The following is a 144,179-nucleotide window of genomic DNA, read 5'->3' as shown; positions in this document are numbered from 1 at the left end:
TATGCTTCATCGACAATGCAAAGCATATCCGATGGGCACAATACTTTGCACACACCTTCAACTAGGTGGAATCGACTCACATGCAAAGTGGCACTCCCATCCCATAAGTGCTTGATCGGATAACATACCTAGCAGCGTGTTTTTTTACAGATGTGCATGACACTAGAGCAAAAATAGTATTTAATGCTCGATCGACCATGCAAAGGATATCCGATGGGCACAAAACTTTTTGTACACCTCAACCTGGGTGGTATTGAAATGTTCTCAATGAGGCACACCCATCCGATAAGTACTTGGTCAGATAACGCACCTAGCAGCGTGTTTTCTTACGGATGTGCATGGCACTAAGGCAAAAATGGTATTTAATGCTCGATCGACCATGCAAAGCATATCCAATGGGCACGATACTTTGCACACACCTTCAACTAGGTGGAATAGACTTATACGCAAAGCGACACACCCATCCGATAAGTACTTGGTCAGATAACACACCTAATGGCGTGTTTTTTTGCGGATGTGCATTTCATTAGGGTAAAATTGGTGTATAATGCGTGATCGACCATGCAAATCATATCCGATGGTGACAATACTTTGCACGCACCTCAATGAGGTTAAAACAGACTTGCGTGCAAAGTGGAGCCCCCATCTGATAAGTACTTATTTGAATAACACACCTATGGCCGTGTTTTTATATGGTTGTGCATGACACTAAGGCAAAAACGGTGTGTTAAGCTTGATCGACAATGCAAAGCATATCCGATGGGCACAATACTTTGCACACACATTCAACTAGGTGGAATTGACTTACATGCAAAGTGGCACGCCCATCGCATAAGTGCTTGATCAGATAACACACCTAGCAGTGTGTTTTTTTACGGATGTGCATGGCACTAAGGCAAAAATGGTATTTAATGCTCGATCGACCATGCAAAGCATATCCGATCGGCATGATACTTTGCAAACACCTTTAACTAGGTGGAATTGACTTACATGCAAAGTGGCACACCCATCCCATAAGTGCTTGATTGGATAACATACCTAGCAGCGTGTTTTTTGACGGATGTGCATGACACTAGAGCAAAAATAGTATTTAATGCTCGATCGACCATGCAAAGCATATCCGATGGCACAATACTTTTCACACACCTTAAAATAGTTGGAATTGACTTACATGCAAAGTGGAACGCCCATCGCATAAGTGCTTGATCAGATAACACACGTAGCAGTGTGTTTTTTTACGGATGTGCATGGCACTAAGGCAAAAATGGTATTTAATGCTCGATCGACCATGCAAAGCATATCCAATGGGCACGATACTTTGTGCACACCTTCAAATAGGTGGAATTGACTTACATGCAAAGTGGCATTCCCATCGCATAAGTGCTTGATCGGATAACACACCTAGCAGCGTGTTTTTTTACGGATGTGCATGGCACTAAGGCAAAAATGGTATTTAATGCTCGATCGACCATGCAAAGCATATCCGATGGGCATTATACTTTTCCTATACCTCAACCTAGGTGGTATTAAAATGTTGTCAAAGAGGCACACCCATCCGATAAGTACTTGGTCAGATAACATACCTAAGGGCACGTTTTTTTGCGGATGTGCATACCACTAGGGAAAAACGGTGTATAATGCGTGATTGACCATGCAAATCATATCCGATGGTGACAATACTTTGCACACACCTCAAACTAGTTGAAACGGACTTGCGTGCAAACTGGAGCCCCCATCCGATAAGTACTAGTTTGAATAACACACCTAGGACCGTGTTTTTTCATGGTTGTGTATGACACCAAGGCAAAAACGGTGTTTTATGCTTGATCGACAATGCAAAGCATATCCGATGGGCACAATACTTTGCACACACCTTCAACTAGGTGGAATCAAGTTACATGCAAAGTGGCACGCCCATCCCATAAGTGCTTGATCGGATAACATACCTAGCAGCGTGTTTTTTGACGGATGTGCATGACACTAGAGCAAAAATAGTATTTAATCCTCGATCGACCATGCAAATCATATCCGATGGGCACAAAACTTTCCGTACGCCTCAACCTAGGTGGTATTGAAATGTTCGCAATGAGGCACACCCATCCGATAAGTACTTGGTCAGATAACACACCTAGCAGTGTGGTTTTTTACGAATGTGCATGGCACTAAGGCAAAAATGGTATTTAATGCTCGATCGACCATGCAAAGCATATCCGATGGGCACGATACTTTGCACACACCTTTAACTAGGTGGAATAGACTTATATGCAAAGCAGCACGCCCATCCCATAAGTGCTTGATCGGATAACATACCTAGTAGCGTGTTTTTTGACGGATGTGCATGACACTAGAGCAAAAATAGTATTTAATGCTCGATCGACCATGCAAATGATATCCGATGGGCACAAAACTTTTCATACGCCTTAGCCTAGGTGATATTGAAATGTTCTCAATGAGGCACACCCATCCGATAAGTACTTGGTCAGATAACACACCTAATGGCGTGTTTTTTTGCGGATGTGCATATCATTAGGGCAAAAAATGATGTATAATGCGTGATCGACCATGCAAATCATATCCGATGGAGACAATACTTTGCACGCACTTCAACGTAGTTAAAACGGACTTGCGTGCAAAGTGGAGCCCCCATCTGATAAGTATTTATTTGAATAACACACCTATGGCCGTGTTTTTATATGGTTGTGCATGACACCAAGGCAAAAACGGTGTGTTATGCTTGATCGACAATGCAAAGCATATCCGATGGGCACAATACTTTGCACACACCTTCAACTAGGTGGAATTGACTTACATGAAAAGTGGCACGCCCATTGCATAAGTGCTTGATCAGATAACACACGTAGCAGTGTGTTCTTTTACGAATGTGCATGGCACTAAGGCAAAAATGGTATTTAATGCTCGATCGACCATGCAAAGCATATCCGATGGGCACGATACTTTGCACACACCTTCAACTAGGTGGAATTAACTTACATGCAAAGTGTCATTACCATCGCATAAGTGCTTGATCGGATAACACACCTAGCAGCGTGTTTTTTACGGATGTGCATGGCACTAAGGCAAAAATGGTATTTAATGCTCGATCGACCATGCAAAGCATATCCGATGGGCATAATACTTTTCCTATACCTCAACCTAGGTGGTATTAAAGTGTTGTCAAAGAGGCACACCCATCCGATAAGTACTTGGTCAGATAACATACCTAAGGGCATGTTTTTTTGCGGATGTGCATACCACTAGGGAAAAAACGGTGTATAATGCGTGATGAACCATGCAAATCATATCCGATGGTGACAATACTTTGCACACACCTCAACTAGTTGAAACGGACTTGCGTGCAAACTGGAGCCCCCATCTGATAAGTACTAGTTTGAATAGCACACTTAGGACCGTGTTTTTTCATGGTTGTGCATGACACCAAGGCAAAAACGGTGTTTTATGCTTGATCGACAATGCAAAGCATATCCGATGGGCACAATACTTTGCACACACCCTCAACTAGGTGGAATCGACTTACATGCAAAGTGGTATGCCCATCCCATAAGTGCTTGATCGGATAACATACCTAGCAGCGTGTGTTTTTTGACGAATGTGCATGACACTAGAGCAAAAATAGTATTTAATGCTCGATCGACCATGCAAAGCATATCCGATGGGCACAGAACTTTTTGTACGCCTCAACCTAGGTGGTATTAAAATTTTTGCAATGAGGCACACCCATCCGATAAGTACTTGGTCAGATAACACACCTAGCAGCGTGTTTTTTTACGGATGTGTATGGCACTAAGGCAAAAATGGTATTTAATGCTCGATCGACCATGCAAAGCATATCCGATGGGCACGATACTTTGCATACACGTTCAACTAGGTGTAGTAGACTTATATGCAAAGCGGCACGCCCATCCCATAAGTGCTTGATCGGATAACATACCTACCAACGTGTTTTTTGACGGATGTGCATGACACTAGAGCAAAATTAGTATTTAATGCTCGATCGACCATGCAAATGATATCCGATGGGCACAAAACTTTTCGTACGCCTTAACCTAGGTGGTATTGAAATGTTCTCAATGAGGCACACCCATCCGATAAGTACTTGGTCAGATAACACACCTAATGGCGTGTTTTTTTGCGGATGTGCATATCATTAGGGAAAAAATGGTGTATAATGCGTGATCGACCATGCAAATCATATCCGATGGTGATATTACTTTGCACGCACCTCAACATAGTTAAAATCGACTTGCGTGCAAAGTGGAGCCCCCATCTGATAAATACTTATTTGAATAACACACCTATGCCCGTGTTTTTATATGGTTGTGCATGACACTAAGGCAAAAACGGTGTGTTATGCTTGATCGACAATGCAAAGCATATCCGATGGGCACAATACTTTGCACACACCTTTAACTAGGTGGAATTGACTTACATGCAAAGTGACGCGCCCATCGCATAAGTGCTTGATCAGATAACACACCTAGCAGCGTGTTTTTTTACGGATGTGCATGGCACTAAGGCAAAAATTGTATTTAATGCTCGATCAACCATGCAAAGCATATCCGATGGGCACGATAATTTGCACACACCTTCAACTAGGTGGAATTGACTTACATGCAAAGTGGCATTCCCATCGCATAAGTGCTTGATCGGATAACACACCTAGCAGCGTGTTTTTTTACGGATGTGCATGGCACTAAGGCACAAATGGTATTTAATGCTCGATCGACCATGCAAAGCATATCTGATGGGCGCGATACTTTGCACAAACCTTCAACCAGGTGGAATTGACTTACATGCAAAGTGGCATGCCCATCGCATAAGTGCTTGATCAGATAACACACGTAGCAGTGTGTTTTTTTACGGATGTGCATGGCACTAAGGCAAAAATGGTATTTAATGCTCGATCGACCATGCAAAGCAAATCCGATGGGCACGATACTTTGCACACACCTTCAACTAGGTGGAATTGACTTACATGCAAAGTGGCATTCCCATCACATAAGTGCTTGATCGGATAACACACCTAGCAGCGTGTTTTTTTACGGATGTGCATGGCACTAAGGCAAAAATGGTATTTAATGCTGGATCCACCATGCAAAGCATATCCGATGGGAATAATACTTTTCTTATACCTCAACCTAGGTGGTATTAAAATGTTGTCAAAGAGGCACACCCATCCGATAAGTACTTGGTCAGATAACATACCTAAGGGCGTGTTTTTTTACGGATGTGCATACCACTAGGGAAAAAACGGTGTATAATGCGTGATCGACCATGCAAATCATATCGGATGGTGACAATACTTTGCACACACTTCAACCTAGTTAAAACGGACTTGAGTGCAAACTGGAGCCCCCATCCAATAAGTACTAGTTTGAATAACACATCTAGGACTGCGTTTTTTGACCAAGGTGCATGACACTAAGTCAAAAACGGTGTTTTATGCTTGATCGACAATGCAAAGCATATCCGATGGGCACAATACTTTGCACACACCTTCAACTAGGTGGAATCGACTCACATGCAAAATGGCACACCCATCCCATAAGTGCTTGATCGGATAACATACCTAGCAGCGTGTTTTTTTACAGATGTGCATGACACTAGAGCAAAAATAGTATTTAATGCTCGATCGACCATGCAAAGGATATCCGATGGGCACAAAACTTTTTGTACACCTCAACCTGGGTGGTATTGAAATGTTCTCAATGAGGCACACCCATCCGATAAGTACTTGGTCAGATAACGCACCTAGCAGCGTGTTTTCTTACGGATGTGCATGGCACTAAGGCAAAAATGGTATTTAATGCTCGATCGACCATGCAAAGCATATCCAATGGGCACGATACTTTGCACACACCTTCAACTAGGTGGAATAGACTTATATGCAAAGCGACACACCCATCTGATAAGTACTTGGTCAGATAACACACCTAATGGCGTGTTTTTTTGCGGATGTGCATTTCATTAGGGTAAAATTGGTGTATAATGCGTGATCGACCATGCAAATCATATCCGATGGTGACAATACTTTGCAGGCACCTCAATGAGGTTAAAACAGACTTGCGTGCAAAGTGGAGCCCCCATCTGATAAGTACTTATTTGAATAACACACCTATGGCCGTGTTTTTATATGGTTGTGCATGACACTAAGGCAAAAACGGTGTGTTAAGCTTGATCGACAATGCAAAGCATATCCGATGGGCACAATACTTTGCACACACATTCAACTAGGTGGAATTGACTTACATGCAAAGTGGCACGCCCATCGCATAAGTGCTTGATCAGATAACACACCTAGCAGTGTGTTTTTTTACGGATGTGCATGGCACTAAGGCAAAAATGGTATTTAATGCTCGATCGACCATGCAAAGCATATCCGATCGGCATGATACTTTGCAAACACCTTCAACTAGGAATTGACTTACATGCAAAGTGGCACACCCATCCCATAAGTGCTTGATTGGATAACATACCTAGCAGCGTGTTTTTTGACGGATGTGCATGACACTAGAGCAAAAATAGTATTTAATGCTCGATCGACCATGCAAAGCATATACGATGGCACAATACTTTTCACACACCTTAAAATAGTTTGAATTGACTTACATGCAAAGTGGAACGCCCATCGCATAAGTGCTTGATCAGATAACACACGTAGCAGTGTGTTTTTTTACGGATGTGCATGGCACTAAGGCAAAAATGGTATTTAATGCTCGATCGACCATGCAAAGCATATCCGCTGGGCACGATACTTTGCGCACACCTTCAAATAGGTGGAACTGACTTACATGCAAAGTGGCATTCCCATCGCATAAGTGCTTGATCGGATAACACACCTAGCAGCGTGTTTTTTTACGGATGTGCATGGCACCAAGGCAAAAATGGTATTTAATGCTCGATCGACCATGCAAAGCATATCCGATGGGCATTATACTTTTCCTATACCTCAACCTAGGTGGTATTAAAATGTTGTCAAAGAGGCACACCCATCCGATAAGTACTTGGTTAGATAACATACCTAAGGGCACGTTTTTTTGCGGATGTGCATACCACTAGGGAAAAACGGTGTATAATGCGTGATTGACCATGCAAATCATATTCGATGGTGACAATACTTTGCACACACCTCAAACTAGTTGAAAAGGACTTGCGTGCAAACTAGAGCCCCCATCCGATAAGTACTAGTTTGAATAACACACCTAGGACCGTGTTTTTTCATGGTTGTGTATGACACCAAGGCAAAAACGGTGTTTTATGCTTGATCGACAATGCAAAGCATATCCGATGGGCACAATACTTTGCACACACCTTCAACTAGGTGGAATCAAGTTACATGCAAAGTGGCACGCCCATCCCATAAGTGCTTGATCGGATAACATACCTAGCAGCGTGTTTTTTGACGGATGTGCATGACACTAGAGCAAAAATAGTATTTAATCCTCGATCGACCATGCAAATCATATCCGATGGGCACAAAACTTTTTGTACACCTCAACCTAGGTGGTATTGAAATGTTCGCAATGAGGCACACCCATCCGATAAGTACTTGGTCAGATAACATACCTAGCAGTGTGGTTTTTTACGAATGTGCATGGCACTAAGGCAAAAATGGTATTTAATGCTCGATCGACCATGCAAAGCATATCCGATGGGCACGATACTTTGCACACACCTTCAACTAGGTGGAATAGACTTATATGCAAAGCGGCACGCCCATCCCATAAGTGCTTGATCGGATAACATACCTAGTAGCGTGTTTTTTGACGGATGTGCATGACACTAGAGCAAAAATAGTATTTAATGCTCGATCGACCATGCAAATGATATCCGATGGGCACAAAACTTTTCATACGCCTTAGCCTAGGTGATATTGAAATGTTCTCAATGAGGCACACCCATCCGATAAGTACTTGGTCAGATAACACACCTAATGGCGTGTTTTTTTGCGGATGTGCATATCATTAGGGCAAAAAATGATGTATAATACGTGATCGACCATGCAAATCATATCCAATGGAGACAATACTTTGCACGCACTTCAATGTAGTTAAAACGGACTTGCGTGCAAAGTGGAGCCCCCATCTGATAAGTATTTATTTGAATAACACACCTATGGCCGTGTTTTTATATGGTTGTGCATGACACCAAGGCAAAAACGGTGTGTTATGCTTGATCGACAATGTAAAGCATATCCGATGGGCACAATACTTTGCACACACCTTCAACTAGGTGGAATTGACTTACATGAAAAGTGGCACGCCCATTGCATAAGTGCTTGATCAGATAACACACGTAGCAGTGTGTTTTTTTACGGATGTGCATGGCACTAAGGCAAAAATGGTATTTAATGCTCGATCGACCATGCAAAGCATATCCGCTGGGCATGATACTTTGCGCACACCTTCAAATAGGTGGAATTGACTTACATGCAAAGTGGCATTCCCATCGCATAAGTGCTTGATCGGATAACACACCTAGCAGCGTGTTTTTTTACGGATGTGCATGGCACCAAGGCAAAAATGGTATTTAATGCTCGATCGACCATGCAAAGCATATCCGATGGGCATTATACTTTTCCTATACCTCAACGTAGGTGGTATTAAAATGTTGTCAAAGAGGCACACCCATCCGATAAGTACTTGGTCAGATAACATACCTAAGGGCGTGTTTTTTTTGCGGATGTGCATACCACTAGGGAAAAACGGTGTATAATGCGTCATTGACCATGCAAATCATATCCGATGGTGACAATACTTTGCACACACCTCAAACTAGTTGAAACGGACTTGCGTGCAAACTGGAGCCCCCATCCGATAAGTACTAGTTTGAATAACACACCTAGGACCGTGTTTTTTCATGGTTGTGTATGACACCAAGGCAAAAACGGTGTTTTATGCTTGATCGACAATGCAAAGCATATCCGATGGGCACAATACTTTGCACACACCTTCAACTAGGTGGAATCAAGTTACATGCAAAGTGGCACGCCCATCCCATAAGTGCTTGATCGGATAACATACCTAGCAGCGTGTTTTTTGACGGATGTGCATGACACTAGAGCAAAAATAGTATTTAATCCTCGATCGACCATGCAAATCATATCCGATGGGCACAAAACTTTTTGTACACCTCAACCTAGGTGGTATTGAAATGTTTGCAATGAGGCACACCCATCCGATAAGTACTTGGTCAGATAACACACCTAGCAGCGTGGTTTTTTACAGATGTGCATGGCACTAAGGCAAAAATGGTATTTAATGCTCGATCGACCATGCAAAGCATATCCGATGGGCACGATACTTTGCATGCACGTTCAACTAGGTGTAATAGACTTATATGCAAAGCGGCACGCCCATCCCATAAGTGCTTGATCGGATAACATACCTACCAACGTGTTTTTTGACGGATGTGCATGACACTAGAGCAAAATTAGTATTTAATGCTCGATCGACCATGCAAATGATATCCGATGGGCACAAAACTTTTCGTACACCTTAACCTAGGTGGTATTGAAATGTTCTCAATGAGGCACACCCATCCGATAAGTACTTGGTCAGATAACACACCTAATGGCGTGTTTTTTTGCGGATGTGCATATCATTAGGGAAAAAATGGTGTATAATGCGTGATCGACCATGCAAATCATATCCGATGGTGATATTACTTTGCATGCACCTCAACATAGTTAAAACAGACTTGCGTGCAAAGTGGAGCCCCCATCTGATAAATACTTATTTGAATAACACACCTATGCCCGTGTTTTTATATGGTTGTGCATGACACTAAGGCAAAAACGGTGTGTTATGCTTGATCGACAATGCAAAGCATATCTGATGGGCACAATACCTTGCACACACCTTTAACTAGGTGGAATTGACTTACATACAAAGTGGCACACCCATCGCATAAGTGCTTGATCAGATAACACACCTAGCAGCGTGTTTTTTTACGGATGTGCATGGCACTAAGGCAAAAATGGTATTTAATGCTCGATCAACCATGCAAAGCATATCCGATGGGCACGATACTTTGCACACACCTTCAACTAGGTGGAATTGACTTACATGCAAAGTGGCATTCCCATCGCATAAGTGCTTGATCGGATAACACACCTAGCAGCGTGTTTTTTTACGGATGTGCATGGCACTAAGGCACAAATGGTATTTAATGCTCGATCGACCATGCAAAGCATATCTGATGGGCGCGATACTTTGCACAAACCTTCAACCAGGTGGAATTGACTTACATGCAAAGTGGCATGCCCATCGCATAAGTGCTTGATCAGATAACACACGTAGCAGTGTGTTTTTTTACGGATGTGCATGGCACTAAGGCAAAAATGGTATTTAATGCTCGATCGACCATGCAAAGCAAATCCGATGGGCACGATACTTTGCACACACCTTCAACTAGGTGGAATTGACTTACATGCAAAGTGGCATTCCCATGACATAAGTGCTTGATCGGATAACACACCTAGCAGCGTGTTTTTTTACGGATGTGCATGGCACTAAGGCAAAAATGGTATTTAATGCTGGATCCACCATGCAAAGCATATCCGATGGGAATAATACTTTTCTTATACCTCAACCTAGGTGGTATTAAAATGTTGTCAAAGAGGCACACCCATCCGATAAGTACTTGGTCAGATAACATACCTAAGGGCGTGTTTTTTTACGGATGTGCATACCACTAGGGAAAAAACGGTGTATAATGCGTGATCGACCATGCAAATCATATCGGATGGTGACAATACTTTGCACACACTTCAACCTAGTTAAAACGGACTTGAGTGCAAACTGGAGCCCCCATCCAATAAGTACTAGTTTGAATAACACATCTAGGACTGCGTTTTTTGACCAAGGTGCATGACACTAAGTCAAAAACGGTGTTTTATGCTTCATCGACAATGCAAAGCATATCCGATGGGCACAATACTTTGCACACACCTTCAACTAGGTGGAATCGACTCACATGCAAAGTGGCACACCCATCCCATAAGTGCTTGATCGGATAACATACCTAGCAGCGTGTTTTTTTACAGATGTGCATGACACTAGAGCAAAAATAGTATTTAATGCTCGATCGACCATGCAAAGGATATCCGATGGGCACAAAACTTTTTGTACACCTCAACCTGGGTGGTATTGAAATGTTCTCAATGAGGCACACCCATCCGATAAGTACTTGGTCAGATAACGCACCTAGCAGCGTGTTTTCTTACGGATGTGCATGGCACTAAGGCAAAAATGGTATTTAATGCTCGATCGACCATGCAAAGCATATCCAATGGGCACGATACTTTGCACACACCTTCAACTAGGTGGAATAGACTTATACGCAAAGCGACACACCCATCTGATAAGTACTTGGTCAGATAACACACCTAATGGCGTGTTTTTTTGCGGATGTGCATTTCATTAGGGTAAAATTGGTGTATAATGCGTGATCGACCATGCAAATCATATCCGATGGTGACAATACTTTGCACGCACCTCAATGAGGTTAAAATAGACTTGCGTGCAAAGTGGAGCCCCCATCTGATAAGTACTTATTTGAATAACACACCTATGGTCGTGTTTTTATATGGTTGTGCATGACACTAAGGCAAAAACGGTGTGTTAAGCTTGATCGACAATGCAAAGCATATCCGATGGGCACAATACTTTGCACACACATTCAACTAGGTGGAATTGACTTACATGCAAAGTGGCACGCCCATCGCATAAGTGCTTGATCAGATAACACACCTAGCAGTGTGTTTTTTTACGGATGTGCATGACACTAAGGCAAAAATGGTATTTAATGCTCGATCGACCATGCAAAGCATATCCGATCGGCATGATACTTTGCAAACACCTTCAACTAGGTGGAATTCACTTACATGCAAAGTGGCACACCCATCCCATAAGTGCTTGATTGGATAACATACCTAGCAGCGTGTTTTTTGACGGATGTGCATGACACTAGAGCAAAAATAGTATTTAATGCTCGATCGACCATGCAAAGCATATCCGATGGCACAATACTTTTCACACACCTTAAAATAGTTGGAATTGACTTACATGCAAAGTGGAACGCCCATCGCATAAGTGCTTGATCAGATAACACACGTAGCAGTGTGTTTTTTTACGGATGTGCATGGCACTAAGGCAAAAATGGTATTTAATGCTCGATCGACCATGCAAAGCATATCCGCTGGGCACGATACTTTGCGCACACCTTCAAATAGGTGGAATTGACTTACATGCAAAGTGGCATTCCCATCGCATAAGTGCTTGATCGGATAACACACCTAGCAGCGTGTTTTTTTACGGATGTGCATGGCACCAAGGCAAAAATGGTATTTAATGCTCGATCGACCATGCAAAGCATATCCGATGGGCATTATACTTTTCCTATACCTCAACCTAGGTGGTATTAAAATGTTGTCAAAGAGGCACACCCATCCGATAAGTACTTGGTTAGATAACATACCTAAGGGCACGTTTTTTTGCGGATGTGCATACCACTAGGGAAAAACGGTGTATAATGCGTGATTGACCATGCAAATCATATCCGATGGTGACAATACTTTGCACACACCTCAAACTAGTTGAAACGGACTTGCGTGCAAACTGGAGCCCCCATCCGATAAGTACTAGTTTGAATAACACACCTAGGACCGTGTTTTTTCATGGTTGTGTATGACACCAAGGCAAAAACGGTGTTTTATGCTTGATCGACAATGCAAAGCATATCCGATGGGCACAATACTTTGTACACACCTTAAAATAGGTGGAATCAAGTTACATGCAAAGTGGCACGCCCATCCCATAAGTGCTTGATCGGATAACATACCTAGCAGCGTGTTTTTTGACGGATGTGCATGACACTAGAGCAAAAATAGTATTTAATCCTCGATCGACCATACAAATCATATCCGATGGGCACAAAACTTTTTGTACACCTCAACCTAGGTGGTATTGAAATGTTCGCAATGAGGCACACCCATCCGATAAGTACTTGGTCAGATAACATACCTAGCAGTGTGGTTTTTTACGAATGTGCATGGCACTAAGGCAAAAATGGTATTTAATGCTCGATCGACCATGCAAAGCATATCCGATGGGCACGATACTTTGCACACACCTTCAACTAGGTGGAATAGACTTATATGCAAAGCGGCACGCCCATCCCATAAGTGCTTGATCGGATAACATACCTAGTAGCGTGTTTTTTGACGGATGTGCATGACACTAGAGCAAAAATAGTATTTAATGCTCGATCGACCATGCAAATGATATCCGATGGGCACAAAACTTTTCATACGCCTTAGCCTAGGTGATATTGAAATGTTCTCAATGAGGCACACCCATCCGATAAGTACTTGGTCAGATAACACACCTAATGGCGTGTTTTTTTGCGGATGTGCATATCATTAGGGCAAAAAATGATGTATAATGCGTGATCGACCATGCAAATCATATCCAATGGAGACAATACTTTGCACGCACTTCAATGTAGTTAAAACGGACTTGCGTGCAAAGTGGAGCCCCCATCTGATAAGTATTTATTTGAATAAAACACCTATGGCTGTGTTTTTATATGGTTGTGCATGACACCAAGGCAAAAACGGTGTGTTATGCTTGATCGACAATGTAAAGCATATCCGATGGGCACAATACTTTGCACACACCTTCAACTAGGTGGAATTGACTTACATGAAAAGTGGCACGCCCATTGCATAAGTGCTTGATCAGATAACACACGTAGCAGTGTGTTTTTTTACGGATGTGCATGGCACTAAGGCAAAAATGGTATTTAATGCTCGATCGACCATGCAAAGCATATCCGCTGGGCACGATACTTTGCGCACACCTTCAAATAGGTGGAATTGACTTACATGCAAAGTGGCATTCCCATCGCATAAGTGCTTGATCGGATAACACACCTAGCAGCGTGTTTTTTTACGGATGTGCATGGCACCAAGGCAAAAATGGTATTTAATGCTCGATCGACCATGCAAAGCATATCCGATGGGCATTATACTTTTCCTATACCTCAACCTAGGTGGTATTAAAATGTTGTCAAAGAGGCACACCCATCCGATAAGTACTTGGTCAGATAACATACCTAAGGGCGTGTTTTTTTGCGGATGTGCATACCACTAGGGAAAAACGGTGTATAATGCGTGATTGACCATGCAAATCATATCCGATGGTGACAATACTTTGCACACACCTCAAACTAGTTGAAACGGACTTGCGTGCAAACTGGAGCCCCCATCCGATAAGTACTAGTTTGAATAACACACCTAGGACCGTGTTTTTTCATGGTTGTGTATGACACCAAGGCAAAAACGGTGTTTTATGCTTGATCGACAATGCAAAGCATATCCGATGGGCACAATACTTTGCACACACCTTCAACTAGGTGGAATCAAGTTACATGCAAAGTGGCACGCCCATCCCATAAGTGCTTGATCGGATAACATACCTAGCAGCGTGTTTTTTGACGGATGTGCATGACACTAGAGCAAAAATAGTATTTAATCCTCGATCGACCATGCAAATCATATCCGATGGGCACAAAACTTTTTGTACACCTCAACCTAGGTGGTATTGAAATGTTTGCAATGAGGCACACCCATCCGATAAGTACTTGGTCAGATAACACACCTAGCAGCGTGGTTTTTTACGGATGTGCATGGCACTAAGGAAAAAATGGTATTTAATGCTCGATCGACCATGCAAAGCATATCCGATGGGCACGATACTTTGCATGCACGTTCAACTAGGTGTAATAGACTTATATGCAAAGCGGCACGCCCATCCCATAAGTGCTTGATCGGATAACATACCTACCAACGTGTTTTTGACGGATGTGCATGACACTAGAGCAAAATTAGTATTTAATGCTCGATCGACCATGCAAATGATATCCGATGGGCACAAAACTTTTCGTACGCCTTAACCTAGGTGGTATTGAAATGTTCTCAATGAGGCACACCCATCCGATAAGTACTTGGTCAGATAACACACCTAATGGCGTGTTTTTTTGCGGATGTGCATATCATTAGGGAAAAAATGGTGTATAATGCGTGATCGACCATGCAAATCATATCCGATGGTGATATTACTTTGCATGCACCTCAACATAGTTAAAACAGACTTGCGTGCAAAGTGGAGCCCCCATCTGATAAATACTTATTTGAATAACACACCTATGCCCGTGTTTTTATATGGTTGTGCATGACACTAAGGCAAAAACGGTGTGTTATGCTTGATCGACAATGCAAAGCATATCTGATGGGCACAATACTTTGCACACACCTTTAACTAGGTGGAATTGACTTACATGCAAAGTGGCACGCCCATCGCATAAGTGCTTGATCAGATAACACACCTAGCAGCGTGTTTTTTTACGGATGTGCATGGCACTAAGGCAAAAATGGTATTTAATGCTCGATCAACCATGCAAAGCATATCCGATGGGCACGATACTTTGCACACACCTTCAACTAGGTGGAATTGACTTACATACAAAGTGGCATTCCCATCGCATAAGTGCTTGATCGGATAACACACCTAGCAGCGTGTTTTTTTACGGATGTGCATGGCACTAAGGCACAAATGGTATTTAATGCTCGATCAACCATGCAAAGCATATCTGATGGGTGCGATACTTTGCACAAACCTTCAACCAGGTGGAATTGACTTACATGCAAAGTGGCACGCCCATCGCATAAGTGCTTGATCGGATAACACACCTAGCAGCGTGTTTTTTTACGGATGTGCATGGCACTAAGGCAAAAATGGTATTTAATGCTCGATCGACCATGCAAAGCATATCCGATGGGCATAATACTTTTCCTATACCTCAAACTAGGTGGTATTAAAATTTTGTCAAAGAGGCATACCCATCCGATAAGTACTTGGTCAGATAACATACCCAAGGTCGTGTTTTTTTGCAGATGTGCATACCACTAGGGAAAAAACGGTGTATAATGCATGATCGACCATGCAAATCATATCCGATGGTGACAATACTTTGCACACACCTCAAACTAGTTGAAACAGACTTGCGTGCAAGCTAGAGCCCCCATCCGATAAGTACTAGTTTAAATAACACATCTAGGACTGCGTTTTTTGATGAATGTGCATGACACTAAGACAAAAACCGTGTTTTATGCTTGATCGACAATGCAAAGCATATCCGATGGGCACAATACTTTGCACACACCTTCAACTAGGTAGAATCGACTTACATGCAAAGTGGCACGCCCATCCCATAAGTGCTTGATCGGATAACATACCTAGCAGCGTGTTTTTTGACGGATGTGCATGACACTAGAGTAAAAATAGTATTTAATGCTCGATCGACCATGCAAAGGATATCCGATGGGCACAAAACTTTTCGTACACCTCAACCTAGGTGGTATTGAAATGTTCTCAATGAGGCACACCCATCCGATAAGTACTTGGTCAGATAACACACCTAATGGCGTGTTTTTTTGCGGATGTGCATATCATTAGGGAAAAAATGGTGTATAATGCGTGATCGACCATGCAAATCATATCCGATGGTGACAATAATTTGCACGCACCTCAACGTAGTTAAAACGGACTTGTGTACAAAGTGGAGCCCCCATCTGATAAGTACTTATTTGAACAACACACCTATGGCCGTGTTTTTATATGGTTGTGCATGACAGTAAGGCAGAAACAGTGTGTTATGCTTGATCGACAATGCAAAGCATATCCGATGGGCACAATACTTTGCACACACCTTCAACCAGGTGGAATTGACTTACATGCAAAGTGGCATTCCCATCGCATAAGTACTTGATCGGATAACACACCTAGCAGCGTGTTTTTTTTACGGATGTGCATGACACGAGCAAAAATAGTATTTAATGCGCAAATAAGACTGTAGCAGAAGGTGAAGTATTGGGATTTGAACAAGTGGAGCCATGGTCATTTGCGCAGATGAGGATTCTAAAAGTCACTGATGATGGTATGGTTGATAACATAACATCCTTATGTGATCCCTACTATGAGGTAGGCAAGAATATGAGATGGAGCATGCAATTTTTAAACATGAGAAAGAGGCACGTGGTTTTCAATGATAAAGACAACGTATACTACAATATCAAAGGACCTAAAAGGCATGCCCATGTGCCAGGCTCTATCACTTCAAATGTGGATGATTTCAATATACTCAATTATAGAAGTGACATCTTATCTGGAGTGGATGAGTTCATTGGTTCCGAGAAACAAAATGATTTTAGAAGCGAAGCCTTATCTGGGGTGGATGAATTCTTGCACAGTGAGAAGGGCAAAGGCTTCAATAGCGATGTCTTGTCAAGTGTGGATGAGTTCATGCATATTAACAAACCTGGTGTCAATCAAGGTCGTGGATTTGTGAAAGCCATGCAAGATGTCCCAATGAGTGATGTTCTCTCAGGAGTGGAAGAGTTTCAAGGTTCTCAATACTCTCGTAGAATATTGAATTCATTGAATGGTCCTAAGAGTATGTTAAAAACGAGGATGAGATCAACAGAGGATTATTCAGTATTTAACTTTGATTGTGATATGGACAAGGATGCAACGACCAATCATGGATGCTTGGTTACAAACAAATGTGAGGAGAAGAAGTGCATAAATACAGATAACAACATGCACGAGGAACGAAAACGGTCATACATATGCATGAAGAGAAAGCGAATCCAGGCAGATCCACAAAAGCAACCAAAGAGGAAGAGAGTAATGAAGGAGGAGAACATGTTAAATGCATTGGGATATCTATGTTGCAAGCGAAGATGTATGCGCTTCATTGATCTTGCAGACATCAGGGAATGTAGAGGACACATGTGGCAAAGAAGAGGAAGCGAAAGAAATGAATACCTTCTCACAAGTCTCTCTTGCTTTCTTCAAAATGGCAATAAAAGGCTAAGTTCAAGACAAAAGGTAAAACCTCTCATAAATGGAAAAAGGATTTGCAATAAGGCATATCGCAATATTACTGGATTATCCCATGGTACATATTGGGATTTAGTCACCAAGGCAAAGGGCGGCAACAAATTTAGCATTCACGGTAATAGAGAAAGGTCCAAATCAAGAATCTCAACTGTCAGGGCAGCAGCAATTTTGCAAGACTTCATACATGAAAATGCTTTGCCTCAACCCCATATATCTACCAAACTCCCTAACGGTGACGCAATCACTGAAATGCACCTTCCAATGGGCTTGACAAAGCTCGAAGTATTTGACTCTATTGCAGAAAAGCAAAGGCAAAGAGCGGATGCCGTAGCTTCTTCTCATACTTTGTATACTCTTTGGAAGAAGAACTTTGGATATGTTAAAATCCCAAGGAGGCAAAAAATGTCAAAGTGCAATGTCTGTGATGATTTAAAGTGAGCGATTGAGAGTGCAACATGTCCAAATCAAAGGGAATTATACAAAAAAAACCAAAAATCTCATCATGACCTTATTCGACATTCCAGACAAAAATATGCATTTTGGAAGGAGCAAGCTATTTCGCATCCTGATGACTACATGTGCCTTATTGTAGATGGCATGGATCAGAATACAACAACATTGCCTCGTTTTGTTGCCACTCCACCTAAATTACAAGGAAAGCACTTTCTAAAGACACATCTATGTGGAGTGTTAGTGCATGGAATTAAGTTCTTTGCAGATATATGGATTGATTCCTTGCATCTACATGATAGCAATCAAGTTGTAACATCTATTATGAAGGCAATTCGCAATGTACATGCAAAAAAAGGTCGCCTGCCACCGACTTTGAGAATACAAGCTGATAATTGCTGGCGAGAAAATAAGAATGTACTCATGTTTGCATTCTCTCCATGCTAGTTGCTCATCGAATCTTCAATGAGGTCGAATGTGGATTTTTGTATGTTGGGCATACACATGAGGATATCGATCAGGTTTTTAGCACAGTCTCAAGGGAGCTTAAATGCAAGGATGTGGAGACAATAGATGACTTGGTAAGAAGATGTGGTAGGCAAGTTGGTGGTCGTAAGGAAAGTACAGTATGTGAGAGGCTCGAAAGAATGTATGATTGGAAGAGCTTCATTCTACCTTTCATACAAATGAGTGGTGATGCATTGACAGGTCATACCAATCCACACTACTTTCGTTTTTTTTTTAAAGATGAAAAACCCGTAATGCAATGGCAACAGTATTCTCATGATACAAAATGGGAACTTGAAGAACCTTACAGTCTCTTAACTTCAATTCCCAGCAAGGAAAGGTATCCAACATGGGCTCCTATACAAGAATTTAATGAGAGGTCTAATTGTGAAATAGATGGATTAAAAGCATTTATTACATACAAAGAGGAAATGCTCCGGAGATATCCTGATTCGAAGCCTACTTGGAGAGAACACACTACCACTGTAATTAACAAGACACGAAATTTAATAAAGGACCTTGAGAGAATGCGAGTCTCAAAGGATGTCAAGGAAGAATGCAATATGTTTTGGCCAAATGTTCATAACGATTTGCGCCCAGCTCCAGTCTTTGAAAATGAATTTGTATCATTACTCCCACGTCCATATTGTGGACCGAAGAAGAGAGAGTTTATGCCACAAGTAGATATAGAGGTCGATTGTTTTGTTGTGGTTCGGCCATCGGATGATGAATATGAGAATGTGAAGTTTTGGGTTGCAAAAGTAGTTGATGTGCAAAGAGATGACCAAGGGAGAGCTACAACATTTACAGCGGTATGGTATGAGCCAAAGGGCAGGAAGGAGAATATGGATAACAACACATTATATACTAATTGTATAATGAAGGAGTGGGTCCCAAATGAAGAAGCGGTCTCTCAAGTTTCGACGGAGACAATCATAGTGTCTTGGCATTCAAGGGCAAAGAAATCAAAGAAGCACATGGGATATGAGGTAGAAGGAAAAATAAAAATACCACATCAAACTATTTTGCATATACACGAATTTTTAAGGATGCTCGCCATGGAGGAAGTAGAAGGAGACAGCGCAAATGAAGAATGTCCATGATTAAAGCTTTGTATTGAAGTCCATTGAAGGATTTTATTTGGGTACTAGGCAAGGAGCCAATCCAAGACAATTATAATCAGAGTCATCACCTCCTATGTTAAATGAGAGTCAAAATATGCACTGGATGTCACCCAAGGGTCAAGGCTTGCCAAGACAATAGGGAGTTAATGCAGATGGCACCTGGCAAGGGACTATCACATTGAGCAATAAGACAATGGGGAGTCAATGCACCCAAGGGGCAAGGCTTGGCAAGATAACTTGTGGGAGTTAATGCAGATTGCACCCGTATTTTGCACTGGATGTCAATAGGGAGTTAATGCAGATGGCACCTGGCAAGGGACTATCGCATTAAGCAATAAGACAATGGGGAGTCAATGCACCCAAGGGGCAAGGCTTGGCAAGACAAGCCTAGGTCAAATTATGCAGATGGCACCTGGCAAGGGACTGTCATGACATTGAGCAATAAGACAATGGGGTGTCAAATTATGCAGATGGCACGAATTGAGGCTCTTTAAGAGCAACAATTTAAATTGTAAACATATGTTCAATCTATATCATTTTGGATATAAAGACTCTAGCTAAGAGCAACGTCTCTCAATGTAATCATATAAAGAAAGCTATAATTGCTATTATACCTCTTTGGTTCAATACAAAACTTGGGTCTTATGGCATCATGTCTTCTTTCTATTTATTAAAAGTTTTGCTAAATTTTGTGCATATTGCCGAGTGACAATGTTATTTTCATGAAATATTTAAGTCTCCTTTCATGGATTTATAAATTTATCACGTCAACGAAAAACGTCAAGGAAAAATATTAAAAATAATCAAATCAACAAACAACTTAGATATAGCTAGAATTTCTAATATAGGATTATTTCAAATTCTTGCATGTTGGTGCAAAAGTATAGATTGAAAAAACAATATTTTTATGTGAATATGATAGTGCCACAAAGTGAACTTTTGATTTGGGAAGGGAAAACGTCAAGGAAAAATATTAAAAATAATTAAATTAACAAATAACTTAGATATAGCTAGAATTTCTAATATAGGATTATTTCAAATTCTTGCATGTTGGTGCAAAAGTATAGATTGAAAAAACAATATTTTTATGTGAATATGATAGTGCCACAAAGTGAACTTTTGATTTGGGAAGAATATTTTCAGAAAGTAAAATTTTGATTTGGAAAGGATATTTTCATAAAGTAAAGTTTTCATTTGGGAAGGATTTTTGGGCTTCGTCCAAAAACAACACAAAAAGTCCAAAATTAATGAAATAGGTATTGGGCCTAAATCCTTGCATTCTCAGCATGCATGGGCTTACATCTTGACCTCTTTAGCTTGGGTTTAGCATACTATCTCCTGCTAGATGGTTGATTTTTAAAGTTGGTAATAATTTGAATCTACTGCAAGTATCCAGAGGCTTGGAGGATGGCAATGTGGTTCTCAAGAAGATCCAAGACTAGAGCTCTAGAAAAAAACACTCCTGTAGGTGGATGACTTGAAGGAGATTCTCAAGTGTTGCACTACTAAGAAACCTATGTACCACGTGCATTCCAGGGGTATTCTAGAAACCCATTACCTAAATCCCCCCCCCAAAAAATAAAACCACCTCTCTTTACTTATGAGCTAGTCAGTTTTTTCCCTGTTATTAAAATCCTATTAAAGTTTTTCTTAAAGTTGAATTAAAAAACCCCTCCATTTTAATGCAAGTGGTGTCAACACCCGAAACTAATACAAAAATAGTCAATGCCAAAAAGCAAAACTAACACACAAAAAATCCACAATATCCTATGCAATAGTTTCATGAGCAAAATAGGTCAGAACCCAAACACAAGATCTGATACCAATGAAGCATCAACTATATAAGAGGGATGCATCCTTGTTACCACCCATGCATGATTCTATTGAAGACAAACTAACCTATACATTATCCTTCTAGTATATCTCATGAAAACGTCTCACAAGCTACCCTTCTCTAGAACCACCATTAACCCAATGTATGCCATGTGGACCTCTAGGATGCGATGTGTCCTCTAAAGAACCTTAGTCTTTAACCCATCCATGTTTAATGCTAGGCCTAGTTATTCCTAGGCACAAACCTTTTGAATTACCAATGGTTAATCTTATTCAATGATCCCATTACTCTTATGTCCACAGTTACACGGTTAATGTCAGTGAGATAGCCAGAGAGGTTATGCGTCACCACAAGGTTCCATTGAGTGAAAAGGGTCTCAATTCTTTGCCCCATAGTAGTTTGAGGCCTCTCCAATACCCAAAAAGAGCTAGTGAGATATTGAGGAGGGGTTAAATAAGCCATTGTACCTAATCATTCACTCACATATTTGTATATCTGATTAATGTCCCTCAATGCCACATGTATAAAGCACATCCATGAGACATTTTAGACTCCATATTACATTAGTTCACATAGTCAATGATGTGCCATGAGAAGCAAGGGACAATATGCCAACAATTCACCCCATTGGCCAAGCACCAAAGTACCACCCACATTGGGTAGGTATTAAATTTGGCCACCCATACAAGGAAGGGATGACTTCAGGTAAATGCAACCAACCACATAGGATGGCCAAGTCAAGTTGTTACAAAAAATCCATGCATTAACACAAGAAAAGAGTCCCATCTAAGTCACCTTAAAACTTTGATGTTGCATTCATCGCATATGCGGGTACTCACATCCATGGGTTGCATGTGCGTAGTCTTTGTACACACCACACAACAAGAATCCATCATGGAGTCCACACAAATTGCTCTTGCTTTGATACCATGTGAGCGAATAGAGGTGACACTTTTCACCACAAGGTTGTATTGGGTGCGAAGGGTCCCATTCCTCTTCCCCATCACCATGCAAGGCCCACAAAATAGCTGGTGGGACACTAAGGAGGCCTTAAATAGCCATTATATCCAACTATCATCCATTCACATCTTTGTATATGAGATTAATATCCCTTAAAGCCATGCATCTCAAGTGCATCCATGGGGAATTTTAGCCTCCATATTATCTTGGCTAGGAATCCCGGTGCTCATCCCATTCCAACCACCTTCAAACTTTGCTATAATAGCCATTGCACATCTGGGTAGTCACATACCATGGGTGCATGTAGTTAGTCTCTATCCATGCCATATAGTAAGCAACTACCATGCAGTCCACACAATCCACAAGCCTTCCTACTTTGATACCATGTCAATGGACGCATGTCGTAAGGTCCCACTCCATTGCCTCATAGCCATAAGAAGCCTCCTAATACCCCAAAAAGAGATGACATGACATTGAGGAGTGGTTCAACAAGACATTATATCCAAGTATCATTCAATAACTTTTTTGTAGAAGGAATCATATCCCTCTAAGCCATGTGTCTCAAGTGCATCCATGAGGTATTGGACTCCATATTATACTAGTTTACATAATGATGTGCCATGAGGGGTGAGGGCCAATGTGCCAACATCGAGCCCTCTTGGTTTCCAAGCTCACCATAGCTAAACCATAGGCTTCCATGATTATGGTTGACATGACATTACCCGATTTTAAAAAGCATGAAGCAAATTTAGTGTTTTCTTGTAATGGTTCAATTCAAGGTTTATCCCTAAATTAGTTGTTTTGCAACAGCTTTAAGAAAGTTATTCTACAAGCATAGCAAGTTTTTTTGGACAACTAATGGTTAGGAAGAATTCAACAGTCTTATTATAGAAGGATGAAACAAGTCACTGGTGACCCATTCTGTACTTGAGCCATTCACTTACTCAACAAGAGACAACACTCTGCAACTACAAACCTTGAGTGCCATATAGTAGTTTGGGCAATCTCTAAATTACATGCATATGTAAATGGTGCAGAAAATTCATGCAACTCTCACTGTTATAATAAAAAGAAATCATGCTCAAGGGAGGCTAGCATGATGGGTACTTTTTCTTCAAGGATATGACTTCAAAATTTCATGCATACTTGACAAATATAATTAGGTAGCTAATGCTTTATCTCACTCACAAATATGCCAAGCCCAAGTGGAACCTATTTCAACACACTAAGTTGCATTTATAACTCTAATATCTATTCCTAGTCGTCCTCTTCCACTTCTTTCTAGGGAAGAATTAAGATTAGAAAAGTCCCACCACTAGTCGCATATTTAAGTCAGCAATTAGTTTCCCATAAACCACCCCTCCTATCACAGGCCCCCATTCCATCCTTAGTTCTATGTTCCATTAGTTTTTATAGATAGATACCTTCACTCCTTTAATTATGGAAATTTTCAAGGTCACGAAGGTATCTTGAAAGTTTAAACCAAACTCTAAATTAATTTTATTAGCGTAGAATGTGACATTGTCTTAATTTATATATATGTCCTTCCCTTCCTACTAGGCCTTCAAGTCCCCTACTAGGAAACCGGCTAGAGATATGTAGCCCATTTTAGTGTCTAAACCTTTTGAGTTCATCCCATATGACATCATCTACGAGTTCATCCCATATGATATCATCTATATCTTACTTTAGTGCAGTAGGAAAACATAGATTGCCCAACCATTGAAGACTACAATAGTTGCAAAATCATAGAATTTCTAATTCAAAATTTAATTCTATTGCATGGTTTTCTAGAATATATCCTATATGGTCAAGAAAGTAATTTTAAGTCTAAATTTCTTAAAATTGTTTCAAACAGATTAAACATTCATCAATAGTTTGCAAGTCCTCATCATCTTGATTGTAATGGTTTAAATGAAATATTGAATCGAACAATCAAACTCATGCTAGCAATTCATATTAATCTACAACATTCTAATTGGGAAGTATGTTTATCATATGTGGTTGCTACATATAATATGGCACTACAAGAGTCTAGAAAATTAAGTCCTTTTGAAGCTTTTTATGGTAGACCCTCCAAGTTCCCACCGGGAGTTGGGTTGGTTGATACTCTCTAAAACTGTGTCCTTCCACAACGATGGGTGCACCTGCCAAACATTCCCCTCCTTGAGACTTTTGAAAGAATCCACTATTGCACAAGACACGCTTGTCATTATTACAGCCCGGCCATCCTGCCATAATGTCCATGAACCTCATGTTTGAATTGACTATAGCCTGTGTACCACCATACTGTAGTCCTTGTCTTTATCATACCAATGTGTGCTGTTCTCATTTTATCGAAGGTCCAAAAGGATGTGCGTGCAATTAATTAACCCGCAACAATTCGAAAACCTGCAAAGTCCTAAACCCTTCCTTTACCTCATCCATGTCTCTGGACAACGCAACTGATGGGTTGCTTGAACTCTCAAGGCTTTTATGAATTTCCATACAAATCGGCATATAGTAGACCTTCCACATCCAAATTGCTTAGATATGTATTTGTACTTATGGCCAGATGCCAAACGCAGCACGCAATTGGCAACTTTCCTCTCCACGAAAAAGAGTCGACCAGTAACATCGCGCAAGCTAGCTGGGATTGGACCTTGTTCAAGATGATCTCACAACATTTGGCAAAGGATAGTAAATAGGCCAACGAGAAGGCTCAACACATCTCTAAACCTAATGTCATATGCAGGGACAAAAAATATGTAGTGATTCCACCAATGGATCGACTAGGGTTTCATGTACCATGTCCCCGCAGTTGGGTCATGGAGCTGGTGAATCAAGGAAAGCATGCCGAGTACATGTTTCATGTTTTAATGGTGGATCAATGCCATTTGCTCCATGTCATCCTTCTCCTCTTCAATTACATTATGTGTTGTGAGTAGTCCCCACATCTGCCAGCAACTTGATAACACGAATGCTAAGGCAATCAAAATGAGCTCATGACTGGCTTCATCATTGTTAGCCTCATCCATGTCCATTTTTGCTTCCATAAGTACTCTGCATGAGTCAAAGAAAGGTTAAAAAACAATATTAATCTGCTCAACATTATTTAAAAACCTTGGGAATATGTACAACATCAAAGTCTTGTACCATATCTTCACTCAAGCAATTTTGCCAAATTGTATGCTACAGAGAATAAACTTTCAACGCGCAGGCTAATTGCAAACATCAAAATAATTATGATTCAACAATCTATTTCTTTTCTACAAACTTCTCTACAGCTGCTGCAAGCCTCTCCATTGCACCTACAAACATTGTGCCAATTCGTAGATTGACACTCACACTCTCCTTATTCACTTCTATTGCCTCGTTATGCCGTTTGTTGCGTCCATTCTCCATTTCTTTTAAGGATTTCTCCAAGTTCACATTTCCCTCTTGAATACATTTCTCAATCGTGCGTCTCTTCGTCTTCTTCCTCAATCCAATGGATGAGGTTTTCCCATGGCCCACGAGGTACCCTTCCCCATCAAGGTCATCATCAACCTCAAAGGTGAGTACATTCAGACAAGATCTTGGTGGTGTTTGCTCCTCAATGCCTGCATGCAAAGGGTAGAGATATATTGAAGAGTCCGAGGAAAGGTATGCTTATGTCCTTCATGTAGATTGAGATTCACAGACCAGCCGTTGCAGAAGAGTCGAACACATCAGTAGTTGGATACACGCACCACTCTCTATGGAAGATGGAATGCATGATATCCCATAGCTCACGCGTGAACCTGGACACCTTCATTCCCTTGGCTACTCGTTGCTTTGGGGTAAGAGACCAGTATGAGGGCTTTCCTGAAGGTATCTTTGCCTCATAGAAGTCACGAACCCATTGATATTGAGGCCAGATTTTGGAATGTTTATCGCGGGCTTGCTCCCACATGACTTGCAATCCGGCCTCGTAGCAATCTTGGGATATCCTCTGCCATTGTTCCTCAGTAATCTTGATCTTTTGCATCAGCCCTCCCTCTTTGCGACGCTTGTCAAATTGAAATTTGCATATACCCAACGTACCAATAGGTGACATGGTCCATGTCATTTTCCCATCTCCATTTTCAGGAATTGCGGCCTTGGTAGGCCTTGGGGCCTGACCTTTGCCTTGGCTAGGATGACCTCTTTGGCTTTCAATGTCTTGAGAGGATGTTGCGCAAGTGGGTGGTGAATTAAGATTTTCTACAACGTGTGTGTGGGAGTAATGAGTGGATGATGGAGTTGAGGGCAACTGATGAAGGCACAACATCAACATCTGGAAAAAGGGAGTCCTAGCTGTCAATGTTCAGGTCCCTGATCGGCATCCATGGAAGCCCTACCAACTATGGAGGTAATGATGGTGAGGAGAGTCCACCCTGTTGCATGGTAGATGGCACGAGCATTGCACTAAGCGTCTCCGAAGATCGTTGAGTGTGCATGCGAGCTTGTCCATTGGGTTGGAGCCCATGGAACAAAACGGGGAAGGAGTATGCCATGTATCCCAGCTGAAAGTTTTAGCATTACCTAGAACTATGAAAATGCATGTATATCAATTGAATTGAGGATCTCAACAAAACATCATATATATGAAATTTTGTTGTGTTTTTAAACGTATCCATCACTTTCAAACATTGATTCACAATCTCTAGTTGTAACCGCTTCTTGTAAAGGCTGCCAGTTTCTAAAGTGCTGCATACATGGGTCCATCCATGTATAGTGAAAGGCCGCTTCATTGCCGTTTCCCTTGCGATGTTGCTTCAAACCTAATTAGTGAAAATGTAAAGCTTATGACTTAGCCGTCCTCCAGTGGACTGATGACCATTAGAATCCTAAAAGACTCATGGCTCTCTGTGTCTCAAGTTGAGCGACTTTGTAACCAACTCGTATTTTTGTCTGCAGTTATGCCATGCAGCGATGAGAGGTTCACAGGGTCTCACAGCCTTGAAGGAACCTCCATGCTCACTGTTGCGATTGCCAACCGCCACGCCCGCGTACTTGTACTTAACCATTCTTGCCTTTTAAGGTGAAGTAGGCTACAAACAACGAATGGCAGGTCAACATAAAGCTTTGCATGAAATAATAGAAGGGATGCAACAATCGACGCAAGAAATAGGCTGGAAGAGAAGACGCCACGGAATGTGCAAGGGAAGGCCATGAAGACAGATTTGCATGGGGATGAGGAAGAAGACACGAGTAGAGGGCTCAAACACTAAAGCGAGAGGTCCAGATTGAATGGCATTTGATCGACCACGGGCTCTGCACACCTCACTTGAAGCGACTCGAAAGGGTGGCTCGCTGGGGACCGAAACGCCTCATTGGATGCAACGCACGCTTCCTGCACATTCACAAGCAAAGGAATGAGTAGCACAAAAGCAACTGTGATTCACAACCGGAAGCATTGGAAGGCAGAGAGAATGGAGCATACCTTGTGGAGAGCAGGGAGGAAGGAACACCGAGGTCCTCTATAATTTGAGCAGCCTTTACCGTCATGGCGCCACAGAAGTTCGCGAGGCATTGTGCCATCCATTCAACCACAAGCTGGGCAGGTCAAAATCAAGGTGGGAGCCAAAATTCGCAGCTGGACAGTGCCAAATCCCGTCACCAGCGGGGTGCTGAGACGCCAGGAATGGGTATGGTGGCGAATGCGGTAACGGTTCAGGCAACTTAGGGTAGTAGCCTGGGCTATGTATTGCCTAGTGTAGTTATTCCTTGACCACATTCTACCACGTGGTTAGCCCAGTGAGTTGTAGGGTTTGCTAGGAAGGCTTTCTTTGACTTTTTGGTGAGGCTTCTAGGGGTCCAACGTTGCTTTATGTTTGAAAAAATTAGCAATCTTGTTAGAGAAGTCCACGACTAGTGAAGTCTGAGGAGTCGCAGACACAAGGGGTGAGGGAATTGCGGATGCTGAGGCCAAAGGAATGAAAGACGCAATCGGTACCACCATGACCGAGGAGAGTGGAAGCAAGCATATAGTAGTTTGCAAAGCAATGGTCATCAAGGGATGAAGAGGTAGGGTTTTGGAGGATAGACAAATGATTGGGGTGGACACAAAAACTTGCAGAGCATCAGTTCTTGAGTTTGGATGAAGCAAGGATTCTAGGAACGGGGGAAGGTATAGCCTAGTAGTCAGAGGAATTGTAGGTATAGAAAAATAGGGAGAGTGAAGTGATAGCCTATAGGCTCCAAATATGCTGACAAGGTCGGGTCAAACTCCATCACTTCTTTTAGTGTTGCGTAAGAGGATTTTCTAAAACACTACTTGCTTGGGTGTTGCTAGGGGCTTGAACCCTCATTGTTGAACACTACCTCATCAGCGCCCAAACTTAACAAGATCTGATAGTCCTTAAAGAGCCATATCGTTGTAGGCTTAAAATAGTTAGGCAGTTATGTAACTACCTCCTGAGGCATTTAATTGTCAATAAGTTTGAGCACCCAACATTACTGCTCCAACGTGTGCAATAATCTAGATTTGAAGTTTGCTAGATCATCTTCCAACTGAGACGAGGCATTGGGTGGCAATTGGTACTTGTTTTAATAATAACCACCACATTGACTTCAAACACACTCACCAATTTGTTGAGGTATTCGTCATCAAGCCCATCGACCGTGTTGACACCTTTGATGATCCACGGCCAGAGAGTATTGATTGGTCACTATTGCAGTCGATATCTTGACCTTCTTCTTACCCTTTTGTATGGCGATAAAGTCAAAGTGTCATTCTAGTTTAACTCTTGCTTGTCGAAGCCATCGCCTTCCCAACAACATGGGATAGGCACAACCGATATAATCCATGAGTAGAAATACAGCTACATTGAGTGAAGTACATGTCCACGATTGTGATTGCAACTTCACAGAGAAGGCCCATTGGTTGGACACGGTGTTTGGTCTGCTATGAAATGGGTTCTCTTCTTGTGATGGCCATTAACTCTTTCTTTCTTTCTTCATTCTTTCTTACTTCTTTTTGGGATTTAAAAAACTTCTTTTTCACCACCCTTATGCACAAACCAATCTCATCAATTGTAAATGACACTATGCTATTTATTTTTATGAGAAACCTAACAAAGCATTGTAAACTAAATCCAATTCTTTTAAATTCTCTTACTATAAAAAGAAAGGCATACTAAAGCTAAATGCTTCAAGAAGCACCCCATGCATAAGAAATGTAGAAAATGTTGCGAACAAGGCCACTTTAGTAGAGAGTGTACAACTATAAAGGAAGAAGTGGATTTGACCTGTTGTTCCTTGCGTGGTAGAGTTCTCTAGACTTTTTGTACTTATTATTACCATGTTTCCTCAAGAATCCAAAACCTTCATAATGAGATACAATTGACAAAGGCTTCTTCCATTTTTATATCCTAATGTTATTGCAATACTCTACCTAGTTCTTATTGGGGGGGAGTGTTGAGATTGGTCCATTAAGGTGACTAGAGGGATGCAATATACGTTGTAGTATGATTGGTTAATGTGGATCATGGATAGGATTTGGATTGGGTGATGGAGGCTTGGGTGACTATAAGATAGGTGGTACCTTGTGTGCTTTATGTGGATCATGAATCATTGTAAGGCTAATAGTCAATGCAGACTCTTTGTACTTTGGCTCATGTTTGATCTTGTGATCTTCCTCATCTTATGCCTCCTCCCATGTTCTCTCTCTCTCTCTCTCTCTCTCTCTCATAACCATTTTTACACTTGCATTGTTGGAGCCAACCCATGTATGTAGCCTCTTTAGTATTGCATTCCTTTGCCTCCTGCTTGGCTTCCTGCTTGGCTTGCACTTTGACCTCCTTCTTAGATTGCCTCCTCAATGATTTGAATGCTTGGCTTTTAGTTGTAATTAGAGCTGGATCCTTCATTGCTTTGTCCCTTTCTCTTTGGCTTTCTTGGCCACTTGCATTGTTTGTTTCTTGGCCTCTCAAGTTGCTTGTATGGTGGTGGCCACAAGCTTGCTCTACTACCGAGTCAAGGGTACCTTCAAAAGCTTCAATACCTAAGCTACCTTATCTTCTAAAATAGTCACTGCATTCCCCTTCACGTGGAATGTCTTTGTCTGAAAATCATAAGAATCAATGGCCTCAATGGCAAGGATTCACTCACATAGCCACACTTTAGGTCGATTTGTGAAACTAACTCAACCTAGTGAGGTGGAATTGACTCAAGCACATTGTGGGAAAACGTGGACTATTGGTGGGTTGAGGTCGGGGCCCTTTGGCTTCTTTTCCTTTGGCTTTTTTTTTGTAGGCTCTTTGGCCTTCATGTTCTTTTTCTTTGACAAAGGCCGGCTAGCAGTCATGGTGGTAGAGAGTGTTCCTAAAGGTTTGAAGTCTATGGAGACTTGTGAAAGTGGAAAGTAAGACCCTTCCTACAAAAAAGGGGAAGCATGGTTTTAAGGATTTCCCTCCTCTTTCCCTCCCAATGGCTTGTTAATGGTTGGTTCTCTCAAGGGCCTATTAATGGTGGTTAGGTCCCACCATTACCCTTGTTTCCTCTCCTTCTTATGATTAGGTTGTCCCACTCAAGATCTTAGCCAATTAACGATCTACTTTTTTAGAAGTCTGTGCCCAATTTTGATGCCCCACCTCATCGTTATTCTACAAGATTGACCCATAATATTGATTTGACATGTAATGGCTCCTTGGGTTGGTCACCTCCATTCAGTCCTTTGGGACTTGTTCTATGAATTTCCTTGAGCAAATTTCACTTTTGGCCAAAAGACCTTGATCTTCATTCCATTGATTCACTTTGATAGTTCGTTTCCGTCTAGGTCCTCCCAAGTGATCAACCCATTGTCAAAGCACTTTTTGATTATTGTAGTTTCTACTTCATCACTCCTAACAGAGCATTGTGCAATACTATGAGCATGCCAACTTTAACGATACAATTTCTTGTTCTCAATGAGGAATTCCCACAAGCTCCCACCCCTTGATGTGTCAATCTTCAAGATTTAAGAGCAACTTTGACAAGGAAAGATATGTTTGGTTGATGCATAAAAGTTTCTTTGAAGTTTCAAAATTAAATGCCGATGATGGGATTTCTTATTCTAAATGAGGAATTACTTTGTCATCACCTTGATGACTAAATTGAGGAAGTGAAACCCTTAGTGGGACATGATTTTGATGGGACACCCAAATCAACAAATGGTGTTCTCATACAAGAACCATGTTGTGCTACAAGTTGTGTTGTCTTAAAGGGATTTTGCTTTTTGACCCGTTTGGTAACATAGTTAGTTGCTACCACGATGTACTTGTTCTTATTGGATGCAATGCCATGGTGAACAATCCAATGAAGTCCAATCCCCACTTCTAAAAGGGCTCCCATAGATAGATCCATTGCAATGACATCTTAGCCTCTCATACATTGTAGTTTTTGTATTGCTTTGCCAAATCGGCAATATAGAGAGTGCTCCACCATAATCCCACTCATAGTATCTTCCAAATCATGACCTCAATGGAGAAGTTTCCACTAGTAACCCCTTGATGGGATTCTTCATGATGACTGATCCTTCATGTGAAAAGGTGCATAATCACTAGAGGATCACGTGCTTCCATTTTCTATACAAGTAGGCACCTATGAGTGAGTACTTCCATGACTTCAATACAGAAGCATTTGCAATATAAGAGATATGTAGTTCACTTCAATTGATCATCTCTATTGCACTCAATCTTGAGTTGGTGTGTTCTCTTTCGGAAGCTCTGAATGCATTCATGAAGATACCGTATGTTTACTCTAACAAGTAGATTTTGGGATCTAATCTCTACCTGTTACACTATCGATCCTGTAAATAAATTGGGCATTTTGACTGAATGCGGCAAAGGAGTTGAAAGACGAAGTAGATAGTCAACATATCGAAGATGCAGGTGTTCTACCCCCAAGGGGATGGACAATCATAATGACTGAATCGAATCCTGAAACAATTAGTGATCAAAGAGATTAAGTCAACACAATTTTCACCTATAAGCAATTCGATGCTGCAAAGCAATTAGCCATTGTTCAATTGCAAACATGAGAAGAGAGAGCATATGGCTCCTTCGTGCAAATCTTGTGGAAGCGGAGTGCACGTGGTAGAAAAAGCACACGCAGAGTCTAGTTGATGGAATGAGAACCTTCAACGCTTGCAGGGAGAAATCAATATTCTCTACCATGTTCTCCAGTCATTAAGGAAACTCCAACAAACAACTGTGAACAGTGGGGATTGTGAAGCACTTCAGGAGATTATCAACAATGTGCGGGAGTTAATCCGTGATTTGTAGCAGAAGAGGCAAGAATTCTTGGCCGAGGAATCAAGGAGCATTGAGGCGGGCACAAATAATTTAACCTGAAGACCAAAGGGAGAAAGAGTCAAGAAATCTTACAGAATTTTCATGGAGAGAGCGGTAGCGGATGTCATACACGGAGGAAACAGAGTCATGTCCTCGGCGTATCAATCGTCTCTACTTTTCAAGGGCCCGAGCAAGGGGTCATCTTGATGTAAATGTGGAAGGATCTGGCGAGACGGTTTGAATGCAAGGAGAGGTCGGAGAACCATCTAGAATCCAGCTAGAATTGGAGGAAACTGTTCCGAGTTTGGAAGATGAAGACTAGGTTCCTGGGAACATAGCGTCCAGTGAGGATCCCTCCATGAGTTTGGGAGAAAGTTTAGATTACCAAGATGTAGTTAATGCAAAAAATCTCACATAGCTTATTGGGGTAATGCTCAACCACAACTGCAAGCCAATGAATATGACAGAGATTATGTGAGGTAATGAGAATTTTAAGAGGTCATTTTTACCAAATTTTTTGGATTGAAGAGACGACACGACTTGCCTTTACATTCGTGTGAGGTGCCAATTTATTTGGAGAGATTGTATTGATGCGTGTTTATGCATTTGGACTTTTTATTTGAGAGCCACATTGCATTCGGTGCCACTTTTATTATGTTATGTTTATTGTTGCTTGCAATAGCAGTGGCCCCCACACTAAAGCTGAGGATTACATGCTTACTTGATGCATGACAATGCAACATGACGATGTAACGTGATGATGATGCAACATGATAGGATACATGAGAATGCCTACTAAAGCAAGATTCATCTCTTCAAAGTCTGCATAGCCAACTCCCCTTTATAACCAAACACCCGAAGTTCTTGCATTGGAAAGTCAGCTCTCCAATGAGTTTCCTGCCATCATCTTATCACCAAAGTATAATAAAAGTTGTCTCAAAAGTGATTGGTCACACATGCGAACACCCAAAGTGAAATATTTATGAGTATTAAAGAAAAACCGCACCATTCCATTAATAATCCAACCAAGGGAAAAAATATCTAATTGTCAACTATATCTCCCTTTTCTTAGAAAAACTTACAACTCTAGCCTAGGCTAGTGTTTTTGATTGTGGTCTTGCTCGCGATGCAAAATGATTGCCAATGTTCTAAACTCTTATTCTAAATTTGCTTCATTTTGGTGAAAGCCTTTCTACTCTCCTTTGAAATATATCGTGTCATTCTCCCAATCAAACGATTCTAGCACAACATGCACAATTTGAAGTGAAATTAAGTTAGAAGTTGCCAGGGTGCAAATTTATGTAGAACCATTGGGCAAGTCCAACCCGGAGAGCATGGATAAGATGGTGCACATTGGTACAAAAAAAGTTAATTCTCTATAGCACGTCTCCTAAGACACTAATTACATCCTTTAGTGTTCTTCTTGCGTCCTCTTTTCTACTCCTCCCTTCAAGTTCGCATCAACATAACGCCTGAAGGACCTTTCACTAAATGGCAATTGGAGGAAAACTTGTGACAAGCTCCCACCATTGAGTACCGTGTGATGATCTTTTGAGGTAGTAGCAATAACTCTCACGAGAACGGAATGTACTATTTACATTGCCACCTCTCTTCGTGCATCTCATCTTCAAGTACCAAGATTCCCCTTGTATTGCTTGTCAGCATACCAACTCTATTATAAGAAACTGAGATAACCTGGGTCTCAGATGTTCCAGTTCAAATAAGTTCAAATCAATTCACTCTAAAAGAGTGATGAATGTCATAAAAGTCACATGTCCTATGTGACTAGCTCGCTACTGCAACTTTTAAGCAATACCTCCAAGCACCCTTCCTTAATGCTTCCTCCTCATCCTACTCAGCTCGATCCTCCGCCATTCCAAATCTTAAGGCAGACTTCTTCTCCCAACCCTTAATTTTATCGTTCTTCTTTAGATTGTAGGACTTTTGATTTATGCTCAACACATATTATTTCATGTTGCAGTAACATCATTGACAAATGATAGTCTTTCAATACACGTTTAATTAAATTATATGTGCACATTGCCAATTTGTTGATTCAAGCCAAAGAAATGCGTCAGTATTCTAATCCACAATACTAACAAGCTCACGGATTTGGGCATCCTGTCCTAACATCTCTTCATGTTTGATATTATCTTCATCTTAAAATTACGCAACCTATCGGTGCTCTCTCTTATGATCTCCATCTCTATCTTCTGCAAGGTACTCTTTTGCTCTAGTACTTGCTCTCAAAGCACCTAGTTAATTTGCTTGTTTCACTTCATTGCTAACGCATGCTTGTGCTTAGTGCCAGTGAAACCTTCCATCTCATAGAAAAAACTATATGAAAGTTTGTAAATTGGATATAATATGCACAGATACAAAATCTGTGTGGTAGTGTAGCATGTGGTGTACAAGATATAGTGCATAAGATAGAATGCATGCATGCAAAAAAAAGAGACAAAAGTCACGTTCTCTTTGAGAGAGTCCAGAGACCTAACCCTTGGAGTAGTCCCATCTATCCCTTGTGCCTTGTGAACATAGCAACAAGGATTACCAAGCCTTGGCATGGGACTAACGATAAGAGAGAAGAAATTGCCTCTAAAATTAAAAACGATAGCAAATCAACCACCGATGTTTTTATATAGAAGCCACGGTATTAGTATCATTGATAATAAAAACAATATCGTCAATAAGATTGATAGAGCCACCAAACAAATTCGTGCTAAATTTATCCAACAATAGTATTCCTTTTATTGGCGGTAGTGTAGACTTTTTTAATAGTTTTTTACATGTGTCATTTTATCGACGATAAATCACCATTTTTTTATTTTTAAAGATTGGTTAGGGTTTTATTTTTAATGAAAGCATAACTTCATGAAAAATATGTTTACAAACACAAGCCATTGCAAAAATTTGCATGCTTACAAAAACATGTAATCCATGGTTATATCAATCTTTACAAACATGTTAAAGAGATTGTGTCTAAATAAAATATCATTTAAGGATCCTCAATGATCAAATAGTTAGAAAGCACATACTATTAGTGCTACTAGAATATGCAAGAGAATGTTAAGAATGATGGCACACATAGCTTATAAGTACATCAAAATACATGGCTCTTCACCTACTAAGAAAGTGTAAAGACTTGGATCCAATCTTGACTTGTAAATGCTCCATTTTGATATATTGAATACAATCCATAGAGGAATACATGGCAATGAAAAATGCATGGATGCCTTTGGACAATATTAGTTTCAAGTTGTAATTATTTATTGCTCTCATGTATAAATCCTTATGAGGCTCTTAAAAAGTATCTTATGAGGCTCTCATTTAAGTTGTAATCCTTATTGCTCTCTTAAAAAGTATGGATGTCTCTTATAGCTAAAAAGCTTTCTCGAATGATTTGGAGGGGCCAAAAAGCTTTTTCGAATGATTTAGAGGGACCAAAAAGCTTCCTTAACAAAAGCAAGGAAGAAAAGAAAATGAAATTTGTGCACATAAGTTGAAAACCTACAATATATCTTTACCACACACAAAAAACAAGCTTTCAATTCCTAAATTGCTTTTAGCAAGTCCCAAAGAACATTTAGATTTGCTTCCCCAATCCCCTTTGCTTGACAAAACCTGCCTCCCCAAACAATCTAAAATTGTGAAAATAATTCTCAAAATAATTCTCTGTATGATAGAAGAGCAAGTGAATATCGAAAGATACAATATCAAGATCACGATCTAATTTTTGAAATATGTTTAAAGGAGATTTTATGCTGAAATTATATATCTTCATAAGCATAACTTTTAAAAACAATAAACTATAAAGTATAAGATCAACAATTTGTAAACTTTGTGCATTCTCGTGCATACGTATGCCTTCTCACCAAAAAATTTATGCATATGTACACATGATACATACATACACATACCCATATATACATAAATGCATACACAAATATATATATATGTATATACACATATATACATTAAAATTAAGAGTTGGGAGACGAAGTCATCCTTAAGATTTGAAATGGCAGAGGAGGAGCTTAGTACAATTAGGAGATAGCATTGCAGTTTTGAAAGGAAGGGTGCTTGGAGGTAAGACTAGAATATATCCAATTGTATCAATATAGATTTTTTGTTGTCCTAAAGTCTAAAATTCTACACATACTTTTTTTTTTTTGGGTAAATATCCAGTGCATATATTTATATGATCATAAATTTACATGATGGGAGGTCTCCAAAATGGAGAGTATCCCAAAGTTCAGAAGCATAAAAAGAAAAGCTGTATGCAAGAAGCATCCATATCACCCTTATGGCAGGCATCATATAAGGATTGCCGCAATGATGCTAAGCGCCGCCCTTCACAGCCTGCATCACAAGATGATGAACTTACTATGGAAGCTTAGTACGTGTTTGATACCCTTAAGGATGACTTTCAGTAGTCACGACAGGAATGGGGCAAACCAGTTCCAGAGGTCATGTACAAATTGAAATTGCCGTCCCTCATGAATCCTCTCAAGAAGTTACTTCAAACCGCGGTTACAATTTTCTTTCCAGGAAGAATCCCAGCGGATTAAGTCCATCCTTGGAGAATGCTTTGTAGAGGGAGTATATTTTGCTTCTAGAGGCTTTTATGAGGTGCATTTATCAGATGCTTTGTGCAAGCAGAGGCTACTTGAGCTCTCTCCCCTCTTTTAGGGAAAGCAGATGGTACATGCTATGCCCTGGTCCCCAAACAAGGATTATCAAAGTCTTATACGACATCATTGTCTTGTATGTGTTAAGGTTGTTAACTTCCCGGACTATATGCATGAAGAGTTGCCTAGCCTGGCTGCTTCTTTGGGACAGGTCGTTTGTCCTCCACGCCCTATGGGAAACCGTAACAGGTTTTGCATTCTCTGGGACACTAATACACCTACCCCTCCTTCTATCGCAGTGGAAGTTGAGGGAGTGCAATTGGGAAAAAAGTATTTTGAATTGAAATGGGGTGTGTTTGCAGGAGCTTGTTTTGCCTACCACAAGTTTGGGCATCTAGCCTCAGAATGCCCAATGGTTCTGCATCAACCCCCTCCCAATGCCTTGCCGCACCATACACGGAAAAAGAATGAGAACTTGCAAGCTAAGACAGCAAATAGAAATGGATCAAAGAATGCCAAACCAATCAATCAGGTGCAATCACTTGCTGGAAAAGGAAAAGATAAAGAAAAAGAGAAGATGAAGGAATCTGCGAGAACTGATCGGGATGGTTTTCAACAGCCTAAGAAGGTGGTTATATTGAAGCAACGCTCCTTTCAATCTCATTAATGGGATGCTTCTTCTCCCTCACCAGGACAGGCTTCTACTTCAGCTCCTGTCCTTCAAAATTAGGTGGAAGCAATAGCTAAAATGGATCTTCCAAAGGCTTCAACATAAGCTGCAATATTGGAAGATTTCTACTTGGCCTCTTCATGTCAGGCTCAGAATAGTACAGTCCATTGTAATGTCCTATGTCCAGTTCTATTTGCCTTTGATGACAATTTCAGATTATCTTCGGATCCGTTTACCGAGTCACAGATTTGGGAAACATTTCTGGCTCTTTCGCAGATTTAAGAAGTCTTTGTCTCAATACCCACTATTTCTCTCTTGGGTGCGATATTGGACTCTTTGGACAATCTGGAGTGAGCATAATTTGGCATACTTGAATGATTCTAAAATTCTACACACACACACACACACACGCACACACACACACACACACAATACACACACACACACACACACACATATACATATATATATGTATGTGTGTGTGTGAGTGTGTGTGTGTGTGTGCGCGCACAAGATTTAGGAGTTTGCGCATGGATATCTATACAAAAGTAGTAAAGGCTTGATGCACCTATGCTAATTTCAAAGCTAGATATTTTAGGATTATTTTTCATAGCCCCCTTTTTCTAAATGAAAAGCCTCATGTGACGAAGTTTGAATATGCTTATATGAACTATACAATAAGCATAAATCTTTTCCATATCCCTTAAAAGGTACAACCAAGTAGTGCTAGACATGTCTATACTTCTAAACCTTATGATTGTTTCTGAATAACATTGTAAACTTAAATTTTGTTTTCTAACCAAAAAAGCTGTTCAATACTGATGTGATATTTCAGCTGATGCATGTTAAATATCCAACTTGCCCTTATGTCTACAAAACACAAGTAGAAGCTGAGAAAACAAGCAGGGAAAAAAGTTAGTACATTGTTTCTTAGTATGGCCTGAAATTATCACAGCTTGTAGAAATTTTTTAGAAAAAGAAAATTGTAGACGTTTGTTAATGGTTTCGCAGTTAGAATTCAATGCTTTTCTGAAGGAAAACAATCATGGCCAGTCTCATCACATTGCCAATAGTGTCTTCAATGCTGCTTTCATAACAGCACCAAATTCCTTCAATCACAAGCCAAAAAGTGAAAAAGATCCACAATCCCAAGCCACAGGATTTTCAAGAGACGGGCATAAATGTGGCTCGAGTCCAAAGTGTGTAAGTAGGTGTTCATTGATGTATGATGCATTGTGCACCACATCAGAGTTGCCAGTGCGTATTTTACACTTCGCTCACCTCACACTTTGCCTTCGCCACATTGGTGTATGTTAGCACATTTCTCAGGTCATATGTTGGCTTGAGTTTGCTGCCCAAAGATATTGGATAATATATTTTCTGCCATGGGCAGCAAATTCAAGGGTACAGGAACCCTAAATTTAACAATCTTATCATGCACATTGTACCAGAACAGTTCTCTTAGGCTTATTATGCCACAGCAGTCCTAATCTTCTTCCTCTTTTTTTTTCAAAATTTTGGCAAAAAAGTGATTTAATAGAAATGCAGGAGAAGAATCCTGTGAAAGCCTCATACAAAATCACTCTTCCAATAAAATTGATAATCAATGTCTTGCAAGGGTTGAATTGTTAGCAGCAAAAAATGTTTGAGCTGTGCTGTACTGCACTTATTCAACCATATATATATAATGCTTGGCATTGAGAAGTCGTGATCATTCAGACAGACAAGCTATGGAAACAATTTAGTTAGTGAATAAACGGATAAAGTAACAGAATTGCAGGAGATTCAATGTTCTGCAATACAATGTTTTATTTGAAACATTCGGCTACCTATGAGGAATAAAACAGGGTGCAAATGCACAATTACACAAGCGCACTAACATCCACATGCATCCACACACGACCCACCCACCCACTCCAGTCACTCGTACCCCCATATCCAACCCCGCACACCCACACCCATGCTACAAGGTTTTATCCAAAGATTTTCTCACAGATGGGCATACCACTTAAATAATACATTCAACAAAGTCATGCACCTTTCGACTATCACAATGTAAATAGGTGTTCCATATATTACGCTTCACATAAAAGTTACCTGTGATTTTTAAAACATGTTGCTCACCTCGCCTTGTCATCAATGTATATTTACCACATTGATAATGTCATTGAGTTTGCTGCCCGAAGATATTGGAGAATAGATTTACCTGCTTTTAAAAACATGTTGCTCATCTCACATTTAGCCTCGTCATCGGTGTATATACAGCACATTGCTAATGTCATACTTTGACTTGAGTTTGCTGCCCAAAGATATTGGAAAATAGATTTTCTGCCATGGGCGGTAAATTCATTGGCACAGGGACCATAAAGTTCACAATCTTATCATGCACACTGTACCTGCCATAGTAGAGTCAATAACAGTTCTCTTAGGCTTATTATGCCACAGAAGCCCTAATCTTTTTCCATTGAATTTGATAATTAATGTCTTGCAAGATAGTGGAGGGCCAATTATTAGCAGCATAAAAGTGATAGTGACAATATGTTTGAGCTGTGCTGTACTGCAAATTGGCTATGCAGTCATCCACCCTCTTCACGTGTGCACCATTGAGCTATAGCATAATTGCTGTTTGATATTCATATCCATGCATCAACTCATAAAGAATTGCCAAGACAGAGTTGGCTGTTACCTTATCTTTCGTCCTTTGGAAGCCCTCCGGTCCACAACTTTTCTCTTCTTATTCTGCAGTTTTCTCAGAGCATACAAGTTCCCTGTAACTTGAAACTATCAGAATTGATTCACGGCCAGTGTTGTCATTCTATATCTCTGAAATATGACACACACAAGTCTCTGCTCGCACACACTTCAGTATGCCCCAACAGCAAACTACTTTTCTGCACTCTTCTCTACACTTGACTAAAACAAGGCGTGCCATAGATGTAGAAAGCCCCAACCCATACAGTGCAACAATCAGGTTGCCTTGGACATTTACAATTTAACAGCGCACCATTACGCTTTACGCATGGAGAATAAATATCTGTCAATTTTAAGGACTAATTGAGTAGCCTTGCATCCAACTCCTCCTTTTGGTCCCGAGTCTCACATGGTTTAGATTTCCTTTCTCGACTGGCAAAAATACACTTATGCCTAGAAAAGATGGGAAGTGGTGCCTAGGGCTGCTTGAGCTTAGACATCATACAACCAAACAAAAGAAAGGAGACCTTCTAGCTAACAAATACACAGCAATAGGTTGAGATCACTTTAAACCACTTACCTACAAGAAGTAGAGGAATATACGACTCTAAGAAGTCATGTGACACTCTCACAAAATGACGACACTGAAGCAAAGGATTCACCAAGCCAACTTTTACGCTCGCATTGGCAATTTACAAATGCTGAGTTATTGGTATGTGGGTTTGCTCAAACGACCAGGACTGAAGATTATGTGGCTGGTTTTACTCAAATGGCAGATGTGAATCACATTAGGAATTCAGAACTCCTTGGAAGAGATATATCTCTCAAATTTTCCGTAATTAAAAGCATTCATAGCCCTTTCAAGCATGCCCATTTCCCTCTTTGAGCTAACATCCCCCACTCTGTCTTGCAGCCTTTGCTCTCTCTCTCTCTCTCTCTCTCTCTCTCTCTCTCTCTCTCTCTTGTATTTCTTTTTCTTCTTTTGCTTTGTTTGTTTGGGTTGCGATATCTTGCAAAAAAAAGCCAAAATGTAGTGGTGACGAGTGATGAAAGAGACGACATGATTACCCATATCAATGGTAGGATCCCCAATCCAACTTACCAATATCCTTCAATAGATTGTTCATACCATGTGCCATGCAAGGAGTGAAATTAAGGTGAGGGTACTGCTCTTCAAGAATCTTCCCCACTACCCCATTGGAGTTCTCACCATCATAAACAAACTGGATAACAATATTTGCCTCGACATATTGAATGGCCTCTATCCAAATGTTAGCGAACCTCTGGGCTGACTTTCCCTCCGCTGAATTATCAATAGCCTTAATGAAAATCTGGCCCCTTTGGAGTACACAATGACGCCCGGAATAGAGTGGCTCCTAGTGTCCCTCTATTCGTCTCCCATCAATGTGACAGCACATTTCAGCCATATGTCTTTTATGGGAGTCAAAGACAAAATGTGGTGCACAGGGCCTCACATGAGGGATGAGTGTAAGATGGTCCAAAGGCTGCAATCTCCTTCACCATCTCAATGAAATAAGGATTGCAAGCTTTGATTGTGTCCATCTGCTCCATAAAGAAATGGCCCACTGCTGCATCTAACTATGCCCTCCTCCCAAGATGCCATGAGGCTACAAGGCTAGCCTGCATGGCCCTTAGGGCTGATGAAGTGGGAGCCGCACCTGTATGTGCGGATTAAGCTCTCCTCCCAAAGGAGGCTGAAATGGAAGCATAGGCAGAAGCAATTGTGCTACCACACATGGAAGCTATTCCACGTGGGGCTGGCGATGCTCGACCTCGAGGATCAAAAATGGCAGGTCATGTTGCCGTACTATCCAATGAAGAGGCAAGTGCCTGAAAATGTGTGAGATCTGAAAGGACAAACGCTGATGCCTTGATTTAATACTCTCAATAAATGAGCCCACACTCGGTTGCACTCCACTGTTGGGTACGTTACAAAAGCAACAAATTCACTTGTGTTCTCCTCCTTTCGAATTGTCATACGCGGCTTGGGGATCCACCTCATTTCCCAAAGGGACTTGTTATCCATCACAATGCCAACGTGGAGGAGCCATTAAGAGAAGGGGGAGAGAAACTTAGAACTGGAGATAGGGGGACTGAGAGAGGAAAAGAGTGGAGAAGGGGGGCTGAGCCCTGCTGATAGTGGAGAGGGCTGAGAGAAGGGGGCTGAAGCTTGCGAGAAGGGGGAGAGAGTGGAGAGAAGGGACTGAGAAAAGGGGAAAAGGGGAGGGGGGCGGGGGGGGGCAGCCACTGGGGCGGCTGAGAGAAGGGACTGAGAGAAGAGGGAGCTTAGAAGGGGCTGAGTGGGTAGGAGAGGGCTGAGAGGAGTGAAGGAGCTGGAGGGGAGCTGTAGCAACAGGAAAAGGAGTTTTGGGCTGCCATTGCCATTTTTCCCAGGCTTGCGCCACACCACTAACCCGGAACACCAGTTCAAGGTTTGGAACGTGTTCCCCCGCTTTCCGCCTCTGATAGATCCGAGGCCATTCCAAGCGTTCCCATACCCCCTTCCTTCAGGGAACCCAATTCCCTAGTCACCATGATGCTAACACAAGGAAATAAAGATTAACCAACACACATATAAGGAAACAAATGAAACACCAAAACAAGCATAAGAAAACAATCATTATCATTATTTTTTAATTAGTTAGTTAGTTAGTTATTTATTCAAATTAAGAAATAAGAAATGACAATAAATAAGAGGGTGGGGAAAAACCAAAACTAAAGAGGTATCTAACAGACGATGATCTCCAAAAATAGAACAAACCAAACAAGTAAAAGAACATGGGCTTTGAAGCTCCACAGTTTGGATGTTGAAGGATCCTAAACATACCATACCCAAAGCTAAAAATCTCCAAAAATAGAACAAACCTAAGAAGTAAAAGAAAATGTGCTTTAAAGCTCCGAGTTTTGGATTTTGATTCTAAGTTGAAGGATCCTACACATACCAAAAGCTAAAATTCCAAAGATAAAATGACTACGGCATAGGATAGTTTCCACAAAGCTGTCAATTTAACATCAGATGGAAAAGCTGCATGAAATGAAGAAGACAAGCGAACCAACAGAAGGACTAAATGACTTTATTTATGTGGCTAACATACAGCTTGTTGACAAACTGCCTGCTCGTGTGCCCACAGAGGGCCAAATATCAGAGTCACCTCGAGTTTGTTTCATGCTCTGAAATCCGTTCCATGAACCACTACAGTCATACCACAATTTCCACAAAGAATTCGATTTAACATCACATGGAAAAGCTGCATGAAATGAAGAAGACAAGCAAACAAACAGAAGGACTAAGTGACTTTATTTATGTGGGCTAACACACAGCTTGTTGACAAACTGCCTGCTCATGCATACCAGCCTTTTTGCAGGTTTACAAGAAGGATTCAAAGCTGACAGACTCGCTAAGGACTTCCTACAAACAGGACATACTCTTACTTGGAGAGAGCTTATAGAATTGGGAAGTAAACTATTCACACAAAATTATGGAGGATAACCCCTCCACTTAAAGTAGTCGGATCTTTGTACATAAAATCTTTGAAGTTTGGAACTCTCATGACAATTAAGTCATCTATGAATCTCCTAACTTGATAGCTTTATGAAGAACGATTGGACAAATCATTGCATAGACTCAAATTCACAAGTAAAAAGGTAGGAGTTTGCTAAGAAAGCAGCACAATTAGTGCTCATCGGAATACTAATACTTTCTTGGAATAAAGAGTTTTCTAGAGTTATGAAAGTTTAACCAACAAAGGACATCTTCAGCATCTACAACTTTCATGCACCTTTTCAAATCAACATCTTGCTTTTTAGATTTTATCAAACAAAAATTAAAATGCAAGGCTGACTTTCCACCTCTTAAAACTTTGCATCTTTCTAAACCTTTTACAGCTGAAGACAAAATTGTTTGAGCATTTATTCACATAAGAAATCATGAACTTTTGCTGGAATTTACAAGAGGATATCTCATCCTTTGAAGAGAGAGAGAGATTCCACTATCAAAGGGGCAGACCAAGGCAACTTCTCTTAGTTTTGAAGCCAGTAGATTCAAAACTGTTGATAACGCTAGACTCTTGAAGAGTAGTACCAAGTTATGAATAGCGGAGGATCTAAATTCTCATCAGCTAAAATGGAAGGCATCTGAGCTTTAGAAAGTCAAGGTCACTCCCAAGAATGACAAATGGGTGGTCTATCGTGAAGGCAAGGCCCTAATACAGGAGTCCAAATGCAAACATAAAGACCCTAAGTCTATAACTCATGGTATCAATCTTGGGTGTTGATACCCACCTTATAGTCTTCTCATTTTGTATCGTCTTCTTCAAGCTCATAGACCCTTCGTCCTTTTGATCTCTCTCTCTCTCTCTCTCTCTCTCTCTCTCTGGCCAAATCTATGGCAAGTATACCTTTGCCTTCTATACAGAGAATTTCCTCCACCTTTCATCAAAGCACCATGATTTTTTTGAATTTTCAAAGACATTGATAACTCTCTCTCTCTCTCTCTCTCTCTCTCTCTCACACACACACTTTTTTTTGGGTGAAATATTATATTTCTGTGTGGGAAATCCCAAAAAGAGGTAAAAACCCACCAATAGGTACAAAGGAAAAAATTACAAGTAAAGCCTCAGAGCAAAAGTCATGAGGCAGCCAAGTAAAAAGTTACAAGATTCAAACTAGAGGAGGATCAAAGACAAAATCCTCCAGTTTCAGATTGTTGCTTTGTAAAAATTGATGCAATGAAGAAACTGCACCATCAATAAAAACCACCTGTTTTTTGCCCTTGTGATTCTTCTTGATATAAGCTGGGAGCCTGAATTTTTGAATCACAGGTCAAAAAACTGTTGCAACATAGGATTAAAAGACTCTAGAGAAAAAGAGACATCTGCATCTTGAGAAAGAGACTCTGGCATAGTCATCACAAGCAAAGGAACTCGAGCAACGCCTGCACTCTCTGACGAAGGAGCTGCATCGGATAAATCAAGGCTGATCATATCAACTTCACTTCAAGTATCAACCGGAGAAATAGCATGCACATCATCCTATGAGGCACAGAGGCTGGTGATGCTCAATAGGAGTCTGATCCTGAACTTCCTTAGCAGCAGAAAGATTGGCCTGTGACTTATCTACCTTTCTCCAGTAGTGCTTCGGAACAATAAGAGAAGGCTTCCCCCGTGAAGCCATAGCAGAAACCGGAGGAGAAGGGAGAGTAATCTTGATAGCTGAGGAAGGAGAAGGAGGAGTGGTCTTGGAAGCAAAAGAGCAATCACGTGCAAAGTGACCAACCTGGCGGCACCGATAACATGCTGTAGGAAAAGAGGCAAAGTGCAGCTTGATTCGCATCGGATGAGCAAATCCCAAATCAAGATCCACAGTAGAAGGCACGGGCTGCATCATATCCCACAGAACACAAAGTCGAACATCTCGGGTAGCCTGCAAGAACTCCTGTCTCGAAATATGCAGAGGCCTCCCCAAAAGCGCTGCAAGGGTAGGAAGATGCTGAAGAAGAGGCACAGGCAACGCTTTGAGGGTAATCCAAACCGGACAATACATCAAAAGAGAAGCAGCCGGATCAAAAAGTGGATCCCAGGGCATCACATAAGCAAAGAAACCTGCCCCAGGAACCCTAGCACGGCTAACAAGACTCTCCACCACCTCAGTCGTAGGACACTGGGCATAATAAAACCCTTTGCCCATAAAGACAAAGGAAGAATAATATTCGGGCCCACTGCAACTTCAGCCCATCGACGGAGTTGTGCTGCAGAAAGAATCCTACCCATAAAAAAGAGACAAACCCCAAACTGTTGAGCCTGTCGAAAACCGAAGACCAAAAGGGTAGAATCCAAAGACCGAACAAGAGGTGAACCCAAGGAGGGAACTTCTGCAACAGAAGCAGCACACAGCTGACGAAGAAGTTCCAACTGAAAGGGAGAAGAGGGACCATCCGCAATATCCAGTTTTGCTGACTTGAGCAAGCGCGAGAAGCCAAACCACCATGCTTCCGCCGAGTGAAGACATGTGCAGGAGAAGATAGGGCAGAAGGAGGGGCTGAAACTTTGAAGACAAAGGAACCATCAGACGAAGCAACAGGAGGCTGCTGCAGATTTGAGGCAGAAGACCGAGGCTGTACATAGTGCTGCAGATCCAGTACGGAGGGCTGGAAAGGAAAAGATGGCTGCTGTACCGAAGACTGCAGAGCAGGAACAGTCGGCTGCTGGAGAGAAGGGATAGGCAGGGAAATATGTATGGATGGATAGGACAAGGGTACGGACAGAGGTACGACAGAGGCTGAGATGGGGAAAGGCGGCTGTACAGAAGCACACGGAGGCTATACGGAAAGGACCGTGGGCTGGACAGCAGGGTACGGTTTTTGTACGGAATTGTACGGGAGCTGTATGGAGGCGCACCCCCAGGCCAACAAGAGCCTCAGCTCCAGCAAGGACAACAAACATAGGCCGACGGCAGGGGGTGGATTCTCAGCCCCTGCAAATCGACACACACCTCGAAAATCAGTTTTGAATTTCCAGAGAAAGGGGTTATTTAAAACAGGGAAGCTACCTTGTTTTTCATTTTAATCTTTCTGGAATATGCAATAAACAATGAACAGTTTCATACATTGGATCATGACGACATGAGGCTATGTAAAAGCCCTTGAAAGTGCAATGACAGTTTACATGGCAGGATCATCACCCAAAAATACCTCTAAGGTTCTAAATCACCTTAGCAAAATTTGTACAGTCTTGATTGACAAGGTAGATAGCCTCGAGACCACCAACGTGGCATTGATGACGAAGAAAGCACATATTGATAAGACATTCAATGAAATCAAGAAGCAAGGATGGCGTATGCAAGATGGATGGCATATGCAAGATGAATGGCGAAAGGAGAAAAACAAGAAGGATGAGTGGGAGAAGGAGAAGGCAACGTGGGAAACTGAAAAGACCAGCCTCAATGACAAAATGCAAGCTATGGGGACAAAACTACAGCAACTAAGAGAGATGCAAGGAACACTAGAAGGGGCACACAAGGCAATGGAAGAACTGAAATCTGAGAATGAGAAGCTCAAGAAGGAGATAGCAGCCTTGTAGAAAACCATACAAGGAAAGCATGCTGAGTTTACACAGGAAATCACCAAAGGGAAAGCAGATATGCTACAATGGAAGAATACCCCCTATGTCAGATGCCAAAACCTTGTTCACCAAGATGGGAGTCAACCTCACATGCGAGACAGCATGGAGAGTTGGCAAAGCTGAGGCTCCAACAAGACCCCTTGTAATGAAACTCCATATCGCAATGGACAGGTTTACCCTCATGAGCATAAGGGCAATATTGAAAGGGACAAGAATATACTTGGACGATGACCTCACATTGCTACAACAGGAGCATCGAAGGGAGGGAATGGTGCATGTTATGGCAGCAAGAGATGCACGTAAACGGGCTGCCTACAGAGATGGAAAAGCGATTATCAGAGAGAGAGCAAAAAGGGATGGAAGGGAAAAAAGAGAAGAGGGGGAGAAGGACAATTGCAATGGTACCCTCTGGTCCAATCCTGGGTGTTTCTTGGAAACATGCACCGACAGAGACACAATCTTCTACACAGAGACCCATGAAAGCCCGGAAAGATGGCTGCCGACAGTGACGGGATATATCTACAAATCAGCCCATAGACCAGATACACGTCTGATTTTCATTGCACTATGTTACTTTCCCCCAGACAATCATCTTATGCACGAGAATTCACCACTATAGAGCACAGCCCAAATGAGACTATTCATGATGACATCATAGAGCTTTTTAGATAGGAGGACACTCTCCTCCTTGGTGACTTCAATGCACGTACTGGAAATAGACAAGTTGGCCTGCTAGATTTCGATGATGATTCCCTCATAGAATTGGAGATGTATGCATCAGAGAAGTGGGGATAGTGAGGCAGTCAACAGATGCAGATGCACTAGTGACAGCATATGGGAGACATCTACTTGAGTTGGGAGCTATCCATGATTTGATCATATATAACGGTTCTCTAGAGATGGCCATTATCTGGTGGGCTCACTTGTTTCCCACGTGGCGGGGGAAGAAGACTACCGGTTGGGTCCACTAGCTTTTGCATCACAGTTACACGATTTTGTTGTGCCTCCTCCACTCGGTGCCGACCACTCATACCTTGCCATCTGTATCTTGGCCGCCATGCCAGTCATGAGGAGGGCCCCCCCCGCACCCACTTGAGTTCAGATCCATTTTGATTGTGCTCTTGACCCAGTATACATGAGCCACTTGGCCTTGGAGCTTCCAACCTTACCTGGAGATGGGATGGACCTCGCCCATGCCTCAGATACCCTTGTCTCAGTGATCCAAGAGGCTGCCACCAAATCCTTTCCCACAACTCGATCTGCACATGTCCTAGACGAAAAGATGCCCCAAAACCCTTGGCTTGACGACGAGTGCAAAGAGATGAGAGCCCACCTCACACGTGAGCAAGCATTGGCACATTTGACTTCACCAGAGGCACAACGGATCATACGCCGAGTGAAACGGTGTAAGAAGCCATACACAAGATGGATGAGGTGATTGGATCCTTTCTCGGAGGGGATTCTACTACGGGCTAGGGGCTCTTATTGGAGGGAAAGCCGCCCATTCCCATCATAGATCCAGCTGTTTGACACACATATGCATGCTCCCTCTATGATGTCCCGTGTCAAACACCACCTGATATGTCCTCTATGCCGAGACCCACCACATGTCACTTGTTTACTGCAAAAGACGTACGGGCTGCCCTTCTCCAATTTCATAACCGGAGATCACCAGATCATGAGGGACTACGCAGTGCGCACAACACTTTGCACGTGAAGGATGTCTTGACCCCGGTTCTAGCGCAGCTGTTCTATCATGCCGTATGCCATGGCTTCCCACCTACTTGGAGCACTATCACCATAGTACCGATACACAAGGCAGGAGATCCCATGGACACTGGGAACTACCGTACTCTTATGATTGGCCACACTCTAGCTAAGATAGATGGGTCGGTACTAGAGAGGGAGATCAGCATCCACACAGAGGATCACGGGCAGTGGGCCCTTGGGCAGGCAGGTTTTCGGAGACAGTACTCCACCTTGAACCACATCTTCTCCTTGAGGGCTATCATTGAGGAGGCGAAGTTGAGGCACCAGAAAGTCTACACTTGCTTTGTAGACTTTCATAAGGCATTTGATATTGTCCCACGTTCCTGCTTGATCTAGAGTTACAGGAGTTGCAGCTCCAAGGGGGTTATGAGTCTATATCAGTCCGTCAGAGGTGCTCCGGGAGGTCTATCAGATTGGTTTGAGATTACTATTGAGGCTGCCCTCTCTCACCGACTCTCTTCAGGCTCTATATTGATGAGATTATCCTTTGTAGATCCTCTAGGCAAAGAGGGTTCACTTCTAGCTAACCTGATGGTGCAAACATTGTTGTACGCAGATGACATGGTCCTCATATCATCCTCAACAGAGGGATTGCAGAAACATCTAGAGGCTCTGGAGATGTTCTGAAAAGAGAGAAACTTGACAATTAACCTTCGAAATACCAAAGTTATGATGTTCAATACCTCACGAGAGTGTCCCATCACCATAGCTTCAGTAAGATGAGCCAATGGAGATAGTGCAATCTTACACATATTGGAGGTAGTGTTCATCGGGCTAGGTTTCACGATCACCCATGCAGGTATAGCATGACTCGCACGAGGGCAGGGTGCTCTGGAGGACCCTCCGATGAAGGGTTGGCTTTGTGACATCCTGGTGAGACCGACTGCCATGTATGCATCACCTTTCTGGGAGAGTGGTAATTCAACAGAGGGGGAAGTGATTTGAGAGGCTACATGTGACTATCTAGGATGATTCGGAGTAAGCCCTCGGTCCCCTATCAGATTATACAGGCAGAGTTCGTCATGACCCGTCACCCCTCTCTAGGTTGATGCCATCTTTCAAACAGTGACATTCCTCCACAGAGTCTGGGCCTTACCCTTGTGGAGATTACCGAGGCTAGCATTGGAATCTTCCACGTGACTGGCAGACGGCGGTGTTGATACAACACGATACGCACAGGTATCCACATGGTTTGGTAGACACGGCATTCAGACGGGCATACTTCCCCCCTTTCAGTACATCGTCGATGCACCACCTGAGATGATTCCACGAGATAAGCATATGGTTGGACCTCCTCCAGCTTCATACGTATAGGGATTGGGGGAGAGAGGAGTTCCCCATCAAGATCCAGTTCTACCATGACCACTTCCTGAGGGTCTCGTTATTAGACCTCACTGTCTCGAGGATAGGAGAGTCTCACATGCACTGAGGATCGCCCTCAGACAGTTGTGAGTCTCGTCACATCAGCTAAGGATTGAGGTAAGGAGAGCTGCAAGCATACCCAGAGAGCAGAGGATCTAAAAGGCACTAACACTACAAGTGCCTTTATTTATGCCTACAAGGCACATACCATGGTTTATAGGACATCACTAGAACCACCAGGAGATGGCCTACAAACCCCCCTCCATGGGATGGGCTGAAGTACTCTGGAAACATCTCAGAATACCTAAGTATTTTCTGGTCATGGTGGCACATGTTCATCCAAAAGGATATAGCCACCTATGAATGTACAAGGGATGTTAGATCATGTAACAAAGGGAACCAAGTGTAAAGCCTGTCGAAAGACTTCGAACTTGGGGGACGAGGAAGTGCCTTTGTAAACATATCTGCTATGTTGTCCTATGTGGGAAGATAGGACAACTCTATGTCTCCTGCTGACAACCGCTCCCGAACATAATGATAATGAACTTCAATATGCTTCGTACACGCATGAAACACTGGGTTATGCGCAATGGCCAAAGCACTCTGGCTGTCAGTGTAGACAATAGTGAAGGATGTCTGGCGAATACCAAGATCTGTAAGTAACTGTCTAAGCCAAACACACTCTACTGTAGCGGTGAAAGCTGCCCTATAGTCAACCTCACAGCTAGATGTGGCAACTGTTGATTGCTTCTTGCTTAGCCAAGAGATACATGAATTGCCAAGCAAAAAACAATTGCCAGTATGTGACACTCTGGTGTCGGAACATCCTGCCCAGTCACTATCCGTGTAAGCATACATGGTAAGTGAACCCTAATCACCATAGAAGAGGGCTAAATCCTGAGTGCCTCTGAGATATCCTGAAGACTCTCTTCACTGCCTGCCAATGCTGTGAACTGGGCATGTGCATGAATCTACTGAGCTGAGATACTGCATACTGCAAGTCTGGTGTGACATAAATAAATAAGGCATCCAACAGCCTGCTAATAAAGAGTGATATCACATGGTGGGCTCCCATCATGAGCTGAGAATTTGAAGCCAGGGTCCACTGGAGTAGAGATTGGCTTGCAATCCTCAAACTGAAAACGATCAAGGAGTTGTCCAATATACTTGGACTGAGACATCATGATACCCCCCTCAACATGAGCAAACTGAATGCCCAAATAATAATGAAGCGGTCCCATGTCTGACATGTCAAAAATCTGCTGCGAATCAGCCTTGAAAGCTGCAATTTGCTGAGTATCTAGGCCCGTGATGAGCATATCATCCACATATAAAATCAGCACTAAAAAATCAGATCCACTCCCACGGACATAAAGAGTGGGTTCTGTGGGACTATTCTGAAAACCAAGGGATAGTAAGTGTGCATGAATTTTGGCATACCATGCCCTGGGTGCCTGCTTCAAACCATAAAGGGCTTTTCTAAGCCGGCATACCTTATTTTCAGAATTAACAACCTCAAAGCCAGGAGGTTGTGTGACATATACTTCTTCCTGCAGATCCCCATGAAGAAAAGAAGTTGGTGCCCTTGCCAATGATGATGGGCTGCAATGGCAATGACACATCTAATGGTAGTAATCCTGGATGTGGGAGTCTTCCTGCAGATCCCCATGAAGAAAAGAAGTTGGTGCCCTTGCCAATGATGATGGGCTGCAATCGCAATGACACATCTAATGGTAGTAATCCTGGATGTGGGAGCAAATGTCTCCTCAAAGTCAATGCCTTGTTGTTGGGCATACCCTTTTGCAACAAGATGGGCTTTGTATCGATCTATGCTGCCATTAGATTTCCATTTTAATTTGTAGACCCACCGGGTTCCAATGGCATGCTTGCTGGGAGGGAGATCTACTAATTCCCATGTGTCATTTTTAGCAATGGAATGTAGCTCAGCTCTCATTGCATCCATCCACTCTTTGCTGTCAAAAGCATCTTTATGGCACAGAGGCTCTTCATTGCAAGCTGTAGCAAGGAGTGCAAACTCAAGAAAGTGACCATGCTGTCTATTCCCTGATCTTGTCCGGGCAGCAAAAGGCTGATCTTGTTTGCTGTCCCTCAATGTATCAAGAAGCCATCTGGGAACTTGCCTTTGCTGTCTATTGACAGCTCTTTCTTCAATGATTGCATCATGAATAGTGCGATCATTTTGTGCCGGAAGAGAAACCTGCAAATCAGCATGAGGTAGTGGTTGATTATTGCTTAGTGGAGGGCCTGCAGGAGGCTCATGTTGTTGGTCAAAATCCTCTTCTGACGATGGCAGAGGTAACCAACATTCAAAGGCATCAAACATGTCAACATCTGGCTTAGCTTTGCAGTCCACAAGAGAAGCTGAATGTTCAGCAAAGATTACATCTCTACTAACAATAATCTTCCCAGTATTTGGTTGATATAACCGATACCCTCTGCTCTCCTGGCTGTAACCAATAAATATGCATTTGATTGCCTTGTCATCAAGCTCATGTCTCAATTGAGATGGTACATGAACATATGCAAGAGACCCAAAAACTCTCATGTGTGAAAGTGAAGGCTTCCTGCCTTTCCATGCTTCATAAGGTGTAACAGTCTTCAATGCCTGTATAGGTGATCTATTCAGCACATAGTTGGCACACATCACTGCATCAAGCCAAAATTTATTGGGTAAACACTTGGCCTTAAGCATGCATCTAGCCATCTCCATTGTGGACCTGTTTTTCCTTTCAGAAACAGGATTCTGTTGAGGAGTGTAAGGAGTAGTGCATGAGTGAATAATGCCCCGTGAAGACACAAATGCATCAAACTCCTTAGACGTATACTCTCCCCCCCTATTTGTGTTGAGGGTGACAAGCTTGCATCCTGATTCATTCTCAACCATGTTCAGCCACCTCTGAAAGCATAAGAAAACTTCAGATTTGGCTTTTAAAGGATATATCCAGCAATATCTTGTGAAATCATCAATGAGAGTCATGAAATACTTGTACCCCCCAATGGCATTTGTCCTCATTGGGCCACAGACATCACTGTGCACTAGCTGCAATTTCCTTTGTGAGAGTATTGGACAATTCTTTAGAAAAGGAAATCGATGCATCTTACCCAAAAGACAACCCTCACACACATGTTTGGAAACTGTGTGAGTTTGAGGTACATCATTTGCCATTTTCTGTAAATGTAGCTTTGCAAGAGCTCTATAATTGAGATGGCCCATTCTCTCATGCCAAAGATGAGTTTCAGCAAGCTGTGAATCTGAAATTGCAAATGCTTCAATAGAAAGTGCAGCTGAGTGATGATCAAGGTGATAAAGCCCCTTTTGCAGAGTGCCAGTGAGAACTATGGCATTGTCATCACGAAGATCATAAACTAGGCATCTGTAGCCATCAAAAATAACTCTGAAACCTAAAGCGGCAATTGCTGGAATTGAAATCAAGTTGACTTCAATTCCACGCACAAAAAGAACATTTGTCAGAGTAACAGGATAGCTTGAAATGGATGTGAGCTGCACATCTCCAATTCCTTTTACAGCATATGAAGCATTATTAGCACATGTGACAGTCCCTCCTCGAGGTGCATCAGCTAAAGAATGAAACAACTGTCTGCAAGATGTGACATGCTTGGAAGCACCACTATCAAAGTACCAGGACTGAGCATCATTAGCAGTAAAGAATGCATCAGCTTTGGAGGGATCAAATGAGAAATGGACAGCCCATGCCCAATCATCCTGAAGAGCATGTGCATGTGAAGCATCTTCTCACTCATGGTATTCAATAGCATGAGAGGCATTAACTGTCAATCCTGCTTTCTTTTTCTCCGAAGCAATGCGCTTCCTGCATTCTAACATGTCATGTCTAGGCTTGCGACAATAGTTGCATCTTTTCTTCTTTGACTTATCTGCTGTATTTTTAGATGCATAGGAGGAATTGCAGCTGCTATGTGCAGATTTTGGCTTGCCCATAGGCTTCGAAGCCTTGCCTCTTCCTGTCTGCTGTGAAGCGAATGCATGATCAGGAATAATGGCTTGTCTATTAGCTCTACTTTGCTCCTCCTGCAAAAGCAAAGTCACTAGCTGATCAAAAGAATAGTGGTCTGGATTACCCATGGCCACTAATCGAAGGGTTGTAGCAAACCCTTGATATGTATCTGGCAATCCATTCAATGTGGTACTGACAAGCTATGAATTTGGCACCACCTCATCAATGTTGGCAAGTTGTTCCATGAGGTCATTGACCTTTGTCAGGTATGCATCCATAGAGTCACCTTCATTCATGCTGACTTCCTGTAATTGCCTTCTCAAATATGCAACACGTGCCTCATTGCAAATCTGACATAGAGAAGCCAATTTATCCCAAGCATCCTTTGTTGTCCTGCAAGACCGGATGTGTGGAATAATGATTCTTTTGCATGATAAAGCAATACATGAATGTGCATTTGCATCTCTTGCATCCCATCTTGACTGTTCCTGAGTTGGAAGAGTAGCAGCAGGAGTGCTAGAAGATGAGGCATCAGGAGGAGTACCCCCTGCAGAGGGACCAACAGTAGAGGCAACCACTGTAGCATTGGCTGGCCTCAAATCAACCCCAGAAACAATATTCCACAAATGCTTTGCAACAAGAATATGTTTCATGAGATAAGACCACATCGGATAGTTGGTGCCATCCAACTTATCATCTTCACAAAGAACTCCAAATAAATCCTGATTGTTCTCAGCCATAGCAAATGTGATACCCTGAAAGAGACCTGAAAACCCAAAAGCCTCAAGGCTATCACTGCAAAAAGCTGGCTATCCAAAAATGACAGCAAATATCTGCAAATTTCCGACCTAGATCGAAGGGCAAATGTAGATCTGACCCAAATGTAACTATGGCAGGCAATGTTCACTGCAAAAACAGCAAATCTCACAAAAGCCCCAAATTTATTGAGGGCAAATGCAGAAAAGCCCCAAATTTTTCTGAAATTTTTGTAAATGTGACCCAATGTATGCAAATCTGACTCAAAGTCTTGCAGAAAAGACTCAATGTCTGAAAATCTCACTCAATGTCCTGCAAATGTGACTCAATGTTCTCCACTCTGTCCCAACGTATAGCAAACAACAAGAGATTGCAAACCAAATCCCAAAGCCCCAATGTTCTTGCAAGAAATTGCAACCAAAGAAGGTGAAATGAACTGAAAGCCCCAAAAAATACCAATGTCCTGAATGTGACCTTGTACGTGCAACACCTGTATGGAGATCTCGAAAGAAGTACTAGCTGTACGGACAGCTCAAGTACATTGTACATCAATTGTACTGATCAAGTACATCGTACGATGTACGGTGTACGGCTGTATGGCCGTACGTTGTACGGAGATCTGAAGTATTGCAATTGTACGGAGGCTCCCACGTGCACGTACAGAAGATGTACGTAGTGCAATACGACGATCAGTACGGCGATGCAGGTACTGATCTGTACTGTGGTTCTAGTACGGAACGGGCATGTACAACGCAAGAACGTAAGAAGTACTGTGTACGGATCAGGTACAACGTACAGCACAGGTGCAACGTACGAAACGTAGGTACGTATTTGGCTGTAGGTACAGTCGTCGTATCATACGACTGTATGGATGAAGGTACAACTGTACGGATGAAGGGCAGTGAAGTTGAAGAGAGCTGATGTGAGTCCAGGTGCAGGAGGAGACGAGTCAAACCTAGCTCTAATACCACTGTAGGATCGAATGAAAGAGAGAGAATGCATGTTGCAAAAGAGTCGATAGATTAGCCGTCACATCAAAACTAGGATAATAGGAAAAAGAGAAGTACAAGGTACAAGTACCTAGACCTAGGACTAAGTGTCCTAGGTGTCATATAGGACTAAGTGTCCTATGTGGCCTAAAAGGCACTAACACTACAAGTGCCTTTATTTCTGCCTACAAGGCACATACCATGGTTTATAGGACATCACTAGAACCACCAAGAGATGGCCTACAAGGCACACGCTCCACATGCGGCAAGGAGAGTGACCAGAGCACGCACGATCGATTTCAGCCTTCCTTAGAGAAGACCGCTGAAGACGAGGCGTCACCCTTGACGTAGCCAATCGGATACAGAGATCGAGGAGACCACACCCTCTGTCGCCCTGAGAGACAGCTCGACAGACACTGATACGAGAGCTCCTCACATCCCATCAAAGCCACCAGGGTACCTGAATATATAGAGCCTGGGCATGTACTAGGAGTATTAGCTCTGAGCACCTAATACTATTTTGCTATTTTGCTCACTAGTTTAGCACTTTAGCTTTCAATAAGGGCCTTAGTGAGCCCTTTGCTTCAACCCATTGCGGCTTGTATGAGTTACATTTGGTCTTGTACTTTGTCTCATATGCCCGCGAGGCCTCCTGCAGACGTTAATACATCTCTCTCTCTCTCTCTCTCTCTCTCTCTCTCTCTCACACACACACACACACACAGAGGGTAGACTCCACCCAGAGTGTGACCCCTAAATTTTTCCAGCCAGATACCACAGCCCAGCAAGCCCCAGTGAGACGGTATAGCCAAGGCCCGGAGTACTAATATTTCTATGTTTATGTTGCACTTGTTTCAAGTGTAGATGCCCGCTTGGAGGCTCCACTCATTCAGCTCATTGTATCTGGTTTTTAAATCTCATAGAATTTGCTCTTTTGAATGCTTTTAATAAATTCTCTCTCTCTCTCTCTCTCTCTCTCTCTCTCTCTCTCTCTCTCTCTCTAGCACGCACGCACACACACACACACAACCCACACACTCATGAAACATACGCAAGTACGCACTGTCAATGAGACGTGAGATTCTCGACCTTAGGGTAATTTACGGTGACTACCATGGCCTTTTGATGAATTAATTGTTAAAAGGCCACTTCAGTGTAATTAATTCCATGGGCCAAGGCAAGGGACTGAAGGTTAGAGAGGGGTTAAAATCCCACTGCTAAAAATAGCTCCATGGGCCATGTTTCGCTAGCTAGCTTGGAGAGCAACCACAAAAGTTGAAATGTGCTTTCAAGGCTCGTTAGACAGAGAGAGGCAAGTCACACACTAGGAAAGGGCCCTAGGGCTGTTCTAACAAATCACCTTGCTGATTTTTGACCACGAGGGCAATCCGTGTGCTGTTTGAGAGCTGCCAGAAGCTCCAAAACAAATTCGTTTTTGTGCTAGGAGCCTCAAGAAGAATTCGTTTTTGTCATAGGGAGCCTCCAAAAGAAATCGTTTTTCAGCCAGGAACCTACCAGGGAATTTCGTCTTTCAGTCAGGGACCTGCCAACGAATTTCAGTTTTCGATTAGGAACCTGCTAGGGCAATTCGTTGTCAGACAGGGAGCAGCCACGGTGATTCGCAATCCATTGCAAGGCTGCCTGGTGCAGCCAAGAAGATTCGCCATCCACTATGAGCTGCCAAGGATTGCTAGAAAGGATTGGCCTTCAGCCAGGCGTGCTCTAGATTAATTACACCTACTTTGCGAGGCCAGTTTTTGGGTATGTGTTGCATGCCAGCTCCGGACAGCAGGATATTGAACCTTCAGGAGCTTTTGCCATGTTACCGTGTGCCAGGAACAGCCAGGGTTGGTTGTTTTGCTGATCTTTGCCATGCGAGGACTCTTTTAGAGCTGCCAGGACAGACTTGGTTGGTTTCTATTTTGCCAGGACTCTTTTAGAGCTACCAGGACACACTTGGTTGGTTTCTATCCTGCCAAGACTCTTTTAGAGCTGCCAGGATAGACTTGGTTGGTTTCTATCCTGCCAGGACTCCTTTGGAGCTGCTAGGTTAGAATTGATCAGCCAGATACCCGATAAGGGTTGCCACGGAATTTTGCGCTAGACTGGGATGCCTATCTGAGTCATGAACTGATTGCATAGCAGGACGGAAGTGCCTGTGAACTGAATGTTTCATTGGCTTGTTTTGGACAGTTGCAAAAGCGTGCCTTTGCGGTAATTTGGTTGCCTATTGAGTAAAGATAAAGAAATACCAAAAGGGCACTAAGTTTTAGGGCCAATCTGATGTCCGGCTTCACGACAGGGGCAATCTAACTCCTTGTGTTTATTTGTAATTATTTGTTTCGCTGTTATTATTTTCTGGTTGGCTGTAATAATTCTCTAAGTGGCTGACATCATGGTATTTGCTGGTTATATTAATTGTTCACCGCCCTTTGGTGTTCTTGAAGGCCGGTTTCACACACACATTGTGCACCCATGGACTTTACTGTATAGACTTGAAGAAGATCTGCAGATTGCCTCAATGGGGAGGGAAGTTGGGCCAACAAACAACAGTACCTGCAATGCGACCGCGTGTTTGTCTAGGGTCTATCAAACATATATGTGGTATTTTGGTCCTAGGATTGCTCATGAAACATGTTTTGTGGTAACCATGCTCCAACGATAATAAGATTTATAGTAGCATATAAGCATAATCTTGGCAATGCCTGATACAAGCCAATATAGTTGGGCCCAACTGGAGATTTTTTCTGACATGTGATAGATGGCCGCATGGATTGGTGCATTTAAGTGAACTAATTCTCTAAGGCTTCATAAAACACTATATTTATCTGGATGAATCCAGGAACATGCCCGAATTCGTCCTCTGAAAAGAGTCCATAATAAGAATGAAGACTAAGCCTAAAAGCAGATAGTGTTGACTCAATATGTATCAGTAAGAAGAAACACTTTTGTAAAATTAGAGGTCCCACACATTCAAGCTTTCCATTATGTCTTGTCAAAACAAAAAAAAGTGTTCTTTACAGGCCTGAAGTGATTTGACTGAAGTAGAAGCTTGATTTGTTGTCTCCTTAATGATGTATTTCATCACTAATGCCAATACACTCATCACACCTTATACTAAATCAACTTCAATCAAACAATTATCTACAAATCAAGAGAGTAGTGGAAACATTTTAAGTTACACACCTACTGCAGTCGGATCAGATGATTCTAAAAATTCACGAAGTAGCTCCTGATAGAAGTCACTGTCATCAATCAGCTCAGGGTCACCATCTATGTCCTGTATGCAAATCTCAAACAAATTAGCACAGAGTGCAAATACTTGTATACTGCCTGCATTGATATGTCAATGATCTCGAAAAAAAATTGCCAGCTTACAAGAATAGTAAGTGTTTTATGATAAACTCTCTGATGATGCAAGAGAGAACATGTATCATGAGCTATAAAGCACAAAAATAAAAACTTATGAATACAATTAGAAGCCATGAAGCCTTTACATTATGAAAATCCACTGAATCATAAGAGAGGCTAGCACCGAAGAGCAGAGCGACTAGATGGAGCCATTATAGCTTTCATCGACTCTACATAGATGCATTTTCACTCTTCCCACATGATGACCCGTACAGAGGCTGACCCGTAGAGAGGCTGATATTCCTCTCCTCTTATGGCAGCCATTTTGAAAGCTTGGAGCAACTTCAGAAATACTCTAAGGAGAATTCCCCTAGTTTCTTTGGAATAGATTGATAGGCACCCGGTCATGTGGAATGATAGTGTACTCGATGAGCATGGCAGACCGCCAGGCCAGTTACATTATATGCAATGGTCGAGATGGGAGAGAGGCTCTGCCTCCTCTACAGGATCCTTGAAAGCTTTCAAAAAGCTTTCGGAGCACCATACATTGCAAGTAGTAAGTCATCTCAAAGGAAGTGCACGGAGGATTCAGCATATTAATGTAGATATTCTAGTGGATTGGATTGAGACCGATGATATGTATATTTCTTGTTCCACCTGGATGGGAGCCTTCTCGGGTTTGGGCATCCCACTTCAGGTTATTGCTTTGCCACGATCACGCAAGGATGCCTTGGTTTTTGATGTCCAGATGGGAGGCAGGCTGTCTAGATCTTCAGATGATGTTCTTTTGGAGATTGCTTTCCAGCTTATCAAGGTCATTGTTTTTTTGGAGTACGGCTCAGATTCTCAGTGGTACCTAGACACTCACCCACTTCTCTTGGTCTTGGGTTCATGCAGATTGTGGCTCTATGGTGGGGCACCAATAAAGTATTTGCAAGGGAATGGATTGATGAAGGGTATTGAGACAAGGGCGTGCCCTTCTTTCGTTACGCTGTAACTAATGCTAGGAGGTATCACATCAGTTGCAGAGGCTAGAGATCTTCTAGAGCTCCTCATTGGGAGAATTTTCACATTTCTGCTGATTTGCAAAAAGTTTTTTGGAGGAGACTCTGGAAATCCCATAGGAACAGAAAAATCACTCTGTTCTTTTGGCTTTCTATTCATGGTGAGATTGCAATTTATTTGTGGAGATCCAGGTTTGAGGCGAACTCTACGTGTCCTCGCTGCAATGGAATCAGTTCAGCATTGCGTATGGGACTACAGACAGGCGAGGATTATCTGGAAAGGGATTGCTAGGATTTTCAGCACCTTTGCCCACCACCTTTTCTTCATGACCTGGGGTTCAGTTGCTTGGCTTTCCCTTTCAAGTCCTTAGGTATTTTATGAGAGGCATGACTCTTCTTCAACTTTCTCAATTCGACGACATTTAGTTGAGTCATATCCTCTCGATGATGTACTATTTCATGCATTGCATGTTGTTTTTCCGCTTTGAGCTTGCTCTCGCAGGTGTTTTTCATACTTAATAGAAGTTTTTTTCATGAAGAAAAAGAAATGAGAGGTATCCATAGTTCATCTCTAAAAGTTTTTTCATTATGTCATGTCTTGAAGTGGGAGGCACTAACCCAAGATTGAAACCAAAACTAGCATGGACAGTGGTATATCCATGAGACACAACGTGACTTAGTGTTAAGGAGGTCAAGTTAACCTAGGGTCATGTATCCTAACCTTGGGATAGTTAGGACATGAGGTACCGTTGGTGTTTCATTTGGTATCAAAACACTTCTATCGTTGGCATGGAATTGTTTGCTAGATTTCTTTGGATTCTTGTATGTAGTCAGAATCTATGTATAGGAGAAAAAGATAGGTATTTGATGCATATTATGTGGATATGCCAGGTACAAACTTCTATCGTGGCTGTGCATGAACAGCCACCGATTTGATATGGTGTTGGTATTTTACTTCATGTTGATTTGTCTCATTTTCAGTTTCTGACGTCGTACTGCATGAGCAACCACTGATGGGTTCTGAGAGAGAATTGTTGTAATACGCTTGGATATGGCTGGTAGGTGGATGGCAAATTGACCAGTGATCTGGTCTAGTTGTAGAGAGCTACTTGAACAGGATATATTTTGCTGATTGTCAAGACTTGTTTGGGATTCTCATAGTGAGCTGTAAGCAAGCAACTGTGCATGTGCTTGCTTAAGTCCACACGTACACCCACATGTACTTTTAGTTTTGCTTCAGTTTAGGGCAATTTCACTCCACTAGTGCATTTTTATTCCTCACGTATTGTGGCAGGAGTTAATGTTTATGTGCATACTACCATGGCCCGCATGCACACGTTGCATGCATGGAACGTGCTACATATGACACATGCAACATGCATGTGCTAGATTCTTTCCAACCAAAGTTTAATGGTCGCAAGGGCATGCAGCCCTGCATTCACTATGTCCTCCCTTGCCTACTAATTGTCTTGGACCTTTGCTAGTACGGCTAGTCCCTTGTGTCTAGCCTGCTGACTACATTGCTCTCTCTATATTTGACGTTAGCAAAGCTGCGAATTTGTTCCTTTATGAGTCGCTTGCCCTCCATGTTGTGTGGATAGCTCACTAAGGAGGCCAAAGGCCACAAGCTTGAGATCTTCCAGCTTGAACTGCATGAAACTCCAAAATTTTTGAATAGTGTGCTCTCTCTCTCTCTCTCTCTCTCTATATATATATATATATATATGATGTAATGATTTCTTACTTGCTGTCCTGTGCATGCTTTGTTTAGAACAGCTAGCAAAATATCATTATGGAGCCAGTTCCTCACAAGGGAACTCAGCCCTTGAATGCTACTAGACCTCTGCACCACCTCAGGTGCAGGTAGTCCAGATACATGCTCGGGTGCTTGCAAAGTTTAAATCAGCACATGCAGGCCACGCAGCAATAGGTCTTATTGCTGCCACAAACCCAAGAATTCCAGCGTTCACACTAGGATACCCTCCTTTTCTCCTAAGGTGTATTTAGGGAGAAAAAGGAGAATTCACTGGAAGGTGGGAGAGACAGTTTACCATTACAAACTATCCTGCGTATGGTTGCAAGATCTTAAGGAGAAGCCCTCTGCAGCTACGTCATGGAGTGTGTTTTGAAGCCCTCAAGAAGAGTTCCTCCTGAAGCCTACCAAGTTCGACAACATTCGCAAGCTCCAGACCCTGAAGAAGTGTGGAAAGCCTCTGGGTTCCTTAACCCAGGAATACAGAGAGATCTCTCCTAAATTCCCTTACTTTAGCTAGTCGTCTGTAGTCTTCCAAGACTAACAAAATGGGATTACAAGGAATAAAGTAAAGACACTTGATCAAGCCATTCATTTTTTGCGAAGGTTATGACAACTCTTTGGCTATGAAACACAAAGATACAATGCCAAGCCCGAAAAGTTAATTCAGGAAAGCAGATCGCAGGGCCCCTTGCTAAAAATCCTTGAACCATTTCTCCAACACAGGCTGATGCTCGACCTAAAGAACTTCACTTTAAGTGCAACAAGCTTGGTCACCTATCTAACACATGCCCTTTGAACCGTGGTAAGGGCAAAGAAGTTGCATTTGGTTGATTCTAGCATGAATAAAAGTTATCCTTTTCACATTGCTTGATGTCTTTTCTTTTCATGACACTTGAGAGAAATAATACTCCAATCTTCATGTGTTTATCCACATGGTGGGTCGAATTAATAGGCATCCAATTCGAGATTTGTTTGATGATGGTAGTACTCATAATTTCATTGATGTTTCCCTTTGCAAAGGCTATGTATCCCTTAATCTCGGTCATCGAAAATCAGGGTCTTAGGAGGAGATAGATTCAAGACTACTCTCTATTCAAATGTCCTAGCATGTGCATCATTTCATCCTACAGCTGGCAGCCAACAAAGTTGAGCTCCACTCCATCCAAGATGTGGAGAACAAAAATCCCTCTATCGGGTGGTCCACGCTGCCAACTACCCCTAATGATCCCCCTTTAACCAAACAAAGATAGTTATATGGGACTGTCGTGTAGTTCAGGGTCCTAGACATAAGAACTCGGCAGGAAGGCAGGCACCTTGGCATGAACAGGAGCCCTCAATGGTAGAAGAGGCTATTGACAGAAAAGGGGTCAGTTTTGTGCAGGGCAACGAGACTCTCCCAAAGTGGGCTCTGAGGGAGGGAGCCAAGTAGGTGGGGCTGAGGGGATGCCGCAGTAGTTTCCAGGGCCAAGGATGATTGGATCCAGTTTAGCACAAAATGTGTTGAATCCCCCCAAGCATCCCACTTAAGGATACTCCCATCATAGTGTGTGCTGCGCTTGTGCTTATGAGATCCCTGCTGTTTGCTAGTAGCTATGGTGGTCTTCCCAAGTTTGTGTGGCTGAACCCACCATTTTAATTGCTTGCTGAACTATGCCACAATGTCTGTAATTGATACCTTGGTAGAAAATATCCTCAACCACTGCTCTACATGTAAAGGATCCCCTTTTACTGCTGCTTTTTACTGGTGATGGTGAACAGGTTGAGCAACAGTGACTTAACTTCATACTCTTGAGACCTCATATTTTGCAAGTAACTTTTCCTTTATGCCAAACTTGGCACTGAGAGTTGTTACAAGATATAGCCCAGAAGAGAATAGGTCTATAGAATGAAATCCACAAAGCTATTGCATTACATGCAAACCAATTGGCCCTGCCACTTTGCAGTAGATATTTAGACTAGAAGCAATGATAACAATCCCAAAAATCCTGGCTTTTTTATATGTTAACAAATGCTACATGGTACCTTAGTGCTTACATCTGTCGATGAGATAGCATCATGTTGTCTGTCCATGTTCTCTTCGGGCTGCGCAATTCAATCAGAGGACACGTAACCATCATTGAAATAGTACAACTAGAATAATGAAAATATACCGATATCAGATCGATTCTCAAACAGCCACTACTGCAATACTTTGGGCATAAGAGAGTTCATCAAATATTTACCATCCCTAGTATATTAACAAAGTCCCGCTTCAGCCACATCCTCTGAAGAGAACGAGAAGGATCTCTCATGTGGGCGTCAATTTGTTTTGAGATACTCTGCATCAATGAAGCCATGAGCCTCCTGTTGCACTTCCACTACTATTGAACAATCATTTGTGAAACATAAAAATTTTAAGGGCAACATGACAAAGCAGATTCAAAGCTAAACCTGGTGGTTATGTAAACGTCCAGACAAGAGAATATTCTTCGCTTTAAACATTCCATAATTTCTGTCTACATACCAAGATAGTTTCCAAATAAGGAGACTTCAGCCCAGGTTTATGTCAGTCACCACAACAAACAAAGTAAAGGCTGGCTATGGAACCAAGATATTTAACTTGAAGTTGCTCCAGCTTAAACACCAAGAGAGTCCACTCTAAAATATCTTTGGAAATATATTTGACAGTGCATCATGTGGAATACAACCTATGATAAATGCGTTCAGTGCTAAAATCTACACACATTACACATGGAGATATTTGGATTTGTATAATAACGATCTTCGAGAGCTCAACAAGGTACATTGTTTTGTGAATCTCCATGGAACAGGATTTGAAGATGTGAGGCAACTGTTGTAGTCAATATTATACACAAATTAACATGCACAGGGGAGAAAGAAAGAGAGAGAGAGTTTATTAATTTTCTGTAAGAGACAAAAATGACTGATGAGACAAAAAGGGGTATACAATGTGGTCAAAGGAATAAGGCATTTGCAGATGGGATATGGCTGTGATATCTACACCGAGTTAGAGGTAACCTGTAGACTGAGAAGGCAGGGGAGAGCATGAGCATGTGGTGACATCCTCGAGGTAGAGGTCTCCCCTCACAAGAGCATGTGACCACCTGTACTAGGGAGAAGAAAGTGCTCTCAGTAGAACTGAGATTTGTCCTTCAAGTTGGGTGGAGTCCATGTCATGGTCACCCAGATTTATGGTTAACAGACTTAGCTGCTAGCAAGTATATGATAGATTGGAGATTTGGTTTCAGTCATTAGAACAGTCCAATGACTGCAAAGAGATCCTGTTAGACCAAATGGTTCAGGCAATATTTGCAGAGTTTTGAGGCCACTGGGCTATCCAAACTATATTCAAAGGAAACAAACTTGAGAATCCATTTATACAAAGACTTCGTACTGAGTTTTGTTGGCACTCCGGAGGTGAAGGGCAGACTCAGCCATGACGAAGGCTAGCATTAAACGAGAAGGCTAATCAAAAGGTAGTCCAAAATCTTTTCACTCACACACACACACTTTCTTTTTTGGTGAAACTATTAACATCATATTATGAAACAATCATTTTACAAAATGGCCAGACTCCAAAAAAGAGCTATTGCCCTATCCATCAGAAACAGTAAGGAAAAGCTCAATGCAAGAGACATCCAGATCCTCCTCATGCAAGGCATCATATAAGGACTGCCGCAATGAGGCCCGGAAGAACTCATAGGGGTGCTGAAAAGGAGAAGCTAGAAATGCATGATTACGCTGTAGCCATAGGGTCCACAACGCCTAGTATCTAATCCAATGAAAGAAAAGAGAGTACTGGGACAAAGTAGCTGGTAATCTGACAAATATCCAGAAAAACCTCAAGAACCTGTGTGCCGGAAATCTGAGAGATAAAAATAAGAGATCCTGTCCAGAAGGTCCCTGGAATATGGACAAAACCACAGTAAGTGCTGAATACTCTTAGAAGCATGATGACATCTTGGACAAAGAGGAGAGGCGATCCTTCTTTGAGCCAATTTTACAACCACCGGAAAAATACCCCCACACCCTTTTTTTTTTTTTTTTTTGGGTGAAACCAGTAACTATAAAATTAACATGAAATCAATGTACATGACATTGGACTCCAAAAGAGAGCCTAATGAAAGAACTCAAAAACAGTGAGAGAACACTTCAAGGCTAGTAGCATCCAAGTCCCTCGCAGCATAACTATCATATAAAGATTGCTTGAGGGACATTCTGAAGAAAGCATATGCCTGAGGAAACTGTTGTCCCATCCTAGTACTAAGACTCTACAATGCCGAGACCAGTCACTGCCAACAAATTGCAGTAGTGTACAGCTCGGAGAGACAAACTTATATACTGCAATCTCTATTATGATGGATATGGTAATTTGGGTTTGCGAAAAATCACATTGATTCAACGGGCCTACTGTTAGAAAAGTAGAGGTAGGTTGCTTGAGGCCAACACTACTCCGCAGTGGAAGATTCACCCCGAGATTACAAAATACTAATGCCGAACACAACTCACTCCATGTCCTTATAGAGAGAACATTTTGGTGGAAGAGAAGAGATGCATCATGACAAAAGTTGTGAACACAAGAGAAGACCAAAATGTGTGTTCTATTGATTGTGAGAGAGAAGCCTCTCATTTATAGAGTGGGAGAGAGGGTGGCCTAGATCATAGGCACCTCTCCTACATCAAAGGTAATCAGCCCTACATCATAGGGACTTCCTAAATCATTGGCACCCGCCGAAGAGGGCACCTTCTACTGCATCATCACCTGTGCCATGGTCCTAGATAGCACTAAGTGTGCTTCACACACACACACACACACAAACATATGACTGTACTAATGCACACATGCATCTTAGAGCAAGCCCTTGATCACAAATGTCCCAACATTCAAATATTCAGCCAAACAAATCTCATTAATAGAGGTAATGTCCAAGTACAAAATATAGCCAAAACCGTTACAACACGTTCAGCAAACATGCAGTAAGGTAAGCCACTAAGAACATGCTCTGCTTGCTGATGCTTCTGCTGTAGACCCCTCCTAGGTCACTGGGTGTCCCTGATGGACTTCAGTAGCTGCTCTAGATTGAGCACTCCTAAATGGTATGCTCTGATGTGTGTTGCAAACAAAAGCCCGATTTCATGCAGTCCTTATTCTCTCCTACATGTGTAGCTCTGCACCTAGGACTGTTCCAACTATCATGGACTCAGGCTCTTGCTCACCTTTTTGTGCAACACATTATGGCTCTTCTCCTGTTTTGACTGCAAACACCTGCATTTAACACGGGAGCAATTATTTACAGCCCAAGAAAGGCCACACGCTCCCCAGTCATTCACAAGCGTTCATTGATCCACTGGGATACCCAAACAATGGGTGAAAGCATAGCTGAGCTGCCACTAGTGCTCAGGAGCACAAACAATATCTGCAAGCATACATTGTGATATCCCTACCAAGCAAGTCTCTTCAAAAACCAGCCCAACGCTCACTGGCATTCTCTAAAAAGGATAAATGCAATGGAACCACCAACCAACAGCTCAACCAAGCTCATTTATGAGCTATTTGCACACCCACATGAACCCAGAGCATGCCCTGCATACATCATGTAACATGTTAGGCATTGTGGGCTGCATTTCCCCAAATACATTGCCTTGCATCCGTTGCATCCAACGCTGAAAACAAACAAGGTAATTTCCAAGCATTCCTTGACCATCATGAACTTGACCAGCCATTGCTTGAAATACTGAACCCCCACCAAAATACCCTGAATAATAAAGGGTTGGGGAAAAGCTTGCTGCCCTTGATTTAAATTCTGAAAATCAGCCCCTTGGCCATGCATAACCATACCAGGACCTTGAAAGGGCTGCTGGCCTGAAACTCCCTGTGCATTTGGAATTACTGGAGGCTGTCCAGCCAATGGATTCACTCCAAATGGCTGTTTTTGAACCCCACTAGGCTCCCCTGAATGAGAATGCTTCTTATTCTCCTTGGACCTCAAAGAAGTGTGCATAACCTCAAGGAGCCTTCGGTCCTGCGTGAGTGCTCCCACAGCGCTCACTATCTGTGTCTTAAAGATAGCATCGGCATCCTCTGCGTCCTGAGCCTATTTTGACCCTTTTGAGTGAGAGGCACTCACACCAAAAGCATTTACCACTTGTTGTGCCTCAGCATTTTGGTCAACCTGGGAGGCTCCCTCATGCATAGATTGCTCTTCTTGGTCATCATGGGAGGACTGCCCCTCCATATCCCAATCATTATCTGTCAAAGACATATTTGCTAATTTCTTCTTGTTGTTATCGAATTACAGAAAACAACACTTCACTAGAGACAATCAAAGGCTCACCTCCTTAAGAAAGATGGCGATGTTCCACCAACGGAACCATGAAACCAGCCTCAAGGCTAACAAGAGGATGGTAAAACACTAATGAAACAAAAGCCTTCACAAAAGAGTACTCAGCAAACACTCCACGGATAGATAGGGGGAGCTAGAGCACTCCTACTCAAAGTACAAGACACAGACTGCACCCAAAGCCTTGGCACCCCTTTCGGTATTTCTTTATTAATTGAAGAGTGCTACAAGGAGATTACACAGTGAGTACCAACTCACTCGCATTCAATGCTCTCCCTCACACAATAGGCATCAATATCACACGCTCCCCAGTCATTCACAAGTGTTCACTAATCCATTGGGATACCCACACAATGGGTGAAAGCATAACTGAGCTGCCCTCGGTGCTCAGAAGCACAAACAATATCTGCAAGCATACATTGTGATCTCCTTGCCAAGCAAGTCTCGTCAAAAACCAGCCCAATGCTCACGGGCATTCCCTAAAAAGGATAAATGCAATGGAACCACCAACCAACAACTCAACCAAGCTCATTCATGAGCTATTTGCACACCCACATGAAACCAGAGCATGCCCTGTCAAGCTGAAATGTGCTTCCATTCAGGCACAACCCATATTCAAAGGGCAAAAGAATGGCTGTCGTACAGCCCATACAACCACGAAGCCAGCACTTAGAAACCAAAGGCCATTAAGCAGCCCAAATCCCCCGTAATTCTCGTGCAAACGCTGCCGTTCAAAACCGTAAAGCCCAAGTTGATCGCCTGTACTGTTCTGTATGTACACTTACTGCCATCATTAATGACCCCGTACACTCGTAGGAAACCGTACAGCCTGCCATCATTGCTTTGTATGGTTCGTACACACCCGTACCATACGGCCGCCTTTAATAATCCCGTACGGACTGTCCGAACATCAGCAACTGCCTTTACTACTCCGTACAAGTCTGCCAGCCCCTTCAAGGCTCTTCCGTCCTCACGGATGCACCCAGCTCCATGAAAGCTGCCATACCTTCTCTGGACTCCAGCCCGCTCTCGTTTTCAGCGTCCACCTTCCTTTACCTAAAGATCATGTCACCTCTTTCTTGCTCTAAGGCCTTCTAAGCCTACATGGGCTTGCCATGTGGCAGCCCATGCCTTGGGTTTCCCCCAAGGGCCTTCATTTGCCCCTAGGCCCCCTCTTGTGGGGCCTTTTTAAGAGCCCACCAATGACCAACCTTAGTTCTAAGGTTCTTTGGGCCCCTCTTGGCCCTAGAACTTCATTTGCCCCCAAGGCACAATTTCCTAGGGGGAAACTTGCACACCCTCATCCCGTGACCTCGCCACTTCATTCCCGAGGGTCGAGGCCACATGCAAGCATTAAAACTCACGCCCTCGTGACAGCCATGGTACCTTCATAATCTTGACCTAATAGTAGATCTAGGTGTTGCCCATGTGGCAGCCATATTGCTGCCCACATGGCAGCCTAATCCCCTCCCCCTACAAGTATATCTACCCTCGTGCATGTTGGGGTGTCAACCCCTGAGCTCTCCTCATTTGGGGGCTCATAGGTGGGGCATTGACCCTATTTCTCCAACACCCCCTCTCAATCACACACTTTGGTGCAACACCAACTCTGTCAAAGAATTTCTCCATCAGCCACTTTGCAGACTCTCAAGAACATGTCAAGGATGTCTTCTTTATCTGATCTTGAATCCCACACCTTCAGAATCTATAAGTACTTCCTCACATCGTTCACAAATAGCCGGATCCAGTCTGGAACATAGGTACAACTTCTATTCCAAGTCACAAGGACTCTGATGTCTTTAGCACCCCAAGGCACCAATAGATCTATCCGCTAAGGACCAATTAAACCTTGCAAGATACCAAAGATCTTGGGTGTATTTCAACCTGACATACACCCATTGCCAGCCCTGCACACTGAGATCTTAGTGACTGGTCCACTTTGATCCCCACTTGTAAGAATCCCTCCAACCATTCTGGAGTGATCCTATCACCCACCACAGGTCTTCTAGTCGCTAATCTCAAGGACAACCTTGCAACAAGCATCAAAGACTCTCTCTCTCTCTACCCTACAACACTTTTTCTGAGTTTTCCTCTCCACATCCCCAAAATCTCATCCTTGCAAGCAAGAGGGGCTGCCAATTGCACCAAGGGCTTGGCAACTAGGGGAGCACAAGTGGAAGGGGAGTTTGAGTCCGAGCATTGTTTGTTTGCAGTACATTTTTGCATTGAAATTTCCTCTTGTCTAGAATCTAGAACAATGTGGGATGAAGTTGTGACTATGTAGGCATTGCACCTGGGGTCATGTTCTCACTAGCTCCAGCCTTTGAGTCATCCTTTGTAAATGGATCTACTTGAGCACTCTTATTCTACAGTAATGTCTAATTCTTCACTCTCCAGAGTTTTTGTAGGGTGCATTGCACCTTGGTCTTGTATCTCCATTTTTAAGAAATAAAAGAGCCTAAATGGAGCCGGGGGGGGGGGGGGGGGGGGCGGGCATTTGGGCCCCTCAACCCAAGTGCAATTGCATATATCTCTTTATTGCTATTCATATTGAGCAATTTGTCAAGTTATGCAAACTCTCCCTCATGTAGTCTCCATTCCAACATGCATCCATGAGCACCTCGTAAAATTCTGCATAAAAAGTCTGTAAATTCCTATCTCCAAATTGTTAAAAAGCACATAGTAGTTTCATTGGTATTAGAGCTTAGGCGGTGGTCCTGTACTCTGTGCTTTCTCTTGTTGAGTCCTTTCTCCATAGAGTCAACCTGCCACCATGGCAGCCAATGGTCCGGATCCTCCTGAACTCCATGAGTTGAGTTCTTTCTTGTCCAATATAGCCCAACAAATTAAGTTCTGGAGAGCAACCAGGTGGAAACTCACGACTCAGGGCCCCAATCCCAAGGAAGAGGCCGTGCGGACATCCACAACTCCTACAAGGAGGGTAAGTTCTTGAAGTTCATACCCAGCAGGCAGTTTTTCTATCAAAGAAAGTATCATTGAAATCTCTTGCAGAAGCATCTAGAGCATACAAAGATTTGCGTGGCTGAGATTCAAGAGACTATCACTAGTGCTGCTAAGGATTTTCCAGATGCAATGTGGACCTGCTGGCACCCGTTCTTTGTAGAACAAAATATTATAGTTACAAATATGGGAGAAGAAATAGACACTCGTATTTTTTAGTGGCCTTGTGGCATGGATGGCATAATAGGACCTCATAGCGTTGATCCCAATGCTTCAGTATCTATAATGCCCAGCAAACGTAGTAGAAGCCTTAATAAAGAGGAAAGGGAAATGTATCTTGGGACAGAAGTAGTAGAAGCCTATTATGCATGGATGGCATAATAGGACCTCGTAATGTTGATCCCAATACTTCAGTATCTATAATGCCCAGCAGAAGTAGTAGAAGCCTTAATGGAGAGGAAAGGGAAATGTATCTTGGGACAAAAAGGGATACCATTTGTACCTGCTGCACCAGCCCAGGTACCTTCATGATCTTGACCCAATAGTAGATCTAGGGCTGCCCATGTGACAGCCATGTTCCTGCCCACATGGCAGCCTCATCCTCTCCCCTGGTGTCAACCCCCTGAGCTCTCCTCTTTTGGGGGCTCACAGGAGGGGCATTGACCCTATTACTCCAACACCTATCCTCTATTTATGTATGATATAAATCAGAGATGGATTGGATAAACGGCTGAGTTAGTTCGGGCCAGTTTTTACAATTGTGCAAACAGACAAATACATGCTAAGGATTGAAACAATACAAGAAAGTAAACAGCTTGCCAAATGATCCCATGTATGGAAGAAGGCTAGACCTTGAAAACAACTTGCAAGCAACAAACCTGATTGAATGCACGCAACTTGCTTCTGGATGCAGCAGCCCCTGATGACAATTGAGTTTTGCGCTGCCACCTGTCCACTGTGCTATTTCGGAATGGTACAAACCTAAGATATAAGAAAAGCCAATATTGCACTCAGTTCATCTCCATCTTAGTCTGAATATGCTGATACATTTTCTGCTGCTAAGATATAAAACAATTGGAAGCTTCACAATCAGATTTTTTGAGTAGCTCAACAAATCTATATTAGTGTAGCTGAAGAAGGGCTGCGTGAAAACTCTGCTCTACATACAAAAGATTAAGCAAAAAGTAAAGCATTAACAAATGCTCTAAATCCTCGCCAAACTTACTAGTCTTCAACATAGGCAAGCAAGCCACATGATATCAGCAGATTGCAGGGAACAAAAGGAAGCCTGAGCGTGAATTAAACACATAACACAAGTCCATATATTCTCATCAGATTATATGTTGATGACTTAGTCATCACTAGGGACAACAAGAAGCTGATGAAATAGGCCAAAGATAGCGTGCGCAATGACTTTGACACAAAAGACTTTGGCATGCATTATTGTTTGGGAATTGAAGTCTAGAGAGACAAGGATAAAACATTTATATCTCAAACTAAGTATGCAAATGACATCCTCAAAACACTTAGAATGGAAGATTGCACGCCAATTAAAAAGTCCAATGAATCCAAATGAAGAAGCTACAGAAGAGTCAAGGCTCAATGGCAAGAAGCAATGCGATGAAGAATACCAAGTCATAAATAACAAAACATGAGGGTCCTGGATTAGGATTATTAAACGGTTCACCAAAGCAGTAGTTAGACTGTAGGTCCTCGATAGATCAAAAAGACATTACATCATTAATAGGTTGGTAGAGATTTGTAAGGGGACACATGAGGTGGACCAAGATGGGTGCCACATGGCACCAAATCATGGTCTAGCCTAGTGTCAAAGGGTAACCGACACCCTTTTAGATGAAGACATTCAAAAAAACAAAAGAGATAGACGTTTCAAACAAGAACTAGAGACAAGAGCCCAAAATGCAGAAGTCTTGTGTGTCCCTTGTCCTTTTTCCCAAGATACATATAATATATAACTCCAAGATTGAAGGCCAACCATATGCTTGGGAGTTGGGAAATAAGAAGGTATACAACCCTCCACATTCCTATGGTGTAAATGCACCTTTATTGTGACTACTCTCTAACCTTATTCTAGGACTCACCTTCAATACCTGGCACACCCAGTGTGGCAGATTTGAAATTTTGCACCTGAATCCACAAAAGCTTTCAAAGTGCTAAGCCTACAGTGCAAAAGAACTATCCTATAGTGAATGACATGGTATTGTGATATAAGCATAGTGAAGTGCATATGTGAATACAGTGCCACCATTTTATAGCAACATGCCAAGGCTCGGAACCCATGAAATATTATGTCATTCATACAAGCTCATAGATGATGAAAACATAGAACCATGAATCAATGAGTATGTCAACACTCCAATGGCATGGAATGGACATTACATAGGCATGGCACCGCCTATGAAAGTAGAAATATGTCGACGATGAAGCGCTAGCATCTGCAAGAACATGTACTAAAAATGACACACCACCAAGAATATATGTTGATGAAGCATAAGGTAAAAGACCAGAAAAGCATGCATAATAACATCTCAACACCTGGATCAAGAAAACAAGGACCCTTGCACTATGATTTTTTGACAACAGTCTGCCTGAGTTCTGATTTTTCTGTCTTCTTGAGATCCACAATTTCAGTTTTTCTGAGTTGTGATTCTTCTGTTTTCCAAAGATTTGAATACCCAAAGATTTCTGACTTTTTGAACTGCATTTTTTATATTTTCTGTTTGCAGCAGAATTTCTGTTTGCTGTCTAACATTGTCCCGAGTATTTCTTTCTTGTGTATTCATATCTTGAACTCCTCTCAAGTGTAAGAAAAGATTTGGCAGGGGTTGTTGGAAACTCTTTTCGACTCTTTTGGCTCTCTTCGTTCTTCCATATCATGACAAGTATGCTAAGCATCATCATTATCAGTATTTGAATTTGTTTTTGTTTGTTCTGTATTCAATTTTTTTGAATATGCTTGTGCATTTTAATCTTCACAGAAAAGTGAAACTGCATCATTGCATCTGAATCATAACCTGTATTTCCTCATTCATATGAGTAGGTGAATCAAAGAAATCATCATTAAACTCAGGAAAAGCGTGATAGAATATTTCTGATGTATCATCAACCAAATCTGAAAATTCTATTTCTAAAACCATTCCAAACATTTGTTCCTCTGCATCATTCTGAGCATACAATGATTGATTTGAATATAAATGTACTTGGCAATCTAAATTCTGAATTTCTGATATTAGTGCCTGTTGCATTTTCTTTGAATCTTTCAAGAAAAATAGACGCTTTAAGCCTTCATCCCTGTTATCGGGTTGATCTGTTGTCTTATCTGCATCTACATCATCTTCAAACTCCATGATTGCATTCTCTTCATCATTGTTGGCTATATTACTCAAGCATTAATATAGATTCATCAATTTGAACATCAGCATCATAAACACCATCATATTGCAGTAACCTCTGATTTACTTCTGATTCAGAAGGAATACCCAACTCATCATCAATGCTCTGTTCTGAGCCACTGGATTCACCATCCACACAAGAGTGACCTGCATTCACATCAAACATGGGCTGATCTACCTTCTCTTTTCCTTTTCGTGATACCTGCATACCACTCTCTGCATTGCTTTGAGGAGATTCTCCTGATCTCAATCTGCTTGTCCATGGCGAAGTATGTGAACCACTGCTAGAGGACACTCCAGGTCCACTGATATTTTGTGATTGCTGCTGTGAATTCTGTGCAGCATTACCATTTTGTGCATCTACATCAATCATCACATTTACTGGTTTATACCAGCTGCTCATCTCATCAAAAACATCTCTGCTCACTGTGAACTTTGGTGTAGAAGGGTTATAGCATCTATACCCTTTTTGCTGCAAAGAATAACCAATAAAGACATATGGTACCCTCAAATAATTCATGAGGCATAAATATCAGAAATATTACTAGCTTCAGTGCTTTGAATTGATTCTGAACTATTCCTTTGAAGCTAAGTAGAAATGAATCCCAAACCTTACTTGTTGTCAGGGTGTTCCTCGAAATGGGAGTGTGGAAACTTATCTTCATGTTTCTTTTTTTTTTTTTTGCAAAAAGAGACTTCTATTAAGTATTAAAGAAAACCGTTAGAGCAAGCTCCATACGGGATACATCATGCAATGCATGAAAAGCTCAAGAGCCAAAAAGAAAGGATTGAGGCTAATAGTGTCATCTCAATCCGGTAGAAACCTCCAAGAAAAAGGGAGAACCCCTCCAAACTCGAAGAAATATAGTCCTCCTAGAAGAGGCTGTCCGTGAAGGGCCCTGCATGCTAGCCCATATGGCTATCAAAGTGTGAACCATGTCAGTCCAAATACCCGTGAGCACTTGTGATGGGTGTATCTGCGTGCCATCCAAGGCCTCTGTACATCTGGCTCTCCAAATGTGCCAAGAGGAAATGCTTAGCCAAAATCTCCCAAGAGGTGTCCACTGAAGCATGAGAAGCTCTGAAGGGAGTAAGTGGTACATCATGAAGAGAGCAAGGCTCTATCACCTGCCGGCAGACCGAGAGTGCCCAAGAAGAAGGCTCACCCTCATAAAACACCTGGGGCCCAGTAAGGGATAACCATGCGACCAAGCCCCAAGTCATGAAGAAAGGGGAAGTATGAAAGGTGCTGAGTATCCGAGCAACCCCATTCCAAACAGTCCTCGCCTGACTGCAGTCCCAAAGGCAATGTCGCACTGACTCCTCTGCAGAATGACAGCGAGGACAAGTGGGATCAGCCCCAAATCGTGATCTCCACAGGTTCACTGCAATCCCTCCATGAATAGAAAGCCAAAAGAAAAGAGTGATCTTTCTATTTCTGAGGGATTTCTAGAGCCTCCTCCAGAAATTTCTACGCAAATCTGCGGTGAAGAAGCTTTCCCAATGGGGGGCTCTGGAGGGAATCCAACCCCTACTGTTCAGCTGAAATCTCCTGGCATTACCAACCGTGAAACGAAAAAAGGGAATCCCCCTCTCTCGGTGCCCATGATCTATCCACTCCCACTCTCCTAGGTCCCACTGCAAGCACCTGATAGGTGCACCTCCATATAACCACAACCTCCAGGATCCCAAGGCCAAGAGCAGAGGGTCGGGGTCTAAGTACCACTGCAAGCCCGCTCCATGGTCCACAAAACCAGCAATCCTGATAGGCTAAAAGGCAACCTCTAGAAGAATATCATCCTTGGATGTAGAGAGTATACCTCCATCCCCAACGTCAAAGACCAGTGCATCTTCCCCGAGACCTCGAAGAGCGATCACCTGTAAAGGAACTGCTGTCCTCGAAAAAGCTCCCACCCAAGTGGTAGAAGTAATAGGCAACTCAACTGTCCATTCCATCGGGATGGCTGCATCTAACTGCTGAATCCTGCGTGCTACCGGTGACTCACGGACTGCAGTCTCTGATCCTCATGTAGCCTGATAAAAGCCTTCCAAGTGCCTACTGTGTAGGCGAAGCCTCTCTCCCATTTAGACCACTGCATGTAATGGGAAGTGCCCAGTGGTCTGGCATGCTCGTCAAGTATACTATCATTCCAAATGATCGGCTGCCTATCAATCTCTTCGACAGTAGAAGGTGGAATCCTTCAAAGAGTGTTCCTAAAGCTCCCCCAAGCTTTCAGGATGGCAGTCATGAGAGGAGAGGCAGGAGATCTGAGAGGGGCAGAAGTAAAAATCCAGCGAGGACTGTCCACCCAATCATCTCCCAAGGTTGGTGTGCAAGCCTGAATGCGTCCAAAAAAGAAATCCTTCCAAGGTTCCTGCCCAGGCATGAGTCCCCTCACCACCACCTTACAAAGCAATGCCCTGCACTGCAAGTCCGGGTCAATGATATTAAGGCCCCCTTCACATGTAGGGAGAATAATGGTCTCCCAGGCCACCCTCGCTGCAACATCTGCCATGCCATCAAGTTCACTCCATAAAAAATTCATGACTGGTCTAATAAGCTGAGTGATGCAATCCCTAGACCGGCACCAGCAAGAACACACAAACTAGGCGGTGGCCAAGAGTACCTGGTTCACTACCACAAGTCTAGATGCAAGGTCGAGTTTGGCAGAGTCCAAAAAAGGAGCTTTTTCCTTACACTTTCTAGTACTGGGGCAAACTGCTGTGCTGGAGAGATGCCCAATCCTACCTCGCATCCCAAATACCTGATAGGAACACCCCTTTGAATCCACGAAAAGCCAATGTCAACTCCCCAGCCTGGAGTGTCCTCATCACTAATCCAAAAGCCAAAGGATTTATGTCAGTTAATGTGTGCCCCTACAGCTGAGCAAAAAATATCCAAGGCTGTCCGAAAAGAATCAAGTGACTGCGAAGAGGCCTCAATAAAAATAGCAATGTCATCAGCCAACTCACAGTCAAGAAGCTCCTGCTCTTGTCTCAAGGGCAATCTCAACCCAAAAAGCTCAACCTGAGATCTAAGGAAGATACTCATAGCTTCTGCCACAAAAAGAAAGAGGAAGGGGGGCTAAAGGGCATCCCTGACGAACTGATCTGAAAATCCGAAACCTATCACCCCTTACCCCTCCAATCAAAACCTGGCTGTGGGCTAATCTGTAAAGGGAGGCCACCCCTCTAATCCAAGCATCTGAAAATCCAAACCATAGAAGAGTGCCCTCAAGAAAACCCCAATCTACTCTGTCATAGGCTTTCTCGAAGTCCAGGAGTAGAACTGCCAGCCTCTGCCCGCTCTACATAGCCCACTCTGTGGCTTCCCAAAAGAAAAAGATATTATCAAAAATGCTCCTGCCATGCACAAAGCCTGTCTGATATCATGGATAAGGTCTGGAAGAAGGGGCTGTAAACGGATGCTGATTGCCTTGGCAAGGATTTTGTAAAGAGTGCCCAAAAGAGTGATGGGTCTCCAATGGGATACAAAATTCCTGTTGCCACCTTTCGGGATAAGGTGAATGAGTCCCTCGGTCAGTGAGTTAGGCATCTCACCCGAGTCCCAAATGCCCTGCAAGGCTGAAGTAATATGATCACCTATCATATCCCAAAAGGCTATAAAAAAAGGAGTAAGACCATCGGAACCAGGGCATTTGCCCTTATGAAGGGCGGAGAGAGCAGTCTTAAATTCTGTGTTGGTACAGCGTGCATCAAGTGAGCATAACATCTCTGGGGTGACCAACACAGGTAAACTCTGTCAAACTTCATCTCTAGCCACATCTCTGGCCTGTGTGTTAGGATTTGTGGAAAGTAGGGAGGCATAGAAAGTTGTCGCTAAGTGCATGACGGTCTCCGGATGGGATTGCAAAACGCCGTCAGAGTCAATAAGCTGCCTGACACTCTCTCTACTATGTCTAGGACCAAGTGTAGAGAAAAAGTGTTTATTGACTCTCCCTCCCATCTGTATCCAAAAGGACTCCCGTGCATGGAAGGCATACTCTGCTCTCTAATCAAGCAAAGTCTGCAAGTGAGCCCTTGCCGCAGCAAGGCGCTCCTGTATCCAAGCATCTGATGGTCGTCTCTGCTCCTCCCTCTGTAAGGCTACCAACTGCCGGCGGATACCAATCTCCTGCCTGAGTACCTCACCTCGCCGAGCACTAGCAACGGAGTGATAAAAGTCGTCGATACTGACAAGTGCTGTGGCCACATGTGAAGGACCGGCCACCCCCCCTGCATGTGAGAAACCCAGATCTCCAACACTGCCTCTGTGAGAGTCTCATCCGTGTATAAGGCATCGGGGATCCTGATACTGTGAGACCGTCCTCTCAGATGAGGCTCTGAGATGGACAAAACTACCGGAAAATGGTCTGAAGTGGAAACACCAGGTGCAATGCAAACTGTCTCCCCTCTATCAAGAGCCCAGTCACCCACATAGAATTTGTCAATCCGAGCATGGATAGGCATCTGCACCCTATGGTTCGACCAGGAAAACAAAAGTGACTGAGATTGAATATGAAATGCATCATCTGACCAAACATCTCTGCCACTGAACCTGAACAAGAAGGCATCCCAGACTGCTCTCTCGAGGGAGTGGATACCACCTTCTCTGCCCTCTTTCTTATCAGAAGGTGCCTCAACCATGTTGAAGTCACCTCCAATAATCCACGAATCCGCAACGTCAGCCCACGAGAGCAACTCTTTCCAAAACAGAACACAGTCTCCTCTGTTGTTCGGAGCATAGAGGTTAAGGAAACCAACCTCACGTCCGTCAATCAGAAGTAAAACCCACTGGGCCCTGGAGGGGGTTATGGTACCATGTCCAATGACCAGAGGGAGAATAGAATCTGAAACTGAAATGCATGTACCTCCTCTAGTTCCCAAGGTAGGAAGCCAAAAAGTCCGGCTTGAGAGCAGCTTACCTGACTTGGAGCAATCTCTGACATCCAGTTTGTGTTCCTGAAGAAAAAGAATGTCTAGGGAACCACCTGAAACACCTGGATGGAGCTGATTCCTGATCAACTGTCTGCGATGGCGATGAGGGATGCCGCCCAATCCCTGTATATTCCAATTGGCTATCCTCATCGGCGGGAGGAAGTGGGTTGGAATACCTTACCCGACCTGGTGGCGAAAAAAGAAACCTCTATCGGAGCTGACCTCCTGCAATGCACACGAGGTCCAAGGGGAGCAAAGTCCACAAGTGAGAGAGAGAAGGATCTCTCAAAAGAGAGGCCGATAACTCACTCTCCAAAAGTGGACGGTACAAAATCATCATCTGGGAGGTTAGAGAGGTCCTCCAGAGCAGAAAAGGAGTTCCGCTGAGCCAATCCTGGGGAGGGGGTACGAAGGATTCCTACCGAAGCAAGAAGAGAATGTAAGACCCTCTTCCCTCTGTCCAAAGAGGGAGGCACTTGTACTGGATCCTAATCAAAAAGTGTTGCGGACGAGGTGCCAACAACCTGGGCTGCTAAGGAAGGTACAACCTGATCCAAGGGTGGAGTCGAACAAGGCTCCTGAACACTAGTCTCCTCCCGAGGCTCCAAGGGGGTAGCCTCCGGAGAGGTGGATGTGTGAACTGAAGTAGAGGGCCTAACTCCGACCGGAACCCACCGTGGGCCAAAGGTGGTGCGGGGTGCAGAAGGGACTCGAGTAGCCCTAGAAGGGGAGGGAGCCCGTGTCTGAGGCCGTGCCTGTGAAGCAGTAGGTCCTGCTCCTGCTCTCTGTCGTAAGCTAGTACGAGATGGTTGCTTTTTGGGCCTCTTTTTCTTCTTTGGGCAATCTCTGGCGAAGTGCCCCGAGGATCTACAAATCCTGCACTGGTCTTGCCAACCTGCAACCTCAAATCTCTGAAGGAAGAAAGACCCATCAGGTCGTTGTAGCATGATGTGGTCATTTGAAATATTGGGGTCCTGAACACTGACCCTAACCTTGGGTACCCCATCCATCCTGACTGCCTCAGCAGCCGAAGAGGGCTCGCCAGGAAGAGGGGGGATCTCTGCTACCACACCAAACCTCTCACCAATAACTGAAAGAAGCCAGTGATAAACTGAGGGGAGACCAGGAAACCGGATGAAAACAGAAACTCCCTGCTTGTCCTCTTCAACTAGGTCAAATCCCAGTTGAAAAGGAAACAAAAAAATCCTCATGTAGCCTAGAAGTAGAAACCCAACCTGTAGCAGGTCTCTCGTGACGTCTGGGGAATCTAGGCACACCTAAAAGAAACCTCGTCCCGACAAACGAACATCCTTAAGATGGGGGACGAGCTCCTGAGGAAGCGCCGCAAGCATCCAATCTCTAGCTTGTGACCTGGAGGGGTGGGAGCCATGAATGCGTGGGAAGAGAGTCATGGAACACTCATGCTCCAAATCCTTTTGCAACTGCTGCAGCTCGTCTTTTGAGAAAGTGACAGTTCTCGCGGCAGGTGTGAGCAGAGACGGATTGACTGAATGGGAGCCCATTCGTCGATCAAGGTGTGTTGGCCGATTCAAACACACAAAATAAATAACTCCGTCCGCTATCTTGAAACCCAGGAGACACCTATAAGAGAATAGGGGTACTCCAGATGAAGGAGAGGGTGAAGGAAGAAGGGAGAGAGAAGAAGAAGCCAGGAAGGAGGAGTCAGCAAGGGGGCAGCAAGGAGGAGGAAGGGAGAGGAGCTGAGGATAGAGGAGAGGAGGAGAGGAGTGGAGGAGAGGGGGAGGAGAGGAGTAGAGGAGAGGGGAAGGAGGAGAGGAGCAGCGCAGGAGAGGAGGGGGGAGGAGAGGGGGCCGGGAAGGGGAGGCAAAGAGAGAGGGGGGAGGAGCAAGGAAGAGTAGGGGGGGAGGGGAGCGGGCGGGGGGGGCGGGGAGGGGGGTCGTGCAGGCAGCAGCACGGGGGGGGCCGTGCAGAGAGGCAGCAGCACGCGGGGAGGAGTAGGCTGCAGCGGGGAGGAGCAGCAGCAGGCGCGGGGGGGAGCAGGCTGCAGCAGGTAGAGAGGGAGGGGCAGCACGCGGAGGAAGAAGGGGAGAGAGGGTGGGAGAGGAGGGGGCAGCGAGGAGGGGAGCAGGAGGAGCAGGGAGCAGCAGCAGCCGCCTTCGCAAACTTGTTGCTGTTTTTCATGTTCCAATACCAGTGCAGAAATTTATCTTCATGTTTCCACATCATATCAATAGCAAAATCAGATACAAATGCATAGCATACACAAGTGTCATATGATTTGACAATCGAATCTTTCGGGAAAGCAAACCTCGTCCGAAGGTTTGTCAACACTTGATAATTCATCTTCTTGCTGCTCAGGCTGTCTATGAAACAATCAAGAACTGATTGATATTGGATATGTTGCTGATTAATCTGAAATTTGCTGATCATTTTTTGAAACTGAAATCTAATCTGATTCATTACTGAGTTGTACTGAAATATGATCTAGTTCCTTACTGATCTGAACTGAAATCCAATTTGGTTCATTACCGATTTGAACTGAAATCTGGTCTCATTCGTTTCTGATCTGAATTGAATTATGTTCTGATTCATTATGGATCTGAGCATCCAGAGAAACATCTAAATTTTCACAGTAACTCCATTCATCATTTTCGGGATCATCTATTCAGGAGTAGATTTGGACCACTCTCAGATTTCCTGGCCCATCTTGATCAGTGGCACATGGTGACCTTCTTGCTCAAGGCCAATGACAAAAACATTGACTCCTTCAAAAGCAAGGGCGAGACCAAGAGGACTTGTCAGAGTCCAGCCAGAGGACAATCACTGACTTCCCCCACCTAAGAGATTTGGATTAGAAGCCACAGGGTACATGACATAAGTCGAGATCTAGGGAGCATGACACGATGGACTCGCCCTTGTGTTGACCCACACATGAGGACCATATATAGCTCCTTGAGAGACATGGCGCTCACCAAATGAAGAGCTCTCCTCGGAGACCACAGGGGGGCAGACACGGGCCAGGACAGGCTGACCAGGTTGAGCACCAAGAGCGTCCTATCATTGACTTCCTTTCTCATTGATGATACCAGCCATCACCAAAGCCACTATCGGCCGAGATCATATCCTTTATCCTCAATCAGCTAGGGGATTTGGTTTCCCAGACAGCATTCAGAGGTTCCGACACTTGATGGATGGTTGAACAATTGACCCACTGGTAGGGATCATGCGGACAGTTATGCTAGGCTATGTGTACCCTTCCGCAAAGACATCGTGGTGTGTTTCTCTAATTGTTATTCTCTTCTCAAACATCAGCCTTGGATGTGGATGCCCACTTTGGCTCCCAAGTTCACCCCTCTCACACCATGGCCAGTATATGGAGAAACATTGTACACACTTCATGGTCACTTGGTCGAGTATGCAGGGGTCTTTTGCGGCTGGTTCTTCCAAGAGGTCTTTCTTCCTCGGAGAGTGGAGAAGACATCCCTTATTCTCTAAGGGTTCTACAAGTTTGAGGTGGCACTTTCAGCCTCAATCCTGGTTCTTTTCTGGGCCCTTTTGTTGAGTAGGGCTTTGAACCTCCTCGATTTCCTCATGCAATTCATGATGCACTCTTGCCTTGAGCATTTGCTCTTGAAATTATGCTTAATTTTCACCCCTACATCATTGTCTCGAGGAAACAAGGTGACCCAAAGGAAAACAGGGAGGTCACCCACTTGATTGATCACTCCTCAAAGGAAGGATGGGGGGCAGGGCGGTCACCCATATAGGCTATCATTTATAAAAGAGGGCCCACCAAAAAAAAAAAAAAACTGGCAAAGTTACCAAAATCAGAAACTAACACACAATGTCTTTTATAATGCACCCAGCTTTTGGTTGTCTATCCAAGTAAAATAGGTTTGCAGGTCAGACACCAAAAGATGAGTGAGCCTTCTACAAATCTATTTGATGAGGATATTGTTGGAGTTATATGCATCTGATAGTGAGTGAGGGCTTTTATGTGGGTGTGCCCGCCCTTATTTCTGTGAGGATAGGTTGAGATTGGAGGCCTTTTTCAAGGCTATTGGGGGGGCTGTTTGTCCCGGCCTCTAGGGCTGGTAGGCCAGGCCATTTATGGCCCTAACCCTGGTCGGGTTACACCGACCAGCTTGGTCAGTTGACTGGCTCTGGGGTTGGCCAATTGGCTGCCCCTTGGTCGGCCTATATGGCAGGCTTTTTATAGCCCTGCCCACTCTTGTAGAGCATTCTACTCCTCCTCTGCTGATGTATTCCCCTACTATATATATAGTTTCCATTGCCTCCATCTATGCAAATTCTATGTATCTCTCTCAGATGCAGAGTGGGCTCAAGTAAAGCATCTCCAGGTTCTCATGCTGTCAAGGCTGATACGCAGTAAGCCATCAGTCCCCCACCAAATCATTAGGTCATCTCTGCTGCAGCTTGATGCGGCTTTCCAGGTCATCACTTATCTGTACCGGGTCAAAGGATACAGTGATTGCACTTCAGGGCGACGTAGATACCATGGCTAGCATTATCCTCCTCCATGGCCCTAGCAACTGTGGAGATCAGAGATGCTAATATGCACACACGTGCCGAGGGTTGAGAGGTTGGGGCTACACATGGACAGATCACCCCCCTTCCAATACAGCATTGATGCGCCTTTTCTCCCACTCGGATATCATGAGGTCAACTAGATCATACGCGAGGACCTTCTACAGCTACACACATTCAAGACCTGGTTGGCACCGAGTGAGCTCCCAGCAATGAAGCTCAACTTTTGCAGAGATCATTGTTTGCGCATTTGTGACGAGGGCTTTATTTACCCCCTAGGATACACCCGGATTCATCTCCCCCACTCATTGAGGAGATATCTCTATTGGGCAGGTTTGGGTTTCATCACATCGACTCCGTATTGAGAGTGGACGAGCTCAGGGAGTACGAGAGAGAGACATATTGGTACCTTATGTGATCTACAGGAGATTGAGTCGGAGGAGCATTTTATCTTTAAATGTCTTGTCTATTACTAGACCCGAGGCCGCTACTATTGTCTCTTCAAAGATAGCTCCGGACTACTCTCCCACTTCCTTTCCAAGCTTAGCCGCCTTCATTGCCTCTGGGTCCACCATGACCCCTCTTTGGAGCTCTTGTATCTGTTGTATCGGGCCAGGGCATGAGACTTGATGTGACATGATGATGTTGATGATGTAGATGATGTTGCTGCTATGACTATGTCATACTAATGCTTTCTAGAAATATGTAGCATTTAGCATCTAGCAAGGGTGATGACGCTCATTTTAATAGCTCCACCCTTTCAGCTTGTTGTATCAGGTTTCTTATTCTCTCATAGACCCATCTGTCTTCCGAAGACTTTAATAATTTTTTCTTTCTTTCTTTCTTTCTTTCTCTCTCTCTCTTGCATCCATGAGGTAGTTAGGCACTGCGAGCATCTACTTCAATCACGCAGACAGGAGCAGACCTCCTCCTTGGTAGACCCTTCTCAAAACTCGATCATGGAGTTCTTTCAGCCAAAGCAAGTGGACCCCCATATTACGAGGCTCCAACATGATCGAGATCCCGAGCCAGCGACATGACAGCTCAGACAGAGGGCTGACGCACAAATTACACTTGGGATATCCCCTCTCTGTTCAGTGTCGGGGCTCGACCGACAAGGGTCACTGTAGCCCTTGTTAGGCGCAGAGTTATGACTAGGAGACGACATAGGACCAGACCTGTGAGCAACCGACAGCACTCTATCGCCGACTTCATGCTCACGCCGTCTCATCCACTTGGATGAACTGATGATGAGGAGGAGGAGGATGATACTGATGTGTAGTCGATCACTCTGACATGACTAGCTTTTTGCATTCTGCATTGGTATGGATGCTCGTTTAGTAGCTCCACCCTCACACTTTGTTTGTATCAGGAGTCTCACAGTCTCATAGACCCATCGGTCTTCCGAAGACTTTAATAAACTTTCTTTCTTTCTCTCTCTTGCATGCTTCCGCACTGCAGTCCACCCTCACAGTTACTACAAAAAAAGCTAGGGCTAGGAAAAGAACATACACGCTTCTATGTGCTATCAGCAAATCCATAGCCTTTACTTTTCTATGCCTATTAGTAATCCATAATCTACTCAAAGTTGCTATACAAAGTCTCTATGCCACACCATTCCACAAAGGCAAATCAGAGCAACATGAACTAACAGATAGATTAAGTTCCGATCTGGTGCTCTTTTAGGTGCCAATGCAGTGCCAGTTTGAGGTGTATGCACCAATGCCTCTATGTCAGTATACATAGTGCCATCAGCATTGCAACCAACTATATCAGGCCATTTTTCTGATCTTTTTTTTTTATTATTAACAGGTATGGCATGACTTGGCACTATGCCCCTCCTCATTGGCCTTTTTTGGATATTGCTCAGGATTGAGAGCCATTGATGCTGTTTATTTTGTGATTTTGCATATTGTATGCAGGGCCTTCACCTTTCCTCATGTAGTAACTTTAAGGTTTGGGACTTAAGATGTCACAAAATTTTCTGTGAATTTTTGAAAGCATCTAATAACACAAAAAACATACATATCATAACATCCTCAATGTCTCCCATTATTTCTTCATTCTATGCATCAAAGTAGCAGATAGTACCTCATTTAGTCAGATATACATGGCATAAAACAGGAAGAGGAGCTATTATTTACATATCATTCACAAGACCCCAGAGCCAGTGCAATCGGTCACAAAAGCATGCATATTATAATCCTTTACCAAGTCATTGCAGCCTCCTTGTTTACATGCACATAATTTTACGCACACTGCTTTACAAATACATCAGCTATTTATCTTCAACCTTGAATATTCATATCTCCTGCACAGGATGCATAAACTAACTCGTCGGCAATCGTAGATAGCTTGGTAGAGGTTCCAGTCCAGCGAAACCAAAACATTCAAAGGAAATCAAGCCATACAGGAAAGAAGCCACCAGTATATTTTACACTCAATATAATATAAGTTCCAATGGTTCTTACCTTGAATATAAAGAATCAACATCCTGCCATATCCCTTCTACTACATCAGAGGATTCCAGCAAGGAAACCTCCTCATTGTCATGCTGTTTATTCCTGTCACCTGAACCTGAAACAAATACAATTGTTTTGCACCTCTCTAGCAGCTAGTAAGGACTGTGTCATTGAAATAAATGAATTGATAAAATGTCAAAATTCTTTTTTGATACTATGAATGGAGAAAAAAAGTACCATTCATGCTTGCATGATCAACTTCATTGATAAGGCTGTTTTGTTTTAGCAAAGACTGCATTATAAGGGTAAGCATCAACAAAACAACAAATAATAAGTATTCCGTCACATGCTTTACTACAAAAAAGCATTGGCCTTTCTTTGGGAACAAAGTGAGAACAAGTTTAGGCAAAGCATATCCACCATTCAAAAGTGTTAGAATCAAAACCTTCAAGATCTCTGTAAGACCCCTCACAGTTTCAATGCTTGATGTTGCCAACCTTGAAAAGGCATTTCCAACTTCCATATTAGCTTCACAAGCAACAGATTTTATATTCTCCTGCAGGAGAGAAGAAAAATTGTTGCAAATCTCTCTCTCTCTCTCTCTCTCTCTCTCTCTCTCTCTCTATTTTGGGGAGATTAGCAAATATAAGAAGGATTCATTGGAAACTTTGCAACTAAACAAACAACTAGTGTGAATGTGGATTTCCCCTCTTCTTACTTTGAGCTTCATTAAAAAATTTCATCTCTCTCTCTCTCTCTCTCTCTCTCTCTCTCACTCTCAAATGAGGGGTTTATTGACCCACAAGGATACACGCAGATTCATCTACCCCATTCATTGAGGATCTCTATTGGGCAGTTTCGGGTCTCTTCACATAGACTCCATATTGAGAAAGAAAGAAAGAAATTTTATCAGAGTCTTCGGAAGACCAATGGGTCTATGAGACTGAAAGAAAACCTAATACAAACCACAGTAAGGGTGGAGCTACTAAACGAGCATCATCACCCGTGCTGAGTTCCAAGGTTTATCATACATAGTCAAATACATCTGAGTGTGACAATGAAAAGGAAAAAGACTAGAGCAGAGCGGAATCCTCTGTATGTCATGTCGCCCTGGCTGGTGCATAGCCGGTGATGGGACGCTGGCGTCTGTCAAGGGGTGCCGTGTGTCTTGGTCTCTTGAAGGCGGCTCGACGTAAGACCAAAGCCACCGTGACTCCCGTGGAACGTGTCCCAAGTCTGCTGAACAATGATGAGAGGTCCTCCAGAGTGATCTGTGTGTCCCCTTGATGCCTCGTGTGTCGTGCTGCAGTCGTCAGGTCGGGGTCTCTATCATGTCTACGGCTAGATACTAGACGATCAATATCACTCAACGGGAAGAACTATGTGATCCTGCTCTGAGAGGTGTCTGGTGGTGTGGCCAAGCCCCGTCGCCTGAGTAAGTACTCTCTGTGTCGGACCCCCTCGTGAATGAAGGCCGCGAGGCATCTCTAATCTGGGTAGGCGAGGAATCTGGAAAGGGGCCCGAAGCCGTCTCTGAAGAGACAGTGGTAACGACCTCGGATCTCGTAGTACACTGGGCACCTAAAAATAAAATGCTCCTCCGACTCAACCTCCTGACAGTCGCACAATGTGCATATGCAATGCTCCGGAGACGCATATGCACCTTCCCTACAAGAGATTGAGTCTGAGGAGCATTTCATTTTCAGATGCCCAGTGTACTATGAGATTCGGGGTGTTTCTATTGTCTATTCAGAGATAGCTCCGGTTGTTATCCCGCTTTCTATCAAAGATGCTTGGCCGCGTTCATTTATGAGACAGTTAGACATCGTGAGCGCCTACTTCGATCACAAAGATAGGAGCGTACCTTGGTAGACTCTTCTCACAGCATGGTCACGAAGTTCTTCTAGTCGGACCATACAGGCTCCCACCCTACAGGCCCTGGACGACACGATGGAGACCCAGAGCCAGTGACATGACAGTTCAAAAAGAGGGTTGACGCATAGATTACGCTTGGGGACATTACCTCCTCGTTTGGAGTAGGAGCACAACCAACAGGGGTCGTTGTTGCCCTTGTTAGACGTAAAGCTATGACTAGGAGAGCACAAGATTGTGCCCACAGGCAGCCAGCCACATTCTATCTTTGATTTTATCTCTTGCTCCCCCGCCCTTGACGAGACGAGATGGAGTGGTCCACGGTGGTGACATTGGAGCATATTCTACTTTGTATTCAGATGGCAGATGATTTGATGATGATGATGATGATAATGATAGTGAGGACTATTATTCAATATGACTATGTAGCATTTCCCTTTTTGCATGTTTGCATGGGTGTTGATGCTCGGTTAGTAGCTCCACCCTTTCAGCTCACTTGTATCAGGCTTCTCAATCTCATAGACCCATCGGTCTCCCGAAGACTTTAATAAACTTTCTTTCTTTCTTTCTTTCTTTCTCTCTCTCTGAACTTTAATATCAGAGACACCTCTCAGCTCAAAAATCTGCAAATGTCTGTATACCTAAATTCTGCCCTGCCACTAAATCAAGGGAAAAATCTGCTCAACACTGCTTGTAGGTAAATTTCCAATGCATGGGGGCCAATGCAAGGCAATGGGAGCAAAAGCCCCAAATTCTAGCAAACCAAAGTGTGCAAAAATAGAGGACAAAAGCCCCAAATTTGTGGAGAGAAAATGAGGCGAAAAGAGGGAAGATCCAAAGAAAACCCCAAATGTCACTGCAACTTTCAGTTCTGCCTGCAATGTGCTCTCAATGTTACAAACGTTGAAAATATGTTTTTTTTTAGGCTGAGAAGACCATTGTCTGGAGCAAATCGGTTGCTGCCTTTGGTCACATTTGAGGAGCATTTGCTGTTTTGCATGAGAGAATTTCAGAAGCATTCAAACAATCAACCCTTGCCGTTCGGTTTTGACAGTTTGGGACATATTTTTGAGGTGCATCCTCAAGCCAAGCATTGGCTTGGAAAGTGAGCATTCAGCTAGTTGTGCTTTGTTTTCACAGTGTGTGAACTTGTCAGAGTTTGTCACATTTTTGCATCTGTTTGAGATGGCCCAGAATCCAAATGATGTTTTTGGCGTGCGATGGCACCAACTATTCTCTGTTAGTTTTATTGTTAGAAATCTTTTGGTTGCCAAGGAACTTTGGGACTTTGAGCACTGGCAATGATGATCATCCTAGTCCTACTGCTCCAGCCACTGCTTCACAGCAAGGGGGACGTGGGAATAGGCTCCACCACAAGCACAAGAACCTGTTGCTCTCACTCCAAATCAGAGAAGATGAGATGCACACATGATGCACAAGCTTTATCTTTGAATTCACTTTCAATGAAGACGTCTATTTAACTCACATTTGGTCCTGCTAGAGTTGGAAGGGTGCTTGGGATATCTAAGAGGCAATGTATCAAGCTCGTAATGAGGCAAGAATTTCATTTTTTAAAAGAGAGCTTTGATTCGGTACATATGAATGAAGGAGATTCAATGGTATACCATCTAACAAAGATTCAGGACAGGCATGAGCATCTTTTGAATATTGATGAAATTATATTAGATTCGTAGCTTATCTCTAATACACTGAACTCCCTACGGGAGTCTTATCTTTCTTTTCATAAATTGCTAAATTTGTCCATGGGGGGAAATCCCAACCCCTCTCACTTTTCAGGCATTGGAAGTGACCTCCAAGAAACTGTGTCCTCATAGGATCAAAAGCATCACAGTGCACTAGCAGCAGCCAGAGTTGCACCATCCTTAGAAAATGCAATCCTTACGATTTTCCAAGAATACACCCCTCACATATCTAATTAGGAGGAGCTTCCGAATGAGGCATCTACCATCTGAAATTTCTGCAAAATCATAAGACTACCAAGGTTCACATGCGCAAACTTGGTATGCCACAACTCTGCATCCTGCATGGCAGAGGTAGATGTGGAAGCTGAATATGCAGTTTGTGCTCTTATCATATGCATCAAGCTAAAGAAGACCATGACAGATTGTACACCAACGCATAGTCATTCTCCTTGTTACGAACCATACGCTTGTTATCCTCAATGAAAACTTGAGATCCGCTTCTAGTGATTGAAGAAACTGAAAGCACATTCATACGCTTGTTATCCTCAATGAAAACTTGAGATCCGCTTCTAGTGATTGAAGAAACTGAAAGCACATTCTTTTCCATCCCTGGGACATACAAAGTATCATGGATGCAAAAATCAAAGCCATCAATGGTTATAGGTAAAATCTCACCAATCCCTCTACCAGGATAAGAAGAGTTGTTGTCACAAGATACCTTCTTGCCAACAGGGGCACATGATAGCGTGTCAAGTAAGTCCTCCTTGGATGTAAGGTGTCTAGATGCACTGCTACCAAAATGCCACGTGTCTGCAGTTTCATTGATACTGAATGTGCATAAATCCCAAGAGGCACCATAACTGCATGTGAAGAAGGCCAATAATGCTCTACAAAATTTGTTGATGCATAATCCTTTCTTGCATTTGTAGCCAGAGAGCTGCAACTGCCATACCAGACTCTTTCTTCTTCCCTTTTGCAATCCTCTTTTACATTCATGAATGAAATGACATGGCCTTTTACAGTAGCGGCATCAGCCTTGCCTCTTAGGCTTTTTAGCATCCTTTCTGTCCTTACCAAGAGTATGAACTGTTCATGCTTAAGCTGAAATTTGCTCCTCTGTGCTTATCTTTTGCAGCAAAAGCTTCCTCTCTACCACATGCACTCACTTGACATGTTCTTTCTAGTCTGCTCTTCTTGCAATAAAAGTCCCACCATTTTATGACACCGTATCAAGCTTGGTATGAAAGAAGACCAAAAGTTAGCAGTTACTTCCGTACATTTGGATGCATACCATATGCACATGTAAGTGGAAAGCTTGATGACAAAGCTGAGAAGTGCATATTTCTGGGCTACAAGAGTGAAAGCAAGGGTTACAGACTCTACAATCCAACTACCAAGAAGGTTTTCATAGTAGAGGTATTATTTTTGCTGAGAAATCAGATTTGCCCCTTGCTGTATTTGATTAAATCAGGGTTCATCAGATACATTTGAAGGGTTGCCACCCATTTCATTTGATACTCGAGCTGATATGCCTATTGAAAATCCGAATTTGCAGCAGTATTCACAAGTAGTTGATGCCTCAGCTCAGCCTATGGCTTGTCCTATCACTCACAAGGAAGTTCAGGATGTTGTGGCACAAGAAAGTTCAGCAATGCAGGAAGCTCTCACAGCCCCTTGTTGGCTGCTCCGTACCCTCCAGGAGAGCAAGCTCTCTACACCAATTCCTTGGCACACGTGTCATGACACTAGAGACGCTAAGGATGCCAACTTTCTTTTTTTTTTTTTTTTGCAAGAAAATTACTTCATTAAGTATGAATGAAAACCGCAAGAGCAAGCTCAAATGCGGGAGTACATCATGCAATGCATGAGGAAAAAACAGCTCAAAGTGAGCTAATAAAGAACCAAGGCGGAGGCTGAAAATGCCATCTCAGCCCTGAAGGAAACTCAGAGAAGAAAGGAGATCCTCTCCAAACTTTGAAAAAAGTAACTCTCCTCGCAGTGGCTGCTTTGAAGGATCCCTGCATGCTCGCCCAAATGGACATCAGAGTGTCTATTGTGTCGGTCCAAACACTGGCCATAGTCTCGGAAGGATGAACCTGGATACCCTTCATCGCCTCTCACTGGCTCCCGAGCTTAGTAAGTGCAGCATATCCCCTACTGAATTGGGCCTGCATCGTTGGTCGCCTCGTGAAAATTTGACCAAATAAAAGAACCCTCAAGTATCAGATGCGAAACCTCCACCGGTAATCCATCCAGATTCTAGCGTAAACTACTCTCTGTGCGTAGCAGCTCGAGATGTGTTGGAGATCATCACCCTAGTTTTACCAAGGTTGGCCTTCAAATCATGTGTCTTGCACAAGGTATGGAGTGCATCCAAGTGTCTCTGGAGGTCCTTTGCTTTGAAGTTGAGAGTAAGACCGCATCGTCGACATATGTAATCTAGAGTCACATGATCGGTCTGGAAGCCTACCTATCCCTTGGCCCGAAGTCCCTGATCTCTGCAAACTGGCTAACCTGTGTGCCGAGCATTGATGCATACAACTTGGACATGACATGCCCAATCATAATGGTCCTGTAGTTTTCTGAACTCATGGGATTCCCTGCCTTGTGAATGAGAGTGATGGTGTTAAGGGTCCATGTGTGAGGGAAACCGGTGCAAACCAATTCATTAAAAAGACTTGCTAAGATCGAGGCCATAGTACTTGTTCCATACATGATGTATTCAGTATGTAGTACCTCTTGATTTTTTGCTGGGCTGTTGTGAAGCTTCAAAGCTGCCTGTTTGAAGCCACTTGCTGTGAAAAGTGTGGAAGAAGTAGGATGGGGTAATTGTGAGAGGTTAGGTGATGGTTGGTGAGACATCACGTACAGTGTGCTTGCGCACAACTGCCATAGTCTTGTATCCGTGAGAGGAAAGGGGGCTCATCATTCGAGAAACTTCTGCCAGAAGTCCCTAGCTTTGTTACTAAATAGAATGTTTATTAGTTCCTCCTCGTTCTGGCAAATGAAGGCATGCTTCCTTTAGTGAACCACACACACACACGTGCGCGCGTACACACACACACACGTACACACACACGTACGCACACAAAAACGCACACACGTACGCACAGAGAGAGAGAAGTGGGGATTGGAGAGGCTAGGCGGGCCTGGCGACGGCGACTCTACTACGACGACAGTGGCAGACAACAGAGGGCCTAAGACCGATGACCACAACAAAATGTTTTTTAACGTTTTCACAAAGACAAAAAAGCCTACAAGACCAAAATTGAAAACTTCACGACAGTATACCCCTTGTGGAGGGAACTAGAGGTGCTACCACAGCTCCAATAGGGTATTGATGAAAATAGGCAAACAAGAAAGTTGAGTTGTTCCTGCCATATCATGTGTGTGTACCATGCGTCAATCATGTCACTTGAGCTCCTCATGGTGCACCCGGGGTCCCACTGGGGAAACCCGGTGTCTCCTAAACATCTCCAAGATCAGCTGCTAGCATCCTCGATACACTTATGGTTTCATGGATGGGGCAGATGTTTGCAGGTACTTGTATCCAATTGGATGAGGAGGAGGGGGGGTGGGGTATAAGCCCTCGGATTTGCAGGATTTATAGTATTTATGCTTTGTCAAACTTTGACGACATTAGAAAGAAGATCAAACTCCTGTTAAAAATAACATCGACTGTCAATTATTTTATCCCAGGGGGAGGGGGTTGAAACATGCAAGATGACACCAGGAATGAAAGGAATACAGCACATGTCTGCAAACCATCATCAACTTGAAGAGACAGAGAAAAACAAGCAAATTAAAATTTTTGGTTTTTCTTTTATGAGCACCAAAGCGACCTTGATTAAAAACAGTGAAGAAATTAGAAGTCTGATTCACCGGAGGTAAACGATTGGCACTGGAAAATGCTTTCTGTAATAAAATTCGGATTTCCAATGACTTGTCCCAGAGAGCCTGTTCAGCGGACAACCAGTTAATAAGTATTGGATGACAGCAATTATCTGCAACAATGTAACCCAAGTCTTGACTCTTCCTCTCATGTTTCCTCTTCCTTCTGTTGACGAATGATAAAGCACTAAAGATACTGCATGCCATATCAGCGAAACATAGATATTATTTCCATTGCAGAGGTTCTTCTAGCTTGACCTTCTGATGGCTCACAGCTCGACCTTTTTGCACCTCTTCTTCAGTACGTCCCTTAAGGCCGCGCATCATATCCCTAGACACAAGTAATTGATTAGCAATGAAAACCTACTTGAACCATACAAATCAGGGTACTCAGAAATGTGTTATGTCTTGTTCACAAGATTGAAATGTTCATCAGAGCACCCCATTCAACATGACCCCAAAGCCAGGTAAATTAGCTTTGCATGATGTTACCCATTCACTTACAGGCCCAAATTTCAGAGCACATTTAATCCTTCTATGGCTGGGAAATAATTTGATTACGTGACAGATTATTGTATAACTATTCCATTACAACCATGAATTGCAACTAAGGCAGTACTTCTTCTAGGATGTGTCATTCATTGCCAACTTGAGTCTTTTACTCTTGCTCAGTCCATCTGACAATAAGGTAATGCCATTCTTATATATATAGAAAATAAAAGAGAGAATAAATTTTTCCCTTTTAAACATGACAAAAAGTGCATAGTAAATGTATCTCTAACAATTGCCTACAGGGAAAACTTAAGAGAATGGCATCTACATGTGAGAGAGTAAGGGTCACCTCCCCATTTGTAAGCCCTTTTTAAATAAATAAAATTTTCCCTTTTAAACGTGACAAAAAGTGCATAGTAAATGTATCTCTAACAATTGCCTACAGGGAAAACTTAAGAGAACGGCATCTACATGTGAGAGAATAAGGATCACCTCCCCATTTGTAAGCCCCCAAGTGAGGAGACCATGGGGACTATTGCTGTGGGGCTATTACTCTTGCTGTCTATTCCAGGTCTGAGCATAATTTACGTTTCTATTTATGTGTGCACATCCTGAGTAGGAACTAGAGGTCTCAGTTGTAATTTAGTGGATGATTAATTTTTCTGCTGCATATTCTAACATGGCACCACAAGCTAGGACTTGAGTTAGAACTTCATGTTCAGATAATTTTTCTTCATTCCTCCAAGGAGGTCCCTCCACAGCTGATAGAGTCGGGATACCGTGCACCTCCCCCTGTAAGACAAAGCTTGAGGTGCTCAATGACTGATTGGGTGGTCAGCTGAGGGACTCCTCTCTAGATCAAAAAAGGCCTGTCCAAATCTCCTCCCTCACGAAACATCCAAGGACCTGACTGTGTGAACAAGCCATAGAGCCTCAAGTGATGTAACAAGTACAGCTCCGCACCCTACCACAGACTTGCCTAATGGATCTCTTTAGAGTGAAAGGCTAAATGTATGTCCATTACCTCTACCTTGGCTTTAGAATTAGTGAGCACAGCCTCGACATACTTCTTGAACCATGCCAAGCCAAACCCTCTGGGCCTCTCTGGACCCCAAATGCTGTGTTGAAAAGCCTCTGGAGCTGTGAAAATATGATCTGCACCAAAGGCCTGTCTCTAGGTGTAGACTTGGGACTCATAATGCTGGAAAGCCAGTAGAATATGTAATTTGTCTCTTCCTATAGGATATCCAGATTCATTTCTAAAAGTCTTTTCGCATGGGTAGTGTGACGCCAAAGGTCTCCTAATGTGCTATTCGGATAGGTTCCACTACAGGCTGCAAAACTGGGCTCATCTAGCATTCTTGACTGTGTAGCTGACAATGTAAAGTGACCTATGGGGGAAACCGCATCAATCTAATGCCACTCTCCTATATCCCATATGGAGAATAGCCTCCTCACTCGGCTCCTGCTCTGCCAGTTTGACTAGTCTCCACCCCTCTGTGATTATGTGAAAAAATTTTTCTCTCCCTAGTCCCATAAGATGCAGATGAGGTCTTCCAAGCATTCAGAGAGGCCTTCTCAGAAACGGACCAACAACAGCAATATGCTCTAGATGTGGAACTGTAATGTAGAGGCCACAAGTACATATCAAATCAATACACAAACAATTTGCATGCACAAGAGAGATGCTCCAACAGATTGTACTTAGGTAGCACAACTGACAAAGCTTAATATTCATCTGCCTTGCCACAAGCTTCTCTAGAACATTAAGCTGAAGGGGCTATAGACCCATATATCTAGATGAATCTAGGAACATGCCCGAACTTATCCTCTAAAAACACAACACAGTACAGCTTCAATCTCATGACAGTTACAAGGTTTAAAACCATAAACTCCATCATGCATAGCAGGGACTAGCACTATGACATATGTGACCACCCAGCAGCCAATCAATGAGTTTGATTTGCTGCCCAACCGGTCTGCACGATTATTGCCAATCAAGGTAGCCTGATCTAGTCGATCATCCAATACAATCAGCACGTTATTCAGACAGATTGATTGCCTTGCTCATTAAAGGCCGTTTACTGAGTTATATTATTTTCTGACTACTTATTCTCTGTCCAAACATCATGCATTGCTCAAGTAGACCCCTTAATTTATGCCCATCCCAAAATTCTCCTCTGATTTTCTCCGAATATGGTACATGCCCAACAAATCGAAATATGGTACATGCCCAACAAATCCCGTACACCAAAATTATCTTTTAGTTAATAAACATGTACATTAAAAAAATGTGACATGTTACTTACTTTCTCAATTGCCGCAAAACGAGGAAATGTCGCTCAATTGAATTAGTTTCAAACAATTAGAGGCAAAGAGGTGGTGGCGGAATTATGATGCTGCTAATCAGGCAACACTGGAGTATCATGCTACAAATCATGCATTTTTTTATTTTTTCAAGAAAGTGGAAGATCACTCTATTCTTTCGCATGATAATTTGTGCTTAATCCAATATGAACAACAACCTGTCAAAGATTACACGAAGCTTTTCAACAGCTTATGGTACAAATGGTGTGTGGGTCTTGGAGAGGAGTGAACCAGTATGTTGCAAGGATGAGAGAGGCGGTGCGGGTCAAGGTAGAGTTGAAGCATCCAAGAACATTTGACAAGGCACTGGAAATCGCAAGAATAAAAGAACGGAAGTTACATAAGCGAGGCCTCATGACTGTGCAAGCTTTGGAAGGGAATTCTTTCTTGTATGTGTCTATGTGGTCAAGTCCTCTTTTGAGTGTGATGGTAAAAAACTCAAGGATGAAGCTCTTTTATCAAAAGAAATTGTGTGTGATGTTGATTTATTGCCAAAGAAAAAGAAGCCAAGAGATGGGAGCAGTACAAAATTTGATCCTATACAACCATCTTCAGAGATGACCATTTTCCGGAGGGCTTACCTGCTTTCCACACGGTGGGGGCACTAGCACAGTGGACTACTTATTGGACTCCCCAGCTTTTGTGACAAGGGTTCATGACTTCATAGCCCCCCCCCCCCGCCCCCCCACTTCGCATCGACCACTCATACTTGTCATTTAGCATCTCGACTGCACTACCAGACATTTAGCATCTCAACTGCACTACCAGACATAGGACGTGATCCCCCTACCCCCACCCAAGTCAAAGTACATTTTGATCATGCTATTGATGCTATATACACAAGCCACTTGTCCCATGGGCTAGTGACCCCCTTTGGAGATGATGCAGACCTTACCCATACTTCAGACACACTTGTATCAGTGATCTAGGATGCTGCCATCATATCATTCTCCATGATCTGATCCACAGTACGTGTCACGAGGGCGTGATTTCTGGTGCATGCATGTTGGCCTGCATGTGAGCAGGACCCTGGGAAAACAAGGGGCGAGGTCAAGGGTTGCTTGATGTGCTAGAATCTCTAGCATTTGTGCCTTGGGGGCAAATGTAAGATCTAGGGCCAAGAGGGGCCCAGAGAGCCTTAGAAGTTAAAGTTTGTCATTGGTTTGGTCCCACTAGAGGGGGCAAGGAGCAAATGAGCTCTAAGTTGGTCATTGGTGTTGACCAACTAGGGCTAGGGGGCAAATTAAGGCCCCCAGGGGCAAACTAAAACGTGGGCTGCCAAGTGGCAAGCTTTTCGAAGGGGATGACACAAACGCCTCAATCCCCATAGTCTACCAAAACTAGAAGGTAGAAGCCATCCTGGATGGGGGAGCAGGAGTGAGTGCCTGCACCAAGGAATGCTGGGAAAAGTGGGTAAAGCCCACACTTGAGTAGACCCATCTAATAGTAAAGCTAGCAAATAGAGGAACCGCTGAACCTCTGGGAGTACTAACGGGCATAAACATTAAGGTTTTTGGATTCACGTACCTTCTCTGGTTCATGGTCATGGACTTCACACGACAGTCCGGGTATGAAACTATCCTAGGCAAGCCATTCTTCCATGCAAGGCCCTCTTTGGAAAGGAAGGCCTTAGAAGGCCTCTTGAAGAAAAACGAAGACGGGGGCTTGAAGGAGAAGGTTGGCACATTCAAGGAGAAGGAGCTCTCACGAGAGCCGGGGCTGGCATACTGAAGGTTGCCCGTGACCGTACGACGGTACGGAAGGCCATTTATGAAGGCATGCAACTGTACCGGCTCAGGTGGTCGTCGCTAGTACGGAGCAGTAATGGTTGCTGAAGATGTACGGTTACGTACAGATTGTGGCGCAACTATCTATGCTGGAGCGTACGGCTACTGAGGGTACTATCTGCCATGGTACTGCATGCTAACCAGGAAACTATCGTACGGTATTGTAGGGAACAGCCCATACAGCTGTACATGATTGTACGGAACAGTCCGTACATGTTGTACGGACTGTCAACATTGTGTGCAGACTTGTTGCACGAAGAGTATGGTTGATGGCCATGGGCTATAAGGTGTTGGCGTTCAGATAGTATGGGTTGTACAACCATCACCCATATGCCTTTGAATATGGGCTGCTGCCAAAGTGGCTGAATGGACCTTGACAGGGCTTGTATTGATTCCATGAAGGTGTGCACTTATGCCTTCTAGTGATTGCTCGTGTGCATTGGGCTGGTTGTTTTGAAGAGACCCGCTTGACAAGACGGTTTACAATGAATGCTTACAAAGGTTGTTCGTGCTTCTAAGCATTGTGGGCACTTCAATTATGCTTTCACCCATTGTTTGGGTATTCCAGTGAGTCAGTGGGCACTTGTGAATTGTCTGGGGAGTGTGTGGCCTTGTGTGGGCTGCATGTAAACGCTCTCGGGTTAAATGTAGGTGTTTGCACTGAGAATGGATGCCTATGGTCACATGGGTGTGAGAGCGGAGCCCCACAGGGCTAATGGTTTGTGATGTTGATGCCTATTGTGAGTGGGAAGAGCACTGAATGCAAGTGGGTTTGAATTCATTGTGTATCATATTGCAGGCTTTGGCTGGTAACATGTTTCGTGTGGGAATATGTTTTTGGTTTCTCTAAGAGATGGGTCACATGCAAGCAGTGATTGCTAGGTAGACGGCACATCTTTGTTACAGCCTCATTGCTGAGTAGGCAGGGGTCGGGAATCCATGCTTGGAATGGGAAGTATCCCTGGAACCCCGAGAGGGATGGTATAGGTGTGACTGCCATAGTGTTTGCTGTATTGTGATGCTAGGAAACAATTTATTGTATCAGGATATGTGCGACCCTTAGGGTGAAAGACTATTGGTCATTGGCAGTCCTAAACAACGGAGAAAGCTCTTCTTTCTCTGCTTTGAGCAGATGGGTGACTAATTGGGCACTAGTGACAGCTGTGGGGAGCTGAGTGGCTGAGTGGGCTACTAGTAACAGTTCTCGGCTGTGTGCAACCTTCTTGGACTAGGGATGGAGACCTACTGCCATGAGTGGTGAGAGCAGTGAACTGTAAAGGCTTTGCACTGGGATGTGGAATGCCCCAATTGTTGTAAGGAGTGTATCCTTTATGTAGCCTGGATTTCACGGCCTCTCACTTAATTAAAAAAATACCGAAAGGGGCGCCAAGGTTTGGGGCCAATCTGTGTCTTTGTCTTGGTGCAGCGGCACTCTACCTCCCAATCTGCTGGAAATACTTTTGATGAATTGTTAAGTAACAGTGTTGACTGGTTACTTGTTAGTTTTACTACCCTTTGATTTATTGAAGGCCGGTTCCAGTACGCCCTCCAGCTAATGTCCTGGAATCCATGGTTTGATGATGAGTGCCTAGAGATGAGATCTCACCTCAGAGGGGAGAAGACTCTAGGACACTTAACGAGGTCCGAGGCACAATGGATCTCACGATGTTTGACAAGACGTAGGTGGCAGACGTTCCTCTAACATACGATGGATAAAGTGATTCGATCGTCTGTTCCTCTTCTTTGTGTGAAAGAGGGCCCAAGTGCTCCAGTTCCTCTCACAAGGACCAGAACTGTAGTCCTGTGAGAGAACACATATAGCAAGGCATTTCTGCCATAAGCCAATTAAGTAGAGATAAGTATCGAGAACTTGATAACTTTAAACATATTTGTAGTAGATTAAACTTCAAATTACTTAACGACTAAGCTCTAACTAGTGGCGTTGTAACTTGTCTCTTACCAAAGTAGTAGAGTTGTCATATTTCTCCCACCAGGAGACAGGCTGCAACTGTGTCTCTCGAAGCCTAGCCGTAGGTCGACCAAAGGAGAGGCTGTGATTGTGGAACAATAGAAGTTCATCCTCCATTCTTCGTTGCATCTCCAAGTCACCACCCGTCCAATTTTGTAGATACTGTTGCATCCCCTCCTCCAACTCGTCATTCTCATAGAACCAATTCCACCGCTTATTCCATATAGCACGGATGGACTCAACCCTAAATCATGCCACAAGAAATTGGAATGCATTATGCATGCAAAATTCATAGACTATAGATAATAGTACATACATAATATATATCTGAAAATTCCAAGCTTCATGATAACAAATTGCAATTTAGATATTGCAATATTATACATATTACAAAAGTAAAAAGTCTTACTTATCAGGCGATAGGGAAGTGTTTCTGTTGAGGGCCTCTCCAATCTGTCCATAAACTCATACAAGAGCCCTAATGTGCTTCCCTCCATGTCCGTGATGCGAAGCACCGTCTAGATAGGATTAATCGATTTGATTAATGCCTCCGCTTGATTCCACCAAGACTCATCCATGATCATGCGGAAAAATTTGATAGACTTTGCTTGGCCTCTATCATCCCAATCTCCCCACTCCCGAGACACAACCGTGCGCAACAAGCCCTGGCGCACTCGCACAAGCCTCTCCACCACTATGAACATGTAAGCAAACCTTGTGGCTGGAGGTTTCAATAGCTCAAGGTCACTGTAAGCCCGATAGATGCTGAGGACTTTGGGTCTCTTCCTGACAAACTTCACGATACTGCGGGCTGTGGAGAAGATGGCATCAATCCAAGGTATCTCCCCTAGGTCCTCGATCAAAAGATCAAGGCAATGTGAGGCACAGGGTGTCCACACAATCTTAGGGAACTCATCTTCTAACATGGCACCCATTGACACACAATTGCTGCCATTATCTGTCACCACCTGCACCACATGCTCAACACCTATCTCCATAATGGCTGCCCGTAAATGCTCCCAAATATACCCTGTAATCACTGTACCTGCAGTGGAAGCGTCTATGGCTCTCAAGAACATGGTTCCCTTGCAAGAAGACACTAAAATATTGTACACATTCCTCCTGCGTGCATCTGACCATCCATCGCATAAGAGTGTGCATCCATATTTTTTCCAAGTCTCTTTCAAGGGCTTCACTTGGTCTTCCACACATTCCCTCTCTCTTCTTAGCTCTCGTGGCAAGGCCTCATATGTAGGCCCTTCCCATTCATACCCAATGCGGCTTACGGCTCTCCTGGCCTTCCTCCATCGTGTAGTCTTCGCCACATGAAAGGGTATTGCACACTGTACGAAGAGCTTTGCGAGCTCACTAGTGGCCTCCTTCACTGCTTGCTTTTGCAAGCGTGCTTGAATGCTAGACCTTTGCAGTGATCCTCTTTTTCCCGCACTAGCATCCACACTAATTGATCCATGTGGCACCATTGAAGTGATTGAACCAAATACTCCAAAGTGACCAACATGTGGTATATACTTGTTACGGAGTTGGAGTCTTACTTATATTAGCCTTCATTGGGCATCTACTGCGAATGTGATTGGCTGTAATTACGGCCTCTGCCTGAAGCTGTTTGCCATTTTTTTATTCTTGAGCATGCATCTATCCATCTCCATGATTGTCTTGCTTTTGCAGCATAGTTGCCAGAAATGGCCGTTTCTTGGCAGGAAACGAAAACGGTGAAACAGAAACGGTGTTTCCGTTTTGTAAAACTTGTTTTTGACCTAGACCCCCAAAATCGCGATTTAGTCGCCTGGCTCCTTTTTTCGCCGCCTCCCGCCCATTGCACTCCTTCTGTGCATCCTTGCTGCTCTCTCCACCTTCTCTAAGCTCTCTCCATCCCTCCATCCTTTGCTCTTGGACTCTCCATCCCGTTTTCCTCGGACCTCCATCCTTCTCTCTCCATCCTCTTCATCCTTCTCTCCATCTTCTCCATCCTGCAAGCTGCAGCTTGGCAGCCTGCTCTCCATCCCTCCATCCTTCTTCTCTCCATCCTCTCTTTAATCTTACCTGTAACCTCTTCATCCTCCTTCACTTCTACCTTTGATCCTCCAGGCTCCTTCCACCTCTCCATCCTCTTTTACCTCTAAGCTCTCCATCCTCCTACCTCTCCATCCTTTCTCACTTGTGACCTCTCCATCCTCCTTCTCACCTCTCCATCCTCCACAATGCCGAGAGATGCTTATTGGGTCCATGTCTCCCTCCTGGATAGTTATAAAGGAGGCGGTGGCTCCAAGAAGTGGAGATGCAACTATTGCGGCATAAGCAAAACGGGGTCTGTCACACAGGTGAAAGACCATCTAGCAGGTGTTCCCAGCAAGGATGTAGGACCTTGTGAGTTCGTGCCTACTCCAGTGAAAGGTGGCCTAACAGAATGGAAGCGTGTGCGTAAGGCAGCCTTGGCTGCAAAAAGTGGAGGGCAAGGGCTGCAAGATGAAGAAGAGGCTGCTACACTGAGCCATTGGATGATGTCAACACATTGGGTTCTGCAAAGAGAAGTAGAGGGGCATCAACTACATCGAGCGCGGGTCCTAGTGCTACAAGAACACCCTTGTATACCTTCATTCCTCCTCCAAAAGGGATCCACCTTGATGACGAAGGGCTTTTCATGGGTGATAAACAGTGAGAACAAACCAACCTCAAAAAGATAGTAACCAGCAGAGATGTTGGAGAAAATACTAGCATGCCGCCCACTCATTCTTCAAACGTGAGCATCCTACTCCCCACATCCACCATTTGGGCCATATGTAGATAACCACAGACTTATATGACATTCCAGATAGAATGCAGCCTAGCTTGATTCTGTGGCAGAGAATCACAAAAGTTCGCCAATAGTCCAGTTATGGGCCACCAATCTGTCATGGAGGCACATTCCTAATAATTGCAATTAGCATTGCTAAGAAAACCCTTGGACATTCACAGCAGACAAGACCCATGGTCTCACGTCTTTCTTATAGATTTAAGTAGACTTTAAAACATCAAAAAGAGCTGCGGATGGCACACGCTAAGGTGGATCTTTGCTGGGAACCGACAAGAATCTTGCTAAAATAGTTTTAACATACATCCTATAAGCTCCTCTGAATTATAATTTCTTTAAGTCTTTGGTGCTCATACGGATAAACTGCCGTGATCTCTATTTGGTAGCACCAACTCACTCTACAGAGGTTCCTCAAATGTTTTCAGAGCTACCCTTATCTTCCAAAGCTCTTGTGATTCTTGGCAACACTTCTACAATCAATAAGTCTAGCTGTTGGGCTCTGTGCTAAATTGTCGAGCCACTTATTTACAGATGCAACACTTCTACGATAAGTCTAGCCTTTGGAAAAAACACTTCTGATTTTAGCATACACATCCCAAATGTGAATCAAATGCACATCCACATGTTTAGAATCCAAAATCATATAAGATGTTCAAATATGATTCACAGTCTGTGAACAAGATTTCAAATTAGCTAGACCCTTACTCTTCTTGAGCCTGAAGTTCCATGTATTCTTTATTGAGAGCTTCCATCTCTTCATCAAGGGTGTGAGACTGCACATTGTGCACGCCCTAAAGCCCCCAAACAAACAAAAATTAGCTCTACTCTCTGCAATAACTTCAGTAAAAGACTAACACGGTAAAAGGGTGTGCCTCTGTTCTTACAGTCTGCTCTTCTTCAGAGTCCTCATCAAATTCGAACCCTAACCCCTGTTCCGCATTTAGAAATGCATCCTTTTTTATCTGCTCTGAATCAGTTGTGCCATCCTCTGCAAAAGCAGATTTCCTATTACTTTTGATGCCAGCATACTGTGGTCCTTCCAGCAATATGCCTGGGCGCATTCGCAGCCTTGCATCCTTATATCTGAAATAAAGTCCATAAGGGAAATTAATATGTAGATAATAGAAACCAGTCCTACAAAACTTCTGCTGCCTTTTAGCATTTTGAAATTTCCAAGAGACTTTGTAGTAGGCCACCACACACACAAACACTTCCCAATTTCATAATAAGCTTCCTGACAGAAGAAACTGCAAAATTGCAAAGATTAATCACATGTAACAAATTAGCTCAGGTTTACATATACATATGCCAGAAAGAAGCCAACACAACTCCATGCGCCAGTTGAAGAGTTGTACACATAAAATAATGCAACTGAGCCTATCTACACAAGGACATATAAAGCTTAATCTAGTTCATCACAATGAAACAAAAGGTTTTCTTAACTTCACATTAGACAATTGAAACCGAATCATGAAAATGTAAATACCAAAATCTATATGTGAGCAGTAGAAGAGCAGGGAGCACCTGTCAAAGCGCACAAATGCAGAGAAATGGCAAACTAACATACAAGTTTTACTCAGTGCAAAAGGTCCTATCAACTCCACAATGAAGAAGCCCCTTCTTTACTTAAGAAGACGAGAAAACACTAAGTTCTATAAGACAACTTGTACTTAAGCTGTCCTAGAGCAAACTCACAATTTGAGGCACATACAATGCAGAAGCACAGAATACTAACACTTGAGCTTCAACATCAGAATTCTGCTGATCCTCAGTGCTGCTTTTTTCAAAAAAATGGTGTGTTTCCATTCCAAACCCTGCTCCTTCAAGCTCATCACCTGCCAAAGCATCACCATCATATACATTACAACGGTTCTGAGGAAGCACACATTCTTTCCAGATTTAATGACAGGCACATCCTTGACTTTATCATCCCTTTTCCCTGAAAGATTGTGTGTCACACCAGCAGAATACCATACAGTGGACTTCCACACAGGCCCTCCTACATGAGTAAATGATTGGTCTTCTAAGATCAAACAGGAAAAACCAATTCCTCCTCATCCACTGGAGGCGTTGGAATTGGCCAAACCTCTAACCCTGGCATTCATTTGTTGTGTTTTTTGACAGTTTGCTCAGAATTTCATAGCTATTAAATCAAGGGAAAGCTAACTCACAACCCCTTTATGCTACATTGAACTTGGTGAATAGATTTCCATGGTGTACATACCCAAGCATACCGAGAGGGAGATTCTTACATCCCAAAACCTTTTCCTTACACATCACGGAAATCTTACTCACCTAAACTGTGCGCTTGTTTACTGTGCGGCATAGTGAGAAATACTGAATCTCTATTTGATTGCTTGCTGTTTCTTTGGATTACATCCTGCACAGTAGAAGTCAAGAATGTCAGATAATTTAAAGCTTTATGTAGAAAATGTATCTTCAAAAGCATGGTGCTTTCACACAATCAAATCAATTTCAACACAGCCTGTCAATAAGAGGCACAACAAGCAAGTGTTGTAATTATTGCCAATTGGAGGTCAGACACTTATTTAGTTTCAACAAATGTCTCTACGGCTCCGAAAAAACATGTAAATCACCCCATCTTTTCAGAATATCGAAAAGGAGCAAAACTAAGAACTGAGAATATCCCTCAAACTTCTCATCCGCACATTAAAGTTACAAAACAGCCAACATCGAGCAAAGAGGACAAGGAACAGGAAAGAGAACACAAGAGAATAAACAACATATCTGCACTTAAGGGCCAAAAAGACCAAACCACCTCAATATGACTTTTGGTTGTACAAGGTAGAGAAAGTGTGCATGAGTCAAAACATCTATATCTTGTATGTTCCAATTAAAATGTAGCATGACCTTGGATGCATCGGTTGACATCAGTCTTTACAGAGACCATGAAATGTTAATCGGATTTACCTTAAGAACTATCAACAGTTCAGAATATCTTGGAGGACATGAATGTATAGAACATGTGAACTAAGCTTTGGTTTGTATTGTGTATTTGTGGTTGAATAAAAAGATCAAGGACATGCTGAAGAGGTTCTTGTTGTAGGATATGAGAAGACTAGGTATTTCCCGGGTGTCCTATGGTACAAGTGCTTATTAGTAGTTATTGTTAGTCGATAACCTAGGGTCAAAAGATGTGGTTAAATGGATCTCATTGAGAACCTAATGGCCTTTCGCATAGGCAATCTAGAGCTTCTTTTTCCCGCTTTTTGGACTTCTCTCAACACAAAACATACCAATTTCATCTCCTCCACCGCAAGAAGTATTGTATGGGTACCCGATTGGCCTTCTATGCTATAGATACTGACAGCTAGTCAGTGCATGAGAGGGCAAAGAGCCCACACATTCCCGACTTTACATCAATGCATAGGGTATTTTTAGCATCCAATCGATTTCCCACATAGGGACAAGCCCTACACTCAGCTATATTTTCAGGATCGCTCCAGCCTCAGCCTAGCCCTGTACCCTTTTGCAAGCACGCGGGATATGCCAGTCACATTAGCTGAACTATAGCGCTTTAAGGCTCTCAAAACCAAGAATGCTAGTCAGGGATCGAGATCAATAGGGATGTAGTGCAATTTGGTAGCACATTTATTTTAGGTACAAAATGTCACATGTTCAAATCCTGGCATGTAATAAAAGTCCAAGAGAGGACAACACTTGGCAAGATGCCAACTGTGGTGAATACTTAGGGTCAAGGGGTTGATTCAAGATGTATGTGTACTTGAGTTGAGTGCATGGAAGGTCAGTGTATCTCAGCAAAACCGCTGTGAGGTATTCTTTCTCGTAAGCCCAAGAGTTTAGGTGGTTTTTACAAGCTGGTAAGAGCCAATTAGCGTGCATGATTATAGGAGAGTTATATTTTGGTATCAAAATGTTGGGGTTCTCGCAGGATTCATGGTGGGCATTTTCCATGCCACCGTAAAAGGCTCTCGGTGATGGAAAAGAACGTACAACTAGCATGCATGAATGTTTTTTAATCATAAGGTATATTTATATACTATTATTGTATACTCGTAAAAGTTTTCATAGCTCTCTTTTTTTTTTTTCCCCCCCAAGAAAGAGACTTCTATTAAGTAAGAGAAAAAACCCGCGAGAGCAAGCTCAAAGCGGAATACATCATGAAATCATGAGGATAAATAAAGCCCCCTCAAAGTGAGGTGAAAAACAACCAAGGCTGAGGCTGAAAGTGCCACCTCAACCCTATAGGAGTCTCAGAGAAAAAAGGAGAATCCTTCCATTCCCTGAAAAAAGAAGCCCTCCTAGCTGAGGCTGCATGGGAGTCTCCCTGCATACTCGTCCATATGGTCATCAAGGTATGTACGGTGTCTGTCCAGATGTCTGTCCAGATACTAGCCAATGTGTGCAAGGGATGAGCCTGAGTACCCTCCATAGCCTCTGTGCATCTGGCTCTCCAGATATGCTAGGATACTATGCTCGCTAGAATCTCCCAAGAGGTATCCATAGCTCTCTTTTTTGGGTTTCATAGCATTGACAAATTATAGAAACAATTGAAATTTTTACTTTTAAATTCTGGCAAGAAATATTTCAAGAAACTAAAAAACTTTCACAAATGTGAACAATAATAATATCACAATGCACTACTTTTTAACATTTTTTCATAATTACATTTCACAAATACATTAGATAGCTAATCTTTAGGATGCCATTAAAGCTTACAGTTAAAAAAAAGAGTAGAAGAGTAATGAATATCCTAGAAGGAACTTCAAAAAGAATTCTCTCAGCCTTGAGTGAATACTTATCCTAACCTTTTCTTTTACACCGCTCAAACTTGAGTCGATACTCCTAACATATTATTTTACCCAACCACCGGGGATTCATCTCCCACATGCATAGAGGATCTCAATTGGTAAGTTCCAGGTATCTTCTCACAGGCTACGGATTGAAACAGGACAGCAAAGGGCATCCCACGTGTGGGACGGACTTTATGAGATATGCAAGAGACCGAGACTGAGAAGCACTTTGCCCATGGAGGGCATCACTCTCTTTTCACAAGCGGTTTGGACCACTCGAAGAGTCCTTGGGAGATCTTGATCACCACCATGTGGCTATTTACCTCCTCAAGGGCCAGAGACATAGAGATCAGCCCATACGAATGCATAGGAGAGCACACGAGGGACTGTCAAAGCCCGATCAGAGAGCAATCGCAGACTTTTTCTCCAATGACCCAAGCCAAGGGCAACACGGGACTAGACATAGTACAGAGTTAGAGTGCACGACTCAATAGACTCAAGCTCAGGTGGACACTCACATGAGGACTGGAGACATGCAACAAGACTACTCCATAAGTAGAGATATCTCCAACTAATTTAGCTTAAATGGAGTGCCCTAGGCTAGCATAAGCATGTTTAGACAGTTATGAATAGCTTTGAACAGGAAATAGGCTAGGATAACTCACTTAAGAATAGGAAATGTATTGCTCAAGTGTGCAAGAGAAAGAAAGAAAGAAAAGAAAGAAATTTTATTAGAGTCTTCGGAAGACCGATGGGTCTATGAGACTGAAAGAAAACCTGATACAAATCACAGGTAGGGTGGAGCTACTAAAACGAGCATCATCACCCGTGCTGAATCCTAAGTCTGATCATACATAATCAAATACATATGGGTATGACGATGAAAAGAAAAAAGACTGGAGTGGAGCGGAATCCTCCGTATGTCATGTCGCCCTAGCCGGTGCATAGCCGGTGATAAGACACTAGGTTTCCCCCGGATCATCCGTGAGAGCATGAGGATCTGCAGGCGCTCCACACGTGTCCACTCTATCTCTAACATGTCAGGTCCCCAACAAGGGCTGCCATACATACCGACTGCTCGGACCAAGGAGTCGAAGAGAAGAGCCTTGGTCCGAGGGTCCTGAAAGTGGGAGTGGAAGCACTGTCTCTCTAGCCAAGCCAGTGAGGCGCATCCCCTACTCAGTCTAGCCTGCATCGCTGGTCTCATCGTGAAGATCGGGCCGGAGAAGATGACCCCCAAGTAAGTGTATGAGGATATGATCTCAACTGGTGACCCACCGAAAGTAAAAGTAAACTGCTTCCGTTGCATGTTTGCTCAAGAGGTGTTAAAGATCATGACCTTGGTCTTGCCAAGGTTGACCTCCAAATCATGGGATAAACAAAAAGCCTGCAGTGCATCCAGGTGTCGCTGGAGCCCCTCAGGTGTGGACGACAAGAGTGCCACGTCATCTGCATAGAGAAGAATCCTGATGATGATCCCGGAAAGTGAGCAACCAGTCCCTCCGGAAGCCCCCATGAAAGTCTCAAGCTCATCAATGTAGAGGCCAAACAGGGTTGGTGATAAGGGGCAACCCTGTTTGACCCCTATGGTACTCAAGATCTCATCTGTCCAACCTGCGCCTGTCCCGAACTCGGCCTGAGACTCTCATAAAGTGCCATGACTGCCCAGATGATCTCCTGATCAAATCCCAGTGTCTGTAGGCGTGTGTCAAAGGCTTTGCGGAAATCCACAAAGCAACAATATACCCTCTCCTTCCGTGATCTAGCCTCCTCAATGACACTCTTGAGTGTGAGTATGTGATCCAAAGTCCCACGGTCTTGCCTGAAACCGGCCTGACTCTCTACTCTGAGCCCTCTCATCTCTGCGAACAAGCTAACCGACGCATCCAATACTGCTACATAGATCTTGGACATCACATGTCCAATCATGATAGTCCTGTAGTTACTCGGGCCATGGGATCCCCTGCCTTGTGGATGGGGGTGATGGTGTTGAGTGTCCAAGTGCGGGGGAAGCCAAGGCAAACAGCGTCATTTCATACACACACCTCACCTTACAACTTGCACATTGTTCACCAGAGGGGGAGTCAAGGATGCGACATTGAAACTACACAATGGCCGAGCTAAGGATCACGAGGGGCTAGGCACTGAGTTTATCGCATATGGGATCGACACGTTAGCCCCGATCCTAGCAAAGCTATTCAGTCTGGAGTAGGCTGATGTGGGACATCATAAAGATGGCGTCAATACGTGTGTCAAACTCTCGTGTCGGTGAGGGGTGATGGAGACCTACGCTCAAGGAATCTCCGCCAGTTGTTGCTGTATAAGATGTTCAACAACAACTCCTCATTTCGATGAAGAAATGTCTGCTTCTTCCGATGTACGAGACGTCGGTACTTGCGTACCGTGTCTGGTGTGTTCGGGAGGTAACATCTGGTTTCAAGTCGGAGTTGTCGGCGGTAAGCCATGCACTCCGCATCGAACCAGTTGTTGTAGGGTACAGAACCAAGAGGTGGTGGTCTAGTGGACCGTGTGGTGTGGGGAAAGATTTGGAGGGCAGCCTCGTGGAGTGTGCGACTAATCAGGGCAGCACGGTCCTCTATGAGTGGTATGTGATCGATGTAGGTTAGGAGTCTGTTTAGGCATCCAGAGTAGGTAGGGGAGAGGCTGTGATCAAAGTGTATGTCGTGGTAGGTGTCGTGCTTCCTATGTGGTGTGTGTGGTGTGTCTAAGCGTGGGTTCGATAGTGAAGAATAGGTATGTGTGAAAGGACAGGAAAAGTACCTTTCATAGAGTTGGAGAGTATGAGAGAGAGAGAGAGAGAGAGAGAGAGAGAGAGAGAGACTAAGTCAAGGGCTGGACTTACAACAGGGACTTGTGAGGGGCTGCACAAGGACAGGAAGAGTTAGATCCACTTTACAATTCAGCCTAGAGCTAGAGGTCCTCGCTGTTGAATATTCAAAGCGAGTACAAATGGGGGGGCCATGCCTCTTATAGGAACTAGGGCAGGCTGATGTACATCTTTACTCATGGGATGGTACCCCAAAACTGCGACGTGGCGTCAATTTAAAGCTCTAGTATAAAGTGCAGAGTATAAATCTTATTAAAAGGCTACGAAAGTACCACCTTTGTTACAGTCCTCCCCACCCAAGAAAAGAATTTCTCCTCAAATTCTGAAGAGTCAGATGGTACGGGGTCATATCCATGTAGCAATATTGCTGCTCAAAGGCTCCCCAAATCCTGCATCAACTGAGTAGCTTTGGATATTGCTCCACTGTAGATGAGGGCCGCCACGAGGATTCAACATCTGGAAGGCCCCTCCATTTGATGTAGTATTCCACATAGGATTTATTTCTGAGGATGTGGTCTTTGAATCTGATGATCCTCTCAGGTATGTACTGGATATGACCTTCCTCATCCATGAGAGGTAGCTCCTCCATAACCTGATCTGTGGAAACCAGTGATGCACCCTTTGGAGTCTCCAATTTCTTTCTTGCCCTTTTCATCAATCCCATGAGTCAATAGGATAGTTTCAAGAATTGTTTGATGTAATCTTTCACCGTTCCTGTTGGGACAGATCATACCACTGATAAATATATTGGTCTCTAGCCAGTGGGTGAAACAAAAATCCTGAACATGTCTGCCTTAAACTTACCCCATGTGTCCATAATTGTGCTCTCTCTGTTGGAACAGGGGTGGGCACGTCCCCATCTGTGAGCCCCCAAATGAGGAGTGGGGCTCAAATGAGGAGTGCATCAAGGGGTTGAACCACTGAGCAAAACAAGAATAAGGGGCTACAGCAAACAGGCTGGCATGTAGGCAGCACAACAGAAGGAGTACCTAGCAGTTGGAAGCCACCACGGAGGGCAGATCTCACACGGTTATGCCACGAGGCTGTCCATGACTGAAAAGGGCAGACTTGAGCAGGGAAAACAGCAAGGAAAGGCTGCAATGACATGGCGATGTCATCAGCATCTGTACGGACACCTGCAGCACCATGTACGGGGGTGTGGGCAGGAGGTTCGTGGGCTGGAACAGTCCCGGAACAGGGCGGAACCAGCAGGGCTGACAGGCGCCTTGTTTGGAGGCAGTTTTGGGGGCCAAACAGGCCAGGTCCAGTGGCAGCCTGCCACGTGGCCAGGCAGGGCCAGCCAACCCTCTAGATATGTGCCCCCACCAGGGGGGAAATTCACAAACCAGAAGTCGCATGGGGGAGACTGATTCGGTCAGCCCAATTCACCCTAACAGTTGGCTGATTTGGGGGGCATCCAGCCCCTCTAAAGCGAGGGAGACTTTGGAGCCTCATATATCATCCACTAAAGCAGCATTTGCCCGGCAAATTGGAGCAGCAGAAGAGCCATCTTTGGGCCTATATCCAGCCAGTAAAGGAGTGGCTAAGAAGCTGCAGACAAAGCTGAGAGAGGGGATGCATACCTAGGCTGACATCTCAGGCAGTAAGGTACAGGGATCACGGACATAGAGTCTACCAAAGGTCAAAGAGGACCATACAAGCTCAGGGATCTAGTGGTGCCAAGGTGATAGTAGTACAGCATTTGTTAAGGTAGAGCACCACGGTTTGGTGGGACTCTAATCCTCTCTTCTGTATTGTGTCGATTTGAGGATGGAAATATATCATTTTGTTGGTACTATATCTCTCTTGGTTCATAGTCTATTTACTGGCTTGCACACACTCATGGTTGTGAATTACACATAAGGAAAGAAGTTTTGAATTCCACTTCCGTGTGTAACTCCTTGGACGCTCTGCTGCAGGATACCTCTATATAGGTCCATTTCTAACACTCTATGTAGATGCCTCCGCCATGAGTGGGCAAAATCTTCAAGGTGTAGGACAGCAAATCTGATTTTGCTTTGATCCCCTTTTGGGTAGAGTAGAAAATAATCATCCATCTTGCTGAGCCACTACTCCAACTCACTGGGGGTACATGATTCACCTTTGAATTTGGACAAGCTACTCTTATCCTTAACATCTTTCTCTAGATGTTAGGTTCGGTTGACTTCACAGTTTGGATGTATTGTTGAAAAGTCAACACTGCCCCAAGGTCTGCTAGTATACCTGTATATTCAATGAATTTCTGATATAAGCCATCAGCATCAGGACTGTTTGTGAGAAGAGCAGCGGAAATGAACAGAAGTGTGTGAGTGTGTGTGTGTGTGTGTGTGTGTGTGTGTGTGTGTGTGTGATATGCTGATGATTCTTTCTTTACTCCGAAAAATACTCACAACAATCTCTCCATGATTATGCAGGCTCTTTCTACGTATGGTTTGGCTGCTGGTCTTCGTGTCAATTTTCAGAAATCAAAATTATTGCCGTTGCATGCTAAAGACTGGCATAGTCTTTTGTGGCCGGGGAAATTGTTTCAACTTCTCAATTGATTCGACATCTTGGCTATCCTCTAGGTTGGGGGCTCACTCGTTCTCAACAAATTGATTGGGTGCTCACAAAGTTGAGGGCAAAACTTGAATATTGGAAGCTTGCAACTTGGCCATTACATGTTCGTTTGCGAATAACGCAATCCATTCTGATAGCATAAATACAATTCTATCTGCCTCTCATCATGTTCACTAAGGTAGATCTGGTTTCCTTTATGTCTGCTATCATGGAATTTTTCTGGTGTTCAAAAAAAGGTAAGAAAAGTCTCAGATTACTCTCTATGCATCGTCTCTGCTCTCCAAAGATGCATGGGGGACTCAATATTCAAATGCATATACTTGCTCACAGGGGGGAAATGATGTTGCAGTTTATGCAAGGGGATCAGCCTTGGGCTTTCATGATCCGCTCTCTCTTATTGCACATTGATACTTCTGCTTTTGGGCATTGGCAGCCTACACGATGGGATTTCCTATTTGGCTCTATTCAAGGCAAGATCAGAGGCTGCCCTTTTGTCTCTCGTTAGCTTCTTGATTGGAAGCATATTTATCCCACTTGGAATGGCATGGCAGGGATTCTTTGTTGGGAAATTCTTTGAGGGCTGAGAATATTTATTGGTCCAAAGTATTCCACCCTCCTTTGGCCATACAAGAACCCAGGCGTTCTTATTTTCTCTCTTTCAAAGGCATCTCTTCTGTGGCGGATGTACTTTAGGATGATGGCACTCTTTTATCTTTTTCTATGGCTCATTATCGTCCTTTCTGGCATCCAATTTCACAAATGCTCCAACCGTTCTTGCCGGTACCTCGTTTGCAACTTCAAAATAGGCTTGAGGATTAGACTCTACATTCTTCTTCCTCTTCAGCCCGTCCTTTGAAGCTTTCATAGATCACGGTGCCCTCTCTATATAAAGTGTTAGTATTTCCGCCTTGGATTTATGACAGAGCAAATTTTGTTTAGCATATGGATCGCCCACTACAATGGTGGAGAAAGCGGCTACGTCTCCTTTGGCATTATAAAGTCTCTTAGGCAACAGCTTTTCCTTTGGCGAGTCATACTTGGCATTTTTCTATCTGGGCAATTACTCACGCATAGACATATTGCTCCGGCTGTTTGCCACAGATGTCTACATTCTACTAAATCTGTGCTTCACATCTTCTGGCACTGTCCACACACTTGTGATTTCCTCGCTCTCATTTGACAGAGGCTTCGAGCGAGGTTTCCTACTGTTACTTTTGGCACGTTCTTCTGGTTGTTTGAGTTCATTCAGCTAGACAGGGTTTTGATTTATTTTTTGTTTGGGTGCGCTACTGGGCACTGTGGACTCTATGGATGGACAGAAATCATAGAGTCTTTGGTGATCCTCTTTTTTCATCTTTTGTTTTTTTCAAACGATCTCTACAGCAATCATTCTATGATTGCTGCCAAACTCATTTGATTGATCATGATGTATATACAACTTATACTGAGATTTTCAGTTAAGTAGTAGTTACTCCACTTTGAAGTAACTATGAACGTAATTATTTTATAGCAATAAAATATTTCTTCTCACAAAAATAAAAATGTGTGTGTGTGTGTGTGTGTGAGAGAGAGAGAGAGCATGCCTCACACATACCACACTGAGAAGGAGAGAAAGGCACAAGAGAACTGCTAGTGATCTCTAGCAAAAGCCCCGCTACACGTGTGTGTGTGTGTGTGTGTGTGTGTGTGTGTGTGAGAGAGAGAGAGAGAGCATGCCTCACACGCACCACACTAAGAAGGAGAGAAAGGCACAAGAGAACTGCAAGTGATCTCTGGCAAAAGCCCCGCTACATTGCGGGAAAACCTCTGCACACAGGCTGCTCGATAGGACAGCTCAACAACACAACCACTGGAGGCACACAAGGGTGGAAGAACTGCTCCACAACCCTGCTCCAGGACTTGCTCTACAGGGCTGGCTATGCTGCTCCAGTGAGTGGAGAATCAGGGCTGAGGGAGGGCCTATTAATGGCCCCCAGCCCCTCCCTAAAAAACGGACCAGCAGGGGGGAATATACCCGACCCCCTGCCCTAGATGGCCGACCACCAAGGGAGGGTGGGCCAACCCAACTCTGCCCTATAAAAGTGCCTGGAATCCAAGGTGTTGATCATTGGCACCAATATAGCTTCCAAGTTTCGGGCCTGCCTCTAGCCTGCGAGCTGCACCCGCGAAAACCAGCACACAACCCCCCCCAAAACCCGTCTGCCTTTCCTGCTCAGCTCCCCGTGCTCAGCTCCCCGCCATCGTGAGCTCGAAGAGCCGTATGTCGCACGAGTCCCTCCACAAAGGGGCGAGCAGAGCTCGCGGCCCTTGCATGCTGCCTTGCAGTGAAAAGGCGAGTTTTTCGCCACAGCCCACGGGCTGTGGCTACTGCGTACAACAGCCTGCCCTTTAAGGGCTGGCTGAAGCCAGCTCTTGTGCCCGTTCCAGGTTCTCCTCCAAGGCCCAAGCTCGCCACAGATCGTACAACCAGCCAGCATTACATCCAGTGCATCGGGTGGCCATATTCTCTAGCGTAATATCCTTCTACCACCTCTTGCATTGGGACTGGCAAAAAGAGAGCTTGAGTTTGTTTGTGCAAGCAACTCCATGAGGCTCCCTCTCAACCACCCTCTTCTGAGCCACCTCCAAGTCCCCTCCTATCCAAAGGTTCAGTTAGAGACTCTTCCTGGGCGGTGACGTGTTTGTGGCATTCCTGGCGGACCTCTTCCTCACGGGTGCTTTCCTTGTACTCTTTTCACTCTCTTCTTCCCAGAGCCCCCAGTTCCCACCATTCAGCGGGAGGTGCAGTTTATTGCTTATCCCGGTGATCCGATTCTTTGGTGGCGACATTTGGTCTGGCCAAAGGGGGCTCTATGGCAGCACCCTCGATCCCCACAGCTGTCAAAGTTCTTCTTTCACAGTCGGATAAGCAACAAGTACAACAGGCAGTGAATCTTCTTCAAGACACGGCAGTCGTAGGAAGGATAGTTGGCCTCACTCCCTCAAGGAGATAAATCAAGGAATGGATCCAAGCCATCCCCATTTGATGTACCTTATTCCTTGGTATCATGGATTATGGTGGAGGACATGGATTCAAGTCACCATGTCCCCCGGTTTCCTACGATGCTCAGCTTCCCAAAGCTTCCGAGAGAGTACAGGACCATACTTCCCTCCATAGGGAGGGCCTTTGGCACTGTTTTAGAGTACCCCTCACAGTCAGAGTCAGCAATGGTGACAGATAATGGGAGTCCCTCGACTCAGGCTGGTGGTAGAGAGCCCAGACATCCTGCCTGAGGTGATCCTCCTGGAGACCTTGGAGCGAGGTACTTTTTGCCAACGTGTGGAGGTCTCTGGATTGCCAGGACAATGTTTGGGATGCATGTGGAAGCGGCACCTAGCCAGAGATTGCACAAGAGGTTTAAGCAGAGCGCATCCCTCCTCACGGGAGTCACCAGGGCAGCATAGTGACATGAGAGAGGCTCAGACTCAAAGACCATCCAAGCAGACACGGTAGCAGTCCCAGCGTCATCAAGTAGAGTCCCAGACCCCTTGGTTTGAGCCTTCAAAGGAAAGTTGGACCAAGGTAGGAAAAAAGAAGCAGAACAAATGGGCTAGAAAGATTCAACGTCAACGCGCCAATTGCAAGAGGCGAGCACAGGCAACGGCGCAGGCACAGGGAGACAAGGTCGATGGCCCACAGACAGGAGTACCACCAGACCTGGAAAGGGAGCCTTCGACTTCAGGACATTCCACGTGTCGTCATGGGACTTATCCCATATGCACTAGGTGCTAGTGTGTGAGTGAGTAACCAATATAAGGTTTGTACTTCACTTGTCTTGACATACTTGATGAATGAATGAAAGCCTTCATTATGTCTTCATTTGAGTATCACTTCTTTACCCCTATCCACTCTCTCTCTCCCCCCCTCACACCATGTTTCTAACATAGTATCAGAACAGGTTAGCCCTGCCATAGCTGCCCTGCCACGTCATCATCTTCGCCCTAACCCTAACCCTAACTCTGCTCAAGTTCTTTTCCCTCTTGCAGCCGCCTCAGTTCAGCCTCTTTCCTTCTGCAGCCGCCTCATCTCTTCTTCATTTTGCCTCCTTCCCTTGCAGCCCTTTCCACTCCTACCTGCCCACCTACAATCTCCATAGCCGCCTCTTCTTGCAGCCATTTTCCCGTCCATCTCCACAGCCCTGCTGGTCGGCTTGTTTTCAAGAGGCGTGTGCACACGTGCTGCTGGTTGGCATCTCCTGCAAGTGGCGCTTGTATACGTGCTGATTCGGAGCATTTCCATTCCCGTTTTTAGGGTTTCCAGGCCGCTGCAACAGAGCTGTCCATCTACACGCATTGGTTGCAGACTTTCGAGCCTTTTGGAGGCATTTTTGACCAGTTTTGGAGCTGCTGCTTGCATTTTTGAGTTGTTCTAGGGTTGCTGCTGCAGAATTGCCTACACCAAAAGCATTTTCAGGACTGCTCCTAGCTTCCAGCATATCTACATCAGCCGTTTTTCACTCTGGTAACCTGCTGCAGCACTTCAGAGCTGCCTTGCTGAGCCGCCTTGCAAGTTTTCAGACCTGCTTTCGCATTTGGATCACCTACAGCTACCGCTTTGCACATTTTGGACCTGCATGTGCATTTGGGAGTTCTTCAAGCCTTCGACCAGCTGCTGCAACTATCTACAGGAGCACTTCATAAGTTCGATTATTCAAATTTCGAAGAATGACAGATTTTAGGGTTGCTCCAAAGTTGCTTTGGAATACAACCTGTTTTGAAGACATTTGGAGCTATCCTACGCTGTTCTTTCATGGCATATACTGGCTTTTCTGACCTACAGCAGAAAACCCTAATTTTTGCAAACCCTACATTTCAGAAATTAGGGTTTTCCTGGTTTTATCTTCTCTTGGTACATTTGAAGACATATCTATACCCTATCAGGTCTTGGCTTTTTTCAGTGCTCAAGAGACCTCCATTGATGGAAAAACAGCCCTTTTTATTAAAGAAACCCATGCCAATCTCCTGGCTGAAGAACAAGCTGAACCTGAAGAGCCCCGGGAGGAGATACATGCAGCTACAGCAGAGGTTCACGGCCTCTCTCTTGACGACGAGGATCCTTTTGACCAGGGTTGGGCTTTCTAGGCCCCTATGCTATGTGTGTTTGTGTTGAGTCAAATAAAGGTTCTCAGCCTTGAGTTGTCCCTCTAAATTGAATGTATTTGGAGTCAATAAGAGGTACTCTGCCCTGGGTTGTCCCCCAAAAATGAATGTAGTGTCTTTTACTTTGAGTGATGGTATTGACCACCCACTTCAGAGTAAGGAGGAATGACGAGTGATGGTTATAGTTGGACTTGCTCTTTGCAGTATTGCAGTGGAGGGGGGATCGGTCTACTATTTGTGTGTTGGGTCTCACACTCTTTGCTCTAAAGGGGGGTGTTGGAGATATCATAGTCAAAGAGTGTGTTGGTGTGTAGTACTAGGTGATCTAGTACTAGTCTATGTGTGTGTCTTGTGTGAGTGCCACGTATCATCATGGGACTTATCCCATACGCACTAGGTGCTCGTGTGAGAGTGAGTAGCCTATATAAGGCTTGTACTTCACTTGTCTTGACGTACTTTGAATGAATGTTATGTCTTCATTTGAGTATCACTTCTTCACTCGTCTTTTTACCTGTCATCAGGAACTCATAGACTCCTGACCCCCCTCCTTGAGGAGACTCTTTTTACATTGTATCAAGACGGGTCCCATGGGTCATTTTTGGCCCCCCGAGGGCGCTAATAAATTCTACTTCTCTCTCTCATAGACCTTCACGGTCTCCCGAAGACTTTAATAAACTTTATTTCTTTCTTTCTTTCTCTCTCTCTCACCATGTTTCTAACAATTCTTCAAGCCACCTCTAGAGAAGCAACTTCCCACTCAGCGCCAAACCCCCTGCAGCACCCATAGCAGACATCAGAGACTCTTAGAGCACCAGTACCCTCGGCCCCTCCTCGGAGATTGGAGAGGGAGCCGCAAAGACCGCGGGTTTCACCGCCGCAGCGACCAACAATGACAGACCCCGCCCAACCGCCTTCCCCACCCCCCCCGGATCCACTTGCCCCCTCCCCGCAACCCCGCTCTGCCTTCCCCACCTCAGCCCTCACCGCCTATTCCTCCTATGGTGATTACCCTCATCACCCACCCCCTGTGCCAACCCCCTCTCCTCCCTCACAGACAACAGTAGCCTCGCCCGGCCTCTTCCTCGACCCGCTAGGCCAGACACGGGGCTCTCTTCTATGAGTAAGGGGAAAGCAAAGGCCTCTACGCCGTCGATACCATGTTAGAAATCGACCAATAGAGGGTACGCACAGCGGAAGACTGATATAATAGCCCAGGAGCTCACACAATGTGTGTGGGGTGTGGAATCACAAACTTCTTTACTTAATGTGCACCACAGACTCATCAATAGACAATGATCCAGCCAAATATAGAAACCACCTAAAACAATATATTTCCGTCCAAAGCTATGGACACAATACAAAAGAGATAGATCCAAAGTCCCACCAGAGCGTGGTCCTTTGATCTTACCACAAGGTACTACTATATGCTGGATATCTCTAGACTTGAGCCCGTGTGCTCCACCTCGAGCGTAGGTAGACTCTCCATCTAGATCCCTTCCACCTTGCTGTCTGCAAACCAGCCTAGGTGTGCTGCCAATGAGTGAACTAAGTCTGCAGGTCTCCAGCCAAGTTCACCTCCAAGATGAGGCCTAACTGCTGCTGCTGGTGCTGCTCCTTTCTGCACCTCAAAGGCTGCTCCATGGGGGTACAGAGGCCCTCCTTTTATAGGCCCCCAAGGGACTGCCAAAATACCGACCCAGTCAGCCCTAATGGGCCGACTGGCTTGCCGCTTGCTGGCCGACTTGGTTGGCTCAGCCCAACCAGCCCTATATAAGGGCAAGGGGTCAGCCCCCCTTTTCTCTTTTCTTGTGCTGCTGCCAGGGCCATTTTGCAGCCCTTCTTCAAAGACCTTGCAGGTCGTATCCCTGCCCATGGATCCCGCCATGCTGCCATACTGCAGTCGTACCCGCTAGCCTCTCTCCGCCTCTGTCTGGAGCTCCAAACAGCCCCAAACAGCACCTAGTGCTACTCTAACAAGGCACCTCTGATCTCACCCTTTGCTGCACCTGTTCCTGTCTCTCCAAGGCCCTACAGACCTTCCAAAAGAGCCATACAGGCTGCAGCTCATGGCAGATCTGTTCCGTACTGTTCCAGGTTCCCAGAAGGCTCTTTTCTTTCTCTGATCCTTGCCCACATGGCAACCATGATGCTGCCCATGTGGCCTTCCATCAGTTCCCAGGTCCACCCCCCCCATGCTCTCCTCATATGGGGGCTTACAGATGGGGAGGTGACCTTTCCAACAACAGCAAGGCAGTGCTTCAGGCACACAAGATGCAGCTTCTTCTCATACCTCTAGGGAGAGGGGCTCCGTGATTGACTCCTTAGACCTCCACATGCGTGCGGCCCGACCCTTGTCAAGGGAGTTTTGGTGGCTGGGGCCGTGGAACTATTTGGAGATCCCGGACTCATACCTGATGCCCCTTGAGCTGACCATTCTAATTCTCCAGCCCCAAAAGGGGGGCATTAGCGCGGTGGGATCCCGCACCCACCCAGTTCGGATCCTCCATTTCGCCTCCACAAGGGTGAACCCCTAAGCTATTCGACACGATGATAGAGCACCAAGTATACCAGATAATGGATGATTGGTTGGGACCACAATGTATGCATCTTTGGCTGGCCCATGGCAGTTCCACGCACTTTCAGCTTGGCTTTTCTCCAGTAAAGCCCAGGTCAGGCTTGGCCGTAGCTGTAATCCGTTTGCCCTTAGAGGTGGTTTGCTCACAGCTCCACTACTAGACGTTGCAGCAGTGCGTCGACCTCTTTGGTGTAGATGTTTCTGTTATGCAATAAGAGGGTTGGGATTGAGCCAGTGGCGACACTGGTTCGTCGACACAAGGACATAGATTACTCGCCATTGAAACCCCCGGCAGAGTCGCTTGAATGCGGTTTTCTAGAGCAGGCTCCCACACACAGGTGAGCCTTGTTCAATTATGTCCCTTCCCCATGAGCTTGTCGGTGGTGAGTTTAAAAAGTGCACGGGCTCCACAACTGCGCACAGACCAACCGCAATAACTGATTCTATGCCAGGAATTGCAGCAAGCTCCGATGGGTAGACCAATTGATCTTCTCTTGATTCAAGAGCACATGTTCTCAGCAACAGACATAGCACGTCGTCATCGTCTTCTCCCTCGAAGGGGCCCGCAGATCTAGTCCCCAGTAGTTGGCAGGAGTGGTCACGTATGCCATTTCAGTTTCTCAGTCAATGGCCTTGGAGCTTTTTGCACAGGGCGAGCTCATTCTAGGCCGCGCAGTTTGGGTGGGCCTTCAAGCAGGAGAGGCCCGGATTGGTATCCTAAATGTGTATGCACTTGCTTGCCGGGAAACACCACCCAGCTTTCTGGCAGCAACTCACAGATTGCCTCCACGAGGTGGACTCATGGATTGTCTAGGGAGACTTCAATAACCTTGAGTTCATGGAGGATAAGCAGGGATGAGCCTCTTTCGTAGAGGTGCCAACTGGGGAGAGGAGTACTTGGGAGCAGTCATCTTTGTAATCAGCGGCAAGGATCCATGGCGCGGGCCAAAGTTTACCAAGCTTGCAGGCAGCTAGCACTTTTCATTTGGCTAGCGTCGGCATGATGGGCTGCTAGACCGTCTAGACAAATTTTGCATTGGTGACTGGGCTCTTCCCCATGGCGGCTCAACAAGCATTCTAGCAGGAACCACGATGTCCGACCACTCGCCAACAGTCCTTCACTTGGAGCAGCCCCAAAGTGGACTCCCACAAAAAGGGTTCCGTATACCAGATGGTCTCTTACAGAAGGAGGATGTCCATCAGTTCTGGGCAGAGCTATGGAGACACCCCAAGGACAATCCTATCAAGGGGTGGGCGACATGGGTGGCTAAGCGGATTCAACGGAGTAGTCAAGAGCTGGAGGGCCAGGCCATGAGACGAAGAGCTGCCATTCAGAAGTGAGAGCGGGCTTTGCGTAGAGATCTTGGGTCCATAGAGATAGGACAGGGGGTCCCAGTGGCTTACGTATCGTCAGGAGTGTGCACGCTTGGAGCTACAAGACTTGGAGGTCCACACAGCAAAGTTCTCTTACCACTCCTCTCGGGCCCGATGGGTCCAACAGGGGGATAGAATGACCAAACAATTCTTCCAGACCACACAACCATGGTCAGCATGGATTTAGCATCAGTGGCTTACACCAACGCTTCTAGCTAGAGAGGCAGTTTGGTCCTACTTCTCAACTTTGAGAAGGCATATGACAGAGTTGAGTGGTCCTTCCTGGAGGGGACTATGCAGAGACTTGACTTTTCAGAGATATGGATCAGAGGGATTTCAGCTCTTTATGCAGGCAGCTCCAGCCAGGTGATCATTGGGGGCCATACAGGAGAGGTCTTTCTACTTTACCGTTCAGTGAGATAGGGCTGCACATTGGCCCCTTATCTCTTCCTTTTTGTGGCGGAAGCCTTGGGCTATTTTCTGCATTCGCAGGCACTTAGCCTTGCCGATCCGGCAGGAGGAAGAGCTCCTAGATTCAGAGTTAGTAGTGATATTGTGCTCTATGTTGATGGCTCTACAATTAGCCTATCGAGGGTCAAAGGAGCATTGTCCATTTATTGCGAGGCCTCCAGAGCTTGCATAAATTGGACCAAATCCGTTGGCTTCGGGGTACAGAGGTGAGCAAGGAGGTCCGAGGTTGGGGAGCAGATTTTGACTTTCGGTGGATTCCGAATGGAGAGATGGCCAAATATTTGGGCTGTCAGGTAGGCATCGACATTTTGGCACAGCAGCATTTCAGCCCGGTCTTGGAGAGTATTCGATGTAAACCCTTATACTGGAGCTCCGCCAAGCTCTCACTGGCAAGTGCACTAGTGGTGAACCAAGTACTCCTTGCCAAGAAATAGGGAGGGTTTAGGGCAGACCAGCGAAAGCTAGAGCACAATCTCTGTTTTATTGGCACCTTTCAATTACAGTCCTTCCATAAACTTTTCCACCGAACACTCCCTTTTACCTTTCCGTATGTCTTATTGAGGTTCATCCACACATAAGATAGGGAATCTGTTTTTGAAATATCTTGTGAAGATCATATAATCAACAAATAGCACATCCATTTTCTTAACAAGCAATACCAAGGAAGCAAAAGGTAATCGACTATGCCTTATACAAGAGTCCTTGAGCGCGTCTTGCAAATTCTTTCTAGACAGGCTAAGATCTCAGGACAGTAACAATTTTTTATATAACTTCATAAGACTATACTATATCCAATCTTACAGAGAAAATATTTATAAAACTTCAAATGACAGAAAGAGTGAATGATTTTTAAATAATTACAACTTCTTAGTATATAACATAATAAATCCGTTACACGATCATCAACGTCAATCTGTAGCAACCTCTAAAAAGTGATTCCCATGCACAACCACCTCAAAATTGAGCCATCCTACCTTTTTAGCTAGTGAACCAGAGATTCCAAAGCGTTGCTCATCAGATTCAGAAAAATCAACTTGTGCTCGTTTGGCAGGAGGCAAATCAATTGATTTTGGTTTTCTTTTTGTCTTCTGCTTGCCCACCATTGCCATTACATATGTAGGCAGACAAAAAACTTCACAGCCTTCTTTTTAATCTGAAAAATGCCATGCAATTTATAGTTAACATTCTGAATCGATAAGTAGCAACAAGCAAAAAAAGTGTTCACATATTTAGCCTTTATGTGAAAGGTAGTCAGACTGCTTTCCAAAAATACTATGGTACTTTACTCTGTTGTGTATTCAAATCTTGGCCCTCTAGGGATGCGTCAATGTTACGAGCAAAAACCTATGAGCAAATTTATCCGAGCTTGTTTTTCAAGAGATTTAAAAAAATGTCTTTATTTAGGAAACATGGTTTTAACACTTTTATTCTCACTAGAAATAGATCCCTTTATCATATAAATATACAGAATTGTCACTCATTCAATTTTACATAACATAAATTTTATTCTTCATAGACATTCTTTGTACCCCTGTTATTACCTTAGAAAAGTGTTGAAAAATAACTCCTTTAAGAAACATCCCTCATAATCACTCTCAATATAATGATATTATACATATATAATTACTTATTAAACACATTTTATATTAATATGACGAGCTTTCTAGTGTTTTAATAATATAAATAACAAGATATTTATGGATATGTTTCTAACGAAGTTAAAATTATTATAAATAAGTATAAACTTGGGCTTATATATCACTCTCATAAAATACATGTAATAATTTAATACTATATAAGCAATATTTTTTAAAATTTAACCCCATATATGTGCTCAAATGGGGTTTTCTAATCAATTTGAGTGGTTCAATGACTATATTTGGATATTGGATATGAAAGTTATGCCACCTTGGAAGACCTACTTCAAAGGAGTTTCGCTAGCGAAACTACTTGGATGGCTTAATTCAATGAGGTTTCTTTGAATAAACCCTTTCATTAGGCTAGGTTGAGAGAGGATTTCAATGTCACCCCCTATTAAGTAAAAATTGTTAGAAGGATCATAAGGGAATTTTCATAGAGAACTCTACTCTACATGTGGGTTTCTTCAAAAGCCATCCCATTATGTTACTCACCATTCCTGAATATTCTTGTAAAGATTTGTGTAGAAAATAGGCATCGCCATAATACTTTACATATTTCTAAGTGAAACTATGTTTTGTTCCAATCTATTTTTGCCAATTTTTTACATAGTTGGAAGCTTTTTTTTTCCTTCGCTCGGACGCTCGGAAGATTTCGCTCGAAAAATGCTCATCCCTGGCCCTCTAGTAGCGCTGATCTTACAAGCTGTAACTATTTCTGCCCTCACTTTGGCAATCATAAGTTGGCTGTGTACCCGGTAATGTTTCAAGAGCTCTTATGGATTCATTCTTCTCTCTCAGGTGCCTATCGTTTTTTCTCCTCCTTGCACGTTTCATTAGTCATCGTGGGTATCAATATTCGAACTTGGTTCAAATCTTGGGAGCAAAGCTTCCTCCTAGTTTTAGTGAGAGTCTGTGGAAGGAACGATATGCTCATGAAAGCTAGGAGGTCACGATCGAAATGAACCATGTGGGTTGGTGTTGGGTACGCGCTTCCCCCCAGATATAGTATCCGAGCCAATTTGCAATAGTATCGTGTTGCTTTCTATGATCAGCACTTATGCTTGGGCATCTTTCTACGGTTAGTGCTCTCTCTCTCTCTCTCTCTCTCTCTCTCTCTCTCTCTCTCTCTTTTTCCTTGGCCCCCCGTTGCTCCTTCCCCACTTAGCGTCTTCACTCTGGCCTTTGCTAATAAAACCGCTTCCCTGGCGATTCATGATAATTTAGGCTGGGTAAAAAAGCAGAAATTTAGATGAGTAGCTCGGCTACAACCTCTTCGACCCTCTTTAGACTACAACCCATTGTAGCAACACTGAAGAAGCAGCAAGCAAATCATCTGGCATTACTACAACAAGCCCCAAAATAACAAAGAAAGAGCACTATGGTGTCCGAGGTACCAGTGTTGAGGAAGACGCCGAGTCAAGATAACTATAGCAACTGTATCAATAAGCGAACACAACTCTACTTCCAACACAACTCTTTTGCACAAGGGAGGTGACCGCAATCAAGTGTCAAACTACAGAACCATTATGGCATGCTCTACTCTAGCCAAGCTATATAGTACAATAGTAGAGGCAAAGCTGAGTGCTTGGGCAGAGAAAGAAAGGAAGAGGGCAATGGGACAAGCGGGTTTCAGGCCCAAACACTCCACTGTGGATCATCTAATTACTCTCCGAGTGTTGATGGAGGACAGCCGCCTTAAGGGGAAGGCACTCTTTTGTTGCTTCATTGATTTTAAGAAGGCATTCGATACGGTGCCTAGGGATGTGCTATGGGAGAGAATGGAATGCATAGAAGTGCCTCAGGAAATAAGGTTTGCTGTCTTTAGACTTTATGAGAAAGTAAAATGTCAATTAAAATGTAAGGATGGGATGTCACAAGAATTTTATAGCAATATGGGGGTCAAACAAGGATGCCCACTCTCACCCACCTTGTTTGGTTTATGCATTGATAGACTTGAGGAACTGATGCACACAGAAGCAGGTAAAAGAGGGTTGTCCAGCCTCTACCTAGCAGATTTTGAGATTCACTTGCTTCTTTATGCGGATGATGTGGTTGTTTTCACTAATAGTGAGGGTAAGATGCAACAAATGATGGATATCCTCAGCATGTTCTGTTCGGAAAGTGGGCTGGCTGTGAATGTTTCCAAAACTAAACTCATGATAGTCAAGACTATACAGCCAAGTAATCCCCCTTCAATCTCATATATGGGTCAACTTGTTGATACAGTGCACTCATTCAAATACTTAGGCATTGAAATTCCAGCCAATAACAAATGGAGCAGCTGTGTGCAACAGAGAATTGATGCAGGATGGGGAAAGTATTATCAATTTGAAAATGACTGCAGCAATACCAACACAAGAAGGTGGCAAGTACGAAACATGATTTTTGGGGCATATGTGGTACAAACAGTGCTCTATGGGGTAGAGGTGTAGGGGGGGAGTATACCATCATCAAAATGGAATGATGTAGAAAAAATGCAGAAATCTTACATTAGAAGACACCTTGGCATCAAGGCTACCACACCCTACTCTCTCCTACTCCTAGAGACAGGATGCATACCCATAGAGTTGCATGCCTTGAAGAGAGTACTCAGATACATCACAAAGGTCAAGCGCATGAATAATGAAAGGCTGCCAAAGAGGGCATGGGTAGAAAGTCAAAAGTCCCAAAAGACGAATAAGGGTAAGATTTTGGCATCTGGATGGGCACTAGATTTTAAAAAATGGTTCCAAAAATGGGAGGTAGAGAGGTACTTGGACTACTCTCCAGAGGAGGTAGATGAGGATGCCTTTCATCATGACCTGCTCAATGCACTACACAGGAAATGGCAAACAGCTGAAAACAGAGATAAGTTTAAGTACTACCGTACATTTATCAACCCCGAATATTGGGCTACTTATACAGGAAGAGAAACAGCCACGCAGAAGTATATTTGCACACCTATGGCAATACATAAGCGAAGAGCTTTGGCCTCACTTCGCACCCGATCACACCAGCTGCAGATTGAAATAGGAGGATGGAAAGATATGCCAAAAGAGAGCAGAATATGCCAATTATGTGACCAGGGAATGGCAGAAACTGAAGAACACATGGTAATGATATGCCCTTACTATACTCACATCCGGAAAGCATTTAGCTCTCTTCTCGAGGGACATAACAGACTGGCTGATATGCTACAGCGGGTCACCCCCAGCTTTAGGAACGTTTGTCTATAAGCTTTTCAAGCACAGGAACTCACCTAAGACATAAAGGTAGTTTCTCTTAATACCCTCCCCTCCAAGGGAGGAGTCTTTGTGTACGAGGATTTTGTATTGCTCAGGTCCCATAGGCCGATTTTTGGTCTTCAGAGGACGATAATATATTCTTCTTCTTCTTCTTCTTCTTCTTCTTCTTCTCTCTCTCTCTCTCTCTCTCTCTCTCTCTCTCTCTCTCTCTCTCTCTCTTTCATATTTATAATATTCACATAGGAGCAGAGCCGCATCATACAAGAACAGGCTCGCACCATTCGAGAACAAGCTGGTCTAATTCAGGCACTCAGACAAGATATCTCGCAGCTCCGGCAGGAGGTCACAGCCATACACACAGTACCAGAAAGTACCCCGGTTGTCGAGGCACAGATTGCAAGCATGTAGTATGTTATTGAGGAGACATCCAGATGGGTTGACGTGGCCAAACGGTAACCCGCAAGGGTAACCGTTTTGGCTACCCTCATGGAGCAGCAATAGAGAGCCAGCAAGGCTCTCAACATCAGAGTACGTGGGATCCCACGCACTGAGGACAGGCACCCACACATTGCCATAGTGCTTCCCTTGGTGGACTTGGAGGACGGTCAAAAAGGGTACAAGATCAATGGAAAACAACATTCAGCCTTCAGAGTTGAGGTGATAAGAAGGAAAGACTCTCATAGTGACTTTCAAAATGCTGAAGTGAATAGTGTTATTTCACTTATAGAGAAGATGCATTTGAATAGTTCTTTGCATGTTGCATTAACTTCTGCAGTTAGAGTTGAGAAGGTTGTTGAACTGCCTAAAACTTATGATGGGTATATTGTCTTTGAACTCCCCCCTTTGCCTGATGGATCTCCAATGTCTGGAATGGAACAAAATGCCGATGGTCATGTATGGACAAAATATTCAACATGTTCACAAGACTTTTTCGATGGAATTGTAAGGATGAGTAGATGTTCTGGATACTTGAGATGCTATAACATTCATTGTCCTTACCTTGAACGAATGGGAGTTCTGAATGATACACAATGGAAGGGAAAGCTTAGGAAGCCACCAAGTACCACTTCTTGACTTCAGGGATGATTCCACTCTATTGCCAGACATCTACAGATTTCGAGGCTGACAGACGAGGTCCGATCACATCTTATGGGCAGGCCCTATTAGACCTCGGCAAGATGCATGATCTCCTTATTTATAATGGTCTTGACAGATGGCCCACCTCAGGTGGTTTCACGTGCTTTCCACATGGGGGAGGCTCCAGCGTTGTTGATTACATCATGGGATCCCCATCCCACATCAACGATTTTACCGTAGCACCTCTCCCTCCAGGAGCTGATCATACCTATCTTTTCTTTAGCATTTCCACTCCCCGTAGCACAGCACCATCCACCCCACTGAGCTCTTACTCCACCTATCATGAAATACGCTTTGACCGCGATCACTCACCTACTTACTCTGACCGTCTGTATTGTCATCCTGCTTCAACATGTATCCACTTGCTTGGTACTATTTCTTTTTGTTTTTCAATAGTATGCTTATTAAGAAATGAAATGTTTTCCTACTATTCAGTTACGGACAATGGGGACTAGGTCTAGCATTTGAGGGTGGACCCCCTTGCTTGGGGTTATGGGCATTAGTGGCCCACAAGAGTGATGGCCTCTCTTTGAGAGGGACATCTGGAAACCACACCCCACCTGAATACCCAAACATGGGACCAATCAAATGCACAGATTGCATACTGACCTAGGAACCATTCAAGAGAATGTTCCCTGAGCTTTGGGTGTGGGCCTGGCAGCATGCCAAGAGTAATGGAGATACAAGATAAGACGACAAACAAATGAGCTCAGTATGGCTCAATTATGACCTTAGAGTACGTCAATAGATAGTCCAAGCTGTTAGGAACCTGTGGGTGCAATCAGAATTGAATTCTGACAACTTTGAAATTTTAGAGTTTTTGGGAGTGACACGTGGCAGCTGACACGTGGCAGACTGCCACATGGAATCTGAGCTGGCAGGTCAGTCCACCTGTCCCACACATGTGGCAGCATGCATGGCAAGTGGCAAGGCATGCAGGCCAAGTGTCTGGCCCCAAATCTGGTAGATATGGGGCAGGTTGTGGGCTGTCCTCTTTGGGACTGCAGCCCACCAAAAATCTGGGACACCTTCCACTCTAAGCCTTGGGGGGGGGGGGGGGGGGGGGCTGAGCCTATAAAAGAAGGCCTCTCCCCTTCATTCCCTACATGATAAATTTGTCACTTTTCTTCTCCCTCCTTTTGGTTGATGCGGCAGAACCTCTCCAGCTCCTTGGGTGCACCCAGCTTCTCCCCAGGCCATTCTCTCACCTCAGCAACACTTTCTCTCTCTACAACAGCACATGCTCTCTCTACAGTTCCAGTCCTTCCTCTCCAGAAATCTGCCCTCTCTCAGCTCTTCTGGAACAGCAGCAGCATCCTCTCTCCTTCTCCTAGCTTGGAGCAGCCACAGCCCCTTTCTCTCTCCTGCTGCAGTATTTCTCTCTCTACTGCAAAATTTCTCTCTCTACTGTTCCGGCCCATTCCCCTTGCAGAAATCTGCATTTCTATGCACCTCTGAAACAGCAGCAGCTCCTCTCTTACATCCCCTCCCTTGGGATCAGCATTGGCACTCTCTCTCTACAGCTATCACTCCATAAAAGCTCTCTCTAGCCTACAGGCTGTCTTTCTAAGCTGTTCTCATTCCAGCCCCATTTCCACACTCTCCTCACCCAAGGTAGCTTCAGAGGCATCAAGGACTTCATCTACAAAAGGGTCAAGTCACGAAGGGAGCCTATATTGTCAAGTTTATCTCATTTACAGCACTATTTCATGTCGTTTCTACTATCTTTCTAAAAACTAGTGCTTGCCTCTAATGTTGGATGTAAGTGGTGATTGTTGCAGGCTTCTTCCTTGTGGATTGGGCAAGCCAAGAGTTGAAACCTGAGCTTGGAGTCCTCCTTTTTGTTGTCTACCTTGCACATATGCTCTTGAGTCTAAGTTACTAAACATTTTATTTAGTAACAACTCTAAGAACTTTTAGCAGAGATTTCTAGAGGGACGGTCCTCCTCACCACTCACTGACACTCAGATCTGGTATGAATACGCACGCACACTTTATGACATCCCAAATCAGCCAGTCCCTAACCTCTAACATATGCCACGTCCCACTTCCTGCAGCCTCTTCACAAGGGGGGGATAAAGGATGCCATAATGAAACTTCATAATGGCCGAGCGAAGGATCATGAGGGACTATGCACTGAGTTCATTGCGTATGGGATTAACCTCCTAGCCCCAATCTTAGCAAAGCTCTTTAATAAAGCTGTTTGTTTGGGATTTCCACACACCTGGACCATTAATACTATCTCACCCATCCACAAGGCAGAGGATCCCACAAGCCCGGAGAACTACGGACATGTCATGTCCAACATTTATGCATTAATACTTGAGTCCAAGGTCAGTAGATTTGCGGAGTATCAAGGACTTAGAGTAGCAAGACAGGCCGGCTTCCAGCGTGATCATGGTACCACATACCACATTCTCACGCTCAGATGTATCATTGAGGAGGCGAGGGCACGGAAGTAGAGGGTTTATTGTTGCTTTGTGGATTTCCGCAAGGCATTTGACACGGTCCCAAGAGCCCGCCTCATATGACGCCTATAGGATTTGGGTTACGACCAGGAGATCATTTCGGCTATCATGGCACTTTACGAGAGTTTCAAGTAGAGTCCGGGCACGAGCTGGGTGGGCAAACGAGACCATGAGCACTATCGGGGTCAAACAAGAGTGTCCATTATCACCTACCTTGTTTGGCCTCTACATTGACGAGCTTGAGACAGTGATGCAGACATAGAAGGGGTAGGTTGCTCTCTTGCGGGGACGCTGATCCGGATATTGCTTTACGTAGATGACGTGGCTCTCGTCTTTCATCAGCGGAGGGGCTCCAGAGACACCTTGACGCACTACAGTCCTTTTGTCAGTCTCATGATTTGAAGGTCAACCTAGGTAAAACCAAGGTTATGATCTTCAATACATCTCGAGCCGTCATGTGCCAGGAGCAGTTCACATTTGATGGGTCACCTGTTGAGATAGCTTCATCATATACTTATCTTGGGGTTGTCTTTTCCGGACCCATCTTCACTGTGATACCCGCGATGCAGGCATGCTTGAGCAAAGGATATGCTTCATCGGCCAGACTAAAGAGGCATTGCTTCCGCTCTCACTTTCAAGATCCACGGACCAAGGGGTTGCTTTTTGACTCCTTGGTCCGTCCAGCGAGGATGTATGACAGTCCATACTAGGGGCCAGACTTGTCGGATGCAAAGTGGGGCCAACGTGGAGTGGCTACAAGTTCTCATGTTATCACGGATGATCCGTAGCAAGCCATCTGTTCCTCACCAGATCGTTCGGGCGGACTTTGGGTCACCCCCATTACAGCCAAATGCTGCATTTCAGGTCATCACGTATCTGTACTGAGTCAGGGAGTATGGGGATTACACCTCTGGGCGCAGCAGGCTACCATGGCTAGCACTGTCCTCTTCTATGGTCCTTGCAGCAGGAGGGAACCAAAGATGCTGGTATGCACGCATAGAGAGATGGTTTGAGGGACTAGGGCTCCACATGGACAGACTACCTTCCTTCCAGTACAGCATGGATGCTCGGTTTTCTCCCCTCCTATCACACGAGGTCAACCAGGTTACTCGTGAGAATCTATTACAGCTACACACATTTCGGACCTGGCTGGGCCTGAGTGATCTTCCAGTGAAGCTGGGCTTCTACAGAGATCACTTCTTACATATCACAACGGAGGGTTTCATTGACCCACCGGGGTACACACAGATCTACTTACCCCACTCAATGAGGATCTCTCTCTGGCAATTCCGAGTCTCTTCACATAGACTTTGTATTGAGAGCGGCAGAGCAGAGCGACTACCCAGGGAGAGGCGCATATGCACTTTGTGTGACATGCAGGAGGTTGAGACAAAGGAGCACTTCATCTTCAGGTATCGACGGGCACCAGCGTCCCATCACGGCTATGCACCAGCCAGGGCGACATGACATACGGAGGATTCTGCTCTGCTCCAGTCCTTTTCTTTTCATTGTTACATCCAGATGTATTTGATTATGAATGATCAGACTTAGGATTCAGCACGGGTGATGATGCTCGTTCAGTAGTTCCACCCTCACTGTGATTTGTATCAAGTTTTCTTTCAGTCTCATAGACCCATCGGTCTTCCGAAGACTCTAATAAAATTTCTTTCTTTCTTTTCTTTCTAAGAAATAAAAATTAAATGTAATGCATTTGAAAAAGGATTATTAAAAGGTATTAAAAATGTTGTGTGTGCGTGTGTGTGTGTAAATATATAAACTAAGCACGAAATATTGAAAAAAAAGTATTTCATTTAAACCGCTCGCCACTATGGCATCATGCATTTGCATCGAACTAAGCAACTGACCTCGTGGTTGACCTACAGCCAATGTGCATCCACATGGACCAACATGTGCCTCGCTCGCAACCCCTCGTCCAGCCTCTACTTCCCCTCCTGCTGCTGATAAAATAGCAAAAGAGGCCAACCGCCGTGCTCTGTCTGTTGTGCTGCAAACCGTGCTCTACTATGCTACCAGCCACTCTACCAGTGTGCAGCCAATCCTTCAGCCCGACTGTTCCAGTCTACGCGACTGTTCTTTGCTGAGCACTCTCTTCACTCCACTCCATCACTCATTAGCCGCGAAGACCAGTCGCGAGTGACCCCAATCTATTCTCACAGATCTGGTCTGTCCCATTGCCCAAGTTCCCAACTCATGTCTGCTTGCTATCTACAGTTGCAACTCGCCGCCTCTGAGTCCACACTCGTGTTAGCAGCCGGCTTCTCTCTTCTGCCTTGCTCCTACGTAGTGCTGCCAAAGTGCCTCTGCTACGACATATCAAGATGGTAAGGGCACCACAACAACAAGTGGCAATCTCCTAGCTCTCCCTCCACTCCACCTATTGCCAAAGATATTTCCGTCCAACCACCAGAAGACCACAATACAAAAGAGAGGCTTAGAGTCCCACCAATACATGGTCCTCTGACCTTACCAAAATGTTGTACTACTATCTAGCTGTCACCTCTAGATCCCTAAGACTGCGTGCTCCAGTCAGTTTATGTGGACTCTTTGTCCGTGATCCCTTCCACCTTGCTATCCAGCTAGCCAGCCTGGGTGGGCAGCACCTTGAGCTAAGCCTGCAGCCCTTGTATGTCGCCTTCAGCTCCTATGTATAGGCCCAAGGATGATCTTATTGCTGCTGCTCCTTGCTCTTGGATTGCTGCTCCTTCCTGCTCTTGGATTGCTGCTCCAAGTGATGCCTTATGAGCCCCAGAAGGGGCCCTTTTACAAGGGCTAAGGCCCCCAAAAACCAACCGACCGAGTAGGAGGAAATGGGCCGACCCAGCAGCCCCCCTTATTGGCCGACCCAGTAGGCAGGACCCAGGGCTAGCCCTTTTACTGCTGCTCCTGGCCACCTGGATGCCCAGCATATCTACCCTATCCCAAGGGATATTGCAGGCCTGCAACCTACCCATAGCCCTCGCCTATCTGCTCCATCTTCCCCGCCATCTGTCATGGGCTTTTCCTGCCCTGAACCAGCAAGGTGTCCTTAATCCTTTGCAAAATCAAGCCCACGATCGAAGCTTAGGGATTGTAGAGAGAAAAGCTTGGCTTTTTGAGCACTTTTCTGTAGCACCTCTACCTGTACGGAACTGTACGGAAGCTGCAGGCTGCATTTATTGCAGGAAACTTCACACGTGTGGTCCATACACCCTGTACGGACCTGCTGCATCGTTTTCTGTGTCAGCTTAAGGCTGTACATATGTTTTTCCTGCATTTATGGCTGTACGGAACTGTTATGGCACTGTACGGAACTCGGAGTTGCTGTACGGTCAGCCTCAGAGTGTGGGCCAGCATTTTGGATCTGTTTCAGAGTGCGTGCCAGCATTTTGGAGCTGCCTCGAGCTGCATGCTGGCTGTTGAATCTCTTTGGAGCTTGTTGAAGTGATCTAGAGTCCACTCCTTGAGCCCATTCTTCCTCATTTGGCATCCCTTTGCCTTGGACTGCGAGTTCCCCTCCATTGGATCTCTTTCTCTCCATTTCTAAGTGCTCTCCTCCTCGTGGGAGCACTTCCTTTTGCTGTAATTCCCATTTCCAGCCCTCATTTGCTCGCTTTCAAAGCCTTACACTACTAACCTTTAGGGCTACATCATTGGGTAAGCCGTTGTTGCATTGGTTCTTTCCAATTTCTGCTTTGGAAAGGCCTCGTGTTGCCTTTGGGGATTTTTCTTGCAACAGGTACACCTTGGGACAACAGAGTCTCTCGCAGGCATAAGCTTTGAAGCTTGGGCAGAATTTTGTTACTTGATTTTGAGAGGTTGCATTTCTCTCATTTGCTTTGCCAGTTGGTGCATTTGTCTTGAATTTCAGCACCATGTCTAGTGGCAAAGATGATTTGTTTGGGATGCTTGGGGCTGATGACAAACTTGATGGCACCAATTATCCCATGTGGTCATACATGATGGGACATGTTTTGGTTGCCAAGAATCTATGGCATATTGTTTCAAGTTCTGAGGCTAGGCCTACACGCACTGTCACTACTGGTGCTGCATCTCCTGCCTCTGGTTCTTCTTCACGTGATGGTTCTAATGCTACTTCCAAGACACCTGCACCTCCTGCTACAGGTGGTTTGCCTCCTACACAGGAGCAGATTCAATGGGATGGTCGTGATGCCAAAGCACATGCCTTGATTGCTCTTTCAGCGAAACACGTTATTATCTCTCATATTCGGTCTTGCAAGACAGCTAAGCAAGCATGGAAGCAGCTTGCATCTTTGTATCAGGTGCGGAATGAGACGAGGGTTGCCTATCTCCGCAAGCAGTTAAAAGACTTGAAGCTTGAAGAGGGTGGTAACATGGATGCCTATCTCACTAATGTGAAGGACTTGAAAGAGCAGTTGGCCAACATTGATGAGATTATGCTTGATTCTCAACTTGTTTCTAGTACCCTAGATGGGTTGCCTAATACATATCAAGGCTTTGCTACTACATTGAGGTTGGTTGCAGGGGGTGATGCTTATCATTTCTCATTTGACCAGCTGGTTGCTCTTCTTCTTCAGGAGGAGCAAAGTCATGCAAATCGCAATGCTTCTATGGCTAGTGATCAAGCATTTGCTGCCCATCACAAACACAAAGGTAAAGGCAAGGTTTCAGCTGGCAAACCCTCTCATTCCCATGCTGATCATTCACATGGTGCCTCTTCTTCAAGGGATAACAAAAAGAAGAAGAGATGTAATTATTACAGCAAACCTGGGCATGATATTTCTGAATGCAAGAAGTGCATGGCATCTGAAAAGAAGAAGAAAGAGTCTGGTCGTGCAGTATCTGGTTAGTCTAGTGTAGAAGATCGACATGAGTCCGCTAATTTTGCACAAGACCAGCATTGGGATTTCTTGGTTACATGTCACTATAATCCTGATGTTCATGATGCTTGTATGGCAGTTTCAGATGTTCATGATGCCTGGTTCTTTGATAGTGGTGCTAGCAAGCACATCACTTCCTACCGGAAGTTATTCAGCTCATTAGAGCATACATCTCAGGGGGGGGCCAGTGTCACATGTGCCAATAATGCATCATATACCGTGAAAGGTATTGGGCAAGTTGCTCTTACTTCTGTCTGTAGTGGTATTGTTACTCTAGAGCATGTGCATTATGTTCCAGGCATTCGTAAGAACCTCGTTTCTATTTCAGCCATTGCTACATGCGACTTTCAGGTTCTTTTTTATGGTGTTAGGTGTGCAGTGTATGATGCTACACATGCCTTTACCATGTCTTGACTGGCACATTGACTAGAGGTCTTTATAGACTTGATGCTTATGACAGATGTTTGGATGATGATGCTGCACTTGCAGATGCACATGCCTTTGCTCTTGATTCTACCATGGCAGATACTCATTTGTGGCATGAGAGGTTTGGACAACTCAATTTTGGAGCCCTGGTGAAGTTATATAAGGAGGATATGGTTGTTGATCTTCCTTCTGCACTACTATCTAGGCATCCAATTTGCTAGCAGTGAGGGGGGCATTTTGATGTCACAATCCAAGTACATTGGACAGCTTTTGCAACGTTTTCAGTTTGAGGATTGCAAGCCAGTATCCACACCATTAGAGCCTGGTTTTCACTTCTCTTCTGAGGATGGCAGCGGTACATGTGATGTCACTCTCTATCAGCAGGCAGTTGGTTGTTTGATTTACCTATGCCATAAGAGACCTGATCTACAATATGTTGTCTCAGATATATGAACAGTCCATCTATTCACCATTGGCATGCCGTGAAGCGTGTTTTCAGATATCTGAAAGGCACTCAGCATTTAGGCCTTCTTTATGGGGCTGATACTTCACTTGTCATGCATGGATTCACTGATAGTGATTGGGCTGGTTGTTCGGACACTCGTGTGTCACACAGTGGCAACTGTTTTATGCTTGGTACTTCATGTGTTTCTTGGTTCAGCAAGAAGCAGAGTATAATTGCTACTTCTAGCTGTGAAGCTAAGTATAGAGCAGCTTTTACAGCTACAGTGGAGTCTGTTTGGCTTTGGAAGCTACTTGCAGGTCTTTGTGCGTGTCAAACTACTCCTACCGTCATCTTCACTGATAGTCAGAGTGCTTTGGCTATTGCACGGAATCCTGTTTTCCATGCTCGCACAAAGCATATTGAGGTTCACTATCACTATGTCAGAGAGCGATTATGTTCCCACTAAATTGTAACTTGATCTGTTGTACTCTGTACAATCATAGGTTGCTATATCCCTACAGGACGAACATGTGCAACCATGACATTAGATATTTTGGTATCCTGAGCCATGTCCAGGATACTTCAGCCCATAACATGGAGAGGGGTTATAGGCCATCCTATGGGCTATCCATAGATGCCACTTATTCCTTGGTATGTGCCTTGTAGGCCTAGTTATAGTCGGTACAGTTAGTACATGTACCACCTAGGTCAATTAGGACACTTAGTCCAGTTAGGACAGTTAGCCCTAGGTTTTTTGTTATGTTGGCTCCCCCTTGAGCCTCCACACTCACTTTTGCAGCAATCTAATACAGCACCTCAATTTTCTCCTTCTTACTTCCATTTTTTAGCTTCCATTGCTTGTCATAGCCAACAAAATTAAACAGCTTGAGCTGATTTTTGTGCATTCTAAAATATGCTCGCATGATTTGTACACTCGCAACTTTTGGAAAGGTGAATTCACCTATGACATCACCTATCCCCGGGAGTGAAAGGTGATGGGAGGCCATTTGTGATCAATTCAAGCTCCAAGAGGGAGCTGAGGAGAGTGTGTCCAAAGAGGATGATCTTTGCATTGTGCCATTCGATGGAGGGGCGGAGGCAAGGTCGACATGGCCATCAAAGCTCCACTCTCTCTCTCTCTCTCTCTCTCTCTCTCTCTCTCTCTCTCTTTGCAAAAGCACTTATCTTTTTCTTACTTCATCAAGCTTCTTCACTTCATTTGTGGGCAAAACACATATGCTTCAAAAGCTTTGATGTGGAGGACGAAGGCAGACAGATACCTCTTGGTGACCTCAGCCTCAAGAAAGAAGCTCCTAAGAATGGGCATGATGTGTTCTAACATGAGGGTTGTCGAGGTCCTGCAAGACGCTCCTGCAAAAAATGGTTCATATGTTCGCGCCCATAATTGGCCACCATCTTACCCCAGATTCGGCAAGGGGTGAGAAAAGAAACTCAAATGATGAGCCAAAACTGCATTGAAGGGCAAGTTAAAGCGCAAAGGCTATAGAAGAAACTTGCTAGTAACATAAATTTTAAAGCAGAGGCGCTAAAGGGAATATTGTGGAAAGGCAAGCCATCACATGTGATACTTGTCTTCTCCATTCCTAACGCTCGAGCTGCATTCGTGGCTTCTAGGATGATTCTCAGGCATTGCCCCCTTGTTCCGCACTTGAGATGATGACGGGCCAAAAATGGATGCAAAGCCGAGATCACTCAGAATGCACGCCTTGGGAATTTTGAAATTTGATGCGTGGTCACCAAGGGACCTTCTTGTCTTGAGAGGCTTGCTGTGCAAGGCAAAGGGTGAGCTAGGGCTGCCCCTTAGTGCCATGTGGCACTCTAAAGAAGAAGGACAGAGAGCTCCCCTTTCCTACCACGTGGCACTCTCAAAGCTTCCCCTCCATTCCCTCTCCATGCAACACGTGGTAATCTCTTGCCTCCCTCTTTCCTTAATATATAGTAGGAGTAGGATATAAGATAAGAAGAATCAGTAATCTCTTGCCTCCCTCTTTCCTTAATATATAGTAGGAGTAGGATATAAGATAAGAAGAATCAGAAATCCCGCTCTTGATTGGATGTTATTTTGCTTGAGTCCGTTTCTTCGCCATTGCATTCCATCTCAATTAGGCAGCTATAGTTTGCCCTCCAATTTCAAGACTTGGGGTGACATTTGCACTTTGCTTTTCCATTTGTGATTTTGTCAGGAATTCTAAGGCCTCTCTTGCAGCCTACAACCACTCCAAGTATGAGCACTAACAATAGCCACCCTAGCAAGAAGAGTCCCATTTGCTGGCTTTCAGTATCACCACTGTGTCCCTGCATTTTGCCCACCTCCAGAGTGATCACCTTCACTTCCCTTTTCACATCTCTTCCCTTGCACCATCCCAATAGTCTCACTCTCTCCTTGTCATCTAGGTGCAAGTGCTCCCATTCCCTCGCCCAAAGTGACTTATGCTCCAGCACGATGCATGCACCCACCACGTTGGCCACGGGACTTTCTCTATTGGATTTCAAACCAATGTAGCACAATCCCTATGGGCACTTCAGCTGGGCGAGAGGTGAACAAATGTGCTAGACCGAATCTGGTAGCTTCAAACAACTATGTGGCCTGTGAAGTAAAGCCAGTCGTCGCTCAGATCTAAGTACGTAAAACCTATGTGGCCACCTGGGTTCCAAACATAAAGATCCAACTTCATATGGAGGCTGTTGAGAGCATGGCCGAGGCCAGATGCTGAAGCAGTGGTAAATTGTTGTGCCACTAAGAAAATGCCCAACAATTAGGTGTTTGCCGGACGCTATCCAACAACTCCTTGCAACCGGATGACGGTTGACATCTTGAAATCCATCCATGCGCAGTCTCTCACGATGCTTCCCTACCTCTGCAGATCCAGAAATTGGATCCCTGCCCAAAAATGACTCTTTCGGTGGTAGAAACCCCTTTCGCTCTTTCACTCAATTCCAAAGTTCACTCACAAAGAATCACTCACAATTTAGTAAAGGTTCAACAGCACTCGAGAAATCGGTTGAAAACTTGCTCATCCGCCTTTGGTTGAAAACTTGCAGCTTGCTGAAGTGCAAAACAGACAAAAATCTATGAAGTACCTGATCATCCGTGGAGGTTGGCGGCAGGTGTGATGATCGGCAAGTCTTCAATGCGTTGGTTGATCGGAATGACTAATCCTGGACTTCTCTAATCACAGGTTATACAGTCACGTAACTCCCTGTGCAAAAATACCCAAAAAAATTAAATTCAAGAAGGCTCTCTGGCATCACCACAAAACACACCCGCAAAGCAACATCTTTCTTGCTTCTTTCAGAGTTGTCCATACTCTGGAGACTGGAGGAGGACGTCTGCGGAGCCTAAGCTCACGGGTGCGTGGAGGATTCAAATGAGCTGATGGGCAAACACAGGGAAGACTAGAGCCACCCATGCCATGGTGCGCAAGTCTATAAACACCCTAAGCCCCCCTTGGCAACCTAGCTCTCCCCTCCACACGACACGTGGCAACTTGTTGATCTCCCACCCTCCTTAATATATAGTAAGATAAGATAAGATAAGAAGATAAGATAAGAAGTAAGATAAGATAAGATAAGTAAGATAAGATGTGCAAGGCCACCATTGTACAAGTGGGTGCATAACCTCAAGAGAGGGCTTTGTTGGGATGAGGATTTGTTTCTACTCGAGTCTCGTGTGAGAGTTCTATGAGGGTGGATTCAAACCACCGCCACCGCGTGTGCTCGATTCGCACCAACGTGTGGTTTGTATTGCAATTGGAGGAGAGTTGACCATGGAGTGGGTGGTCTTCATGTGCCGAACACAAAGCTTTTGTGTCAGTGTCCGCGTCCACTCCTTATGGCAACCCTTCACACCACCTTTTGGAGGATGATCAGCGGGTGGTGTGAATCTGGAGTGCTGAACTTGATACCTTTTAACAAATTTGTGAAGGAAGTTCAACAAGAACACCACATATCTGAGGAAATTGTGGCTCTGGAGGATAATGAAAGTTCATATTGCTCCAGGGATACCGACCTCAATCATCTCCCATATTCTAGGAATAGAAATCTTTTGGATGTAGAAATTCAACAATCGTGGGAATGTCATTTTGGCCTCTTTTGTTAATCCCCTTCTAGGAAGGTAGCAAATTGATTTCATTGTCGATATATTTGTGCCTGTGTCAAGTTGGACCGATTTTAAAAGTGAGTATTACGTCTCAAAATATTAGTTCATTCCTTCAACATTTATATCTTCGTTGAGATGAGTGTTCAAAGGGAACAAACGTAAACACTGGATCGTTCCACCGTTATTGAGAGGGGACAAGGTTACAATAATACACACTAGGTTTGAAAACTTCCCTCAAGAATAACCACACATTGAAAGTAATACATTTGTGTCTCTATGAAGTGAATACAAAAATAAATTGGAGGTTATGTGTGAACTCATTGTAGCAGTTCATGATATAAGGACCATAGGAACGCAGGTGGACAATCTAAAGGCTCATAGAATGCAACAAGCAAAACCTTTCAAGCCTTGAGTTTTCCTCTCTAATGCATTTGTGTATGCCCATTGCCATGCTACGCCCTTGAGTTTATTTCTTTCTAGACGGTCATACTATTCATTGCTTCAAGTCCCAACATCTAGACATTGTCCATCCTGCAAACGATTTTTGCTTTCTTTAGTTTGACTAAAAAATAGCCTAAGCTTATCATCTATTATATTTCTTTAGGAGGAGTCGCCATGTGGCAAGAGGAGCTGGAGTGGAGGCGAAGCTAGGAGATGTGCGATCTGGCGAGCAAAGAAGAGACCCCTTCTATTTTTAAGGTGCCACATGGCACCCCTCTTGAGGTGCCTTGCTCAACATGGCAAGACTTGTTTGAGGGGGCATGGGGAAATGGTAAACAAGGCTCACGTGGCATTTCTCGCCCAATGGCCTTTAAAATAATAAGAGCCTTTGACTCTGCGTCTCCCATAGCTTGCTCAGCAAAGCTCTCAAATCTTCTCCGTGCAGCTGTTATCTTCGTTTGTGTCCTAGTTTTGTTGTTGCTTATGGGGATGAGCATCCCTCAGTTGCAAGAGGAGAGTCAAGTGAAGGAGAAGCCAAGAGTAGCTACGTAGGATGAGGGAGGAACCACATCTTGCGTCTCTACTTTCGTTGTTTTAAAGGTAGTCCAAAGCGAAGGACTATGAGTGATGCTCAGTTTCAACTGTGAGATTTGAAAATGTTTGTGGGTCTCTGCACACTAGCCTATCTAGGCCACACATTCAATATGGAATGGGGAGGCTACCTAGCACATGTCCAACCCCTTTGACTTAGAGCAAGACCACCAACAACCAAGAGTGCTACTCCTTGGTTAAGATGCACCTCAAGGGCCTTCTTTTGGCACCTGAACAAGTGGATATAGAGTGGTTTATGAAGGTTGTTTGAAAGGTAGTCTTAGATGGCCAGAAAGGAGTTGTGTTGTGTGATCAAAGTAGCA

The 144,179-nt window shown here is 43.9% G+C and overlaps 1 protein-coding gene across 3 annotated transcripts; it reads right to left on the bottom strand.

The window, feature by feature from the left end:
• Nucleotides 1-40,414: 40,414 nt before the first annotated feature.
• On the bottom strand, nt 40,415-142,107 carry LOC147892520 (rRNA processing protein-like protein). 3 transcript variants are annotated; one of them, XM_087387143.1, is made up of 18 exons: nt 142,034-142,107; nt 141,807-141,925; nt 125,480-125,658; nt 107,060-107,144; nt 106,500-106,599; nt 105,649-105,847; nt 105,470-105,555; nt 95,599-95,671; nt 95,332-95,406; nt 88,320-88,430; nt 88,112-88,166; nt 87,884-87,989; nt 73,410-73,512; nt 65,452-65,547; nt 65,252-65,311; nt 60,305-60,398; nt 41,103-41,184; nt 40,415-40,812 (listed from the first exon to the last, which is right to left on the bottom strand). In XM_087387143.1, exons 3-18 carry the CDS (start codon nt 125,612-125,614, stop codon nt 40,695-40,697), a joined length of 1,578 nt encoding a protein of 525 aa, XP_087243269.1. In that variant the 5' UTR covers nt 125,615-125,658; nt 141,807-141,925; nt 142,034-142,107; the 3' UTR covers nt 40,415-40,694. The 3 variants fall into 3 exon arrangements, with proteins under 3 accessions (XP_087243269.1, XP_087243268.1, XP_087243270.1); XM_087387142.1 differs by lacking the exon at nt 142,034-142,107 and having other exon boundaries at nt 141,807-142,023; XM_087387144.1 differs by lacking the exon at nt 142,034-142,107 and having other exon boundaries at nt 65,264-65,311; nt 141,807-142,023.
• Nucleotides 142,108-144,179: the final 2,072 nt, after the last annotated feature.

This window comes from Dipteris shenzhenensis, chromosome 16, assembly GCF_047967505.1.
Source record: "Dipteris shenzhenensis isolate YYH24624 ecotype China chromosome 16, Dip_SZ_1.0, whole genome shotgun sequence".
NCBI classification, from domain to species: Eukaryota; Viridiplantae; Streptophyta; class Polypodiopsida; order Gleicheniales; family Dipteridaceae; genus Dipteris; species Dipteris shenzhenensis.
Note: the sequence above shows the minus strand (reverse complement) of the source record. Positions and strands in the feature narration are given on the sequence as shown.

Bases quoted from the DNA above. Each gene is read 5' to 3' on its own strand.
- LOC147892520 (XM_087387143.1), bottom strand. From the start codon at position 125,614: ATGGCAATGGTGGGCAAGCAGAAGACAAAAAGAAAACCAAAATCAATT. The intron at 106,600-107,059 runs GTGAGTAAGATT...ATGCTTTGGCAG, and splicing joins TAAACAAGCGCACAGTTTAG to GTGATGAGCTTGAAGGAGCA. The intron at 88,167-88,319 runs GTTTTGATTCTA...CTTATAATGCAG, and splicing joins GTCTTACAGAGATCTTGAAG to TCTTTGCTAAAACAAAACAG.